Below are 144179 nucleotides of genomic sequence, written 5' to 3'. Positions count from 1 at the left end.
TAGACAAGGGGGACCATGGGGTCCTCGTTATTTCCCTGCTTTATTTTATGACGAAACCATGCTAAGTTGCTAACTTTCCCGGTGGGACCAGAACTTGCCATCCTCCTGCCTCAGCCTCCCATCATGCCAGAAAGATTACAGATGCACACTCGCAGGCCTGGATCACTGTCCCACTTGAAACAACCAAAAGTTCTTAAAAGTCATAAAACATCTGAGAAGATAGTGGCATTCATGTGACAAAGGACACTGATCCCTGAGGGACTGAAATGCAGAGGCCCTGGCCCCAAGGGGCTGCTCACAAGCATGTTCAATCTGCAGCATGAGAGGGGAAACTGAGGCTGAGCCTAGAGTTCCCAGAGCTGAGTACCAGAGAGAAAAGGGGCTCAGGCTCATGGGAGCAGGAGCAGGGTCTGAAGACCAGGAAGTATAGGAGATGTGGAGGATGCAGCACAGGTGCTCACAGAGTGTCCCCAGAAGCAGAGCGACCGGGTCCTGGGCAGGGAAGGAGACACTGCAAAACCCCCATGACAGTGTCCACGGCATCCACAGAGCACCCTGCACTGGACAGCCGGGGGCAGCACACAAGCACAGCAAGCAGGCGGCAGAGCCTCTCAGAACAGGATGACAGCCAGCCAGCAGGAGTGGGTACAGGAGCTGCTGTGGCCTGTGTCTCGGGAGGCTCAGTGGGGCATGGAGGAGCTGTCACATGGGGCACGCCACAGATTTCACATGCCTGAGATAAAAAACAACACCCTGATGAAAGGGACCGTGCAGACACAGATAGTGCAAATGCCCAGAGTGTGGAGCTGCCATGCATAGTGGCTCAACACACCGGGAGCAGAGCTCAGGAAGAAAAGAGGTCCACCCAACCCGCCAGGAGGAACAGCACTGCTGAGGCGCAGTAAACATCCAAATGGTCTGCGTGCAAAGAGAGAGAGGAGCAGAAACAAGAAATTCATGGCCCCAATTGGACGAAGGTGACGACCATAAACCACAAGCCTGCCAGATCCTGTGCCACCTGTGCCCATGTAGCAGGAGGCCTCGCCACAAGCCGGTCAGAGCCAGTTCTGATTAGAGCACATGGTTGACCCTTAATGGTGTTGGTTTACACTGGTTCATTTTGGGTACGCTGCCTTCTGTCACCCTTCAACTGTGCCCTTGTTTATAAATGTGAATCCAGGCCTTGGAACCTGGTATTGCAGGAAGGGGCCACTTGGGGACTGTAGGACAGCCTTCATGCTAACCGGGAAGGTCAGTGTGGTGGTTCTGGCTGTGAAGTCTCCAGGGCTTTCTCTGGCTTGTGGAAATGCAGACGCAGTGTGAATGAGGGAGCCTGCAGTGGACTCTGCCTTATCAGTGGATCTAAGATCTGTGATCTCAGTCACATGGCTGCTCTTGGTTTAATTCATGGCTCCAGTTTTGCTGTTGGGTTATTTAATCTCAGTCTAAGTGTAGGGAGCTCAGTCCGCAGAGCTTTGGCTCAGCCAGCAGAGTAGCTGGGCTCAAACTCCAATTCCCACAAGGGCTGTGTGTCCCTGGATGACTTCTTGAACTCTCGATGCCTCAGCTTCCTTATTTGTAAAATTGGATTAAAACCTGACCCACTCCAAGGGAGAGACTTACACATTTTTCAACATACTAACAAAATGGAAAATTGAGCTATTGGAAAAGGGCATGTTTGATCTGTAATCCCTTACCTGCTGCCTTCTGTATTAAATCTGTTCCACTGCACCTGTCTCGCCTTCCAAGATTTTCTCTCCCTTTGACCCTAACTCTTCAAAGCCAGCATGCCCCAGGTATGGGTGAGAGTCTCGCTGGGTGTGGGAGAAGAAGATACACCATGCAGCCATTGGGAAGGACACTGATGCTAGATTAGGGGACATCCCTGAAACCCCTTCTGCAGCATCCTCGCCCTGACTCGAGTGTCCTTTGTCAGATGTGGACATGAGCACCTGTGGGCTGTGCTGTGTGACCTGCCACCTGTCTCCACCCTCGACCCAGTGAAAATGGTGCTGTCTCCTGTTTGTTAGGTAGAAGGTGCTCTCAGTACCTTTCACCCCATTAAGAGTTCACTTTTAAGTGTGGGTGAATAACAGCTGTGTAATCAGACACTCAAAACGTGGTCTCATCCGATGACCTGGCAGAATCCTGGGTGTTTCTCCAAGTATCACTTCTGCGGAGACATTCTTGCCTCAAAGTTCCAGTGCCTGGGGTCTCCACTAAGTTTTCCATCCCCCACTGAGGATGCAATCACTACAGTGGGTGAATAGGGCAACACCCAGTCCCCAAAGCCTGTAAGTTACCTGAGGTTCCCTCCCAGTGTTGCCGTGCACTCTGTGGGTGTGGACAAAGGTACCCACCATGGTGTACTTGAGTTCTGTGCCCTTCTACCCCAATGATCACACAACACAGTCTGCTTTAAGTTTTTAACTTTCTGTGTCCTTAGCCCGAACACCCCAAAGGTTTGCATTTTATTTCTAGCTCCATGGCTGGACTGAGGGGTTACAGAACACCCCACTTTGTGGCAGGAGCTGCTCACGGTTGGGGAGCAGCAAATGACTTGCTCTGAGACCCCAGAACTGTGGAGAGGCTGCCAGGGACCACGCATGTGTGAAAACTTGCTCCATGGTCACTGCAGCTTGGTCTGCAAAATGTTTCATAGCCATCTGAGTGGAAATTCGGGTTTGGACGAGTTTTGCTAAAATACCATCTAGGAAATTACTTACTTTGCACATTGCATTTTAACTTGGCAGGAAATGATATGGCTGTGGAGATTTTTAGGCTGATGGAGCTGGTGCCCAGCAACCTGAGACCTGCAGAAGTGGAGTCCGTCCGAATGCAATGAACCTGACAGTGCCCCTTCGTTACGCACTGCTCTTTCACTGTCACCGTCAGCTCCACGCTGCGATCTTGCTCCGTCTGTAACCACTGGAATAGTGAATAGGTTTGCAAGCCATGGTGGAGATGTTTTCTCTGGGGAAGAATAAATCTACTTTCTGAATTTTTTGTTGTTGTTGTTAAATCCCAGTTCCTTCAGTCAAAAGTATTATTGAGAAGAATAAGCGTGGTGCACGAAAGAGCAAATGCACTCTCACTGTGAAACATATAAAAACAGAAGGCTGGTTAACCATGCTGGCCTTTAGCTCCTCGGCTTCTCTCCCGCTGTTGCAAACCGAGCTTTCCATAGCTGAATGAAAGGCAGGGAGGAATCCACTGCCGGGGGAGTTGCACTGTGCTGTGTGAACTCACCTTCTGCCTTCCCAGGCCGCAACACCTGGCTCGTCCCAGTGGCTTCAGAGCAGGGCCACCTGAATGCACAGCTGTCCTCAGTGGCCACTGTTCCTGCCTGTGAGCCCAGCTCCTACAGCATGGGGACTCAGAGTTGGTGTCACCAGAGCCGGGTGCCCCAAAAGGCAGAAGAGTCCAGAAGACAGAGAGCATTATGACCTGACGCTCAGGATCTAAGAATGCCAAGATGCCTTTTCTGCTCAGACTCCTTTGAGTTTCTCTAAAATCAACATTTACAGATTTAAATTAAAACCACTTTAAGAGCTCTTTTGTTAACAAAATGTGGTATTACAAAAACGCAATTCAAAGGAGAGTCCACACCTAGAGAACCGGGTGCCTGTGTGAATCAGGTTTGCACAGGTGGGGTCCAGAGGCTGCTGGTTTCCAGGGAAGCACACATCTGCCCCTCTACAGGATAGTGGACTGTAAGGCTCAGCTGCCCAACAGTAGAGGCCCACTCCATGATCCTGCAACTTCCCAGAGAGCTGAAGGACTGGGCATGCAGTAGGACCTGGCATGTAGTAGGACCACAGCTCCTGCCTGTCCATCCAGGTGCCCACCTCAAAAATGCTCTGAAGGTCAGGAGGGGCAGCTTGGCTTGCAACTGTTCACCATGGGCCATGCTGTTGGCAGGCTGATTGCTCACAGGCTGGAGATCCCAGTCCAGCCATGGCTCTTTTAGAGGTTGTCTTGTAAAGGAAGCCATGCCAGCCTGAGGCAGAGTCAGGCTCCTGGCAGCTCCATTCTGGACTGGGGTAGGGAGGTGGGCACCCCCTGGAGACCTGACACACATCTGAAATGACCCACAACTTGCTGCAGTTGTAGCAAAGAGCACCGCACTCTGACCTTTTCAGATCTCTGCTGAGGATGCATTAGCAGGGGTCTGTGCATGTAATTCTGGGTGTGTTTCTGTGTGCATGCATTGTGTGTGTGTGTGTGTGTGTGTGTGTGTGTGTGTGTGTGTGTGTGTGTGTGTTACTGAAAACCTGGCACTATTATAACAATCTTGAGAAAACCATCTGGAGAGTGTGTTTGAGAAATAAAGATCTACGATGGTGCAAAATGCTCCAGCTCTTCTGCTCACCATATTTTGCTGTGCTTTCTTAGAAGACTGTAATGCTGATTTCTTCTCAGGAAAATAGTAGGTGTGTGACCCCATCAGTACCCATCTAGAGTCTTTCTCTCCCACTCCTTGAACAATGTAGGCCAATCTTAGAACTTACTGGTAGGTTTTGCAAGAAACTAGAAGCATCGTTGGTCACAAATGTCTTCAAAACATTGTTATCACAAAGTAGATCCTGCCCTGGCAGCCTACCATTTATTTCGTGTATTTTATACTCTTCAGTTTTTACAAAGCCACAGTGCCCTTACTGCTAGAAGAATATGTTTCATGAATGAACACAACACCTGTGCGTGCTCTGTCAGTGACCAGAACCAACCTGTGACTCGCTTTTCACAGAACCCGCTGCAGAAGGTGAGAAGCATCCTGGGGTTGGTGCACAGATGGCTGAGGACAGGGAAGAAGACTGCCCTTGACTCACACCTGAACTCCTGTGCTCTTGAGTTGAGGTGGGAGCCCCTAGACTCCCGCTACAGGGCAGTCACCTACCTGCTAGCTACTAGGGGACCCCACCCCATCCTCCTCTGCTGCACTCTAGTAGCTTAATGCCCCCTGCTGTGGACCTAAATGCACCACAGGAAAAGGAGGGACACAGGGCCCAAGCCAGAGATGCAGAGGCCTTGGAGAGAAGCCCAGAGCCTGTGTTTCTTTACTGTGTCAGCAACTCACAGAGACCCAATCCACCAGGAATCAGAGCTTTTCAGGGTCCTTTAGGAAGGAGAGAAAAGTGCCCCGGTACAAACGAATGTGCGGAGCATAATTGCAGGTTCAGATTTCAAGTGTGAAAAAGTACCAAGCACTTCCTGCTTACTGTTGCTCTCCTTGCAAAGGAAGATTGTTGGACATAGTCGCCGACCCCAGCGGAGTTGTCTCTGCCAATTTTCTATTTTGTGAAATTGACCAACTACACATTTGATGGGTTTTGTTCTTTGTTTCAACTACATTTTTAAGATAAAAGGTCCGCTGGTTCAAAGAATTGTGACGTCTTCTCTCAGTGTGCTGGGTTCCTGAATGGTGTATTTTCACACAGGTGTGATGAGGGTGCCAGATGAACCTGTTAGGAACTTCCATTGCTCTCAAATCTCCATAAATCATGCCAGGACAGCAGCATTTGTGGTCAGATTGAGTGACTTTTGCATGAGGGAGGAAACATTTGCACCACTGGTCTCTGAAAGTGTGGCCTCAAAGCAAACTCAAACATTAAAACTGCTCGTGGGAACAGGGAAGGGTTGGTAAAATGAAGTTGAGATCTCTAATGTTTGTAAGCCGTGACACCTCCCAGCCTAGTGACGTGCACAAGGGTCGTTGTCTGCTTTGAGGGGCCTGTCTCCAGGATCCCCCAGAGACCCTATGATGAACAGGGCCATCAAAAAGAAGCAGGGGAAAGCATGGGCCAGGAACAGCTTTGCCCATGACCCAGTGGCCTCCTGATTATCCCTGCAGGGTTGTGGCTCTGAAAGCCCATGAGCGCTGGGATGGAAGGTGTTCTCAAATTCTTTCCCATGGACTTTGCTGTAAAGGAACATGAGCTCCTTGTTCTTGGCATGCACAGAACCAGAAGTGGGTGAGGATGAAACACAGTTACCTGCCACCCCTGAACACCCCCAGGGACTAGTCATGGTGCAGGTGCAAAGTTCAATTTGACTGCCAAGTGATGGCCTTTAAGACTCCTGGAGAGTGCTGGACTCATGAGTGGACCAGTCCACTGGGCTCAGAGTGCTGCTAGGAGGTGGCCCTGCTGAAAGGGTGGGTCACAGCTTATGCCTTAGAGGGTCTCTCTCTCTCTCTCTCTTTCTGTGTGTGTGTGTGTGTGTGTGTGTGTGTGTGTGTGTGTGTGTTCTGATTCCTGGCTGCTGCGAACTCAGCAGCTTTGCTCCCCATTCCCTTCCTCACGTGTTGCTACCTAGGAACCAGCAGACCACCGACTGGTCCCCTGAAACCATAAGTCAAATGATCCATTTCCTCCTCTAAGTGGCCGTGTCAGGTATTTGGCCCAGCAAAGTGAAAGCTGATGAACAAAGCAGGTACAGGGTGGGGCAGCGGTGCACATCCGGGTCTTGGGAAGCTGACCTGATGGTAGGGCTCAGGTCACATCAGTCCCTGTGCACAGGTTCCATGAACATTTACAGAGCTGCATCCCATGGCTGTTGCCCAGGGTGGGCATGAGTGGCTCTGCAGGATTCCCACAGGCCTGTCCCCAAGGAAGGGCCAGAGAAACCAAACCCACAGCCACTGTGGTTTGCAGAAACACTCCCCATGTACATGTGGGACACAGCATCAGACAAATGTCTGGAGATCTTGTGTTATCTGGTGACTAAAGCTTTTGTAAATTTCCTATTTCGTAGACTAGTGAGCCTAGAGACCAAGTCAAAGCTGCTTGGACAGGAGGGACCCGAGTGCTCGCCAACTTTCCTGTCCCAAATCTCACACCTGCTCCCACGGCATCTGCTCCTCGGGCCTGCCCCTACCACAGTGCACAAGAAAAGGAAAATTGAAAGAGGAGAACCAGGCGGAGAGAGTCAGATTGGAAAAGATTAAGTTCCATGAGCCTTAGAATGAATCTGAAGCATCTGTCCTGAGCTCTTACCTAGAGGTCATGTGGGGGAGCCATGAATGCTTTGCAGACACAGGATGGATGGATTTCATTTGGTTCAGTAGAACTTTTTATTATGGAAAATTTCGCGTCATTCTTCAAACTGCAGAGAATAGCATAATGGTGTCCTGTCCCCACTGCCCATTCTAATTTATTATTTATTTTGTTATTTTTTGGTGTTTTGAGGCAGTGTCTCACTATGTAGTTCAGGCTGGCCTTGAACTTACTAAGTACCCCAGCCTAACCTCAAATCTGCAGCCATCTTTGTTTCAGCCTCCTGAGTGTTGGGATCACTCACATGTGCCCCCATCCATCTTTAACAATGGTCAGTTCTGGCCAAGCTCCTCAAAGCTTTTTTGTTAAAAATGTATAATTGACAAGTGTATAACTCATAAACACTAAAGCAATTTTATCCCTCACTGACTTAATTAAACTGCTTCATATATGTGTATGAACTGTTGGTGACAAAGGCCATTTGAGTTTAGGGGACTCAGAAGTCTTCAAATGCTTCTGGAGACACAGGACGAGTCCTAGTCTGTGGAGCTTAATGGCAACCAGTTTCAAACATGGGCAATTGACATAAGATGTGCCTGAGTCGAGCTGACATCTGCAGTCCCTGAATTACAATGGGCATTGCTGTGCCCAGCATGGTCCAGTGGAGGGAAGTTGGCCCTGCGGGGACCTGAGGGAGGCAGAGACTCAGCGAAGGCTGCACACAGAGCACCGTGGTCAGAGAGCTTGCACTGCCAGCCAGGAGCCACACAGCTCCAGCTCCGGGAACAACAGAGCGAGGCTTGAGCAAATGATCTGCCCCCAACCTGCAGGCTTCTAGAGAGGAATCCTTGCAAGCCCACATAGTGTACCCACAGGCCTGCCATCTGGTACTCTCTTCCACCTGCAGCCACTGTCCCCAGATTTTATTAATTCTTTCCCCCCAGCTCCTTCTTGAATCCATGTCCAGATCTTGGTGCCCACCTGCCTGGCACCTGCCCGAGCTGCAGCCACCTCTTCCACCCCTGCAGTCATGGCCGTGGCTTCTACTAGCCCCCGTAGAGCTGAATGGAAAGCACCAGTCTTTCCTCCACCCTGCAGCATACAGTGTGTACCTAATAGCGTCACACGCTGCCTACCTTACCACAGTAGGTAAAATCGGGCTCCACAGTGCTGCTAAATGTTGCTCATGACTCTCACTCGCCTGGTCGGCAGCCCACTATGGGTCATGGCCTCACTCACAACCAGCCTCTGAGTTTCCCCCAGCCCAGAGCCTCTGCACAGGCTGCTGCGGTGGCTCTGTCATTTCCCCCTTGCTCCACACGCCTGGTCCCTGCTGAAAAATCAGAGCTCTGGGCCGCCTCCCTCCAGAGTGCTGGCATCCCTGTGCTCTCTCTCTGTCCCCCTGACATAGTTCTTACCTGGATCACTCTGCTATCCATGGCTTTACAGGAGCACAAACAGCGCAGGGATGCCAACAGCACCTGTCCCAGTCAGCACAGTGGGGAGCCTAGACTCAGGGTGTACCCCCAGAGTGTGCAGAAATAAGGGTCATCAAGTCAGGGCCTTTCTTCAGCACCTCGTTTTCCCTTTGACCAACTAAATGGTTATGTCTCCTTTATATACTCACAGTGTTCTGTATTAGTCGGCTTTCTCGTTGCTGGAACACAAAACCTGACACCCACAACTTAAAGGAGAAGGTGGAAGGCAGCAAGAAAACAAAGCAAAGGAGGAAAGGTATCCCCTCTGAGGGTGCACCCCACGACCCTCCTCCTCCTATGGCCCCAAATCCTCCCAGCATACTCTCCTGGGAACTCACTAATGGATTGACCTACAGATGAATATAACACTCCACAGTCCAACCTCTTCCTAAACCCACCTTGAAACACATGAGAATTTGAGGGTGGGATTGTTTTAGATCTAAATCATTAAATGTTTCCAGTGTTACACTTAGAATAGACAGTTTACATTTTGAGGTCCTGATAAGATGCATGTATGACTCTAATGAATTTGAAGAACATGTACAAGATTTTGGTTGGATTTTTTCCAGATAATTACGTGACATTACATTTTCCATTGAACACAGACACTCAGGCCATGAGTGTGATAGCTTCTCTTAGCAAGCAGTGGAAAGTCTTCTTAGTCATAAATGCCAGGGGGAATCTGAATCACCAGAGTCCATTAATTTAAAGTCAGTTCTTGTGGACATTATCAGGAAGGCTAAACAGCAGAATATCAGCAGTAGATACTTTGAGGGTGGATTGTGATCTCACAACTTCATACTTTGAAAATAAACTCCAGAAAGATACGGTGTAATGGCGAGCTTAAGAGTATGCCAGGAAGAAAAGACTTTGCTGTAATATTAGGTGCACAGTGCGATGATGAAATCTTTCGTGCACAAAATGGAATAAAGAGGCACAAATATTCACTTCAGTGGACTTAAGAAAGTGTATGAAATGCTTCACTGTGCTTGTAATCTTTAGAGAGCTATAATCCTCATTTTTAGTGATGAGAAAATACAGAAAAGGATAATATCACAGAATTTTCTTAGTCTGAAAGCAAGAAGTTACAGGCTGCTCCTGGATAAAGCAGCCATGTGATGATGAGCTAGGAACAGATTTGGGATTTTCCAGTGGTCATCAAGGAATGGGGAAGATGAGGAGAAGGAGGAGGCTAGAAGGCTCTGAAGTCTACAGCCTTCACCCTTTGGGCCCCTGCAGAGAAGTTACTGACTCTGGGGTGATGGGCATCTGTGACACCTGAGGTCACAGGTGAGGTCAGTGTCCTGGGATTCAGGAATGGCTCAGGCTTCCGGCTCTCACAGCTCCATTCAGAGGTAACCTGAGGGCCTAGGACCGTCCACAGGGGAATATGCAGATGTGCATGTGTGTTTGTGTTTAAGTGTGCATACTGTAAAAAGAATTCATCCTTTTATACCATGACTGTGTATGTGTGTATGTCCACAATGCATAAATATATAGATGAAAAAATCCATTATGATCCTTAGAAAAACTATTATCATTAAGGAGTAAATTTATCAAGGATTCTTGTTGTCAGATCAATAAATAAAACTCAATTTTTTCTATGTACCAGCAGTATACCATGGTGACATAGTGTTATAAAGATTTTTTTAGTGGCCTTTACAGCAGCACAGAATACTCTAGGAATAAATCTCCAGCAGGAGCTGCAAAACCCTCGGGATGAAAACCATCAGACGTTTCTGGGGGAAATTGCAAAGCATGCGTAAGTGGGCATCTCATGGGCACAGGGCAGAGTAACTGTTTGCAAAGAAACAGATTTGGACAAGTGATAGAGTCAATGCTCATCCAATCACATTCCTAAGGGACATTGACATGTGCTGAATCTGAAGTGCATGTGAAGATGTAAAGGCTGAGTCACTGAAGCCGTTTTGGAGAAGGGACTCAAAGCTGGAAGGGATCTGCTCCCCAGACTCTGAGACCCGCTGGCTGTTACACCAATTAAAATGTGTCATTCTGAGGGGAGGAACTGGCATAGCAAATCAGCAGAGGACCACTGAGTCTCCTCATGGGCTGTAGTTGCTCACTCCGTGATATTTTTGTCAGTGCAAAGAAGTGGAAGAAGATGGACATTTTATAGTTGTACAGTATCCAAGAGGGACAGCGTGAAGACAATGGTCACAGCTAGATGGTAGGTGTAAGTAAATATTAAACCAATAAAATTTTAGAGAAAGAAGCAGAAAAAATGGCCATACCTGTGGGATAAGCAAAGGTATCTTAGATGTGATACAGACAGCAGGAGTTTGCAGGTGGTCTCCCTGGATAAAACAGCCTGTGCTTGTGTGAGAGTGAGCTCAAACTGGATTTGCAAAGGTTACCACTCTAAAGTTCAACTGTGTAAAACAACAGAGTCTAAGGTAAGTCACAAAGTGGGAGAAATTGCTTTCAACCTGTGGGGTCATCAGGTGGCTTCCACCAGCAGATACGAAAACTCTAAAATCAGTAAGAAAATGATACTTCATAGAAAATGATCACTTCATAGAAAAATAGCACTGACTGTGAGGCTCACAAGAGACCTCCAAATGTCCTGTGGAAACAGCATCAGAGGGTTGGTTTTCATCAGTCACCAGGACAGTGGAAGGGAAGAACTCAGTGTATTGTCCCCACACATCACTTACAGGCTAAAACACAAGAGCTCTGGGGGTGCTGGCCAGGGAAGGGCTTGGGACCAACAGAACATCCATGAGGAGCAGGTGGGCTTGGAAACCTCATCACCCTTCATGGACAGATCTCTCAGGAGCATCTGCTCAGGAGGAACCAGACATGTTGGTGACTGTGCCGTTTCACTGTTGGGTTCATACCACAGAGTGCTTGTCCAGGACCCCTAGAGACATAGTGCACACCAGGAAGTCCACCTGTGTTCAGAAGATCCTGGGATGGAGAGAAAGCAAGTGGCTGTCAGCACAAGAATGGGTGAGCACAGATGGCCATAGTCACACAAAAGTGTATGTAACACAAATGAACATGTTAACCTCACACTCAGCCACCTGAAGGAGCCACCCAGGGAAAATCCTGAATGTAAGAATCCATGGAGTCAGAACAGAGCATGATTCATGGTCTGCATTTGTCTAGATGTGAAGCAGGAGCAGCTTTATTTTTTATTTTAAGGAGAATAAAACCAAAGAAAATAAAGCAGAACAAAGCCAATAAAAACAAACCAGTGTAAGAGACACAGGACTTCAAAACAATATGAAATCAACAGTGGTTACCATAAGGCCTCTTGTCTTCAAATAATTGCAGATTCCTGCAGACATGGTAAAAATCAAACAAAACAGAACAGACTAGAACCAATAAAAACAGAACAATGAAGGTAATAAAAGACTTCAAAACAAGACAACAGTAAATCCAAAATGGTTACCGTAGTGTATCTTGTTGTCTGTGAAATAGTTGCCTGTGCCATTGGATATAACATAATCAAACAAAACAAAGCAGAACAAAACCCATTCTAACAAAACAATGAAAATTATCCAGGACTTCAAAACAAGATAAGAAAGAATTAGCAATGGTCACCACCTTCAGAAGATCTCCATAGATGCCACAGTGCATTCCGTGATTCTCTGAATAGATGATCAGATCACTGGCACTAGACCAGCAAGGTCAGTGAGACAGCAAAGCAGCTCATGTGTTTGGATGATTGACATTTGAGGGCAGCCAGGGGTGGGATAAAAACACTCTGGATGTTTGTAGCGGCTATTTCTTGTGAACCCAGGCAGTGGTCACACACGTGTGCCTCTGGTCACTTGAAGACTGCTGAAGGTGTGATGTACTGATGGTCTCCACATGCACATCTGTGCCTGTGTATTTAGCTTTTTAAATGTTTGCATATAGGCAGTGCTAATGAGTGGACTCCACTGTGTTAATGCAAAGACCTAAATATCATGTGCACCTTATCATGTTAAAAAATTTAAAATGTCAAATGAGAAACACTTCCAGGTCAGAGTTCTGTATTCCAGAGAGCCCGTCGATTCTCTGATTACCCAAAACTTTCTGTTGTTCACTGTGAATCACGGGAATCACTCTTCTAGGGTGAATGGAGCGGGGAGGAAGATTCCAATGAAACTGTCGTGACTGCAGTGTGTGCAGTGTGAGTGCCAGCCGCCCCTGCTCTATGAAATCTGCATTGCTTTACTCTGTGGCCTACATTTTCATGGAAGGGAGTGAGGTTGGAATATGCTGCAGATTTTACTGCAAAGAAAAGTGCCTGTAATTACAACTAGTTAGGGCTTAGGACATTTCTGTAGTGTTTTCTCCTGAAATAATAAAACTCATCAAACGACCTGGCTGAAGATAGAAGATCAGGGAAAACGCACCTGGCTATTGATTCTGCAAAGGCCAGGCTGGCTCCTGCCAGCCCCTGGATTCCAGCATGTTCTGGAGGGCTGTGCTTTCCTCCTCTTCAGGCCGGCAGTGCACTGACAACCCGGGGGCTGCCTGGTGGCAAGATCAGCACTAGTGGCGTCTCCACAGCTGTGCGGGGGCCCCAGGTCATTTCTCCTACACTGCAGATGACCTTTCCATTATCCTGGAGCAAGGCAGGTCTGCTCTCTCTAACTCTCTCCATTAGAAGAGTTACTTTGGTTACTAGAAAAGAGCATGAGAACAATGACATTTACAGAACAGAAAGCTCAGCACAAAAATGAAACACTATCCTAACAGACATTTATTTCTTCAGGAAAAAGGGGGCTTCCACTAGACCTGAGCAGGGCACAGGTACCAGATACCTTAGAGATTTTCATGCACATCCGTTAAGAATTAATTTCATTGAAGAGTGCACAGTACGGCAAGAGTAAGCAAGATACATGCAAATCATTTCACATTATAGAAATAGATGGTTATTTTCTTTTTACATAAACTGAAAAATCACAATAAAAGTGTCAAACTGTGGTAGAAAGAATTGGTATTCAGGAAGCTGGGCCAGGGCATTTATGATTGTCTTCATTAAATTATATACCCAAGTTACTCTACTCATAAGCTTTCACATCGTAATTTATTTTTCCAAACTAAAAAGAAAGCCATTTTCCTGTGACCAAATCATCGAGTTCCATCTAAAGGACTTCCCTCCTTGGCTACTTTCAGCAATGTTCTCAGCAGTGACAGGCTTGAGTCTAAAGCTAGACTCCGTCCTGTCCCAGCTGTGCTGCTGCAGACCCTGTTCTGCAGGAAATGGCCCCACTGTGCCTGCCTGATGTTAATGCAGAGCTTTCCAGTGCCCTTGTGAAGCTTCCACATTAGATCCATCCAACTGCTAATGTGTCAAGATGGTAACTCCAATTAGAGTAACAACAAGCTGTCATGGTTTATGTCAGTGGCCCCCAAGCCTCATGAATGATGGACACAATCAAACCTAGCATTTGTGATTGGTTTGTTGTCTGGCGCTTGGATTGGTGATGTGAGTGCTACATCCACTCAGGGGTGGGGCCAGGATAGATGTAAGGATGGGAAGAAGGTGTGCCTCTCTGTTGCTGGTTCCTGCCTTGCTGTTTGCAGCTGGCCATGAATGGTGGTGCCCCATGCCACCCTGTCACTTGGCACCAACTGTGTATGGACTGAAGCCTCCAAAATTGTAAGAAATAAACCTTTCTTTCCTTCACTTCGGGTGTCAGGTATTTTGTCTCTGAGTAAAGAGTAACCAAGACACCGGCCAAACCAATAAATGACTAGAGAGTCTGGTAGAGAGGCACATGTCTGGGGCATGCACCACACTCACACAGCTGATCGCAGACTTTACTAAAGGTGTTGGTGCTGTTACAGAAGAGGCTGTGCCAGAACAGGACATGGGAAGGAGAAACTGAATCCTGGAGGTGGAAGGAAAGGCTTTAATAGTAGGGCTTCCTGCAGCACAGTGGGGGGATGCACTATTAGATGAGGGGCAAGATTCACTATCTGTAGCGGGCCCAGCTCTCCCCAAAGGAGAGAAAAAAGGAAAACATTATTGCTAACATGAAAACAAAATTTAAACACTCTAGAAAACAGCAGGAAGCACTCCAAAGCTCAGAAGATCCTGGCTTGAAAACCCCAGGCCATGTAGGGCAGAGCTGAGCAATGATTGGAGCCAGGAGATGAATAATTGTCCTCCAAACAGCAGCGGTGATCACACAGTGAAGGTTTAAATATAAAAATCTTCACAGTAAAAGACACGTTGTCATCACTCCCCTCAATACGTGGCTCTTTGCTTCAAACACACCATCCCACCAGTCTGGCTGCTTTCTGGAGCAGCTCTAGAAGAGCTCTTTCACGAGGGTCTTTAAGAGCTGGGATAAAAATGCAGGGAGGACCTGGGCCACCCAAAGGAAGGGCAGCTCCTATAAACCTGATGGTCTGCTCTAGTCTGCCTTATTCACAGGACCTGGCACCATACGGCACCTGGCACCATGGTTCTTCCTCAAAGTCGAAAAGACTGAAAGGCAAGTATTTTGAGTGGATTCAGGGCACTGAGGCAGCAAGGGCATCACACGTGAAGACACTCATGAGAGAGGGCTCCGGTGCTGCTGCAGAGGGTGGTGGGAATAGTGAGGTGAGTGTGCTTTGAACAAGGAGGAAGATTAAATGAGTGTGCTTTGAACAAGGAGGAATACTTGAGGGAAAAATGGCACTTTATTCTGTGTAATAATTTTAAAAATCTAAGCATTAACCATGTATGTGGACCACTATTGGTCTCACTAGGTCATCTTGGACATGTCCTTGGGCCTCAGTTTCCTCACCTGCAAATAAGCCCCATCTCTCGGGACCGGCTTAGGAACCCAGTGAGACAATGTGACGGATGGACCTTTGGGGACCTTGTGTTAAAAGGATGAAGCCAGAAACACAAAGACAAATTTGTGTGATTCTGCTATTACAGGGCCCCTAGAGCAGTCACATGCATAGACAGCAGAGGATGCGTCCTTGGACTGGGGACCCTGGAGAGCTGGGGAGCCATTGGTCAGCGAGTACAGCATTTCAGCTTTGCCAGGTGATGAGGGTCTAGAGATCAGCGGCTGAAAGTACACAGGAAGGTAACACAACTGCCTGCACCTGCTGGCAAATCGTATGTTAGTTACACATCAGGAGTATGTGACTGTGATGCATGAGGTTTAAAACTAAAATTGTAATTTAAAAAAAGTAAGCATTCTGCTTAGGTATCTGGGAGTACACTTATGCTGTGTGCTTTACATTGCAATTTAAAAAAATTATACAACCAGTCATAAAACACCTCTCAGCACACAGCAGGGTCTCCATACCTGATGGCCACTGCTGTTCCCATGTTGTGCCGCCTGAGGACTTTGATCTGCAATAGGCTCTGGTTTTCCCCAAGCACAGGCTAAGCCCTGTGAGTAAGTTGAGGATGTTTCTTCTCTTTCCCACTCTTGTCACCCACTCGCATCTGAATATCTGAATTCTTAGTTGAGAGAACTCAGGTGTCACATTTAGGTGACAGACAAGAGGAGCCCTGGAGAAGCAGAGAGTAAGCCCTCAGGGCTGGCTCTGCACACTGGAGCCTCGGGAGCTCCAGGCTCTAGAACAGAAGCCCGGGTTGAGGAAGGTTCTAATACTGTGAGGAAAAGATGCAAACTCCAAAGTCTGCGAGGGCTGCTTTTCCTGCGTTTGTTGCTCTCTGGTGCGGTCTTCCACTGTGCACAGATACAAGACAGGGGCCTCTTCATTACCAGGTAAACTGCAGGGCCTGAGATGCTGAGGACCAGGGGCATCATCTCAGCCAGAGGCAGAGATGGGGTACAGGCTGAGTGAACCAGAGATGCTCATGCCTCTTCTGCTGGATGCGACAGGTGATACTCTGCAACCAGGGCCTCAAGACACCCAGGCCAGTACCACAGATACATGGAGGGATAAATTGCATCTGGTTGAGCACTGCAAAACCTTCCTCAAGCTCCGATGCTGCCTGACAGGCTTACAGCACATTGTGAGAGCAAGGCAGTGCCCACAGGTCTGCAAAGCAGAGGTGGCACCAAGAGTCTGTCTTAGCATCACAGACAAGGAGTCATCTCTGTGTCACCCTTGGACCTGGGACCTGAACTTGATTATCAGAGAGGAGAGAGTCTGTGTAAGGTCATTGTGAACCAAAAATAATCCTGCACCTCATCCTACATCCTCAGAGCAGGGCTCACCCAAAAGAAAACAGAAATATCTAGAATGCACCAAAGCGCGTACTCCTGGCCTCACACCCATGACACCCAACAAGAGCACACTTCTAAGAGCTCACCCACATGTGCACACAGCACTGACTTTCTGAATGACATCCACACCTTACATTGAATTTGGGGGAAGTTTAAAGCACTGTTTATAAACAATATAAACACTTGAAATATACTTCTTCCTGCCATGCATTCTCCAAGACTCCTCTTAAGCAAGAAGACTCAGCAATAGGTGTGTTGTGGGGTCTCTGGATCTATGCTCAGGGAGCGGAATTCCCATGCATCAGCCTTGTAAGCTGTAGCTGGTAATGGTGTCGTCACTCCAGTGCTGTGGTGACAGATGAATCTGTGACCCGGTGCTGTCATATCTCCCACACTCACCAAGAATGAATTCATATTTTGCACATTAAACATTTCGATGCTGCACTCTCAGTCCACAAGGAGAAAAAGAGGAAATTAGTTTCTCTCCACGAGCATAAGCTAATGCATAAGACAACTCTCACTGTTTTATTTTAGGAACCAAATCAGAGCCATAAAAACAAAAGTCGTAACTCCTTTCTATATTCTTGAAAGAATTCGCTTCAGTTGTTTGTAAATGGTCTAAATGTTAATGTTTGCATAATGCATGATTTCTTTATTAAAAGGCACTGGCAGAAAACACACATTACCCCACTTGAAAAGATCCCCAGGAAAAATCATTCTCGTAGCCTCCGATGATTTAAAATTGATCTCCTGTAGCTTGTCTTACTTTTATATCCCCAATGACAGACAAAATAATGCCTTTCAATTTTAAGTCCAACTGTTTTGAGGACATGAGGTTGAGTTATGTTGCTATTTTCAGAGTTCATTTTATCTCTCCTTGTAATCCCACTGCAGAGGAGATAAAGCACACTGTAATATCCATTCCAGACTCATGTGTGGCCTCCACACTTTGATTTTTTTCCCAATGATTAGACGTATGTGCTGAGTAGATCCATGTGCGGGGATCACCTTGCTGTGCGTCCCCATCTTCCCAGAGAATCCACAGCTGCAAAGAGCAAGACTGTGCAAAGCGAGAGCCAGGGAAATTGAGGCATCTGTCAGAAGAAAGTGATGTAGGTTTCTCAGTAATTTACCATGATCAATAACTCCTGAGCCCTGCCCCAGGCTTTGGCTACAGAAGTCAGAAAATAGCAAGATGCAGCCGACAGCCCTGCAGCTCTGTAATCTGAAAGTGAGGACATGCCAGAAGAGATAGCTATGTCCAGAGGGGACAGGACTTGTAAGAATCGCCTCCCTATTGAAATGAGTTCTGGGGTTTGGGGACACTGAAGAGTGTTCTTTCAAGAAGGAGATGGAGTTGTCATCCCTCAGTGATGAAAGCACCACCACAACCAAAAGAGTCGTTTTCCCAAACAGTGTTCAACCCAGACTCAGCCCTCCCTGATGTGAAGAGGGGAGGGATTTCCATTCCCACAGCGCCCCCCAGGCCTGAGGAGCCTACAAATCAGGAGCAGGAAAGGAACAGCTCAGTCCTGGCCAGGGACAGACTTCTCCCTGCCTTTTCTCGCATATCAGGATCAGGAAACATTCAAGACTGTCACTTTCAATCGTCAGCACTTTGATTCAGGCTCAAATGCACTCACACAGCCAAAAAGTAACTCCCCAGGTGAACATGAATATCATAGAAATATCTAAAAAGAATAAGAAAAGTGGTTGAAATGTTAGAAATGGAGAAAGCAAACACCAGTGATGCAGATGAAAGTGACACAGAATCACACACACACCATCCATGTTGTGGCTGGGCTTGTGGGATGAATAGGAATAGAAGGGAAATAAATTAACAAAACCCACAAAGAAGAGTGGGCCCCATGTAGACCAGTAATGAGAGCGAATCTGCCAGGAACAAACGCAGCTAACTGGACTCCATGCCTCTAGTCCAGTTTTAAAGGAAGAATGAGAACAGGTGAATGGCAAATAAGACACCAGGGGTGGAGCGGCCCTCACCCAGAGAGCACAGACCTGGTGTCCAAGGAATTCTCTCTCTCTGTCTGCCTCTGACTGTCTCAAAGGGTGCTGGGGTCACTACCTTGCGATGTTAAAATCCCACTAAATAAACAGCGTATGTGGATTTTTGTCCCCCCCCCACAGACCCTCATGCAATCCTGGAGGCAGCTAAATCTAGTGTTTGTCCCCAGTGGCACACACACACACACACACACACACACACACACACACACACACTCACAAATGCACACATATGCACACACACACCTGTAGAAACGCTGACATACACTATATGTTGTGCGTATGAGTCTGTGTTATATGTTTGTGGTGTGTGTGTCATTTTACATAACTTTTGTGAAACACCAATGCAAATACAGAGGATAGGTATAAAGTGATACAAACATAAATACAGACTATAGCATGTACTATAAGGCATCATCTATTGTATTTACATTATTTTCTGTAAAGTATATATTACATATATATTTGTATATTTTAATGTAAATTAGATATGTATATGTCTAAATGCTTTTATCTTGCAGGTCATTTGAGTTTGTTTCCATGGTGACAAAAGAAATCATCACACTAGGAAATGAAGAGTGAACTTGGCAGTTACATGGTTTGGTTCAGTACTCACCTCTGATGTTTGCTTTGCTGTCATAAATATTTATGGAATTATTAATAAATGAATCTGTCCCTGAGACCAGAGGGTGTGATGCTAAGGTACTGTTATTGTTTGTGTTCAAATGTCCCCCTAAAGACTCATGCTGTCATGGGGGAGGGCAGGGCCTTTGAAGGTGGTTGAGTCTAGCTTTTGTCATTGGTTCATTGTCCAGCCCTGGGATTGGCAATGTGACAGCTGCATCCACTCAGGGGCAGGGCTGGCATACCATATAAGGGCAGGAAGGAGGCACACTTTGTCCTCTTTTGCCCTTTGGCTTTTGTTGCTTGTGTTCACCATGAAGGGCTGTCCCTCAGCCACGCCACCCTGCCTAGGAGCCAGCTGAGTATGGACTAAAACCTCAAAAAATTATGTGCTAAATAAATCCTTCCTTGCTTCACTTTGGACATCAGGTGTTTTGTCTCAACAACAAGAGAAAAGTAACCAAGACAGTGGACAAAACTGAGAATCACAGACTCTGCAGGGCCAGGCAGGTTATGTAAGTGAGTAAATGAACTACCGCAAGACAATCACTGGAGGTGGTGGGGCGTTCAGCCCCCTGAATGCTCCAAAAGGGGCAGAGGCACCAGAGGGCAGCACTTCCAAGACACCCCAGCTCACTGCAGCTAAGTGGAACGTCCACCCCATATTTATCCATCTCAGAGTTTAGTTTTAAAGGGAAGCTAGATGTCCTATATTTTATGTAGAATCCCTGTCATCAAGTGTGGCAGTGAATGAAACATCCTCTAAACCACAGGCAAATCCGGGGACACATATCGTTGTATTCACTGTCACAGGTTTGCAGCCTCTTTCATGGGAGAATCCTCTGGGCTGTTTTCATTTCTCCTAATGGTGCAGCTGTCACATGTGGGGGCTCCACACCCATGACATCCATTGGGCTGGTGGGTCAGGGAATGCGTGCTTGCAAAACATGGCAAGTTAGGTGTGTGGGAAGGGAACGCTGTGACAGCAAGTCCACTTAGGACAGCAGGGCTGGACCATCACTAAGTCTCTCTGCACCTTCCATTGTGGTCAGGGTCAGATGCACAAGGCCACAGGGGCGAGCTCTGAGAGGTGGGTCCCTTGGGATGGAGAGGTTCACACGCAGCAACTCAGCACTGGGCACACCTCTGTGCTCCAGCTCTGGCCCTGCCTCATGTGGACTGGGGGTGGGGGTGACTGTGTCCACTGTAAGTCATAACACAAGGAGTAATACCAGCTCCATGCTTCAGGTTGAAAGACCAGTGTCTAAATGTCTTTGACCAGCCAAAGTATGCACCATGTTAAGTATACAGGTAAGAATCAAATAGTCTATCTACGTCATTCACTGAGCTCCTCTCACATGTTTGTTTGTGGGAGAGAGACTTCGTTTTGGATTTTTTTGGTTGGTTGATTTGTTGGTCATTTGGCCAGGCCTGAAAGCTAAATCAACATGCAGCACATCCACAGTGGAAAGCAAACAAGTTTATTAATACAAGTTCCAGGGCTGGCGACCTCTCCTGGGAAACGTAGATCATAGGAAGACGGAAGAGGCTGTTATTTACTTAGCGCATTGGAAGGAAGCAGCACAGAGAAGCAGCTACTCAAAGGTAAGGGCTTGAAACCCAAGAGTCCTTTCCAGGGGACCCACGCAGGATGCTTCTGGACTGAGACTTCTTCTCTTGAAGGACACCAAGCTGTTCCTTTGGCTATGGGTGCATTTCACAGGGGAATTTCATGACTTGTTTTACGAAGACAGAAAGAGGTCTGGACAAACTTTCACTGAATGTTTTCTTTTTCTTTTCTGTTTTGTTTTTGAGCAAACTGCAATTTTTAAATTGGAATTAAATACACAACTTGAAATGGGCTGGAAGCCGATGGTGCCATATGCGGCTTCTGTAAGTAGCTAAACAAAGACATTGTAAAAGCAAGGAACAATGAAAGAAAATGTTTCTGGAATAAAACCAGCAGTTAAAAAATGCAAATGAGTGTCTGGATAACACAGGCTTCCTACAGCCTTGTGAGCAAGATACAGTCCTTGGCTGATTGTCCCCAGTCCACTCAGGGACAACTCCACACTTCAACAAGACAGGGCTGGAAGCTCCCAAAGAAAAGGGCTTTCAAAAGTGTCACCTCAATTCCTCTCTTCAGCCAGGCCCCTGGAAACTTAGGCCCCTGGAAACTCCAGGCTGCCAAAGAGCCTGGAGCTCACAATGGTCCACTATGCCAAAGCATATAGTATCAGCTCCTTCCTTCTTCTAAAGTTACAGATGCACAGTTAGTCCTGAAACTGCATGCCCATCCTAGGAACCGAGGTAGCATGCATTCTTCCTGTGTGTCCTGGATGTCACTGCCTTCCATCCCTCATGTGTTTAAGCCATGCACTAGAGCCGCCTCCCCCACCTCCTTGCTCATCTGTGGGAAACCTTTGCCTAATCCTCTTCTGGATTTATCGTGCGCTGCCACTGACCCCCACTTTCATTACATTAAGAGGCTTGCCTCATTTCACCTCAGTTCACAGGCCTTCTCTGATGAGCTTGAGACCCCAGAATAATCACGAATTCCACACTAAGTGTCTCTGTTGTTTTTGGTTACAGAGACAGTCTATATACCTGTGGGTGCTTCTAAAAATAGCACTGGCTGGAGGCCTTTGGGACAGATGCTACTTTCATTTGTCATCATAAGAGACACCTTCCTAGGGATAATTCGGGAGGAAGCTCACTGTCTTACTTTGTTTTCCCTGGAAAAAATTCCCTACCTCACAGTTTAAAGGAGGAGAGGCTTATTTTGGCTCAGTCAGGAATCAGCTGGCTCCAAGGCAGAACCAGCACAATGGGAGGGCCTGGTGGAGGAGAGCAGCTCACAGCATGGTGGTCAGGAAGCAGAGGGAGAAGGACGGAGTTAGGAGGGAGAGGAACTCTTCCCGAGCTCATCCCCTGTGACCCACCTTGTCACAGCACCCAGCTCCACTTCTGTGTGCTCTCCAAGGCTCCTGATCAGGTTTCTCAGCAGAGCCCTTCTCCAGTGCTAACACAGGGTGGACCTCTGCCTGGAAAAATACACCTCAGACACCAAGAGAACTGGCCGTGGGGCCAAAGATAATAATGAGCACTTTCCTTACCCTCAGATGAAAGAGACATTATATTATTATTGATTGATTAATGAAGCCAGCAAAAAAAATTCTGCCCTTTCATCATGCTGAGATGCACTAGAGACTAAGTTGAGCCTTGCCTGCCTTAATTCCACGGGTCAAAGCCAAAATTCGAGTTAACCATAAAGGCTTAGTGTAAGGCTCAGTTACCCTTAGTGAGAAGCATGATCTTAGAAAACCACCAGTTCTTTATTTGAAATATTTGTGGGCAACTGCACTTGGAAGCAGATTTCTTCTTTGCAGGTGCCTGCAGTTTCTTTCCGGCCTTTGCAGGCAAAGCAGAATGTGGAAATTTGAGGTGATCTTCAGGCTCGTATCAATCCGAACAAGCTGCCCCTTGTCATGGACCACAGAGCTGAGCTAGGGCTGAGTCCTGTGATCCCAGGATACCTTGCTGTCTTTCTCTGCCCCAGGGGAAAAAAAAAACCACAGATGAAATCTATGCATTTATGGCCACATGGAATGCTTTACCAGTTCCAAAATACAAAGGTCAGTAGAACAAATGTAAAGTTAAGAAAGGGTTTCCCTGCACGTGGCGGAAGTGTGGAAAAAAGATGACTTTCTCAGGACCCATCCACAAGACTGGCCCCAAACACATCACCATCTCTGGGCAGCACATTCTGTGCAGGTGTTGGAACTGTACAGGAAAAGGAATCCAACTAACAGGAAAAATCAGGCAAATCTGTGGGATTCTCACACATTTTATACTATTTAAATGCTAAAAGTCAGGCTTCACTCAAAAGAAAATCAGCTCTGGAGTGAATTTCATTCTGTGTGCTCAGAGAGAAAGTGCTCAGCAGCAAGAGGTCTTTATGAAACTAGCAACGGCTCAGGGTGGCTCTGTGCAGAATCTGCTATGCTCCATTTGGTAGATGTCAGCTTGGAAAACTTTGGAGATGTGGAAACAAGTAAGTGGCTGGTACAAGATTAAATACAAGCCTATAGCGTGCATCTTCATCAGGGAGTATTTCCAGCCCAAATCGCACAGGTCCTCTTGGCTTTTTGTTAAAGGAATGCTCACCTACATGCATACATGAGAATAAGCCTGACTGTAATATTGCATTATAGATTCTCATCTAAACTGCTACATTATGTGGATATCATCAGGTCAAAAGGTAATTATTCTAAACATTTAATAGAGTTTAAAGATAAGAACATTTAGAATACTAATTAGAATACTACTCAGAGCTTTCAGGGATTTAGCAGAGCTATAAATATTATCTATATATTTGAACTGCTTTATCTTGCTTCTGAGCACAAAGGTTCTGCTTTATGTTTGGTTGTTGTTGCTGTTTTCTTTTTATAAACATTTTTGCCCTTGTGGACAAGTTTGCATGTTTTTCTTTGGGTGGGATATGTAAGTCTTGAATACTGAAGAGAAATAACATTTTCCCCTGCAGTGTAGGTTGAGCTGTTCATCTCTTCTGCTCTCATATTTGTACTGCGACATACGTTTAATTCTAAATGTGATTGGAGCTCAAAAAGAGAGAAGAGAAGCATGAATCTAAAATTAATTACAGAAATAATGTTTGAAAATATCTAAATTTTATGAAATCTATGAAGAATACTTCTAAGAATTTGAAAAACTCAAACCAAAAGACATACCTAAAAAACAAAATTCTACTAGGACTATTATAATAAAATTTATGAAAACAAGTGATAAAAAATCTTAAAAGTACCCAATCATACACACTCACTCTCATATAGCACATACTATGGGATGTACTCAGGAAAGACACACACTTGGTATATAAAACAATAGAACAGCACTGTTAAAGAGATGAATTATTAGGAAAAGAATTAGAAGTTGGGGCTGTTGATGCTGTATAAATATTTTTCAACCACAAAGGTCAAACCGTGAGTTTTCAGACTATAGCTGAGAATGTTCAATGACAGAATCATAATGTAGTAAAGAAGCTCCTTAGGTAGAAGGAATTATGTTGGGAAACACAGAGGAATGCATTTTCTCAGGTTTGAATTAAAGAGAACATTAATGACTTCAAAAGATAAATAGTCTCAGTGAAGGGTGGGGCTTATAACACAAGTGGAAGCAAAGTGGCAAATGACAGGGTTAGCACAAAGGGCATGATGGAGGTCTCTGCTCATAGCTCAGAAGACCAGAAGGCTGATAGAAATGCTTCCAATAAAGACCAGGCTTGGGAGGTTTCTTCTGGGAAGAAGGACTGCATTGGTTGCTGGACTCCAATTGATGTGTGTTGTGGCTTGGAAGAAAGTTTATCTGCATTTTTCTCATGTTTAGAGACTTTGCCTGAGACTAAGATTAATGGTGGTGCACTAACTAAACTAGCAGAAGAAATTTCAAGGCATGCTAATGTTGTGGTGGTTGCATGGGTACTTTTCAGGGCTTTTAGTCAAATTTTTGTCAAGAAACAAGAGCAAAGGGTCTAGTAGAAGAGGACCTGATTGCTGAGAAGGAACAAGAGAACAGAAAAAATGGCTTGAGTACATCACAAGAATCAACAATACACCCCCTTTTGCAACCTCAAAATTGCAAAATTGGAAGACTTTGCTTTGAGAAGAAGCCCTGGAGTTCCAGAAGGGGAATGGAATAGAGAATTTGTTCCTTGGAATTGGATTCACAGTACTCAGTGATTCAAGCAGTCGATCTCTATTGTCTAGAAAGAAGGAAGCCTGGCTACTGCTCCAACTGATGGCAGACCTTGGCTTCATCCACATGGCCCTGGTTTTAGAGTGGAACATTTGTGGGCCCAGAAAGGCTTCCACCTGGACTTCATAGGAAGGCCTAGGAGGCCGGGCAGTGTGCCCCTGTGAGGGCACTGTGTGAAGTTCTGAGGGTGAATCTGAAGGTGCAGTGGAGACCCTAGAAGTTGAGAGAAGCCAGGAATGCATATCATCTGAGGAAAACAACCAGGAAGGAGCAGAATAGGCCTAAGAAAGGAGTCGTGTGACCTACATCCACCAGAAATGCCTCAGGAGTGGAGCAAGATGTTTGGAGCTCAAATCTTGTCACAGACTATCTCAGATACAGAAATGCAGGACTTAATGTTTGCCCTGCTGGATTTTCGATTTGCTTTGCTGCCATTCCTCTGTATCCCCGTGTTTGTGACTTTTGGAATGGAAATGTCTATCCTGTGCCATTGAAAGTTGGAAGTGTTTAACTTTCTTTTCATTTCCACAGGAGCTCACAGGTAAGAGTTTGCCTTAAAATTCACAGTAGATTTGAAACTTGGAATTTTCAGCATTTTTGAAACTGTTAGCATCTCTTAAACTTGTGCTAACTGCCTTTTGTGTAAAGGAATGAATGTGAATCTTTGAAAGACTAGAAGAATAATGTTATGGTTTGTCTCTAGATCTTCCCCCAAAGCCTCATGCAGTCATGGTAGGTAGGGTTTTTTCAGAGGTGACTAAATCTAGACTGTGTTAATGATTCACAGTGCTAGACTCAATATAAGGGAAAGATAGCTCTCTCTCTCTCTCTCTCTCTCTCTCTCTCTCTCTCTCTCTCTCTCTCTCTCTCTCTCTCTCTCTCTCTCTCTCTGTGTGTGTCTGTCTGTCTTTTTCTGTCTCTCTGTTTCTCTGTCTCTGCCTGTCTCTGTCTCTGTCTCTGTCTCTGTCTCTCTCTGTGTCTGTCTTTTTCTGTCTCTCTGTCTCTGCCTGTCTCTGTCTCTGTCTCTGTCTCTCTCTCTCTGTGTCTGTCTTTTTCTGTCTCTCTGTCTTTGCCTGTCTCTGTCTCTCTCTCTCTCTCTCTCTCTCTCTCTCTCTCTCTCTCTGTCTCTCTATCTCTCTGTCCCTGTCTCTGTCTCTCTCTCATTGCCTCTGCAGTCTTCTGCCTCCATGATAACTTACCCCACTGCCATGCGCCATTCTGCTGTGGAGTGAGAGGATTATAGACTGAAACTTCCCCCTTTAACTTTGAATGTCAGGGATTTTTGTCTCAACAAAGAGAGAAAATTAACTAAGAAACTAAGACATTTAACAAGTACTTTAAAGGTGTGTAGTTCCTACAAAGTACATTTTAGTGAAGAACCACCCCCACACAATCAGTTTTCTCCCCTATTTCTCTGGGCATAAATAAACAAAAGCTAATAGCACAAGCTTCAAATGCTCCAGTTTTGCTAACTGCAGCAGACCACAGGTCTGCAGGCCTGGCCAAACCTGTGATTGGTAACTGCCCTGGGTGGAAAGAATTAGGCATGTTGTGCAGACAACATGAGGTGTTGGGGAACACAATGTGCATCTCGGAGGGAACTGTGGAGAGCTGCCCCAGAGTGGAGACAGGCACTTGAAAGGTGCTGCTCCCTGGGAGGTTTTGTTCCCCAGAGTCTACATTGAAGAATGCGGGTGCTGAGAGCAAAGGGCGAAGAAACCTCATCATCTGCGTTAACAGTTGCCTTGGCATCTGCATCCTACCTTATGTGGCTGGCTGTGGGGCTCTGGGTTTTCCTTGCATACCCTAAATATAAGAATGAACAGCATGAAATTGAGTTTTAAATGAATTTAAAATAAATAATGGCTTTTGTTTGCAAAATAAGTGTTTTCAGTGCATAATCAGTCCTTCAGCACAGGAAGTATGTTCACTTTCTACCGCATTGTTAGTTTTGGTGGAGATAAAGACCACTGAACTTGCTACCCTCTTCTGGGAAGGTCACTGCTCCAGGCCTTCCCGCAGATCCCTGGTACCTGCGGATTTCCACACCTTTGTGTTGATCCTTGGTGGCTCACCACATATGGAAAAGAAAACCTGTTGCTCCTGGTCCAACATTCCAGGTGGCAGAGAAAACACTTGCATTGCTTCACTGAGCTGTGCTGCCAAAGAGAAAGCTCTCCTTATAATACTTTGGATTCCCCCCACTTCTGTCACCTTCCTGGTGTCTCTGGGCATCACTTAGCTTTTCTGAAGCCTAATGGCCCATTTCTGGGTTCTCTGCTTTTGTGGATAAGAGTTCTCAATGTCTGTGATACAAAGAGCAACCGGTCCTTGCCCTTGTCACCCATACCTTGTTTTTTAACTTGTGCTCTGTTTTCTTTCCTCTGTCAAAGGTCTTTACAACTCCTCACTCCTGATATGCAGGCTCTGAGCCAGCTGAGATGCTCTCTTGTTGCCAACAGTGGAGAGTTTTTGCATTTGAGAGGCATCAGGAGGCACAAAGGTGGATTCTAGATCACTGTTTTCCCCCAGGAAGTAGGTGTTTCACAGGACAAAGGAAGTCACACTGCAGTCACAACTTGTCGCAGCCTGGTAGACAAGCGAGGTCTTTGCAGATCTGAGAACTGAGCTGTCTCCCTTTCCCACTTTTAATTGCACTGAACTGGAGTATTTGTGTGTTTGGCCACAGTAAACATTTAGTGGGAAGTGACAATGTCTCACAGCCATGGTCTGACACCACCATTCTGAGGATGGAAGACCAGAGCAGTGGGGACCCCACAGACCCCCAGCTGGGGCTCCTGTTTGTCCTGTGTTACAGACTGAAAACTGATGGTCAACTTAAACACTAGCTGAACTGAACCAGTATGGTGCTGAGTGTAAATGGCCCCCCTCAGGACTGCTGTCCGCATAAAAAGAGATCTGGGAAGGCAGAGTAGCATTGTGGGTTCTCCTAAGCGTTGTTGTTTGGAGTAGTTAGTTCTTTTGCAGCTGCTGGTTCTCCTGGAGGTGCTTGTCAGGCTGGCTCTTCTGATATGAACTCAGCCACTATCATCAGAGGAGGTCAGGACTTTGTTGCTCAGGGTTGCTGTGGTTCACATTGTGGGAGCTCTGGCCCTTATTTTGAGCATCACTTCGTGGCTCCAGAGGGGAAGATGTGTGCTATTCAGTCTCCAGGAGAAGCTCTTCACACTGGATTCCTGATATGAACTCAGTTGTTCTCACTTTCAGAGGAGCTCGGGACCTCACTGTCACTGAGGATGGCTGTGGTCCTTTGTGGGGGGGCCCTGGTTCTTAGTTTGAGCAGCACTTCTCAGCTCCAGTGCAGAACCCTCAACCAACCACACAAATCCTTCACCCTGCTGGCCTAGACTTCCTAGCTTCCACCTCTGAACTTGGGACCTTCCCAGTGCAGATCCATGAAACAAACATGCATGAGTCCTTGTCCTGGTCTCTAGGCCTCCATCTGGACTCATGGAGGCACTGTCATGGGCTTTAGGTGTTCAGTTGAAATTATGCAGGACATTGCTGTGGGATCCAGGCCCTCAGATGGATTCCTTAGGTCTTTACTGTGTGGACAGATCTGCATTTCTTGTGTTTAACTCATTGGGTGACCAGTATAAATACTGGGTCCTGTATTGTCCTATCCTCCTTGTAAACCATGATCAAAACACCCTGTGACCTTGGGTGAGGTATTTAACCCCTTCTCACTTCTACTTCTTACCTAGTTGGAGTATTAAAAATATTTATTGGATTCATATTTCCAGGGTATTCGGATATCACTACTTGGAAACTAGTCATTATAATGATGGATGCAAATCAGGAATCACTGGGATCCGAGGCAGCTGGGTGTTTAGATTCCCCAATGCAGCCAAGCAAAGTAAAATGATGCTCCAGTGGGGCAAGCTTGGAAAGGGCACAGGAAAATTCAGACAGGAAAGAAGCAGTGTATGCTGTGTCCATCAGGGACCGGTGAGGTCTGGAAAGCTGCGCCCATGTTTGTGACATGCTAAGACATGGAACAAAGGGATGGGACTGGTTTTCTAAAAAGCACTGTAGGCAGGTACAGAACTGGCCATTGGCAGAGAATGACCCTGACAGTGAATCAGGTTGTGCACTCTGCAACTCCGGGAGACGGCAATGTTGGTATACATCGTTAACCTAGGACTCAACATTTATCATGGCAGTTTTCTCATAATAAAGAGCTTCCTATGCCCAGAAACTTGGAAAGCAGTCATTTGACTGTCACCATCAATATGCGTGCTGAGAGACACCAGGATGCACGAAGACAGGGCTCAGCTTTCCCCCATGGGACTGAGTTCATGGAGTCGGGGACTCCGGGGTCTCCTCTTGCAGGTGAAAACTCTGGGACTGCAGCAGGCTCGCCCCCAGGAATCCAGACTCAGGCCCCCCAGCCTGATGCCTGACTGAGAGGCTTCTCCTCACCACTGAGCACCCTTGGCCATGCCTGTCTCTCTCCGCCTGGGCTCTGGTGGTGTCAGAACCTGGCTGATCAGCAGGGCAAGCAGAAACCTGCAGTAGATTAAAGGCCCAGGATGGGGCAGGCATTGGGGAACGTGGCACGGGGTTCACATCTGCATACTCTCAGGAGCTGGAGCAAGCCTCAGCCTCTCCAAGCCCATTTCCACCTAAGGGATGAGATGCCCTGAGATTTCGCATCAGCAGGGAGATTGCACGGGAAATTTGTGCTGCATTCTGCAGTGGATTCTGCAGGCCTTGGAAGAACCACCTTGAGAGCCAGACAATGGGAACAAAGGGTTTGCAGCCCAGCTTCAGGAGTTTAATTGAAGGGCACCATGGGCAGCCATGACTGTCTGATCCGTGACTCGGGCACATTGGGATGACAGAAATGCGTGCCAACTTTGGGGCACCTTTTAAGAGTTTTTTTTTTTTCTTTTTTTTTTTTTTTTCTTTTCTGAAGAGCCTTTTGTTTACATGCCTGGCTTTTGAACAAGGCTCCGAAGTTACTAGGCAGGCAGGGAGGGAGGGTTAGGCTTTTGTTACATCTGGGATTTTCTGGGCTGCAGGACAATGGCTGTGTTCTCTTTGGTTCCCTTCTTTGGAGTACCTGCTTTTCACAACTCACAAATAAATGAGAACTAAGACCATTCCTTCCATTCTTCCTTTAGGAGAGAGAAGATTAAGGGAGGGCTATCAAGGAGAGGAAAGAGCTGCGGATTGCGTCTTTCTTTCTTTCTTTCTTTCTTTCTTTCTTTCTTACTTTCTTTTTTTTTTCTAGGAGAAACAGGGAGGGTAAAATATCTTCATGCACTGCTGCATGGACTTCGAATTGACTGCTGACCAGCTTCATGGTTTTCCCCAGGTGAGTCCCACACCACACTGCACAGCTTACACCCAGTGGCATTCAAGGGCCCAATCACTGAGTGCTTTACTCACAAGGCAAACACTGAGGATGAATGAACCCATGCACTTCCAGGCTCGCGGGAATTCTGAGGCAGAACTTGGTTGGGGAAGATGGTGTGTGGGGTGGAGGGGACATGGGTCCTCAGGCTTTGAAAGATGGCATGTGCTGAGTGTCACTTGGACAAGCAAGCCTTTCTGAGGGTGGCCTGCTGGGGATTTGGCATCAGGAAGGCCTCAACTGTCTCCTCTGGTTCTGAAAGTTGAACAGAGCTCATCAATGCATCTGTGCTCTCAGGAGCAATGGTCAGGACTGGGGGTGCATTTTCTGGCTCATTAAATGGCTGCAGAGTAAAGGTCATCCTGGGGAGATTTATAATATGGTACGTTAGATATCTGGTCAGCACTAGAATCCAGCGCCACAACGGGGTAGCTGGCTGAGGAGATATCTTCTGTGGTGTCTTCAGAGGAGGCTCACGCTCTCAGTCCCTGCTCTGGCTTGTGTCTAGAGGTCCCCCAAAGCCTCCTGTGGTCCCCGGAGGGGCTCTTTCAGAGGTGGATGGATCGAGAGTGTGGGCAGGAATCACAGTGCCCTGGTGGGATTAAGGGCAGGTGGTTAATAAATCAGTCCACTGATGGGTTTGGTACCAGCCTACTCCCCATGGCCTGGACACAATATAAAAGGCACCACGAGGTGGCGCTCCAGTCCCGGGGGGGGCTGGGCCGGGGGTCAAGCAGATGGGAGAGCTCTGAATGCCAAGGAGACAGGGAGATGGAAGGGGAGAAGACTGAGGATGGGGGATGAGGAAGATTTAGGATGCGCTTCACATCTAGGCATTAACTCTGCGTGAGGGGTGTGATCCCCACGTGCTGCAGCAGCGTACTATCAAAAATAAAAACTCAGAAAGCAGAAAACAGAGAGTGAACATACAAAACAACAACACCATGATTTTCAGCAGTCTAGGCAAAGCACATCTAACCAGTATTGTTGGGGTCTGTACCTAGAATCCCAGTTCCCCCAGTGGGTGCAGGGTGAGAACCCAAAGGAATGAGCCACTCAGCGTGGGCTTCAGGGCTGCAGGAGGAGTGAGCTCCTCGGCAGAGCTCCTGACTCTGTTACCAGCGGCCCACTGATGCTGGGCAGCCCGTATTTAATAAGAACAAGAAAGGAGCAGAGTGGACAGTGGAGGAAACCTGAGCAGGAGCTCGGGAGGGGCTCAAGGACCCCTCAGAGCCACAGACGATGCCAATTAAGGAAAACAATCCAGAAAGTCCTCAGTTGGCCTCAGCGGTGGCCTGCCCTGCCCCCTGAGGTGTCTCCTCCTTCTCAGTTCAGACACGCCCAGGCCATGCAACAGACCTGTGTTCAGCTTCAACACTGTATGTTAAGAAATCAAAGCCAACACCAGGAAGCTAAGGCAGACAGGACGTTGGCATGTTGGAATGTTACTGGAACTCAAGATAAAAAAGAAAATGAATATTTCTGGTGAGCTGTTTTATGTCTGTTTTAATGACCAACCACTTTAATGAAAATATTATTGATGAGTTTGTTTGCATTAGGGCCCAAAAATTAAAATTATAGTATATTGCATTTGGGATATAAAATAAACTGATTAAATTTAAAAATAAGATTACAAAGTGTCTCAAATCGACTTTCTCATTTTTAAAATTTTTCCAGTAGTTTGATGGCCTTGAGAAAAATCATGAAAATCATTAAACATCCACTCTGAGCTCCTTTCACTCAGGGCACTGTCGTGAATGTTTATCCATACTGCAGAGCGTCCACTTTCCCCTCCTTTCTGTTGCTGAGTAATATTCCACTGCATTGCTACTCTGTGTGTTCCTTATTCAGCCATCTGCTGGGGGCCAGCTGATGGTCCCTGCCTTTGGTGCTCTTCTGTTCCCATCTCCTTCCTCCTGGCTGGTTCCTGAGCTGCTACTTAATCCTGACTCCAACTTCTCCTACCCTTGCAGGGAGATTTCTAAAATATAAACTCACATACTGCACGGAAGCACAGAACTCACTTGTTCAGAGCTGGAGTTGGCACAAAGCTTTGAGATCCTTGAGATGTGACCCTCGTGTCCCAGCTCTGGCCGCCAAGAGCTCTGCATCCTCCTCAGCCCTGGCTCTCTGGCTCTGCCTCTAGCTCATCCCAGCCCTGCACCTGAGCTTCTCCTTCCACCAGCGTGTATCCACCCTTGCTAGGGTGCTGGGCACTGACCTCCACCCCACCCACAGCCATGGCCAAGCCGAACTGGCACCTGCCCTGTGTTTCCTGCTGAACACAGCCTCGGTCCATCTGGAGGCCAAGTGACCTCGCCATCATTCTCTGTACTTCCCCAGGAAGTGCATGGGGGCAAGTCTTAGGCCAGGAAGTCCAGCAAGAGCTGACCCACTGCAGACACACACTGGTACCGGATGGAGCAGCAGGCTCTGGGGCTCAGGGTCTCTCATGAGGAGGTTTTGCCCACAGAGAGCCCCCTGCAGATGAAGGTAGACAGGAGGGACAGAGGGAAGGAGGTTGCAGCCCATAGCAGCTGAGGCCAGGGCCATCTCACCGACCTGGTCCTCTGCATCAGAGACAATCCCCCTGCATCCAGCATTCTGTGGCTGGCTGATGAGACTTGGGGTTCTTTTAAACTGAGAGTCCTCTCCCCACCCAAACCCCAGGCTCTGGTGTCCAGTAGCAGCAACATGAGCTGGTCGCACTCCCGTGAGAAAAAAATGTCAGCTTTGCCATCTGCTCTCTGTCTCATTGGGTCAGCCTTGTCTTTCTAAGGCAGAGGCCTGGGGTGCGAATCTCCTCTCCTCTCCTCTCCTCTCCTCTCCTCTCCTCTCCTCTCCTCTCCTCTCCTCTCCTCTCCTCTCCTCTCCTCCCTCTCCTCTCATTGGGAGTGACGCTCCTGGGTGAAGGGACAGTGTCCTCACTGTCACCTGGCTCAGTCCCACTGGCCACAGTGAGGGAAAGCTCACCAGAGGAGGACTTGGGCTTCTCTGCCCAGGGTCTACACCCACACCAGCCATCAACAAAGCCACATCTGTTTACGGCTGGAGCCCTTCCTGAAAATGCCAAGTGGCCCGACCTGGACTTGGTCCTCAGTCCACATGGTGGCTGTTCATTCGCTGAAACCCTTCAGAGTCACTCCCGGTCCCCTGGAGCAGCCACCTTCAGAGTTTGAGCCGGATATTCCCTGGCTCTAGCTGGTTAATTTCTGAGGCCTCAGGTGCCAGCAGGATGAGCCTCTCCCATCTCAAGAGCCACTTGGGGAATGTGCCTGAATGTCACTGTGAGGAAGGGCAGCTTGTGCGTGATGCAGTAAATATTGCAACATTTTAATTAATATTCACCACTGATCACTTTGTGGAACTTTACCCTGAAAGCACTGTGTCTAAACTAGTATTTTTAATTACAGTGCATAGCCTGGTGGTTTTGTATTGAACTGTGGGTCTCAGGGTGGCAGGTGGTTCAGGGAGCACCTTTCTCCTGCCCCCTGAGGCTGGCAACCATGACCAACAGGTCCTTCCCTCTCAGGGCCTCTAGGCTGGAGCAAGGGAGAAGGAGCTGGCTGCACAATCCCTAGAGTTTCGCCTGTTTTGAGACTCAGAATACCTTTTCCACTCCATTGTATGGCTGCACCTGAGCTGGTGTCCCCAGCCTCCAACAAATGGGGAAAATGAGGCTCTAGCAAAAGCAAGACATTTTAGAGACCCTCCTCAGTCACTGGTTTAATTTTCCATCATTTGATTCTGAACTTGACACAGGAGGAATCAAAATCTCAGAGTGAAGGTCTATGCACCCACTGCCAGGTTTCTCTGCAGTTAGCATCCTCTTTGATTTTTCTTTAAGCTTCTTTTTAAAATGATTAGCTATGTTCTAATTTGTGTTGGAGGAAAGGATGATTACCACATTACATTGTGAATATGTCAGCCTGGGGCAAACCAGGAGTAAATACTTAAATAAAAACCACTGATCATCAAACAAAACATCTGAAATCACAGAAGAGCTCAGGAAGAAGCTCAGGAAGAAGCCACAGATGCTTCCCACTGTGGAGTCTCAGTGTAGGAGACACCTTAACACGGCAGGGATGGCCTGTGGCTGGGCTGCAGCTCAGGGCTTTTGCTTCTGCCCTTTGTTCTTCATGGTCCTCAGTGGATCCCAGAGGAGTGTTTTCTGATGAAATGATTCAAACAGAGAGCAACTGGCAGAGTGACCTGGAGAAAACCCCACAACTCGGGACAGCCCTCAGGCTGCATTTTAAGGAGACTCCCAGCACAGAAACCCCATCCTCACCCACACAGGCTCCCTCAGGAGCTCAGCAGGCTTTCCTCTGCCTTCCAACCCTCTGCTGTCAACATTTATTATTGTTTGTTTGTTTGTTTGTTACTGGGGATGCAAACCACAACCTGGCATTTGCTAAGCAGGTGTTTGTGCTGGGAGCTAGACCCTCGGCCCCTCCACGATGTTTTTATGAACAGCACCAGTGTAAGTGGTGCCCACAGGACCCACTCGCTGCTTGGCACCCAGAGCCCTCCAGAGTCCACAATGCATGTGAGTAAATGCGGCACTTCTAGCCAGAGAAGACACCAGAGGCAGGACCCCTTTCTGGAATCCGAGTCTTTGCCCAGCACTGAGTAGGTGAGGCCCCCAGGATCATAGCCCAGGCTGATCCTGGGCAGGGGAGCCCCAAGGGTGCACATGAACACATTGCATTGATCAGTCTCTGCTCTTGACTCTCAGGTCACATGACACAGGTCCTCGGGAGGCGGCTCCAGGCTGGACAGACAGCCTGAAGCCTGAAGGTGACTCTCAAGAGCCAAGTCATGGCTTCCTCAGCAAGAATCCTGCAGCACCTCTAGTTTAAGGAGTCATCAGCTGAATGCTAAGGAAGGTTCCACCATTCTCCCACCTGAGGAGGGTTCCAGCGTTTCTCCCACCTGAGGAGGGTTCCAGCCTTTCTCCTGTGAGAGAAAGGTTTCAGCGTTTTGCCCACCTGAGGAAGGTTCCACAATTTCTCCCACATGAGGAAGTTTCCAGGACTTTTCCCGCCTGAGGTAGATTCCAGTTTTACTCCCATCTAAGGAAAGTTCCAGCATTTTTCCCATCTGAGGAAGGTTCCAGACTTTCTCCCAACTGAGGAAGGTTCTAGGATTTCTTGCAGCTGAGGAAGATTCCAGTGTTTCTGCCATGTGAGGAGGGTCTCAAATAGCTGCAGCTTGTGGAAATTTCTAACATTTCTCCAGTATTTCTCCCACCCGAGGAAAGTTTCAGGGTTTCTGCCACCTGTGGAAGGTTCCAGCATTGCTCCTGCATGGGGAAGCTTCCAGTCTTCTCTCACCTGAGGAGGGTCCCAAATTGCTCCTACTTGTGGAAATTTCCAGCATTTCTCCCAAAGAGGAAGGTTCCAGCTTTTCTCCCAGCTGAGGAATGTTTCAGCATTTCTCCCATCTGAGGTTCCCGAATTGCTCCTGCTTGTGGAAATCTACAACATTTCTCGCAACTGAGGAAGATTCCAGGGTTTCTTGAACCTGAGGCAGGGCTCCAGTGTTTCTGCCACCTGAGGAAGGTTCCAGGGTTTCTCCAGCCTGAGGAAGGCTCCAGCATTTCTCCTGCCTGAGGAGGGGCCCGCATTGCTCCTTCTTGTGGAAATTTCCAACATTTCTACCACTGGAGGAAGGTTCTAGCCTTTTTCCACCTGAGGGAGGTTCCAGCATTTCTCCTACCTGATGAAATTTCCAGGCTTTCTCCCAGCTGAGGAGGGTCCCATAAAGTTCCTGCTTGTGGAAATTTCCACCATTTCTCTCACATGAGGAAGGTTCCAGTGTTTCTCCCACCTGAGGAACTTTCCAGGGTTTGTCCCTCCTGAGGAAGATTCTAGCCTTTCCCCCTTTTGAAGAAGTTTTCAGGGTTTCTTCTGCTGGTGGACAGTTCAAGTGTTTCTCCCTCTTGAGTTTGGGTGTACATTGCTCCTGCTTGTGGAAATATCCAGCATTTTGCCTGCCTGAGGAAGGTTCCAGCTCTTCTCCCACCTGAGAAGGGCTCCAGTGTTTCAACCACCTGAGGAAGGTTCCAGCATATCTTCTGCATGCAGAAGTTTCCAGCATATTTTCCCCTGAGGAAGTTTCCAGCATTTCTCCCATCTGAGGATGGTTCCATCACTTCTTCCAAATGAGGAAGGTTCTAGCATTTCTACCACCTGAAGAAGGTTCCAGCATTTCTCCCACTTGAGGAGGGTCCCCAATTGCTTCTGCTTGTGAAATTTTACAACATTTTTCACAACGCAAGAAGGTTCCAGCATTTCTACCACGTGAGGAGGGTTCCAGTATTTCTCCCATCTTAGTAAGCTTCCAGCATTCGTCCCTCCTGAGTAAGGTCCCAATTACTCCTGTTTGTGGAAATTTCCAACATTTCTCCCACCAGAGGTAGTTTCCAGCATTTCTCTCACCTGAGGAAGGTTCCAGCATTTTCCTGCCTGAGGAAAGTTTCAGTGTTTCTCCCAAGTGAGTAAGGTCCCAGCATTTCTCTCACCTGAGGAGGATTCCACCCTTTCCCTGCCTGATGAAGGTTCCAGTGTTTCACCTACTTGAGGAATGTTACAGCCTTTTCTCCTCCTGAAGTATATTCCAGCCTTTCTCCTGCCTGATGAGGGTCCTGAATTGCTCCTGCTTGTGGAAATTTCCAACATTTCTCCCACCTGAGGAAGTTTCCAGCATTTCTCCAACCTGAAGAATGAAGAATTTCCAACATTTCTCCCACCTAAGGAAGGTTCCAGCATTTCTCCAACCTGAAGAATATTTCTCCCTGCTGAGGAAGATTTCCAGCTGAGGAAAGGTCCAGCATTTCTCCCTCCTGAGAAAGATTCCATCCTTTTTCCCGACTCAGGAATTTTCCATAATTTTTCCTGCCTGAAGTATCTTCCAGCTTTTCTCTGTCCTGAGGAAAGTCCCTCAGTGTTCCTGATTGTGGAAATCTCCAACATTTCTATCACCGGAGGAAGGTTCCAGCACTTCTCCTTCCTGATTAAAGTTCCACCATTTCTCCCACTTGAGTGATGTTCCAGGGTTTCCCTACCTGAGGAAAGTTCCAGCATTTCTCCACACTGTGGAACATTCCACAGTTTCTCTTGCCTAAGGAGGGTTCCAAATTCCGACTGCTGCTGGAATTTTCCAACATTTCTCTCACCTAAGGAAGGTTCCAGGGTTTCTCGTTCCTAAGGAAGCTTCCAGCCTTCCTCCCACCTGAGGAATCTTCCAGCCTTTCTGCTTCCTGAGGGGGTCCCAAGTTGCTTTGGCTTGTGGAAATTTCCAACATTTCTCCCACCTAAGGAAGGTTCCAGTGTTTCTCTCGCCTGAGACATTATTTTTGTTTCTCCTTCCTGAGGAAGTTTCCTGAGTATCTTCCACCTGTGGTGGGTTCAAGCTTTTGTCCCACTTGATAAAGACTCCAGCATTTCTCCCACCTGAGGATGATTCCAGCTTTTCTCCCACCTGAGGATGATTCCAGCCTTTCTCCCACCTGAGGATGATTCCAGCTTTTCTCCCACCTGAGGAAGTTTCCAGTCTTTTTCCCTCCTGAGGATGGTACCGCATTGTTTCTGCTGTGGACATTTCCAACATTTCTCCCACCTGAGGAAAGTTCCAGCTTTTGTCCCAACTGAGGAATGTTCCAGTGTTTCTGTGCCTGAGAAAGGTCCCAAGGTTTTTCCTGCCTGTGGAATGTTTCAGTGTTTCTCCAACCCAAAGGAATTTCTAGCCTTTCTCCAGGCTGAGGAAGTTTCTTGAGTTTCTGGCACCTAAAGAAGGTTCCAGCATTTCTCAAGCCTGAGGAAGGTTCCAGCGTTTCTCCCACCTGGTGAATGGTTCTAGTGTTATTCTCACCTGAGGAAAGTTCCATCATTTCTGCACAGGAGGAAATTTCCAGCTTTTGTCCTACCTGAAGAAGTTTCCAGCATTTGCATCTCTTGAGGAAAATTTCAGCCTTTCTCCCACCTGAGGAAGGTTTCAGATTTTCTGCCACCTGAGGAAGGTTCCAGCATTTCTCCCTCCTGAGGAGGGTCCCAAATTGCTCCTGGCTGTGGAAATTTCCATCATTTCTCTGACATGAGGAGGGTTCCAGCATTTCTCCCATCTTAGAATGTTTCCAAGTTTTCTCCTGCCTGAAGAAGGTTCCAGCCTTTCTCTCCCCTGAGAAAGGGACCAGCGTTCCTGTCCCCTGAGGAATGTTCCAGTGTTTCTCCTGCTGAGTAAGGTTCCACCTCTTTTTCTGCCTGAGGAAGTTTCAGATTTTCTCCCTCCTGAGGAAGCTTACAGCCGCCTGAGGAAGTCCCGACAATTCTTTCACCTGAGGAACGTTCCAGCACTTCCCGCCTACGGAAGGTCTCAGCATTTCTCCCTTCTGCGGGTGATTCCAGCAGCTCTCCCACCTGACGTAGGTTTCAGGACTTCTCCCACCTGTGGAAGACTTCATCATTTCTCACTCCTGAGTAAGTTTCCAGCCTTTCTCCCGTCTGACAAAGGTTCCAGCATTTCTCCGGCCTGAGGAAGGTTCTAGATTTTTGCACCCCTAAGGAATTTTCCAGCATTTCTCCATCCTGACTTGATTGCAGCCTTTCTCCAGCCTGAGGAAGGTTCTAGATTTTCGCACCCCTAAGGAATTTTCCAGCATTTCTCCATCCTGACTTGATTGCAGCCTTTCTCCAGCCTGAGGAAGGTTCCAGGGTTTCTGCCACCTGTGGAAGTTTCCAGCATTTCTCAGGCCTGAGGACATTTCCAGGATTTCTCCCACCTGAGTATGGTTCCCCTGTTTCTCTTGACTGAGGAATGTCCCAGCATTTGTCCCGCCTGGAGCATAGTAGCTGCCTTCCTTTGTAGTACTTGAGTGAGGTGGTAGCTTCTCTCCCTGCAAGGCTACTAAATTAATCCATTTCCTGTCACTGTGTCTTTTTGAGCCAAATCAAAAATATACCCTAATCCTCCACGTATAACAAACTAGCAGGGTTGCCTCAAATTTCGTTAAACCACGAGGGATGAGAGTGCAGCTTTATTGGTACCCTAAGCAGATCCAGTGAGACCTTGTGGATGCCCTGTTTCTTCAGTGATGGAGTAAAACCCAGCCATGCCATCAGCTTCCACGGGAGTGACACTGGCCAGACCCTGTAAACTCTGCCACGTGCACCCAACTCATATTCTAGAATCTTTTCTTGTGTCAAAAGAGATATTTAGCTCATTCACTGCAGGACTCTGCCTTGAGAACTTAATATGTGGCTCCACTTGGAAGGCCTCGCTGTTATTAAGCAATTATGTACCATTTACCCTGCGATTCTGCTTCACACGCCAGCAAGGCAGGGCACCGGGAATGGTAACTGCTCATCCACACGCATCTACACACTAGGGTGTGCACTGCAGGTCACAAGTGATGCACACAGCCCTGCCCTGCTCAGGCTCTGCACCTACTACCAGCTGCAGATATGAAAGATCCCAGAACAACTCTGCCTCCTGAAGGAAGGCAGACTTTTGGCAATGTTTCCTAAACAGCACAACAGCCGCTTACAGAGCATTTGCATTATGCAAGGAGTTAGAAGTGACCAAAAGCTGATCTAAGGTGAACAGGGCAGTGCATGTGTGTTCTGTGCAGGTGCAACACTGCCCTGCACCAGGAAGATGCTGACTTCTGAGAAGGGGCCTGGATACGAAGGAACAGTTGTGCGTGGTATGCGTGTGTTATTGTGTTTCACATGCACTGAGCTTGCACCAGTCTTGAGCACAGCCCTGCACTGTGCTAGGAGGACACACTCTCTCACTGGTGCAGTTAGGGAGGCCCTGGCTGGACCCCACCTCTTTGCAGCTGGAGAAGCCCGTCTGTTCATTGGTGATCCTTACGTCAGCCCTCAGGGAGATGGTGGTGGGAACACTCCAGGTCCTGTACTGTGCAGCTGCCGGGTCAGGGACCCAGGAGCATGGGCTGCAGACGCCTCCTCTGTAACCAGCCTGGTGCCGGCCACAGGTACTGACACACAAACACAGACCACCCCTCCGGACAGACACAGCCGAAGTTCCCAGGGCCACGGGGTGACTTAGAGATGAGAACCAGCTCTCACCAGGTTTTTGGAGCTGATGGGAAATCGGGTCCACAGTAACGTGGCGTCGGCTGCTGGCCCAGAGCTGCAGGCCGGTGGTGAACCCCGAGAGTCTAGCGGCTCTCATGCTTTTGCTCTTCATAGTAGCGCGGTCCGAGCTGAACGCTGCCCCAACACACGCCAATTGCACCGTGCTTCGAAGTGGACGCGTGGAGTCTCCCTCTTGTGAACACCAAGGACAGTGCTAGTGACAAGCATGCAGCGCTCTCCCAAGGTGGATCAGGGCCCCGGCTCTCCCCGCTGACCTGCACCTCTGCCTTGTAGAAGCCCTGCGGAGGGAGGACAGCACAGCGGAAGCGAGGCCTACAGAGTTTTGCACACAGCACCATAGCGGGGTGGGGCCCAGTGTGTGCCCACCTGTTATTGGTCGGAAATCCGTCACGTGAGTTCCATGAACTGCAAGGAAGCTGGGAATAAAATATTACCCAGGAAGGGGAGGAAGTGGGGTCAGAGGAGAGTACTAGGGCAGGGTTGTAAAATTCCAAAGAGGACAGGGAAGCACAGGCAGGGCATGCACTGCCTGCTTTGTCCCCGGAGGGAGCGACCAGCACGTTTGGTGTCCGCGCCCTTCCTGGCGCAGTTAGTGGTGAAAACCTCCATGTAACACGAAACCTCCACCCTGCAGAGTGGGCGCTGGTTCTCAGGACACAGAATCACCATTTCTTCCCCAACTCCTTGGAGACACACCTGGGTGTTTGCACAGGAAAAACAAATGCTCTGATGTTCTAAAAGTAAAATTTAGAGAACACTTTGTATTTCGCAAATAAGGAAACCAGCGGGCTGTAGGTGAGACCATCTACCTGAAAACATTCATCTAGTGACAGACACAGCCGTGTGTGCAGAAAGCAGCTACCCGAGCACCTGAGGCTGGTGCAGGGCACCGGCATTTAAATCAGTACTTACTTTGGGATGGTAATTAATATGCAGCCACAAGTTGGTAGCAGATGTGCAGGGCAGCACTCCACCTGACATGACCCTCAGAGGTATGGTGAATCCTCCTTGTGTCCCAGAAGAGGAAGTGGAGCTATGTAAATTGACTAAGATGAGATTTGTGCTCCTTGGCCTAGAGAGTTTTATCATCAAAACTCCTCCCTGTGGTGAGGCCCCAACCCAGAGAGAGGGAGATACAAGCTGGCTGCATGTCCTGTGTCCTTTCTCAGCTGGCTGTGGAGCAGCAGCAGCCACAGGAGGGACAGAAGCACTGCATAGCCACTGTGGGTCCTGCTGTGGACCTACATCCAGGGACAAGCCCTGTGTCAGCAACCAAAAAAGCTGGAGACAGAGAGGGAGGCGAGAGGTGGGCAGGTTTGGCTCCAGAGCCCACATCCTGGACAGAAGTGTGCCTGTCTCACCCCTCTTCAGGGCCCCAGATACGGTGCCAGGTGGCATCTTTGGGGGGCTGAGGACCGCCACCCACATGTGCAAACTATGAGGCCTTTACACTGGGGGAGCCTCAGGCTGCATCTTTGTGGCTGAGGTTTAAACCCCACCCAGGAGCTGCAGAGATTCCCCGAGAGGTGGAGATGGCAGCACGGGCTGGTAGCAACTACTGTGGACTCCTGTGGAGTCCGTGTCACTGCCAACAGCCTCAGGTGCAGGTGAATCGGTCTGTGTCCAGTGCCCTGTCCATCAGCCAAGTGCCTTGGGTTTTACCGCTCATTAACCAAGGAAACAGCATCAGGAAACTACATAACATTGGAATTGACCTCATCCCTCAGGAAACTGGACAACGGCTCCTTCCCAAAAGGCACTGTGCATGAGTGTGCACACACTAGTCAATCGTGTCCTGAGAAAAGTGTGCAGCACGCACTGACCTCCAGTGCCCAGCGAGGTTCCTGCTCAGCCCCCAGCCTGCTCCTTCTCACGTGCCTCAGCTCCTCACCTGTTAAACATCATGATGGTGAATGAACTTGGTGAAACGCTGTCTGCCTGCTCAACTCTAGTTATGGACAAACAGGAGCCGTGTCTTGGACACAGAATCACCCGCCCTAGGGCAGTGCGTGCCCTTTACTTCCTATTGCCCATGTGCACATGATCGAGCCAATGGTGGCGGAGGCTTCATCCTGACTCCTGTCACTGTGCAGGGCTTCTGTAACCTGCTCTGCTTACTTTTTAAAGCACACCGCTCCTAGGATGGTACATGTCTGTGTTTAAGATGCTAATTGCATTCCCCACCTTCTCCATCATCTAGTAAGTGCTCAGAGGACACACAGAAGTGTGCAAAATCTTTACGCAGAAAGTGGGAAAAAACCAAAGTCACAGACACCAAGAGACAACTTTTTTCTTTAAAGACATAACAAGGCTGGTAAAAACCTGTTTGTGTCAGAACTTTATATGGTGCCATAAATAATAAGACTTTATAATGTGAGGTCTTGATATATATTTTTCTGGCCTGCTTTTCTGCAAATTCATGATTAGATAATAAAATTTTATATTTTTTAAAACTTTATTTTCAACAAGCATAAATGAGAGACACCAGTTTTTCTTGGCAAAGGCAGGTGGCTTTGGAAAGCTGTTAATTTTAGAAGGATCTTTCTGCTGAAGTGAGTATTCCCAGAGCTGTTTAAATGTTATATAGGGTGCAAAAGTTTGGTATAAATTTCAGGTAAATTATTGTGAAATACCTAGTTCTGTATGTTAGGAGCGGGTGACTCTTTTGGAATCATTTTTATCTAAAATAGTTAACTTTTCATGCAAATCATTTTTGTGTCTATCTGAGAATAATTTTGCAAGTGAATTTATATAAATCCATATCAGCATCTCCTCAGACAGCTCCCGGAGCTGTGAACACTGCCAGGCCTGAAGGTGGCTTCCTGTTTCATTTCTAATTCGAGCACATCATACGGCTCCACCTGCAACTAAAAGAAAAACTTAATCTTTAGTTGTCTTCGTGTTAGTAATGGGTTCATCTGAAGCATTCTGCAGAAGCAGCATCACTTCCCATGCGTGCAGTGCTGCATTTATTTAATTTCTGTGTCTAAACCCCTGCATATTTGCTTTGCAGTCTCCGCTGTTCAAAACCAGAGACTAACCCAGAAGCATTTTAACTGCGTGGTTAGGCCCTATTGACTTGTGCATTTATTTGGTAATAGCTTACTGACATCTTCCAACTTTGCATGGAAGTCACAGATGGGCAGGAGGGTCCAGTGGGTAAGCTGCCCTACTCTTGTCCATTTGCTCCCACACTTGAGGCCAGCTCCTGGGTGGCCCCTGTCCCTTGGGCCCCCAGGCACCCTCAGTGTGTGCAGCTGGAGTTTCCCACCCAGCTGTCCCCTAATTCGACCTGTTTCCTGGGCTCACTGCTGGACCAAAGTTTGCTCAGATCTTTCAGGAGCCCCAAGTCTCCCCTGTCTTTTTTCCCTTCAGCTGCATACACCGTGTGGATGTTTGCCAAGAGCACAGCACAAAATAGTTCACAGAACTTTGCTCCGGGTAATAACTAGGCTCTCCCAAAGCTGTCTGTCCTCTTCTGTTGTCTAAGTGTGGTTGGTGACAGCTGCACCAGCAGGAAAGTGGGGGATAAAGGCTGATTTAAGCAGTGATCACCCCTGTAAACCAGTCCAAGTCATTTCTGCTGGTTAAACTTCTTCTGTGGCTCCCCAGTAACCTGACACCATGAGGTAAAGAGGCTTTATATTCCCTGATAGAAAAGACTATTTTCACAACAGAGGGCTCCTGACCTGTGATCACAGATAATCCAGCCGCAGCTTCCTCCGTGACCCAGGCTATGTGGGATCTTTCTTGTAAGAAGCAAGGCTGCGACCCTGGACACAAACAGCTGCACGCTTCCCTTTGGGGGACATCATTCCAGAGGACTGAGTATTATTTCCTGGCCCTGCAAACTCTAGGGATGAAGATTGCTAGGCACCAGGTACTGTGTTACCTTCCTGCCCCAGACAGGACCTGGAATATTCTCCGCTATCCCATCCCCCTGGGGAACCTCGGAGTAATCAGTCTTCCCCAGGCAGGAGGAAAGCGTGAATTGTAAAATGAATGCCTTTCAGTCTTGCTTTACACTCCTGGCTGTCTCTACTCTAAGCCACATCTTAGAGGAGGCCGAATCTACAGCTCCACTTGAGGTACGCACCGCTTCCGGGATTTTCCTCTGCTTCTGTGCTCTGTGCCATTTACTCCGTACTAAAAGCCTGCATTAGGTGTCAAGGCTACATGCTGCGTGGAGCAGGCTGATCGGAAAACAAGAACCGGGCACCAAGCCCTGCCCTGCAGGGCCCCAACCGTCAGGTTCAATCTGAATGAAGTAACTCAGCTCATCAGTGCTGACGCCGACATCCTCAGTCCAGGGAGGAGTGAGGACAGGCTGGAGCTCACGCTCCGATGAGCAGCAGACTGCACAGGACTCACGGGTTCAACTCTGCCAGGTGCCAGGGCATCACCTTACAGGCAAAGACAGACGCTGAGGCTGTGAGCTCCGCATGACTTGATCCCACACCACTTGGTCACAGGCCTCGCACTGCTAGGTAACACAGCTGACACCTGCGATCCGAACACCTGTGAGCCTGAGTGGGCCATCTGCACCCTACCCTGCCCCATTTGCATTCACTCACCCTGGGATCTCCCCGCAAGCCTCTCACCCTTCTCCCATCCTGCCTCCCCTTCCCCAACACTCCTGTCACCCCACTCTCTGGCCCTTGTGTTTAGTGCTAGTAAGCGAGGAGACAGCCAGTGTTAAGTATCACCTTGGCTGGCGTACAGTATCACTCAGACACCTCCACTGCCCTGGTGTGCTGAGAGGGTTTCCTGCAGGTGAAGTCAACTCTGGCAGTCATTGGGCAACAGCAGAGGAGATCACCCTCCTAGACAATCCAAGGGCCTGACACAGCCCATTAAAATGGTCTAAGGGCACCACTGCCAGGGCCCTGTAAAGGAAGAAGCCCCCGTCTGCCTGAGGCAAGCAGCCTGTCCCAGGCCCTCCCTGGCCAGCCTCACAATGGATGAGCCCACTCTCCCCACCGCAGGAAGTGGAGATGGAGTCAGAGACAAAGCTACAGACCTGGGGATGGCTAGGGATGGCTTAGAGGTGGGTCCACTGGTTCTGTTTCTCTGGCAGAACCATAATAGATACAGCAAATGCTCTGTAAAGATCATCATTGCTATTCTGTTTTCAAATGATGAGTGTCAGATAGTATCTATTCACAGGTGTGTGTGCCTGTGTGTATGTGTGAGTGTGCCTGTGTATCTGTGTGCCTGTGTAAAAACTCTTTAGCTCAGTCTGAAGGTGAAGGCATACTCTAATAGGCTCTAGGACATCTCGCACAATTCCTGCTGATTTCCTGGATTCCTCCATGTGGTTCCCCCTCTCCACAAGTGAAGCGCTGGTTTCCAGGGTTGAGGACCCTCCCATCTCCGCCCTCCTCCCTGTGCAGTTCTGATTCTTGACAGTGGCATCCTGCCTGTAGGCCAGACTCCCACCACTGGAGAGTGGCCTTGGGTGCTCTGCTGTAGATACAGCTGGACAGGGAGGGGCTGAGGGCTTCCTGGTCTCCTATCTCCACTGGCACCCCACCTACTCAGGGGAGGCTCAGTGGATGGCAAGAGACTCCTGATTCTGCCCCTCCTCCCCAGACGGCTGCCCCTCCTCCAAACACACAGGACCTTGAGCATTCCAGGTGAGCTGGGAGAAGCTCATTCTTTCACCCATTGCTGAGATCAGAGCATCAAGGTTCCCAGATGCTCAAGTTTTTATCATGAAAAAGACTTCTCCCCAGAGCGTGGACGGTGGTTGAGTGTGAGTCTCCCACTCTGGACCAGACCTGAGTGAGGCACTGAGTAACCAGTCTCCAAGTAGGAATGACAGCTGCCCTGCACTCTGCCAGGAAGCCAGAGCATCCTGGCTGGTCAGGTTAAACTGGAAAGCACATTGCAAGGAAACCCCAACAAAGACTAGTACTGTGCAGCAGCTTTTGTATCTGCAAGCAGACTACCAGATTATTAAAGGGAGCTCCCTCTCAGTTCTCCCTCCCCACCCCTGCTGATCCCCTCAGGCAGCATGGTTGATCCGTGAACACATGGGGCGCTGAGACTTCCAGGGCCTGAGAAGCGTCAGAGAGGCAACCGCTTCAGGGAAAGGAAACCATGCTGCTCCTCGCAGTAGACCCCTGACGTAAAAAATAAACCTCCTCTTCCCTCAGGGCATGTAACTCTCATATTTACTGGGAGCAAATGAATGTACATACATTTCGATTACAGTAAATCACCTGATTAAAGACTGGAGATATGAAATAGAAAAGCAGGGCCTGGTGCAGCTCGGTGCTTTGTCCAAGACAGAGGCTGACAGGAGCTCAGGGGAGCAGCCCTGTGGCCAGGGTGACGTCCTGCTCTATAGCCCATGGCTCATCGCCTTCTGCATGGTTCTCACATCTGTCACCACAGGAAGGCTGCAGAGTCCCCAGCAGTGAGGAGAGCAGGAGAGTCAATCCCCATGGTGTGGTAGGGAAGGAGGCACAAGGACTGTGTTCCTCCCCCAGCAGGTGGACCTGAGAGGCCCAGACATGAGGCTCGCCCAGCCCGCTGGCCGGTCCTCTTTATCCTTAGTGCATGGTAAGTGTGTTCACTACTGCGAGGGGTTGGTGCACGCCCACGTTGCACTTTAATCCTTTTCCTTCCTTCCATTTCTGCTTCTCTCCCTCCACCCCAGGACCCTGTCTCATCACATAAGGCCTACTGTGCTGTTTCCTGTCATCCGTCCTTCATTTTGCTTTTTAAGTTACTTATACCAGACCTCCAGGGTGGCCGCGGATTGGTGAGAAGAGCCTGCCTGGCATTTGGAATTCAGATGCTGGAGCATAGCATGATGAGGAAGAGGAGGGGAGAAGGGAGTGGGTCTCCAGGACCCAGCCAGGATCTGAATGAGAATTGGGGCCCATAGGGACAGTGGATAGAGCAACTTCGGTGTGGGAATGGAGGTGGCAGGTGGTGGCCAGGCTAGAGGTGTGAGAGGAGCAGCTCGGACCTACAGAAGCACAGTGACTACGGGAGTCCCCGGAAGCCACCAGGGAGAAGAAATGCACCGGTGAGGTGGAGCAGTGGGCACTGTGGACTGCAGTGGCTGGTCAGTTATTCGGCTTCAGACGTCCCCCAGGGAAGGCTGATGGGCTGGTTGCCATCTTGGAAGGGGCCAACAGAAGTCAGAATACAGAACTCTGTGGGCTGGCTCTATCCAGCAGCTCCAAGTGTCAGGGTGAGGGGCACCTGACTTCAGCCAGCAGGGGCTCAGGGAGCCAAGTCCAGGCTGGTGGGAGGCGCTCAGGGTTTAGGTATGAAAATCTTGGGTTCCAGCCTCATAGGCAGACAACCGAGGCAGCCCAGACTTTAGTGGAACTAAAGGTCCAGTTGTGCAGGGATTATCCACCAGCTCTGGGATTCTACTGCAGGCTTTCTGGGACCCAATACCATGTTCTGGGCTCTGTTGTCCAGTCTGTCTACCAGGGAAATCATAGGTATACACAGAAGTCGGTACTTTTTCTGCTTTTTAAGTTCCTTTTTTTGCTTTTTAGTTGTAAAAAGTTTTTCTCTCTGTGTTTTTTGATTTTTCTTATTTTTTAAAATTGAGAATATTTTTTCTGGATTTTTGTTTTGTTTTGTTCTTGTTTCTGTTTCTTCTTCCTTTCCCTCCCGTCTTCTCCACCTGTTCCCAAAGCCTGAATAATCTTCCGCTGTCCACCAGCCTGGCTTTGAACCATTTTTCCTTCTTCTATTTCTCTATTTTCCCCCTAATTCTTTTTAAGTTTTCTCCCTGGTGTGTGAAATGACCATATTGGGGAATATTTACTGTACACAATCTGCTGGTTTGTCTTAGATTTGGTATATATAACTACAAATCCTGTGGACAAGGTTAGAGATGGAAAATTAATAGTCACCACAGGCTGTCGTTTTTAGGGTGCTTGATGCCTTTGTTATTACTGACTGTACTACTTCAGCCAAGTCGACATCATTGCTCTGGTCAGTGGTTCTCCCTGGTGTGCCAAGACTGAGACTGCCCGAGGCCAGTACCTGAGAACCAGGGGCTGGGCCAGTGAGCAGCCACTCCTCCTCCCCCATCAGCTGACGAGGTGGGAGCTTGCAACAGACTCAGAGGCCAAGAGCCAGCTACACCTGAAAGGGGTCTCAGAGAAGTAGTCATTTCCTAAAGGTTCTCAGTGCTAGCAATAAACACACCTTCCACAAATCATTTACAAACATCAGTGCAACAATTAAACTGAAAAATAGAACATGAACAGACACAGAAGCAAGATGAAGCCTCAGACTTCCAGATCACCAAAGGCAAACCAGTGGACAATGAGGAGAACAATCCAAAAGCCACCCTCCTGGACTCTCTGACACGGTAATAGCAGAAGTGACAAAGCAGATGAATGAGGTTCTGGAAAAATCAAATAGGAAGCAGTTTCTCAGAAAACCTCAGAGATGGAGGCCATAACGAAGGGCGTGATTGGTGAATCTAGAGGAGACACAGATTAAAGAGTAGAGGAGCTTAGGGAAACGACGGAAGCCGTGCATGTCCAACATAAGAAAGAAGGGGAATCCAGGGAATGTACTGATATCTAGGAGATTAAAAGTTCTGTTGAAATTACATGCAGCACAGTGAGCCATATGAGGACAGAACACTTCATCTGCAAGGCAGGGAGGCAGGCAGTGATGATGGAAAGAAAGATTTCTTAAAATTGGCAAGGGACCACGACAAATCAACCACACAGATGCGAGATGATGCAAAGAGAAAGATAATAATGAAGGGAGCCAAGGAAAACACAGGAGACAGCAGCAACTACATAAAAAACCTTTTAACAGAAATAATGGCAGAATCCTTCCTGTCATGGTTTATGTCTGTGGTCCCAGGCCTCATGAGTTTGCATTGTGCATTTGTGATGGTTCATTGTCTAGTGCTTCGACTGCTGGTGTCAGTGCTCCACCCACATCGGGGTGGAGCCAGGATGTGATGTAATGGCAGGAAAAAGGCGTGTCTTGCTCTTTTGCGAATTTCAGCCTTGCTGTTTGCAGCTGCCATGAACTGCAGCCCCGCCATGCCAGCCTGCCTTGGAGCCAACTGAGTATGGGCTGAAACCTCCAAAAACTGTAAGAAGTAAACCTTTCCTTTCCCAACTTTGGGCTTCAGGTATTCTGTCTCAGTGACAAGTAAAAATAACTAAGACAGAATTTGGTACTGAGGAGTGGGTCATTTGCTGTGCTATACCTGGCCATGTTTTTCAAGAGGCTTTGGAAATGGCTTGTTGGCAGAGTTTGGAAAGGTTTGGACATGTTGCCTGGATGCATAGAGCTGGAGCAGCTTAGGCTGTTCTGCAGAGGAGATTCTGGTCAGAGTTCAGGAGACCAGAAAGCTGATAGAAAATGTCATGGTAAAGACCAGGCTTGGGAGGTTTCTGCAGGGAAGAAGGACTACATTGGTTGGTGGACTCCCCATGATGTGTGTTATGGCTTGGCAGAAAGTTTGTCTGCATTTTGCTTTGCCTGAGACTGAGACAAAGGGCAATGGACTGATTAATCTTAAAAAGGAAATTTCAAAGCAATCGAATATTGAGGCTGTGGCATGGCTATTGTTGGGGGCTTTTAGCCAGCTTTATTTTGCAAGTCAAATAGCCCAGCAGGATAATTTGCAATACTGTGAGTTTGGCCCAGAAGGACGCCGGCCACACGTGAGCTTGAGAGGACAATGCAAATGGACAGGGGACATGAGAAGAACATACTGGCCATTCTGGAAAGGAGGGGGAACACTGTCACCCAGAGAACCCTAGAAACCCATGCCTGGTGGCCCCAGTCAAGATCACAACTCCCATCCTACCCTGGGAAGATGAACACACAGGACATCGAAGCTCCAAGGAAAATGGTCTCTGCATTCATTTTATATTTATACTTTTTATATTTTACAGTCTTACATTTAATCACTCAGATATAAAACCTAACCTCAAAGTGTTTGTGATCTTCAGGTTGGTAAATATTTCAAAGATAAGTACCAAAAGCGCAATCCATAAAAGAGAAAAAAAAATCACCTGTTGTAACTCTTTTTTTTTTTTTTTTCTTTCTTTCTTTAGGAAGAAACTGAGCAGGCAAAACCCAGACTGGGAGGAGCTGTTTCCCAAAGCGTATTTGAAATGATTTACACACACAGCATATTAAAAACTCATAACATCCAATAATAGGAAAACAATATCCCTAATGAAAGCAGGCAAAATATCTAGACATTCTGATAAAAAAACAACAACAACAAAAAGATGCAGCTAGGGAATGAAATGAGCCCCTTGCCACGAGAGGAGCCCAAAGCTCACTGCTCCTGTGTCAGGGCACCAAGTGCTGGCGACCTGGGGCAGGAAGGGCTTCAGCAACTTCTGAGGTGTGCAGATCACAGGCATTCTGGGAACGGCTTTGGTGTTTTCTGGTAGAGCACAACACATTCTCGTTGTGCAGCCCAGCACTGGTACCTTAGACATTCTCCTTTAAAAAAAGAAAATACGTGATCCCATCAAAACCTGTGAGTGGAACTTTGCAGTAGCTTTCTAGGTAATCACCCAAGCCTGAAAACTGTTCAAGGGATCCTCACCTGATAAAACCATGAACTGCCGTGTGCAAGAAATGGAATAGTACTCATCCCTCAAAAGTACCAAAGGTACCATGTGTACCATTTCCCTGTGTTAAAGAAGGGCAGATTTAAAATGTCCGTGCATTAGAGCCCACATAGGAGTGGCTCTAGCAGAGGCACAACTTTAGGGACAAAATGCCTATCCATGATTGTCGTGCCTAGCAGTGAGCTTATATACTGAGTAAAAATAGACAGGAAAGGGCCAGAAGAGTGACAGTCATCTTGCATGCCATGACGCTGGACACAGCTACACAGCTGGATGCTGCTCTAACCCCTGTAGTTTAAACTACAGAAATAAATCTGCAGCCCCTCCAGGAAAAGGAATCAGGGGCAGACAGGCTCCTGCAGGCAAACGCCCTCTCCTTTACTGAATTCAGTGTGTCAGCACCTTTTAGATATGCTTACTGGTCACCTTCATCACAGGGAAGCTGCCCTGTGTGTGATTTAACCTGACTCCTGGTTCTTACCTTCTTGTCCTTGGGCTCTGCCCAGCAAGACCCTGCAGGGCCACAGCCTCAGCTGTTCCCTGAGCAGAAAACCATAGGATTCAATTGGCTAGGTGAGCGTGGATACAGGTGCATTCGGCTCAGCCTGCCCAGAGCCCAGCAGTTTGTCCTCCAGGATGGAGCTTCCCTGGGAAACCCTGAGGCTCGCTGACCCACTTTCCTGATGAGCAGAGCTCCAATTAGTGAAACCTTGCATCAGACAAAGCAAGATCAGGAAGACAGGGCGTGGCATCTTGACTGTTCAGCCTAAGTTCATAAACATCTTTCAAACATGGAGAAGCATTTTCACTCCATATGCCCAGCAGAATAGAGAACTGAGAATTCAGTTCCCTCTTCTCTGTATGAAGATGAGTTTAATATAATTATTTGCAGCAAGTCCTAGATGACCCATTATGGATAAAATGAACTCTCAGCCTTGTTCTGAGCTGCTGGTGGGGAATAATTTAGCTCATAAGTCAGGGCTGGCAAAATGAGGCTTCACATTTAGAGTTCATAGAACAAAGATGACTGGATTTTCCAAGCTCATTAACCAATTCTAAGCTTCATGAATACTACATGGGGTTCCAGGGGAGAAAGTGAGACAGGGACAGAGACACAGAGACACAGAGAGAGTGAGACAGAGACAGAGAGAGACAGAGACAGAGACAGAGAGAGAGAGAGAGAGAGAGAGACAGACAGACAGACAGACAGAGAGAGACAGAGAGAGACAGAGAGAGGAGTGAGGGATTTACAAGGGTGTAGACTTTGCACTCTTTGACCTTTAAGAGAATACTTACAGTGTCTCTAGTGCTTCAAGTCAGAGCGCTCTTTGAGGAAAACTCAGAAGTGACATTTGCTTATTTGTTCTTTCAGGTTTTGTAGCTTCCACAGGGATGCATAATTCATGGCAGAATTCATTTGGCTCCACGGAAGGTAATTTTGCATAGCTGCATCCCGTGCAGCCTCTGACACACACACATGGCAAGGCGTGTGGACCTGGGGAAGAACCCGGAACAGCTGGACAAACACTGCAGGCTGGTCCTTCTAGAGTCTTCCGGTACTTGTTTTGCTTTGGCGTGAGAGTCCTGACTCAATGTTCTTTGGATTCAACTCATTAGCCACAAGCAGCATTGAACACAGGCGTCATCACAGACAGGAGATGCAGAGGAACTGGGACACCCTCCTTGCGGGATGAGAGCTTCCTGCTAAGCTCAGTGTGGAATGGAGTGTGATTAGCATCTTCATCTTCTGGACGATGTCTCCTAGCTGAACACCAGGCAAGCTTGCATCAGGGGCACCAGAGAGCCCTTCATCATCAAACTGTGTGTCCTCCCTGCCTGGGAAACATCCTGGCTGGCTCAGTACACCGCCCTGTGCTCCCAGAGGGGCCATGCTCCTGGAACAAGCCAAACACCCCATGTTCAGCAAGACCAAGCCTAGAGGGCACCTGTCAATGCCCTAACCTGAGTCAGGGAGTTGGGAACCAGAGGCCTCATCTGCCGAAGCCTACAGACCATAAAACTTAGCTCACAAGGCTTGGAGAGAGGAGCAGAGGGTGGTGATGCAGGCTCCTGCAGGCTTGGTGGAGTGTCTTTTTCTGGGGGGAATTTTTCATAGTTTGTGGGTTTGTGTATCTTTGCTTTCCTGATTTATGGGGCTCACTTGATAGGAGAGCTGTGTTCCTCAGAGGAAGAGGAGGAAAGTGGGGTGAGTGGAGAAGCAGAGGAGAAGACCCCCGGTGAGGGCGGAGGTGCTGGATCCAGGGCTCCTACTTGGCACACACTGGGGCCCCATACAAACCCCAACTGTGGACACCCATGACGTGCTCCATCCTCGTATAAAGCTGAGGGTGTATTCTTGCTAATTAGAAGCATCATGTGTCCATTGTTTGAGCGAGGGCATGAGATACAAGGAAAAATGGGGAAGAAGATGCAGAAGCTCTCAGTTCCTCTGCGCTGAGATAACCACGACTCAGATCGCTGGCTGCTCTGCCGCAGGGCTTCCACACACGGCGATGCCACAGATGGAGCTCTGCTCCCTCCTGTGCTACCTGAATGGCGCCATCAGCATTTCCCATACCAAGAAAATGTCTCTGGACCTGTGATTCATGCAACTCTAAGTTATATTTTCAATAAACATAAATTCCGTATAATAATTATTTGGAGGAAACTGCCCAGAGCCTAGAAAGAAGCCCAGGACTTCACTACCAAGGCTCAGCATCTCTCCACCACACAAGTGCCTTCCCCAACCTGCATCCTGCCAGGGAACATTTCGGGAATAGTAACTCACATGACGGATGCAGAGAGTGTAAGTGCTCGCTGGCCCTGACCTTTGGAAGTGTCCACCAAATCTGCCTTGACACTTGTGAGGGAGTAGGTCTTGGAGAAGCAGGGCCACAGGGTTACTGGATCACGGGGTCTGCAGCTGACTTGATGTTCTGAGGAGGCTGGTGAGGGACCGGCCACTGCTGTCTGTCCCTGGCTCCTCTCCTCTGTCTCCACTTCCTGATACCTGATGTGAGCGACGTCCCTCCACCAGGCCTTTCCTTCAAGCCTTCTTTCTTCCTCAAAGCCCGAGGACCATGGACTGAAAACACACATCACCTCCCTACATGGTGTGTGTCAGGGGTGGTAAAGCATCCCAACAGCAAGGCAAGAAAGGAATGGAGATGCCACTTGTACTTCACAGCAAAAACACCTCTGCGCCAACTTCCTGGGCAGGCAGTCCTCTCCCTGTGGTCTGGAGCTGAATAAGAACAAACCTGGGCTCTGCCCTAGCAGTGATGGCTTCCTACAGAGCGGGCTTTCCCAGAGATTCCAAACTGGGCCACTTCCCAGGTGGAAGAAGCATGGGGGTTTATGGCTTCTCCTAACTTGTCCCCTCTCCTCGAGTGCATCCAATGGGTGCAGGTGATCACCTGCCCAGGTAGAGGGTCCTTTGGCAGAGGCCTCTGACCCCAGACTGGCTTGACAGGACCAGAGCCAGTCACTGCTGAGTAGATGCTGTGGCCTGAAATCAGCACACCCAGGAAAGGTAGCAGGACGGACCAAGAGCCCGAGGTCTCCTCACCTTATGGGACTACAACTCCAAGCTGCCCAGGGTCCCTGGCAGTGAAGGAAGAGGTCCTCCAAGCCTGGCCTGGGTTTCTGGCAACACCTCTCCTGGGAGCTGAGCTACACGGATGACATCCAGAATGTAAGTGCCTGGGCACATGTGGTGCTGACAGAGGAGGACCTAAGTGCTGAGCTGTTTGGGGCAGTGTGAGAGGCAGCATGACCCCCCAGAACCCTACCTTGGTCCCCAGGACCTGGGAATAGAAACATTCAGTGGCAAAAGGAACTCTGCAGATGTAGTTACGGATTGCAATGCCGAGATGGAGACAGGACCTTCAGTCTTCTGTGAGGGCTTCTGTGGGTGTCACCACAACCCAGCACAACAATGTTCTTGAATTTGGACCAGAAGAAATAGCAACATCAGAGTAGGAGGGACCCAGTGCTGTAGGGAGCTGAGAGGGGCCCAGCTGACTGCCCATGGTGACCCCATCCCTCAGCAACAAAGAACCAGCTCCTGCCAGAAACATGTAGGTGTAGAAGTGGGTCCCACACAGGCTGCAGAGAAGAGCTCAGGGCAGCGGGGCAGAAGAGGGCACCTGGGCATTGGACCCACAAAGCCAAAGGGCAAGAGAGCATATTTGTATGAGTTAAAGTCATGGTGTTTATAGGACAGGCAGAAAACCGTGCTGGAACGTGAAGAAGCATCCCAGAGACTACCTGGGACTCGCTGAGTAAGGTCCACAGCAGGAGAGGGAGCCCCACACTGTGAAAAGCCTTGAGCTTCAAGTTTTCTAGCCAGAGTTTCCAGAGAAGTAAACCGGAGGAGAGGGGCAGAGTGGGTGTGGGGGTCCCTGGGTGGATGGTTGGCTGGGCTCTGAGGGGTGGGAGCACATCCATGGACGTGGGTCTGGATGGACCGCACTGTTGGGGAGCCAGGTCGTCAGTCCACGGGTCCTCTGTTTGCCCAGTGCTTAGTAAGGAACGTTTGCATTGACTTCCATCCACTTACGTAGCTATTTCTGTGGGGGAGAATAATTTCATTTTCTTATTTGAAATACAAAGCAAAAAAAAAAAAAAATCAATTTACATGACAAAGATATTCTAAAAGGCTAATTTAATGAAAATTGTATGAAAAATATAGAAAATCATGATGTCCCAGCCCTGTGGATCTGAGCTTTTTATTTACATGCAAATGGTGGGTGTCTCAGCTATGGTGTGTGTCACAATTCTGACGTGTTACCCACTGCATAAACCAGAGGCTGGCAAAGCCTTGAAAAGGTCATAAGCAGGAGGTACGGCCCGCAGGGTCAGTTTCTTAACTCATGTTTCTTTCCTTTGTGAAAAGCCACAGTGAACATTTTAATTCTTGCCTATAATGTACCATATTTTTAAAGAAAAATAATTGAACATTATATTTAACATAAATCGCCCTGCCTGGAGGGGGCAGAACCCAGGCGCCCACAGCCGCCCTCTCTCTTTTTTTCAGAAAGTATCCCAGTGAAAGCCCCAATGCCGAGTCCCTTCAAAGCCCTCCGTTGGCTCCCAGCACACTTCGCCACCCGTCAGCTTCGCCACTGCTGAGCCAACCCTGTGGATCTGCTCTGCTGCCTTCAGCTGCGGTGCCCTCGCCACCTCCTCGTCCTGCACGGATTCACAATTCTGGCTGTTTGGGGAAGAACTGGAAGTCCACAGCGGTGCCAGCCCAGGTGAGGGAACTGGGTCCTCCCTCGGTGCTGTGGTTTCTGAGCTGCCTTTCCACTGGCTGGCACTCAGGTACAGCAGCCACCTAACTCTTGATCGAAGCTGGCACCAGGAACGAAGGAGAAAAGGAAGGAAAGGAGAAATGGGAGGAAGGAAAGAAGGAAGGAAGGAGCCAGGAAGGGCCGTGCGAGGCAGAGGTACATTCAGGGGGTTAAGTGTACCCTCATTTTATAATTTGTGTATGTACAAAACTCTCCAAGCTATATACCCGGAATATATGAAGTTATTATTATCAATTTTACCTCTGTAAAACTGAAAAGAAATCTTAGATTCCAGCACAAATGTAAGCTTCTCTACTTCAGTCATAGCAACTAACTGTAATATTTCCAGAACTGGTCCTGTGTAATCCTCCCGACAGCCCTGAGTGGAAAGCTCTATCCAGGCTTGCCCCACTCCATGGATGGGGACTCATAGCCTCTTGCTTGCACAGGACAAAGCTGGGGTTCAGGACAGGACACCTAGGGACAGCGTACCCCTGCCTGCCCGCCAGAGAGGTAAAGAAACCAGTGCAGCCTCTGTGTGAGTGTGCATGCATGTGGGTGCCTGTATGTGTGTGTGTGTGTGTGTGTGTGTGTGTGTGTGCACATGTGAATGTGAGGACCCAGTGATTTCAGTGCCAGGGTTCTCACCGGTGGTGAGTCATGCATAGACCACGGGAGAAGATACTACGAGTCAGACAAGAGATGTTTGATGCAGGCACTCACATAATGAAAATAAAGATCAGCACTTCAGATCAAGAAGAGCCCTTTCCTTATCCCGATGGCTACTCAGGTTCGAAAGTTTAGGCATCAGCTGTGAAGATAATGAGATTCATTATGACGCCCATTCTTGTTGACTTTTATCTACTTTTGAAGACCTACAATGTCTCCAATGTTTTGGTTTTGTCGGTTTTATTCTTTACTGTTTTGTTCAATTGTATTACAACTAATGATATAGGCAATTCTATTAGAAATAGCGGGAGGCATTATGGTAACCATTGTTGATCACCTTGTATTATGTTTTTACATTATCTATTATGTCCACCCTTTTGACTTGACCGATTCTGTTCTGTTATGTCACATTTGGTTTTACTCTCTTCCAAAAAAGTAATAAGAACTGTGGGAGCAATGAAACCCAAAATGTGTAATAGTCATGGTACAAAAGAGAGGAAAAGAAAGTGCTCCAAACTATATAACTGCATGTATATTTAAGTGTATAAGATAGAAAATGATATCACAGAGTTTTATTGGATCAATGAACAGAACTGTTTGCAGTATCATTGATGGAATGTCCACTTTACAAGCTTTAATTTTGTGACTTAAACAATTATTTCTAAGATGACAATATGTAATCCATTAACTAGTGATTTCTTACTGTTCTTTTTTTTTCTGTAAATCTGTATAACTTGTACCCTTTCCCTGCTTTTTTTTTCTTTTTTCCTTAAATAAAAAAAAAAAAAAAAAAAAAAAAAAAAGATCCCAATGCCACCTCCCAGTGATCTTGGGGAGTGACTTGTGTGGCTTTTGTTAGGTGTAGGTGATGTGTAGGCTCTGAGGAGAGATGAAGAGAAGCTGTGTTTTCAGCCTTTGGGGACCAGCTTTCTGGGCACATGAGTGTGCAAGAACAGATCACTCCCCACAGCAGAGGGAAGTTCTACTCTTCCCCTGCAGGTGGAAGGAGCCTGTGCTTTCTCAAGGGCCTGGTGCAGTGCTGCAGAGAGGACGAAGGGGAGTGAGCTGGTGGGCTGCTCTCCCCTTGAGAGGAAAGAGCAGCAGCTCAGGGAAAACTGGGATTGCAAGCCAGAGGAGCTGGTGCAGAGGAGAGAGACCACGCACCTCCGTCAGTTTCTCCTTGTTGTGATTTATACGTAGATGCCCCCCAAATCCTCATGCACTCCTAACTCAGGTGTTTTGGAGGTGGGTGTTTGTAGCTGGCTTGCTGTTAGGAGGCAGGGTCTGGGGAAGAAGTGGGCCAGGGGCATGGCCTGGAGGGTTTCTCTCCCTCCCGGGCTCCTCCCTCTTGTCCCTCCACTTCCTGTCTGCCATGCTGTGAGCAGCTCTCCTCCACCATGGCTTCCTGCTGTATGGTCCTGCCTTGGAGCCAGTGGACTATGAACTAAAACCTCTATACATCGTGGACCAAAATCCACCTCTCTTCCTTGAAATTTTGAGCATGGAGGATTGTACCTCAACAACAAAAGAGTGACTAAGACACTTCTCCAGTTCCTGCACCTCCCTCCTATCTCCCTTCAGAGAGCCCCTCTCACCACTCTTAGACAGAGTGGGCTATGCTGGCTTGTAACCCTGTAGGCCCACCCCAGGGTCACAGAGTCCGTGTTCAGAGAGAAGAATGCAACCAAGCTCATCTGGGCATTGCTGCTTTTGTCTGGAACCGTTCAGAAGTAGTATGATCTTTCTGCTTGGTTTGCCAGGTCAGAGAATCTAAACCCAACCATGCTGGAGACTGTCAGGGGCCAGCAGTGAGGGCGGACTGAGAGGTGGACAAACAGGGAGAGTAGTGGGACCTGGGGTAAAGAGAGATGAGAGGGAAAGAGACAGTAGTGTGATTTCACTGAGCCTCTGGGCCAGTCATTTCTTATGCCAATCAGAGCTCCAGGGCAGCTTATAGCATGTATTTCCTACTGTGGTAACCCAATGGCATAAATCAACACAAATGTGTTCTCCAATTATTTTGGAGGTCAGAGGCCTTAATCTACCTAACTAAATGAAAGCTGTGGTGGTAGTGGCACCTACCCTTCAGGAGGGAAAAGTGGAAAATCCATTTCCTCGCCTTTCCCCACCTTCCTAAAGCTGTCTGCAGTCCCTGGCCACAAGCACAAATAGGAGGGAGGTGCAGGATTCTCTGACCTGGCAATGTGGACATTCATCTTAGGGAGCAGGTTCCCCGTCCCAAAGCACAACACTGCAATGTCTGCTGGCATTGTGACATTTTCTTTCTTTCCTGCATCCCTCTCTTGAGGATTGCTGTGAGTATGCTCTCCCCACCCCCAGATAACACAGGCTGTTTCCCCTTCACTGAGACATTAAGTAATTGACATCTTAGTCCCCTCTGCCTTGCTAGTGACATATTCTCACATTCCAGGATGAGAGTGTAGACTCACAGGCATTTGTTATCCTGCCACTACATGGCTCAAGAGGCCCATGTTATCGTTTGATTTAAGGCAAGTTGAGTTTGGTGTCTCTTGCAGCCCAAAAAACAAACAAACAACAACAACAACAAAAAAAAAAAAAAAACCTGACAAAACGTTGTAAGTCAGATAGAAAAAGAAAGCACCAAACCTGGGCTAAACTTGGGGCACTCTGTGGAGCAGGTGACAGTGAGCTGAGCAAAGTGGGACAGAAAAGGCAGGAGGAATCTTCCAAATGGGGCCCACACGTGGAGGTGGGAACGGGCTGTCTGCACCACCTGCTCCTCTAGGGGTACCTTGTGGGCGTCTCCCTGCACAGCCTGTGTGCTGACAGCTCCCATTCTGCCTCTCAGATCTGCATGGCTGTGCATTCTAAATTAAATGAGAACCTGCACCAAGAAGACTGGAAGGAACCTAATTTCCCAAACCCTAAGAAACAGGCAGCCTGAAACACAGCCGGGCTTTCCCAGGAATCCAGCCCTTACTGCCAATGACATCGGCCAATCAGTCACCAATGCTGGTTTCGTCACAATCAAGGAGGGAACACAAGGCAGCGAGTGAACACCGTCCTGATAATAGGCCAGACGTGAGAGTGGTGTCAGGAGAAGAGTTTGTCTCCCTGTGAGTGACGGGGAGAGGAGTCAGGCCCTGGGCAGTCAGCTCCTGCAGACTAATTAGCGCCTGCCAATAAATGTCCCCGATCCTAAGATTCCAGTTGGAGAGCAGGTGTCAGAGGGGCTTGCTTAGCATTCTGGGAGAGGCATCTATCTGTTCAGGTGACTTCGGGAAATCTTTCCTGACTGATTCGTAATGATTTGCAGGCATCTCAGAAACAGGGAGAAGAGAGAAAAAAGACAGAAATCTCAGATGACAGACAGTAAGGCACCAAGTAGCAAGGAGCCGCTGAATAAAAGGCTGCCCAGAGAGGGTCAGAGTCAGGAGTGCATTTGGTTCTCTAGAGCAAGTCTTTGCTCAGATTCCTCGGTGTGTGTGTGTGTGTGTGTGTGTGTGTGTGTGTGTGTGTGTTAGTTTGCGTGCAGAGTACAACCACAGTTGCAGGCCTTCCATTCCTATGCCACCTTCTTCTCCAGGAGGCATTTGCAGAATAAATTCATGAAAACAAGGATTTGAGAGACAGAAAGAATCTGCTGACTTACTGTGGAGTAAGTACGGATTTCCAGAAAGCATGCTTAGATACAAATGTTCCTGAAATTCAGGAATCTTTACAAAGATACCATCACCTGCAGGAGTTACATATTTCCTATCTTAGGACCTTTCCTGAGTTTCTGGAAACAATACTAGGTTTTCTATTGGAAGGGGAGGAAGGAGCGGGGGAGGAGGAAAGGGAAGGGGAGAGGAGGGACAGAGCAATACAGACAAAAAGTCACCAGCATTGCTGGCTTTCCTTATGCATCTAGATCATTGCCAAGAAAATATGTTTTTTAGCTCCTTACTAGTTCATTTTTTAATGTGAAAGTTCTCTAACATAAAATGAGCCACTTTTTAGTAAACCATTTTCTAGTCAAGTACCATGCATGATGCTTAGTGTCACCATGAAGTACTGCACCACTTGTCACATCTAGCTCCAAAGCATTAACATCACCCCCAAAACCCCACTGTCCTCATTAGCTGACTCACCCAGGGACAGAGGCTTCGGTGGCTCCTACCTTCAGCTACTTATGAATAGTGCTGCCTTCATGTGCGTGCCTGTATGTTACAGTTTATGTCAATATCGCTCTTCATTTGGGGGAGTGCACCCCTCCAGATACAATCCTAAGTGTACGGGATTCTTACACTGACCTTGTTGAGAAACCGCCACACTTGTTGGCCACAGTCACCACACAGCTTTTAATTTTTTTATTAACAGACATTTGCAGTACATAATGTTGACATTCATCTTAGGGAGCAGGTTCATACTCAGCATTATCTTAACTGTTTTTAATTCCCTTTCTCTCCCCTCCCCTCTCCCTCCTTCTGTCTCTAGATCCCCTTCTGTTACAGTTTATATCTAAATGTCTTCCCAAAACCTCATTCACTCATAGGTGGGCTTTTCACAGGTGGCTGGATCTGGGGTGTGTGACATGAATTAAAAGTGAGTAATAATTGGATTAGTCCACTGATTGGCTTAGCATCTGGGTGGGGGTAAGGCGAAGCCCCACCATGAGTGTGGGTGGCACCCACCAATAAGCTTATAGCACAGGTGGAATACAAAGGGAAAGGGAGGCTCAGTGTTGCTACCTGGCACTTCCTGCCTACCCTGCCATGGGCTGTTTCTCCTCTCTGATGCCTGCCCACCCTGCTATGGGATATTTCTCCCCTGCAATGCCCCTCTGCATGCTGCCCTGCTCTGGAGCCAGCTGACAATGAATTGGAACCTCTACACAATGTGAGCTGAAATAAACATTTTCTCCTTTAACTGAAGGTGCTGGGTCTCTGTCCCAGCAATGAGGTAAGCAACAAGACATTTTTTTAACTCCATGTTTATGACCCAGAATGATCTCACTCACCATGGGGAGTTGGTGTGTGTACATGGGAGACGTTAGTTCTGTCTGCCTTCCCTTGCCCTCCTCCTCCTACCTCCTCCATTTCTTGGTTCCCTTCCCATTTACCAAAAAAAAATCTATTTTCCTGTGTTCTTGGGTTATGATTGTCACAATCCTCAGAATGCATTCTGTCATCTGCATCTCTCAGGCTGGAGGTGAAACAGAGGAAGAGGTCAGTCTAAGCCAGGTGCTGCTCACCACTAGGCTCACTGCCTTTCCTTTTTAAAATTCCATCCACAGGTAGGTGTGAGTAGCTGTATTTTATAGTTAGAAGCCAAGGCAAAGAAAAGTTAGTTATCTTGTAAAAAAAAAAAAAAGGTAGAAATAGATATCTCTGGATGATGAAAGTCCTTTCTCTGGGTGTGAAGAAAACCCTTTCTCCCTCTGATTCCCAGGGGAGATGGGCCTTGAAGTCTGAGGACACTTGTCCTTTTGGGTTCAACTGACCACAGAGACTGTGGCCGTGGCCTCAGGATGCTGGAAAGGAGCTCGGAGTGAGGTGGGGCTACTCAGTGAGGTCACTGCAGATGTCCTCATCTGATCGCTTTGGGTCCCCCAAAGTGCCCTGATTCAGCGGCTCTTCTCCTGCCCCTCGCAGCAGGGAAATGGGCTCTTCCCATTCTGCTCATGGAGAAGCAGCGGTCCCTGCCCAAGGGGGGAACACTACAGAGGGGTTAGGAGAACAGGGAGGGGAGGAAGAAAATGCAGAGATGCAGGCGCTCACGAGGCATCCTGTGAATCACTGCAAATCTCCCCACCAACTCCGCAGCACAGCTTTCTCGCTGTCTCCTCCCTGTCTTTCCCCCAAAGCTGCTGTGACCCCTAGAGAGTGTCCTCTCTTAACTGCTCACCCGTCCACTCAGCTCACTCACATTCATTCAGTGGAGATTTCCGGTGTATTCTCCAAGCCAGGACGTGCTGGCCTCCAGTGTAGAGAGGAGAGGAAGATGAGAGGCAGCCCTGGGACCTCCACCCGAGAGATGCGCTCCCTGTGGACGGGCTCTGCCATCTGGCCACTCAGGTGATCCGCTGTCTGGAAGAGAGTCTGACTTCTGTTTCCTCGACTGCCAGCCATACATTTCCACAACCCGGAGCTCAATGAGAAATGAGATTCACAGCCACTTTGGAAGTAGAATTGACGCTCACTTAGATTAGAGCTCTTTTTAACATTTCTTTCCTTGCTGTTTATTATTGCACCAATAGTCGGGGTAACATTTGTTTTTACTGCATGCTCGAGTGTGCTTGGGTGCATTATTCTCCCCTCTGTGTGTGTTTATTGCTTTTTACTGAAATATTGATTTCACTACATGGATGGTGGCAAGCAGCTTAGAAATCAGTCAGATGTATGGGGTGTTTGTTGTTATTATTGTTGCTTGATTTGCTTTGCCTGCAAGCACAGAACAAGAGCTCATTCTACCTTCGTTTACTGCACACTGTGGTTCATTGGTCCCAGCACTGCTCGCCCTACAGAGGAGGCCCTGCTTTACCTGTAAAACTCACGAGGTGTGAGAAGCCGTTCACCAGACCACCTGTGACGTTTCTTCTCCATGTGTTCGTGTTTGCTGCTGCTAATATATTTTAGCTGTGTAATACTATGATTTATTTGCAGGACCTAAGGGCTATTACTTCATATCCAGATCTGTTTCCCATCGTGTTGCAGCCTAGAGTATATTTGATTTACAGGACTAACAGTCTGAATGAAGTCGCTTTAAAATCACTTCCAATGTATTTACGATGAAAAGGATTCAGGTTTTCGTTTTCCTGGGAAATTGAATGTGCTCCAAATTGCAGTGTGGCTTACAAATTGAGCAAATCAGTAATCCACCTGCAGGTCATGGTGAAAGGCAGAAACCAGGGAGCTCAGGTGCCTGGTGCTACCTTTAATCCTCAGAGTGTGGGACACTGGCAGAGCCTTTGGAGAGATGCGCTACAGGGCTGTTCCCGAGCTGGAGTCTGGGGTCTGGGACCTGGCAGGGGTCCCCTCCCTGCCCTTGTGTCATGATGGCTCCCCACCCTAAATGCACTGATGGTTCCGAGGCCCTGGGTGTCCACAGGCAGACAGCCTTGAATGGCTACCATAGTGTGAAGTTTTGGAGGGTGTTGTTCACCCACCTCTGGTGTGGAGCCCACACACTTCCTGCCCCTGCTGTTCAACCTTTGTGTGATCAGCTTTGGGGATCCTGGGAAAGCAGGAGAAAGGATTCCTCATCCTGTGACAGCTCCAGTGGACCAAGCACCCGGAATGCAGGGCCCCTGGTCCCCTTTGGTTATAGAGAGAGCCCTGATCCCCACAGGCCTTTGGAACCCAGCACTGGGCCAGTGCTATGGGGCCTTTCTGGCCAGAGAGTGAGCATGTGAGGCACCTCAGGGAAGAGCAGTCCCATGGTGAGCAGAGACAGAGCCACATCTCACCGTGATGAGGAACACCTCACTCACATCACTGCAACCTGGGTGAGCCTTGGAGCACAGTGCTAAGCGAGCCACTCAGTCCCACAGTGCCCTGTGCCCAGGTCAGATCCAGATCGGGCACTGCTTCCCGAGGGCCCAAAGGGGCCGATCTTGGAAATGGAAACAAGGACCAGCTGCCAGGCCTGGGTGGGCATGGGGTGCACTTTGAGGACCTGAAGGAAGTTCTGCAGTTGGACAGTAGCAATGGTTGTATGCGTCTTTGAGGATAAACTGACAGGCACCTCACTCTGAACTTCATGAGGGTAAATTCTGTGGTGTGTAACTTATGGCCCAACCTTGAGAAGCTTTGGAGTCCCTAGGCCATGGGCTTTGTTTGCAAAGGTGGTGATGGGTGAGGCAGAGAAGGGAACCATCAGGCCTCCTTGGGTTCTGTGGAGGGGGCCAGGGCCTGGGGTCTTTCCCTCTCCCAAGTGGCAAGAGAGGCTGTTTCTCCTCACAGGAAGGAGTAGTCCTGGGGACAGTGTGGGATGGCAACAGTTCTCCTGCCTCAGCCTTCCAAGTGCTGAGACTGTGGGGATGCACCGCCACACCAGGCCACCTGTCATCTGTTTAAAGTGGAGCTTTCAAACGCAATTTGGGCTCCACTATTCTACTGTAAATATTAAAACTGTAAATTTCATTCTTGACCCTTTCCTTAGCCACAATCCACAGGGGGTTTCATGGTTTTATTTACTTATCTTATGGTTTCATTATCATTCAGCTGGAAATAATTCCCCATCTCCCCTACGATTCTCTTCACTCATGAGTTCGAGGGACGCTGATTAACTTCCCAGTATTTGGGTTTCTCTAGGCATGTTACTGCTGCTGACTTCTGATCTTTTCCATTTGTGGTCAGTTTCTCAGATGATCTTAATCCTTTAAAATTTTTTTTTTTCACTTGACCTATTGTTCACAGAATGGTCTGTGGTGGAGGACATGCCTTGTACCCTTGAAAACACGTGCGTGCTACAAGTGTGCAGTTTTATATGCACCAGTCAGGCCAAGGCCATTGATAATGGCAAGATCACCTGGACCTGCTGATCAGGAGATAAATAATAGTCACACAGATGACAGACATATGGATGGAGGGTAGGTGGTGGTCTATACATGGATAAATGCTGGATAATAAATGGATAGCAGATTAGGTCACATGCAGAGAGATGATAGATATAGAGATAGCTGATAAATTGATAATAGGTCACATGATAGATGCATAGACAATTGTATTTTTCCGCTGCTATTGAAGGAATGCTTACGTTAGAACAATTCTTTTGGTACTGGTGTCACCCCTTAATTTTGACTCATTTTTGCTTGATGTAATTTGACCTCTGCTATTAAGTGCATACACATTGTTTATAATGATGTCTATTTTATTGACACTCGAGGTGATTAGATGTGACAGGGTTGGGAACCTGGTTATGCTCTTTGTTTGAAGCTTACACAGCACCCTGTAATTACTCTTTGCCCTATGTTTATTTTTTACTTCTCATTCTGCTTGTTCTTAAAATGTATTTAAGTTAACAAAAGTTGAATATGTGTATAGTGCAGGGTATGGTGTTTTCACATGTGTGGATATTATAGGACGACTGAATAAACTAATTATCATAACCACTACCCACAGGATGCTTGTGTGCTGGAGGTTAGAATATTTCAAATCGACTCTCAGCAGTTTTTAAGGACCCACTGCACGTTTATCACCCGTGGTCACCATGTTGCATAAGGGCCCTCCTGGACTCTTTCCTCCTAACTGAAACCTTGTGTCCCACGACCAGTGTATCCCCAGCCCCACTTCCAGCCTGACCCCTGGGCATTGTGTTACTCTGCTTCTGTGAGTTTGTGTCTTTTGGGTGTCACCTGTACATGAGATCATCAGAATTTTTTTCTCCGCAACTGACGAGTTTTTCATAGGATGATTTCTTCTGAGTTCATCCACGTTGTGACAAACGGCAGGATGTCCTTCTTAAAGGCTGGACAGTATTCCACATTGTCACTGCCGACCCACTGGTGAGCACGAAGGTCGACTCTGCATCTTCGCTGTGGTATCAACGTTGCAGTGAACACAGAGCTCAGACGTCCCTTTGAGACGCCGGTTTCCTGCCCTTTGGGTGCCTACTCAATCTTGGGACGCGGACCTCACGGTACTTCCAACTCTCTGTCCTCGAAGGTCTTCCCTGAGGTTTTCCACAGTGGCTGAACCAACTCCCAGCCCCCGGGAGAGTGTAGAAGGTGAGATCGAGAGATGAGGCGAATGTCCGGAGGAAAAGTTACAACCAACCGTGCTGCAGACACATGCCTTTCTCCAACTCCTTCCCTCACCTTGATCACACTGCACCTCTGCGTCACTTTCCAACGCAGCTCAGGAAGCCCCTCCATCAGCGTCTTTCCCCCTCTGTCAGCCTCTTTCTGTGGTTGCCTCCAGCTCCTAAACAGATTCAAGATGCTTCCACAAAACTCTGCCAACTGAAAACATCAGGACGCAGTCTCCATCCTCCTTACTAGGCAGACCTAGCACCATGCGAATTTGGGCTTTTCCCAAAGTCAAAATGACCAGCAAAGGTAGACGTTTTCAGGTAATTCAGGACATGGGACAGCCCAACAGCACTCCGCCCTTTTCTAGGCTCGGGGGCGGGGCCGGGGCCAACAGACCGGGCCTTCGGGGCGGGGTCTAGCGGTGGGCGGGGTTTGTCGGTGGGCGGGGCCAGCGGCCTTGGCGGAGCCAGAGAAAGAGTTGTCCAGGGCGCAGCGGGAGCAGAGCATCCAGGCAGCACCAACCGGGGAGCGGACGCAGAGACACAGCAGCCTGGTCACTGCCAGGGCCCTGTGTGGAGTAGCTGCGGGAGCTGCGGTCCGGCGGGTCAGCCCCGGACGGCCGCGGATGGCGTGACTGCAGCAGGATGCGCTCCAAGGGCGCGGCCCTCGAGACGCTGGCGCTGCTGTGCGGGTCGCTGAGCCTAGTGCTGGGCGCGCTGCTGGGTAGAGGTGAGAGGGGGCGCGGCCGTGGAGGGGACCCCAAAACCGGGCACGGGAGGGATCCACAGCCGGCGCGGAAGCAACCCTAAACCCAGAGGATAGGTCCCCAAAACTAGGGGCAAGGGGCACCCCAAAACCAGGCACAGAGACGACCCCACACTCAGTTAGAGGTCGGCTCCCGCATCTGGTGCCTGAGGACTGCAAGGCCAGGCGAGAGGGGGACGGTGGCGAGGCAGTGTCCATTCTGCCCGCCTCCAGGAGGCTGTCAGCCCCTTCCGGGAAGGCAGGACCGGCACCTGGCTCTGGCGAACTTAGGTTCGGATCCTCATAAGCAACCCCAGAGCACCCCGACGGGGGCTGCTTGGGCGAGGAGGGGGCATGGCTGGGCGCTGGTTGCAGTGGGGACCTCAGTGCCAGGCGCCCCCCACACACACACCTTCAAGCTGGGAGCTGCATTGTGCCATCCTGCACCCCTTTCCCGCCGCTGTGCGCGTCGGGGGGAGGGGTGCCAGGGTTGGTTGCCCGGAAATCAGGACTCTCTCAGGTGCCCAGAATGAGGGCCGCTGTGTTTTTGGGCACGCGAGGGAGGCGAGTTTGGGTCTTGTGTCCAGAGAGGGCTTCCCTCAGCTGTATTTCCGGAGGGTTTTCCCCTTGGTCACCTTGTCTAAACCACTAGGATGACTCTGCCTTAGGTTTGGGGGTTGCATTGCAGGAGCTGAATTAGGGCGCCCAGAGAGCCCCCAAAGATCCTGTTGTCATCACCAAGACTGCACTGATGCTGCGCCTGGGGGCGGGGAGGGAGGGGTGGTCGCCACCCCGCCCCCAGAGCAACTGGCCCTGGGTACCCTCCCGGAGGATTCCGTGGTTGGGCCCCCAGCAGCTGCCCAAGTCCCGGGGCGCAGTCAGGCAGCAGAGAAAGCAGTGTCACCTTGCTGCTGCCACCACGCGCTGGCTGAAGTCTTGGTCCCACTGAAGGACAGGTGCGCCATGTGTCCCGAGCCTTCAGAGAGCAGAGCCAGCTGGGCACGGCCCAGAACTCTGAGTTCACAGAGTAACCTCAGATCCACCCAGACGCAAACCACGATCTCCTTCCCGCCTAGAGCTCAAGGCTGGGCTGGAAATGCATCGGGAGAGACAAGTTGCCAATTGATGTTAAAAAGTAGGGCTTGCTTTTCAGAAGTCATTTATGCACCGTCTGAGATTGTGGGGAAGTCTGCTTCCCTTGAGAGAATGGCTTCCCAGCTCCAACTGGGCAAGGGTGAGGTGCTGTGTGCCCCCCCAGAGGACTCCTGTTGTGTTTCAAACTCAAACATCCTGGAGCTTGCACGGAACTCTTCTGCTTGCTCTTGATCCGATTTTCCAAGGCTCCTCTTCCGTGCATATAAAGTGACTTTTGGAAATCCCTTCCCGTATACCTCCTTCTGATGCCAAACCTAATGCCTAGGAAACTGCTTTGGGGACTGCTCTTGCTGGGGTCCTAGCGTCCTCAGGGGATGTAACAATCAGGTGAGGAGGCCGAATGTGCCTTTTAAAGCAAGCTGTGGACTTTCCTTAGTGAAAGCTCAGATTGTGTTCGTGCACATTTGATTTAGAGTAGATATCCACACCGAGGGCAGGGACAGCAGTTTAGTGGGTCTGGGACCCACTGGATCATGCAGGAGGAGGTGGGGAGATGGAGGTGATGGGGCACAGGACCCCTGCCTGTCCAAGGCCACCCAGCCAGGCTCAGAGCCATCTGGACGAAGTGTGCTTTTCTCCTGTGATCGCTGTGAGTGCTGATCCCCTGGTCTGAGTGTCCAAGGGTCTGTAACGCACCTGCAAAATGATTTTTGGCCGTTTATTTCTCATCACGCAAAAAGCTATCCCTTTCCAGCTCTGATTCCTTCACAGGTAAAACGTCAGCCCCTGAGATATCTACTAAAAGGAACATGCTCTGAACCTTGATCAACCGTGTAGTGTCTTAACAATATATGAGTAAGACCATCTCTGACTTCTCCCTTGCAAGAATCAATGACAGTTTCTGGAATCATTGATGCCTCTGGCCTCTGTTTAATACCAACTGTATGTTCATTTTTGACTGTGGATCTAGACATTTTGCAATTTGCCAGGGTGTGGAAAATACATAATTGTTCCTGGGAGGTTCCATAAATAGGAAAGAGCATTGAAAAGAGAGTATCTTCTACTAAGATTTAAGATTGAAATAGCAGAAGTAAGGTCTCCTCGTGTCAGGGGCTGATGAACTGGGCCATGTGAGGCCACGAAGCAGGGGTATGGAGCCTGGATGCACTGAGAGTGAGGTCATCACTGGTGGGACCATGACATACAAGACCACAGTCTATGCTCTGCTTGAAATGGTTTGCACGTCTGGAATGACTGAGATCTTTGGAAGGCAGGTCAGGAAGGTCATATTTTGTCTGGTCACACACTCACACTGTTCACACCCATGTCCTGTCCACTACACTGTCCATTGTGCATGTTGGTGGTTTTGTCTGAAACGCAGGTGTGTTCACAGGGAAGAGGAGGGTGAAGGCTCAGTACAGCCGCCCCTCACTCCGGGCCAGGCTTGGCCATCCAGTGAATTAAATTCAAGCAGTCAACCAAACCTTTGGCTTTCATTGCTTCAGAGATGTGGCTTCTAATGAGGGTTGGGGGGCTGGGCTGCGGAGGAGGAGGAGGAAGAAGAAGAGGTGCAGGTTTTAGGGAGGAGAGGTCCTTCAGGCCGGCTGTGCCCTGACCTCTCTGCCCTGCACCACCATGCTAGCCACTGTGCCCTGCATAAACCATCACACTCCTACACATAGCCACACATGCACATGAATGCACACGCATGTACACACATGCACACAAATGCACACACATGTACACACATGCCCATGCACCTTCTCCTGGTCCATCCCCTCCTGACCCTCAAGTGGAAGCACCTGCCTGGTTCCCTCTTCTAAGGGACATTTGTGCTTCTTGAAAGCCTCTCAGGTAAGCTGTTGAGCTCTGGCCTGTGGATTTCGCCTTCACCCCAACCTTCCAGCTGGTGTTTGCGAACTGCACCACCTGCAGGCAGGGACTGTTTTGTGCCCATGGTGCTTCCAAAAAGCAAAGCGAAACAAAACGAAAATGCTCAGCTCTCAGTGTTTGCAGCAGGAGGACACTGAACCTCCACACGTGTGTGTGTCAAAACATCATGCTCTGTTCCGTCACACTCACTGCTCACTGCTCTCATGTGTTGATGTTTTTGTTGTTGTTGTTGTTGTTGTTGTTGTTTTTTTTTTTTAAGACTCCATTCCCAGTTTGCTGGGAGACAAGTAGAATTTTATCAGACACTATCCTAGGTCCACGGGGATGTTCAGACAAGTGACCTTTTTATCTGGCAAAAATAATCAGAGTCCTAACTGCAATACAAGGCGGGGCATCGCCTCCCTTAGCCCAGAGCTGTGCACTCCACACTGCTGACTTTTGTGCCCAGGGTGAGCAGCTGCAACCCTCTAGAGAGGGTGCCTATTCGGCTCTTCTCCCTGGGCTGGTGGGCTACCTCCCAGCCGGAGCAACCCAGCCCATGGCGTTGGAGCTTTTCCTCTTCCCTTTCTCCCTTCTTTCACCCCTCTCAGTGCTTCTCACAAGAGAGGGGCTGCTGGGCACCCTGGGATCTGAGGTGGGGAGCTCTTCCACGTGCAGAGGGGGAAGCAAACCCCCAGGCATCTTGGAAACCTCATATGCCTATTGTCATGAAGAGCAAGGCTAATAAAAGGGACTCTCCTATGTGTGAATTGGTGTGACGAAGAATATTACTGAATTAATGGAGTAAATGCAATGTCAGGTGGATGGAATTTTTTATAGAAACTTGCCTTGTTCCAAAGTTGGGCTTCTGATGGCCCGATTTCATGCAGTGAAATTCACCCTTTGCAAGTGTATGGTTCTAAGTGGTGACAGAGGCACGAGGTCGGGGAAACATCACACATGGAAAGTATCAACATCTCCTCTATGCCCCTTGGCCACCTGCTTCCTCTGCCGAACCCCAAGCAGTGCCGATGTGGCCTTTGACTCTGGACTTTGGTCATTTGCACTGTCCCCTGGACATGGGCCTGTGCAGGCTGCAGCCTTCCAGTTGGCTGCCTGTGCATTTGTGACGTGGCTCTGATGGTCACTTTGCATCATCCTTTGCTCCTCTTTGATCTGAACCCTATTCCGCAGCATGGATGCACTGCAGTTTGTCTTCTCAGTAGGAGGACACTGAGAGGTATTGGTGACCAGGGAAGGAGTGGGCATAATCCTCCCAGAAGGGCTTTCCTGGGCACACCCGTGCATTTCTCATGGGAGTGCTGTTTATATAGCTGCACTGCAAACTCCTTTACAGCATGGTTCTGGCTCTGCCTCCTGCCCATGTGTCTGAGGTGTCTTGTGTCTCCAGCAGCACTTGGTGTTCCTGTTCTATGTTGCTGGCTTGGCTTAGCCCTTCTGCTTGGTAGCAGGAGAATTTCCCTGAGTTCCGTGCTCCACCCTCATGACCCTGCTGCAGAACCCCCTTGTGTTTAATTTCCACCTCCGTGGATTCTTTGGTGAAATGTCTTTTCCAGCACCGTGCCCATGATTTAATGGCTATTTGTTTCTTTACTATTGATCTATGAGACCACTTTATATATTCTGGGTGCAGCTCCTTTCTAAGACCATGTTTCCCAATTTTCTCCCAGCAAGTGTCTTTGGAAAAGCAAATATTTTAATTTTAATGAGCTGGAGATCATTAACAGTTGATTATCATGTTTGTGCCTTTGGTACCACATCTACGTGATCTTTGCCTAAGCCATGATCACAAGAGTTTCTTGATGCCTACAGTGTTGGTCAGGTCTCTACATCCCTGTTAACTGTCTGTTCTGTTAGCTCACTGAGAGGGGGGATTGGAAATCTCCAAGAAGTTGTGGCTTTGCCCATTTTTCACTTCCCATTCTCCCAACTTGTGCTCCCTGTCTTTGAAGCACTGTTTTACATGCATACTCCCTGAAATCTGAAATCTGAGCACTGAAACAAAAACAAATACAATGGCCAGCTGCCCTGCCTGCCCCAAGGAAAGCATTCATCAAGGACAACCACAGGTCCAGGGAGCAAGCCATTTCCTTTTCCAGAAAACCGCAGCCCCAGCCTTCTGAAGAATCAGCGTCTCCTAATTCCTTAGGATTCCTTTTTCTTAGTGTGGCCCTAGGGTATTTCTGCTGCTCACAACCGACCATTTCTGAAAATAGCATCCAAGAAGTGGCAGGAAAGATGCTTCAAATTAAGCTCCTAATTGTGCAGAGTGGCGGCTACTCACTAAATAGTGCATAAGGAAAACCTCGGCCATGGTGCTGAGTGCACATAAAGAGCACAGAAGAGGAGAGAGAAATTGATACCCCAGAGCAGACAAGCGTATCTAGGCCACATCTTTGGTGGCTTCTGGGCACCGCCCATTGCAAGGGTGAACTTAATGGTCCTCACATCCACAAGGAACAATCTTAACCAGAGAAAAGAAAGCATACTCTGCAGAAGAGGAGAAGTCCGTCTCACTGGGAGATCACTATCACTCGTCCTTGTGGAAATCCTGCTAACTCACACGCTGGCAGGGCTGCACCTCACTTTCCTCCTCTCCTTGAAGCAGCAACTTCTAAATCCTCAGGGTGCAAGAACAAGAGGACTCAGTGGGCATGTGGGAGAGAGGTAAAGGCTGCAGAGAAACAATTCTGAGGCTAGCAGAAGTGCCCGCGCAGAAACAGTCCATGGCGACGCTGCAGTGAGGGTCAGGTGTTTTGCACTGGGTGCCTCTGCCTCCCGCCTCCCGCCTTGCACTTGGGGAACCAGTGCTTTTTGTGAGTACAAAATAACCTGCATGGCTCTTCACAGATGCCTTCACCAATCATTCATTTAAAGTCACAGATGGACTCTAGAGTGAGGTTCCTGTGTGATACATGAGGGAGGGACCACCTTTTCAGTCACCTGGACAGTGGTTGTGACCAGCTGCAGCTCCTGATATCCAAGGCCACATCTTCTGGTGTGCTCTTGCCCCGTGGTGAGGTCTTAGCTTCCCTCAGAAACAGCCAGGTGTGTTCCAGGGCCCTCTGGGAGGAGTTCACCTGCAGGAGAAAAAAGAACAGGAAAAAACAGGGAAGGAGAAGAAGACGGTAAGAGGAAGAGGAGGGGGAGGGGGAGAGGGAGAGCCCCCAGGAATCCTGCTCGGCAGCCAGAGACCAGAACTGCCACACTTCCAGTGCTAAGCACAGCTCAAGGACAAGCAGCCCAGAGTCCCCTGAACCACTTCCTGTAGCTCTCTGGATCCTGGCCAGCTGTGCTGTCTTCCGCCTCAGCTGCTCTGGGCCATCTTAACAACCTGGTGTAACTGCAGGCCCCCAGAGTGTCCAGTCAGTGGGGATGTAGAAGACAGCTCTGCTGGGGTTCCGTCTGTCCCTCTCATAACCTCTCGTCCTCTGTGTGTCACAGTCCCCTGCCTCCTGTCTCCTACCTGTACTTGATGGAGGGTAAACCTGAGTGCCTGGGCCTTGAGTAGTCGAAGAGAGCGGAGGTGACAACCTGGAAGACAGCACAGCGGCTGAGAGGCAGGACAGCGAGGTTTACACGGTGCAAAGAAGAAGCCAATGCCTCTCTGGCTCCGTCATTCCATGCAAGCAATGCACCCAGGAAGGCTGCTGGCTCACAGCCCCACGGGGGCGCTCTGCAGTTTCCCTCCCAGCAGAGCTCAGCCACCCCACCTCTGCTGGGCCACAGCTAGGCCTTTTCTCCATTCAGCTAGGCTGGACTCTACTTTTCCAGGCAAGTGTAAGAAACCCAGTGCCTGACACTGTGGGGAGGGGGAGAAGCAGACAAGAATGCTTGACCCCAACCCCTGCTCCTGGAGGACCTGGAAGAGGCCGTGGCTTGGCATTGCCCAAACTGGGCTGGAGCTCACACTCACCCCAACAGCCGAGGGTGCATGCTGGGGAGCAGGTTCTTAGCCCCAGTATCCTGGCTGAGGACAGGGCTCCCGTCCCCCACACCGGCCCCTAACATACAACCCTGACCTCGCAGGAAGTGACCACCCCGCCGCTGTGACCCTTGTCCTTTGATGACTTCTCCAACTGCCACCCTGTTCCTGCTCCGCTCTTGTGGAACCTGTCCTAGCTCTCTCATGCCCACACTTCATTCCATACCCGAGTCGGAAGGGGCAATATTTAAATGTGAGACATGCGAGGTGGAGGGCAAGGGCCGGCTCCTGTCATTTAGGTACCCGCTATAGCTGCTGCCCAGCAACAGGACCCGTGTTTATAAACCAGCGGGATCTGAGGAGCCTTCACCTGCCCCAAGGCTTGATCCAATGGCATCTGGGGCTGAGTCTACTAAGGCCCAGCATTCTGATTGGCTTTCCCAGGTCTCTGCCAGACTTCCTGTCATAAACAGCTTTCATCTGTCACTGCGAGAAGACAGCCCAGTGGGGCGCTTTAAGACAAGACCAACCTTGGTGGGGACCTGTCTCCTCTGATGGCTCCGCCCTTTCATCCAGTCACAGGAAGACATCGCTTGCTGCAGGGTTAGCAATTTCCCCTGCATAATTGACCCCTGTCCCCCCAGTTCACATGGTTGGGGCAGGGCCAGCAGCCACTGGGCTCTGCCAACCTGGCTCAGCTGCCAGCAAGACAATCTGTAAACCATGGGCTGCGTACTAAGTCGGATGCAGCAAAATATTGTAGCACTATGACACTATGCTGCAGCTGGAATCCCCGCCTCGTCACGCCCCTCCCTCTCCCCAGTGGGCCAGGCCTTACTCTGGGACAGTGGCTTGGGGCCAGCCCTAGGCTGATGAACAGTCTGCCTTCCACATCTCCAGCTGGCCCAGACTCAGAAAACCTAGTTGCTTTCAACAGGTGGCCCTCTCCACTCTCCTTCATCACCGAGTATGGAGCCAGGGCCTCAAGGAGCTCCACTGGAGCTGACACATTGTCTGCACTGTTCTGATGTTTTCTTGGTGTTTCACCCCAAAGCTGACACCAGCTGGTGTGCTTGTGCCCCTTCAGTGCCGTCTCCTCCCCTAGGACAGGAGAACCTCGAAGGCAGGACCTGGCTGCCCCCTTAGAGAGGCAACTGCTGGTCTGGGGCAGGAGATTGCCCTGCCTGTTCTGCATGACAATACCACACATCCAGCCTTCCCAAGGTGTCTCTTCTTCCATATGCATGGGGCTCCCTGGTGAAGCAGTTTATGTGAAAGTCAAGAAACCTTAGAGAAAACAGTGTTTCGTCAGGACTACCTGAAGGTTACACAGCCCTGGTGCCCTGAACACTGAATAAGTATCACCCCCTAGAAGCTTGCAGGAGTCTTCTGGGACAGCTCCTGGTTCTGGTGTCTCAGATCCCTGCCCAGAGTCCCAAGGTGAGATCCTACAACTGACAGGTGAGGGAGAGTCCAAACCACAGATTCTGACCCCCTGCAGGAGCTGTATGCTGGGCATCAGCCTGCTATCCAGAAATTTCCTCTTCCTGCAGCATGGAGAACTCGGAAGGAATCTCATCCCAGTTATTTCCTGCTGTGTGACAAGCCTGTCCAGAGATTCCTGGCTCCAGCGCTGACTCTGCTCTGCTCTCTGGTCTGCAGTTCATGAGGGCTCGGCCAGTGCACCTTGTCTGCCCTCCAGGGTGGTGCGGGGTGGGAGTTCAAGCCACTGGGAAGCTCACAGCTTGCACATCTTCGGGGCCCTGTCTATCCCTGGACACTTGGCGGGGCTTCTTCACAGGACTGGAGCTCCCTCACAATACACAGCCTGGCTTTCCCAGAAAAGCCACCTACAAGAGACAGAGCCCCACCTTCCCAGTGCAGGAGGCTGGGTCGCTGGCCGCTCCTCTGCTTCCCGATGCCAAGGTCTTGAAGTGTGCAGTTGAGCCAGTACCAGGGTCATTGCACAGACACGCTGTGTCCCTCGAGGGGAGCTACATGCTGGCTTCCTGCCACCCAAGAGGGAGGCCACAGGACTCTGTCCATCACCAGTCATCAGAAGGGAAATCCTCTGGACCAACCCTCCCCTAACACCAGGTGGTCACAGCCCCTCGCCCCAGGCCCTACTCTGGTGTCAAATGCCCTGCCATCACCTCTGAAGCCATGAATATTCAAACTCAACATAAAGGGATCACACGGTGTGTGAGGTTTTGAGGTTGGCACATTCTTGGAGTCTCCCAAGTGGTTGTGTGCAGAAGGCCTGCTATTTTCTGTGGCTGAGTAGTATTTCACCAGGAGAGCAAATCTCCATTTATCAGCCTGTTCTGCCACTGAAGGCCATCTTCTCCCTCAGTTTTTAATCAAAACTAAGGAACAAAGGCAAAAGAAATGGCTGAGTTTGCTTTTCAGAAATGGGGTCATGAATCAGGAGGGCTGCTGCCAAGCATGGCCATGCTTCCTCTCATGCTGCCATGGCTTCTAGGCCATATTTGTGCATCATCATGGGTCATGGTGCCCGAATGCACCCAGCTATGGAGGCAGAGCCTAGAATTTCCAGCCACATGGCTGTGGAGGGACCTGAGTTCTGGGAAACACTCCTGAAAATCTCTCCCTTGTACTTTGACACCTTCATTGTCAGGATGTGTTGCTGTCAACCAGACTTCCAGTGATGTTCAAAGACGGGCAAATGCACAGGAAGAAGAGGATGAACCTTACACATCGGGACACAGGCAGTCACACCACCAGCCACGCCCTCAAACAGCAAAAGGGGGTGCTAGTGGCACCACACAGGAGGTGCCTGCAGCCAGACCACGTGTGTCACTGCAAACACAAACAGAAAGGGGGAAAAGGAGAGATTTCCGGGGAGAGGTGAGCTGGCCTCACAGCTCACTGTAGTGAGGACAGTGCAGCAAAGTGAACTGATTCTATGTCAAGGAAAACTCACCCCAGAAAAATAACACTTACCACAACCCGCAGCAGGAGACGAAGCCTGTGGAATTAGTAACTTCTGGGGATGTGGGTTGCGTCTCATTAGACTGGGGCAAGTGATTAAAGGAAGCTTCTCCATCTCTCCTTCCTCCCTGACTCTCCTCACCCTCTCTCTGTCTCTTCCCTTGAGACCCACTGTACGCTGAATTTTTCCCTAAACATTGCAGCCACCATTTTTATCCTTTAGAAATGTTCACAATCCAAGGTGAAACAGGTCTCCTGGGAATGAAGTTAAAGACATCTCCCATCTCCAGAGGTGCTGGAGTCCAGGGTGGGAAAGGTGAGAGGCGTCCACTTGCTTGGGCACCTTTCTCTGGCACCAGCACCTGGTTTCTTCTGGGGACCCTGGAAGCTGTTCCCATCCAACACAGAACTCAGGGGCCCAGTGCAGCCCACACACGCTCCAGCAAACGGAATCCTGATCCCAGGAACCACAGCTGAATAAAATCATGGGGGTCCTGCCCTTGAACCAGGACCATGCATGGCAGCAGGGCCACACACACGGTATCAGCACTGTGAAGAGGTGCAGGGTATGGGGACCATATTTCCGGAGCCTCTGAGAGCAGGGTCTGACGGACAGACAGAGTCCTAACTGGATGTTCTTCCACCGGATGGATGGCTGCATCTCCCGCGCAAAACCTCAGTCACCCGGTCTGACATTTCTGTTTCCACTTCCGGGGTCAAAGGGCACAGAGCACTTCCTGTTCTCCTCTTCACCTGTAGAGCTCAGTGGCCTTTTGCTCTGTTGTTAGCTCCTCTGCCGGAATCTGAACCAGTGAAGGCGATAACAGACACAGCGTGTGCTCTGCAGTTTCTGCGGGGAGACTCTGTCCCCCACCTCAGTCCCTTATCCCGCTCTCTTTGAACCTGGCCCCCTAGACTTGGAGGCTGAGGGGAAGAACAGGTCTTCAGCATCTCCCCATCCCCGTGTCGTGTTTCTCGTCTGTTCCCGCCAGTCTCCACTGGGCACATCTGTACACACGAGGGAGGGCACCGCTGCCATCACAGCTGTCCTAGGGCAGGCGCTGCCCGCAGCTGCCCCTGCACACCCAGGCCAGGCCCGCCAGGTGGAGCACGCTGCTCTTCCTCTCGTCGCGGGCCCAGGGACCCTTCCTGCAGCCGCCGCCCTCTGAGCTTCACTTTAGCATCAGTGTGCCTTCCAAGAACAGACCCGCTGCCCACCCCCTCTGCCACGTCAGTGGGCATTTAAGTGAAGGCTGACGCTGTGGCAGGCATCAGCCAGGAGTATAGAACTGAATAAAGGCCCAACCCGGTTTGGAGGAGTGGCTGGAGAGTACCACGGCACCGGCTCACCCACAGATCCGTGATGGAGGGGCTCTCATGTGTTTTTATGATCAATGATGTTTAAACTACAGTGTGACTGAGGAGCACGCTGTCACCTCAGCGTTTCCACGCTCGCAGCTGTCGGTCTGGGCCTCAGAAGCGTCTCACTGAGGGGATCTGATTTGGGTGGTGGAGCAGAGCAGCCGGCCAAACCCACACAGCAGGCTGGGTGTGCGCTTTTGAGTGGCTTCAAGACAGCAAAGAGGAGGAGAAATTGTTGTTAGAAATTTGGAGGGGGAGGGTAGTGTCCTCTATAAGGTTTCACTCTTCTCACTTGGATTCTTTTTTTTTTTTTTTTTTTTTTTTCAATTTACAGAAAAAAAGCAAAACAAAAAAGGGTAGAAATAATACAGAAATTCAAAGTAAAACAGTAAGAAATCACTAGTTGATAAATTACATGTTATCTTAGAAGTAATTGTTCTAATCACACATCAAAACCCCCAAATTCAAAGACCTCCAAAAATAGGCATCTGAGATGAACACACACTTCTCAGATGAAGATATACAAATAGCTAATAAATATATGAAGAAATGTTCACCATCACTAGTCATTCAAGAAATGCAAATTAAAACAACATTGAGATTTTATTTCACTCTGGAGAGAATAGCTGCCATCAAGAAATCAATCAATAGCAAATGTTGGTGAGGCTGTGGGGAAAAAGGAACACTGCTCTACTGTTGGTGGGAGTGTAGACTGGTGCATCCACTGTGGAAATCAGCACAGAGATTCCTCAAAAAACTAGGATTGGAAGTTCCATTCAATCCAGTATTCCCCTGCTGGGTATTTTCCCAGAAACATTGAAAAGTTCATGTCTCAGTGATATAGGTGCACCCGTGTTCATAGCAGTGTGATTTGCCATAGCTCACTGGGATTCTACTGCATTGTATCCCCGTGGCTTTCAGTAAGACGGTCACATGCCACGGTTACAGGTAACGTGTCTGTAAAGATGCTTCCAAACAGTATTAAAAAATGGACAAATAAAATATGCTGGATGGTTCCTGGTGATAGGCAGTTGATTGGTAGGCTGTAGGCACGGATCACTTCTTCAGACACACACTGAAAGAAGCCAGCAAGAAGCCTGTGGGTCCAGGATGGAGGCGGCTGTGTCTCCACAGTCACTGTCTGAGATCTTGAGGATCAGAGACAAAAACAACAGGCAGAGATGTAAAGACAGAGTGAGAGAAATAACCTTGGTCTGAGCCCCAAGGGCTACTCTGGGGGGAGCACATCATGTGGAGTCCACGTCTTGCCATGGAGTTTCCCCAGCTGTTGGAAAGGACACTGTCATGGTGAACGAGGTAGCTGAGATGGCAGACCCGGTTCTTGGAGAAGGCCAAGAATGGTCTGTTTGTCCCTAAATCTTCCAAAGTTGAAGTCCTTTCTTTCTTCTCTCCTTATTTCTTCCTTCCTTCCTTCCTTCCTTCCTTCCTTCTCTCTCTCTCTCTTTTTCTTTCCTTTCCTTTCCTTTGCTTTTTTTTTTTTTTTTTTTTTTTTTTTGTCTTTTTGAGGCAGGGTCTTGCTGTGCAGTTCAGTCTGACCTTCAGCTGACTTTGTAGCCCAGGCTGGTCTCCTGCCTGACCTTTCTGAGTGCTGGCTCATACCTGAATTTCAGTGAGAGAAACATCTTTATTCAAGTGTGTCCCTGCCAGCCAGGGGAAGTCATTTCTATCTGTAAAATCATAGTGGCAGGAAAGCTCATACAAGCACCAATGATTCCGGTTCCTCAGCACGGTCTTGGGTTGTGTCACACACAACACCAGAGTAACCGAGATGTCTTAGGAACTGGGTCCTCACTGCATCCCAGAGTGACTGCCTCCTCACTGCCAGGGTCACACTCCTGCCCTCCCGGGAAAGCTGCTCCCTGGTTCTGATGCCTGAGCCACAGTCAGCACAGCTGATGAGCTCTGCTCAAGCTCAGCTTTGGAAAAGCAAACAGGCTCCTGAGAGTATCAGCTTTACCATCTCGAGGGGTTGTGGCAAGAGGGAGCCAACATCCTGCTCCTGTCTGGATGTTGTAGTGAGGTGTCCATAGCTTCCTCTTGGCCATCACTGATCACACTGCGCTAGGCATGGAGAGGTCCAGTTGGACCCCCACCTCACACTCAGGGCAATAACTTTATGACTAGGAAATGGTCAAGCTGCGAGCATCTTTCAAACAACTCCACTGTACTTCATGGACTCCAGAAGGACACTTTAGTGCCACTCAGGAGCAAGGCAAATGCAAGAGAGCTCCCATGGTGGATTGGAGTCAGACCTGGCCCAAATTGCCCATGGCGGAGACCCTGGCATAGTGCCGCAGTTCATTATGTGCCAGGGCTGCTTTCAGACACATTGCACCTAAATATGCTACAGGCGCAGCCATGTAAATGCATTCGTGTGTAATACAGGGACTCTGCAAATCAGTTTAGCATGGAGATGAGGTATGCATTGTTCCATGGTCTATGACTGCATAGTTACTTTTACCAAGGTGGCTTGAGTGTGTGGATTGGAATTACTCTAGGAAAGGAAAGGAATGGGTAGTTTAACCTGCATTTAGTGTTTCTTTCTGTCATATATATATATATATATATATATATATATATATATATATATTCCCCCATCCCTTCCGCAGAAAAGGGATATTTGACTGGCAGTTGTTATTTTTGTCACTTGGAATATGACATCCGGTTCCCTTCTGGGATCCAGCATTTCAGTACAAAGCAGCTGTGAATTTCCCTGTGGTTTCTTGTGTATGGTGAATCTTCTTCCTGGCCACCTTCAAGGTTTTTCTCCCTCCACATTTTTGCTGTTATCTGCGACTATGGATTCCTGCACTTATTCCACATGGAATGTGCTGGACTCCTTGAATGTAGGCATTAATGTTTTCTATGAAATTTGGAAAGTATTTAACAATTGTTCTTTTAAAATTTGCTCCATTCTTATCTTTTTTCCTGCCCTTCTTTTGTGCAGATGCTTTCACATGTGTTTCTGAGGCTTCGCTTATTTTTAATATTCTTTTTTCCCTATGTTCTTTATTTTCTATGGATTACATCATCTAACCTTTCTTTTTCACTGATTAGATTATTTATTTCTGCTAATTCTTCTAATTTATAACAAAAGTAGTAGAGAATTAAACACACATGCACACATGTGTAATTATGTTTTGGTTCACAAACTTAACTTTTCCATGATTCTGTTAACATATTGAATTGGAGAAGAAATGAATCAAATACAGCGATTAGGTTCAGTGCTGACCTTAGGGCAATTTTTGATTCGGGTTTGTCCAATTTCATTTGTGACCAGAAGTGCAGAAAGAATTAACTTCATGAACCAAGGTTAAGTGTCTATCGACCTCTACCTATCAGTCATCTAGGATCTGAATAACCTATATTTCCTTATAAAATAAGTGATGTTTATAGCTCATGAGGAGTTAAATAAAGGGAGCCACGCAACTAAAGTTTTACATTAGACACAAAGTGACATAGATTTGTGGGAAAAGATAATAATTTCCTCTTCTGAGATGAAAAATGCGAAGAGGCACAGGTAATAAGGACACACTACAATCAACAACTGGATGTATTTCCTAAACATCCACAGTGCATTTGTCACGATTTAACTACTCCCAAACTCTGAGGTTTGGATTCCCCTGGAATATGTTCCTTGATCTCAAAAATTTAACCTAGCAATCAATGAAAAAAGAAAGCTACCTAGAAAACATCCAAATAACCCGGAATTAAGCCTCAGAATTCTATGGGACTCATGGGTCACAGAAGAAAATCACAAGGTTGGAAAACCTGAACTGAGTGACAGAGAACAGAGCGCATCACACTGTGAGCTGCTTAAACACTCACGGGTTATCTGTGTGCTCTGTAAATGAAGAACTTGTTAAACCCAGTCATTTTATCTAGGGACAAATGGACTGCATGCCCATAAGCCAGATCTCACCCGGTGCCTACTTTTGTATATAAAGTTTTATTGTCACAGGACCTTGTTCACTCAGCCCGTGGCGCACCCAGTGGCTGCCATGCAGTGGTAGCAGAGTGGGTGACTCTGACGCAGGCTGCGCTGTCTGTGAGGTCTGGAGTGTGCACTGTGCAGCCTATCAAAGAAAATGTCTGCGATTCCTTAGTCCAATGCATCACCCATTGGATAAACTAGGGAAGGAATCATTAATACCTGGCGTGTTAAAAGGAACCATTGATATTGGGCAGAAATGCATGAAATAGCAAACAAAACCAGAAAAATCAAGGAAACCAGAAGCTGTGTTTTTGAAAGAAGCAATGAAGTTGAAAATTTTCTAGGAAAACTAATGAGATAAAAGTTGGAATTACCAGTGTCAGTTACACGCATGAAAATAAGTCACTACAACTCTAGAGACGGTAATAAGACGGTGTTGTAAATAACTGTATAGCAGTAAAGCAGACACAATAGACAGAGCGAACAGACTCCTAGAAAACCACCAGCTAGCAAAACTCAGACAACGGGAATCAGTGTGTGCGCGGGCTTGTGTCAGTTCAATGCACTGAACATCTCAGGTCTTGTGGCTTCACTTGTGAGTGCTGTCAAACAGGTAAGGAAGGAATCAGGTTATTTTCAGGGCCTGGGATGCAGCTCAGTGTAAAGTGTAGGCCCAGCATGCAACAGGCCCAGAGCTCCATCTGCAGCACTGAGGAAAAGTTTATATTATTCTTTAAGAAATGTGTCAAAATTCAGGGGAAGAGAAAATGGTTCCCCATGATTACAAAGTCTGCCTTAACACTGATACCAGAAAAAGATGCCAGTGCTATAAACAAACTTGGTCAGCAGGTTTGAGGTCAGCACATGATAGGTAAATGTGTTTCTGTGTCCTAGAAATAGAGATTTCCAGGATAAAATTGATCAATACAATTTATACTAACACTAAAAAGTAAAAAAAAAAAAAAAAAAAAAAAAAAAAAAAAAAAAAAAAAAAAACCTTGAAAATAAATATAAGAAGGTACTTGCAGATCATCTATCCTGAAAACTGCAAAATATTATTGCAAGAAATGAATGACAACCCAAATAAACAGGAAAATGCACATAGCATAGTTCTGAAATGAGAGCCTCCGTGCTGGTGTTGTGAGGGGTTCGATTTCCCAAATCTGATCTATAGAGATGAGACAATGCACAGGTCCTCCTTCCTCCTCACGGAAACTGAAACACTGATTCTGAAGTTTAAAGGAATGAATACATCAAGCAGCCAAAGTGATGTTGAGAGGAGAAGCAGACATTGAGAGCCCGAGCTGACCAGCTCCAAGGTGGACTGAAGACCGCGGTGATCACGGTGGCTTCGCACTGGTGAGAGGTCCACAGATACCCCAGCAGAGCCGCTAGTCTCCTGAAATGGGGCTGCCCTTGCACAATTACTTGATCTTGAATACAGGAATTCAAAGAATTCATAGACTCATGGAAGCCGTTCATGAGACAGGCTGGAGAAAAGATTCACACGGAGGAAAAGGAAACTCAAGCCATGTCTGACTGTAGATAAAGTCAGGTGCTGTAGTCATAGCACTAAACAAATGGATGTCACATCTTTTTGAAGAAAACACCAGGGAATCTTTTTATTTTATTCTTTAGATAAAAGATTTCTTAATCAGGACAAAAATCACTTAGCAGGAACAAAATAGACTTCATAAGCATTAGAACCTCTGTTTTCAAATAGCAGCATTATGAAAACTAAAGGAAATCCACGGAGAGGAGGAGAAAGTGGTCTTAATTCAAAGTTTAATTGGAGAATTCATGAGCCATCGGGTCTCAATAAAAAACACAAACAGCAAAATTGAGAATAGGAAGCAAATTTGCATAGAAATTTCCCCCAGGAAAATCTATGAATAGTACAGAAAGGAGCCTTACTCCCCATGTGGTTATGGAAACCCAGATTCAGAGCTTCAGGGACACCAGCTCCCACCATGTACCACAGGTGGCATTAAAACGCCCGGGTGCCCAAGGGAGCAACGCGGAGCTGCAGAGGAAGCACAAGGTCTTAAAGACCTCGGTCAGGAGCATGGGATCCGGCTGCAGTTCTGTGGCTTCGTTAAAGCTTTGCTCTTCGGTATTTACCCATGAGGAACATGGACAGGATCCACAGGGACAGAAACAAGACCAGTCACAGTCCCCTGTTCTTCACAGACACTCATGGAAGCCACCCTGGGCCACAGCAGAACGGCCATGCCACGCTCTGTTCCCCTGGGTGTCTTCAGCACAGAAAAGGGGCGGACTGCTGGGGTGCAGGGCCTCCTGGATGGAAGGCGGAAAGGCAGATGAATGCACCCTTCCAGTTTCATCTGTGAGCCTCAGCAGCATGCTGGGAGGCCAGGGGGCCAGGAAGACAGGAGGCCAAGAGGCCAGGAGGCTGAGCAGCTTCCCTTTCCAAGGAGCTCACATGGAGCAGTGGTGGACAAGGTGGAGGAGTTGTTCTGTGTCACACTGATGAAGATGTGGCTTTCAGTTCTCAGAGCTCTGTGCCCCATGGCTGTCCACCACTGCTGGTAAATTATGCTTCCCATACACCATGAGGAAGGGTGATTATCTTCAAAAACAAACCAAGGAGACAAAGCCCCAGTATGGCTGGAAAGATGTTTCCTACTCCTGTCTCTTGCCTTTGGCCCCATATCTTGTCCCTCTGGAACCCCCTGACCCTAACATGGGAAGAAGCTAAGCAGGAGGACTACGAGGGAGACCCTGGAGGCCTTCGTAGCAGGGAAAAGCCCTGGCAGGACCAGCAGGGGCAGCAACAGGTGACAAGGACATGCATGCTTCTTCCCCACAGAGGCCTGGCCTTAGGGTGCCGGACCACACATGCAAAGCAGGTGTACCTGGCTTGACTTTTACCCTCTTAGTATTTTACAGGGGACTTGCCAGGGTCTGGGGTGGCCAGCGCCACCTGAGCATGCCATTCTATTTAAATATTCTCATCATCTTGTGTTCCTTGACAGCGAAAGTCTGGACAGCACTTCCTTACTGAACTTGGCCTCCCTCCCAGGCCCCTATGCTGTCCCTTGGTTTCTGGTCCCTTGCTTGGGTAGTGGGCAGAATGATGCCCAGGGCTTCGTGCAGCTGGTTGTGATGGCTGCAGTGACAACCACGAAGGGGCCACTCTGTGGGATCCCTTAGTGTTGACCACCGCCTCACCACTTCCTGTTCACTGGAGGCTGGCCTGGGCCCGGCGATGGCATCTGAACCCTGAGACGAGGTCCAAGTTGTTGAAGGTTTCCTGGGTACAGGAGGCAGGTGCAATGTGACAGCTTCAGTTTACGGGCAGGAGGCCTGGACTCTGCGGGAGTTAAAAGAGCTCCGGATGCTGAAGACCAGCTCAGCACAGTTACAGACCTGGCTATTGTATCTGGAAGCAAGCAGTAAAAACCCAGCCAGTTCATCTCATTAACCATGGAGAAGACGGTCCCCAGAGAATGAGAGGAAGCCCCAGCCTTTCACTCTACAGCCTTCTCAGCTCAGGTTCAAAGAGGCTGCCGTGGAAGGTCCCAGTTCCTGGGGTCCAAGCCAAGTACGTCTGAGTCTCTTAGATGAACTGGGACAACTTCAGCCGCCACCCAAGGGCAGTTGGGGCAACACACTCATCTCCAGGTGTTGGTGTGGAAGAAAGGAGGGGTGTCTGGGTAGGACACATTCTATGCATCTGGGAATAAATCCTGCAGGGTGTCAGCTCAGCCTCCTCCAGGACCTTTGAGTTTATCAGAGGGTGACAATGGGGACTTAGACAGAAAGTGAATCCAACAAAGGCACTCCCCTAGGAATCATGCAAAAGCACTCTGCAGGGGTGGAGTCAAAGTGAGGGGAGCAAGGAACAAGGAGAGCTTAGCCTGCACAAGGCACCCAGAGAAAACCAAATAAAAGAAGCGCTCCGGGCTCCCAGTGGTCTGAACCCAGCTAGCAGCCTCGCTGCCAACAGAAATGCATCCTGGAAATCTAAAATAGGTGTAGGAACGAAGCCATACCCTCTCAGAGAAAAGGGGCTCCTTGTGACTGCTGTGGCCCCTGAGTCTCAGTGTCTCCGGAAAGCCAGGGAGCAGCTTCACTGTGAGCGCGTTCCTGTCCCAGCCTGGCCTCAGAGATGCCTGGGCATGGGGTGGGAGTGGGGCAGGGGCGTCAGGACCCAGGATTTTCAGATGGGCAGGGGGATAGGCAGTGGGGAGAACCAACCGACTGTCTTTTTGCTGCCCTTTTGCAGTAAGATGATGCCATCTTCGGGGGAAAGATATTGACAACGTTCAGTTTTATTTCTATTAAAAAGAACGGACATTGAGGTTGAGCACAGGGAGGTGTGACGTTCGGGAACACGGCACACGTCCGTGTTTGTACCCTGCGCATGCGCACTGGAGCCCTCTCCACACCCAGGACTCAGGTCCGGGTCGTGTACACAGCATTAATACTTACGAAGGCCTGAGTGCCCTTCCTCTGGGGTTGGGGACTCCAAGGAGCAGAGACCAGGGAGCACCTGGTACAGAAGAGGGTTTTCAAAAAATTGTAATTATCTTGGTTGATGATAACTAAAATCCACCAAATAAGCAGAAAACCAAAGGATTTATTACTGGTAGTATGTGAAGTTGGGGCTGCGAGTTCACTGTGAACTGGATCCAGCTGTTTCGTTAATACGCTGAAATTTTTCCCTTTCTGTATGCTGTCTGTGTGCACTGAATTCCCTCCAGAGAACTGTTGTTCCTGTGCTCCTGTGAAGGACGCACACTGACGTGAACTCCTAAGCTACCAGTTCAGATTCTAGAGGCGTGAACTAGGAAGTTTGTGAGGTGCTGGCAGCCACTTTGAGATCACGAGGAGGCCCCGCAGAGCAGAGGCTCAGAAGCTGAACATCAGGTCCCTGGAGAACGGCTGCAGGAAGCTGCTCTGAGGCACATTGTCCGCCTTTGTGTGAAGCGATCAGTTGCCTTTATTTCCCTAAAGCTGGTCTGAGGCCAGTTTTCTCCCACTTGCACCAGAGAGGTCTCCAGCCTAGAGCAATGAGGGCCTGTTTCTGTGTGTAGCTGAGAGGTGTTTGAAAGGAGTTTCAGGAGCGCGTTTATTTGTGAGGAGGAAAAAGTGCAGGCCAGTCTCATAGTTATTTTCATGCACAGCAGGATTAATTTCCTGCTTAACGTCCTCAGTTTCCAATCCATTGGTGAAAACACCCACTCCTGCCTCTGGTTCTAAAGTCTAATTTGAAACAGCAAACACTTGAACTCCAAATGGGCTGCGTCCCATATTGGGTTGAGGGGGCTGCAGCTGGGGGTACATTGCCACCTTTTCCTCTGGAGGGGGCATCATTAAAACAGCTCCCCCATTGTGCAGGTGGGGTGCAGTGGGCAATGCCAGCTACAGAATTTTCGGGGCCTGGCACAAAAGGAAAACAGGGGCCTCTTGTTCAGCAGGCAGGGTAAAGTGGGTAAAACACTGTAAAGTTAAAGGAAAAAATGTGTCCCTGCTTTCGGAGTGTGACTTTCAATGTTTTTTCTTGGCTCTTCCGTGTTCCGAGTGGAGACAGCTGGAAGGTTTCAGTCCTCAGTGTGACCTGCACCATCACTCTTTCTTTATATGGTCCCTGCCAGTTTAAGATGCAAATACCAGCATGTTTGACTCACAGGTAGAGTCCCCGGACCCGGGAAAGCCTGATCTCATGGCGGTGAGTCCCTGTGTATCTGGCCCTTGAAGGAGCAGTGCGCGTCCTGCAAAGCAACCCTGGACCCAGCCTCTGTGTTCTGGAGCTCGCTGTGCACTTCTCCTGACCTCTGTCTCCCGGCTCGCCGATGAGGAAGGAGGAGGGCTGTGGGGCACAGGGACTGCATGTTATTCTGCTGGCTCTGCTTCCCTATTTCACTCTGGTGTGGGTATCTGACTAAGATGGGAGAGGAATTAGAAGGAAGAAATACAGTGTCCTGCTCCCTGGGCATTCACTTTTATGCTATTGCTTTCTTTGTGCTCGCAAAGCAAACTGTAACTCAGAGGTAAGCATGACCTCCTGGGTGTCCAGGTCCAGTCTCAGACACACCTGGCCCTCTGCACCATCTGTGGGTCCCTCTGCACATCCATGTATCACACACACACCACAGCATCTGCATTCACAGAGTGTCACAGGTGGGATCTAGGTGTGGGATACTGAGGAGAGGCAGACACACCTGTGGCACTTCCAGGGCCTGCTGTCCTGCCAGACATCACTTACAAAACCCAGGTTCAGTGATAAAATAATCAAGAATTTTCAGATGGTGATGATGTGTGGACCTTGAGCGTGGGGTCTTGGTGGCTGCTTGGGTCTCAGACCTCCAGGGCCTCAGAGGGACGGAGGGATCCAAGCTCATGAAAATGTTCCTTTTGACACATGAATAGAGCGAGAATTAGGTGGGAGGTTTTTTGAGGGGGAACTGAATGGGTCAAGATGCTACACTTGGGATCAGTCCAACATCATGGGATTTCTGAATCTGCTGAAGGAAAAGTCCAGAGGTATCTCTGGGGTTCCATGGACACAGATCAGGAGCTCATTGGTTCTGAGTGTCAGATGAGTGACCTGACTCATTGGGCCTGTGGCCCCATCGGTACAAGAAGGGAATGACCCCTCCATTGCAGGGTGTGGGTGAGAACCCAGGAGATAGAGTGCGGTGGTTCTTACAGGCTGGTGTCCAAGCATCCTGTGTGCTGTGTCTTGCCAATGGTTGAATCTGACACACATCTGTTGCACGAGCAGGTTAAGCCCATTCCGTCGTCAGTGGCATCAGGGGTAAGTGTATGCTTGGGATCCGCAGCATCAGTGCTGCGTGTTGTTGCGGCCACGTCAAGACACCAAGATGTCCTTCACCATCAAGGTCACCCACTGAGCCCACTGCCTCCCCAGGGAGGAGAGTTCAGGGTTTAGCTGTGCATCTGAAGGGAGGGGAGAAGCTCAGAGTTAGGGTGTTAACTGATCACACTAAGAGCTTCCAGGAGCACTGGGCTAATTCAAGCCTCCCTAGCAGGTTAGGTCATTGTCTTAGTTACTTTTTAGTTGTTGTTGAGACAAAATACCTAAAACCCAAGTTGAGAAAGGAAAGGTTTATTTCTTACAGTTTTTGGAGGTTTCAGTCCATACTCAGTGGTCTCCAAGACAGGCTGGCATGGCAGGACCACAGTTCATGGCAGCTGCAAACAGCAAGGCGAAAACCAGCAAAACAGCAAGATACACCTTCTTCCTGCCAGTACATCACATCCTGGCTCCACCCCTATGTGGGTGTAGCACTGACATTGTCAATCCAAGCACTAGACAATGAACCAATCACAAATGCACAATGCAAATTCAAGAGGCCTGGGGGCCACAGACATAAACCATGATAGTCATGTTTTTCCTCATTTTGCACTTGAGTAAACTGAAGAGTAGACTCTAAAGCAAAGTGTCAAGAGTCCAAAATGTCAGGACAGACTTGGCCAAATTTGATGCAGCCCACCTCCTGAACCTGTCACCACGTCACTGTTTCACCCCAAGAAGCCCACGTGTCACAGACGGTATTGGACAGTGGAGTGACACATGGGCCACTGTTGCCCCATGGAATCCCTTCCTGGAGATTGGACAGCTTCCCAAAAGCCAGAGAGAAGAGACGCTACATGGCCTTGTTCAGTGACTCTGCCAAGGAGAGGCCAAGGAGAAACGGAAGAAATCAGTTTGAAGTGAAAATGCTATCTTCTCTAAGCGGCTCATTTTGGAAACCTCTCCAGCAGCGTCTTGTAGAACAGCTCGGGTTCAGTGAATTTGGGTCTGCATTTGGGTCGAGGTTTAAACTATGCTGAATCCTGCGGGCGCCTGGCTGCACCGCAGTGCGTTCCCCGTGGCTGCCGCTAGAGGGCGAACACCGGGCGGAGATAACCCTAGCTGTTCATCCTCCAAGAGGGGCCAGCGGAGGGCGCAATGAATTGGGAGGGCGGGGCGGCCTAGAGGGATGTTTTCCCTTGTGCAGGAGACAGAGCCTCACCCCTACAGATCCGGACCACGCTCGCTAGACCGGAGAGGGGTCTTTGCAGAGCCATCTTTCAAAATGACCTAGAGTCGTGCACGCGAGAGTTCCAGCTCTGCCCTTCGCTGTGTGGCAGCTCGGTGGACCTCAATTTCCTCCACCCCTAAAACGGGGGTAATGAGCGCCCCTAATTGGTGCAGGCACGGCAGGAGGCGCACCTTCAGGTACCACCTGCGCAGATGTTCCCAGGCTCCCACGCAGCACCCCACATGTAGGCTCTGCGCGTGGAGAGAACTGCACTCTTTCATTAAAGCAAATAATTGCACTGCACAGCTAATCAGCCAGAGCAGCTTTCTGTTTATTTGCTGGCAATTACAGCCGGCTGTGAATCCAATTATCCAGTGTTCGAATTTGATTCTAACCTTCAGCTAGAGGCATAGCCTGTTCTCAGCTGCTCCAACAGCCAGCTTGGTGCCAGCGGACACCTTGTGTAATCCTGAGATTTCTCCCATCAGCCTCAAAGACACCTCAAACCGGAGCCACAGGTCACAAAGGAAGTCTAATTTCCCCCTCGCCCTCCCTCATCACGGAATGTCACCACACTCTGATGAATATTTACCCAACAGAGCAAGACAATGTGCTGATTCCTGATCCAGCCGCAAACTTAACTGCCATTTAAATAGGGTGTGATGTTTAAAATCTTAATTTCATTATCTTCTAGCATTTATAATTGTAACACTGAAGTGTCACCCTGAATATATTTGCATTTGTAAAGAAGACTTCCTTATTGTTTCTCTGTGACCCAAATGGCTGTAGTTTGACTGCTGAACTTCAGCTGAGATTTGCTCTCTTGGGGAAGTGTCATTGGTGCAGTGTTTCTGCAGAGCAGCCTCCTCCCTGAAGGATACAGAATGGGTGCTGGGCCCACAGGAACCCCAGCTCTCTCACGGGAATGTGCTGTTTCTCAGGAAAATGCTCCACCCTCCCCGAGTCAGTCTGTAGACCAAGGGTTCCTCCAGAATTCCCCACAGTTCTACACCTGCCATGGAGAATCCACTGAAGGATTCTGAGGCTCCATTATTTCTCCAGGGTGGCTATCCGCAGGGAGTTTTGATCAGGAAGTGCTGGTACAAACATCTACTAAGAGCAATCATTTCAGGGCTGGCTGATCCTGCCTGCTGCAGATTTCCAGTGACTCCTCCTCTGGCAGGAATGTGGCAGGACTGTCACTGTCCACCCTTTAGTTCCAGTGGGTCAGAGGACTGACCCTGGGTGAAGAGGGCATGTGCTGTACATACAAGAAATCCATGGCAGGCAGACCTGTGTCAACCAAGTCCCTGTAGCACAGCCGAAGCCACCATGCCTGCCATTCCTGTGTGGCTTGGAGCCCTGTGATGTCCCTGACTTTGTGTCCAGTGGCCACTCCATTGGCCAGTCACTGTCCACTGCACGCCCTTGTGGGGCTGTGCCGGCCTCATCTCCCTCTCTCTGGAGCATTTCCTTCCCCTGGTCACCTGTACCTGCTCACCCCTTCGACTTGCACCTTACACCTGTGACTTGGAGGAGCAGAGGTTTAATTGGCTCATGGTTTCAGTCCGTGGTCAACTGGATCCACAGCAGAAACATCATGGCTGAAGGGCCGGGGGGGGGGCAAAGCTGCTCGGCTCACAGTGGCCAGGAAACAGAGCAGAGGTGCAGCACCAAAGAGGAAGGGGTGAGAGACCACACAAATCCCCAAGGCTGTGACCCCCCAGACTCACCCACAAGTGTGTTCCCACAAACCCGAAGCGAATCAAGCAGACCCCCCCCCCCACCGTAAATGCCTCAGCGTGGAGGAGTTTGGCTAGACCTGGAGGTCCCCTGTAGACTGGCAATTTAAACCCTTTCTCAGGCTCTAGAACTGTCCTGCAGTGTTGGGCTTCTGACTATGGAGGTGGAAAATGACTTGGAGTCATGGAGGCTCGTAAGAGAAGCCACCGAACACATGGACTTAACTGGATGCTGAAGAAGAGGAATTACCCCTCATGTGGCCAGCGGCTGTGAAACTGGATTGGGATAGCATTAAAAAACAACCCAGCAAGACCACCCTGTGTGGGTAGTACTGCAGAGGAATGTGGTCTGTCTGCAGTGGGAGCTGCCCCCAGCCAAGACCATATGCTGGGAGTCATGTAGAAGCCACTGAAATGGCAGACTGGAGGATTCCTCTGCTGCCCTGGGAGGAAAGCAGGGCTCTGGGAGTTGGAATGAGGGACTGCAGGACACTCAGGAGGGGAGGCCTCTGTAGGCCCAGCTCCTTCCCCCTCCCCTGCCTCATCTGCCAGCTGTTTTGTGGGTAGAAGCGCCCGCCTCCTTAGTGCTGGTGACCCACAGCTGATGATCTGCCACCTTCTCTGTGTTGTTATTATTCAAACATAATCACTGCGGGAAACATCTGCTGTTGAACACAGCCCTGTAGGCATCACCATGCCTGATTGGTTTCTATTAATTTCTGTCATAAATCACGGACTAAGTGGATGCTGTAGTGGGAAGCCTGAGACAGGAGAGCCGTCTCCCAGGTGGGGAAGCTGTGGGAACTCGCTCCAGCCCCGCTGGCCGTGCCCCTTCTCCCTGCTCCTCTCTGATGTGCACTTTGTCCCTGGGAGATCCTATGCCAGGTACCCGGGTGCCTTCCTGGGTGATCCTCTTCAGGCTGCACCAGCCCTGACCCCCAGTGTCCAGTCCCAGCCATGGTCCAGTGCCCTAAGCCTCCAGCCATGAGTGTCACACTCATTGTCTCAGCATGTCTTCCTGCCCGTGTGGGGAGAGGACACCCTGGGAAGGACCATGTGATTGCAGTGGAGAATTCAGTGTCTTTTGAGAAACAACTTCCGGTGTGCCATTGAGCCCTGAAACCTTGTAAGCACGAGTGGGCAATGATGATGTCTGTGGGTGCATCGTCACCTGCTGGCTTCTGCTGGAGGCACCAAGTCACAATGCGAGGTGGCCTGGAGCACCTGGTGCAGGAGAGAAACAGTGAATCATGAAGGAGCTGCATGGTGCAGTTAGATCACCCGGCGGCTGCGCCCCACACCCTCCCTCCATGCCCACCTGTGGCCCTGTTTGAACCCTGACAGATGTGGGAGGAGGGGAATTCAGGTAGGTGGGTGTGAGCCAGAGGGCGGCAGCTGCTGAGTAACAGCATGCTCCAGGCAGCCCGGGAGTGGGGACGTCTTCCCATGGCAGAGCCACACTTGGAGGGCAGAGGCACTGAGCTGGGGGAAGGAAGTAGAGCCAGAGCTGGACCTTGGAACTTCTGGACCCAGAGTGACCACCAGGTTGAGAGCCAGCAAAACAGGACGTGACAGAGAAACTGGAGGCCTGGAGAGAATTCTCCTGGACTCCTCGGCCCAGGGGCGCAGCTTGAGTGCCGTGGTTGGGGACCACTGGTGCTCCTGCCACCTCGATCCCAGTTCCTGAAGAACAAACTGTGCCCCATTCATAGGCCACTTCTTCCTGTCTGCCCCAGGCAACTGGACAGGGCCCAGGGGCTGTGTGACACTTGGGGGACATTACCCCATGACTGTGTCCCAGGCTCACCTGGGAGGGAGCAGAGTAGCAGCTCAGCAAACCTCCTGCTCAGCCTCCTACGCAGCCTGGTGTCTTCTTTCTCTCCTTTCAGAAACTGTGGTTGAGGCCGGAGCCCTGCTTCGCTGGGAGTGTGTCTTTTCTCAGTTTGCCTTCTGTCTACTTTGTCGAGTTTCTCTGAATACATTTTACGTAGTCAGCTTTCTCGGTCTTCTCCCCTCAGTGCTTTTGGGTGTGAGTGGAATGAGGAGGACACGCTCAGTGTTTCTACCTTATGGAGGAATTCACTTTTCTTTTCCAGTACTGAGGATCAAGCCCAGGTCTTTCGAACTGAGCTACAGCTCCAGCTCTTCTAATTTTTCTTTCTTTGAATTTTGAGACATGCACTAGCTAATCACTATGTCGCCCAGGCTGGCCTCGACCTTGTGATCATCCTACCTCAGCCTCCCTGATTGACCAGGGCTGCAGGTGCTCCCGGCCATGCCCAGCTCCGTGCCTGGCTGCGGTGCCCTCTCTGCTGTTTCCTCCCTTCCTTGCCTTCTGCTCGTTGTTCTGGAAGCGTCCTATTTACCTAGACTTCATCTTGCAGTGTGGATCCAGGTTGATTTACTTTTCCTTATTTGTCTCGTTTTTCTGGAACTTGTAGGGAAGGTCTGCGGTTTCTCCTCCGTGTGACCAGCCGCTCACAGTGGACTACCAACCGTGGCCCTTGCAGTCACCTCTGCCTTGCCCGCCCTCTGGGTAATCCTGCTTGCTGACTCTGCCCAGCCAAACTTCACAAACCCGTCTCTTGACTTCTAGGAAAAGTGTTACCTTGTTCTTACAGAAACCCTGCTCCTCTTTAAATCCGGTTAGGAACACAGGGCCTCTTTACCACGCTGCGCTTCTCCACCCAGGAGCTCCGTCATTTCCCACCTTCTTCAGGTCTGCCCCGCTGTTCCCAGGGCTGCCTGGGAGTTCACTTCATGTAACCCAGGACGAATTTCTGTGTTTCACTGGGATGCTATGAGATCGTGAATTAGTCTACTCCTGTATCCTCGGACTCATTCCTAGTTATATACCAAATTTTTTGTTTTAATGTCCCTTCACACGCTATTTCTCCACACTTTCTCCATGGTTATAGCAGTCCTGAGTTGTTTGGAGGGAGTGTCTCTAGAACTAAAACCTCATCCTCTGCACACACTGCCTTTTATTTCCTGTTTACCCTGGAGGCAGATGCAGTAATACCTTCTCTTCCTTTCCAATTATTAGTTCCCACTTTTCTTTTCTCTCTGAGTAGCACCGACCTCCAGCACAGACTCACATCAAACACGAAGAACAGTGGGGAGCGGCTCAGATTCCCCTGGTGGGGGTGCTGGCCTTTGCAGGCAGATGTGGGGAGACACAGGGGTGTGGCTAGAGGTGGCTGTGGATGACACAGTTGGACACAGATGAGGATGGAGCCGTGGGTGTAGATATAGAGGTAGGTGTGGGGGTAGGGATAGATATAGGTGATATAGACACGCAGATCTATGCACTGATCCATCCTTCTGCAGGGACAAAAGCCCCTAGAATTTTGTCAAATGCAGTGGGTCTGTGGTGATGACCGCCCAGCTTTTCTCCCCAGCTCTTTCAGGATGATAATTCACTCCATGCATTTTCTGATACTGGACAGCTTCTGCATTTCTGGAATAGATCTCAGCTGGCCTTGTCTGACTCCCAGCAGCCTGCTCTTCCATCCAGGACCTCTGAGAGCATCCTCGGAGCCTGAGCCGCTACAGTGAAAGCTGCTTTAGCTAAGCCCCTCTGCGCCGCCTCCTCCTGGAACTGGGCTCTGTCCCTGGATCCCAGCTGGCGGCAAAGGCAGCAGGGTCTTTCCTGGCTCCTGGCCATCAGGCTCCTGAGTTTGCCTCAGCTTCACAGGCTCCTAAGGCTGGACTCAAAACACTGCCTCACCGGGGGCTGGGATCAAAACCTGGGGGGTGGGTTTAGTGACACAAAGATTTTTTCGCAACAGCCAAAGCCGATTACCAGCTAGGTTACTTCTGGGTTTGCAGAGGAAGCTCAGGTGTCCCTGCTGTTTGCTGTGACCTCTGGTTTTCTGTGGGTGAGGCATCTGTTTGCTGGGTGCCTGGCAGCCAGGCATCTTTTTGCCATCAGGAGAAAATGTAAGCAAACCTCCTTTCCCACACCTTGGTGCACAAACTGTTCTGTGTCTGTCTCTGTCTCTGTCTCTCACTGGAGTACTGGTGACTGAAGCTGGGCCCTTCAAATTCAGGTACATCCCAAGTCCTTTTTTATTTTTGTTTGTTTTTAGACACAGACTCTCTAAGTTGCTAAGTTTTCCAGGCTGGGTTCAAACTTGCCATTCTCCTGCCTCAGCCTCCCAGAGTGCTGTGCACACCACTGTGCTGGGTGTGAGCTACGCTTCTAGTCCTTCCTGTGGGTGTGCAGATGCTGCTTGCAAACTCTCTCCTGCTGGGCAGTTCTGGGTTTGCATCTCTGCTTTCGTGATTGAGTCACTTTGATAGCGACATGGGAGTCGCCACTGGCTGAGATCCAGGAAGATGAGGGAAGACAGAAACTGGAGGTGACTCCTGCTTTGGGGAAGGTGGTGATGGGAGGAGACCACAGGGCTGGGAGCCAGGACAGGGCTGAGAGAGACTTCAAATGCCAGTGCCACCAAGGTTCAGGTAAAATAAGACAACAGTAAGTCACAGGGTGGGGGCTCTGGTACGGGTTGACCAGAGGTCCTGGCTGGGGAGGACCAGGCAGGGGGTGGAGCTGGGCAGGGTGGGGAGCAGGGCTGTGGGGGGACAGGGTCTCTCTCTGATAGTCGACATCTGGGTGACAGAATCAAGATGGTGCTTATGGCCTCACTCAATCACAGGACAATCCAGGGTTTACCAGCGGGCCAGAGTGGTAGCTCTGCCAGGGGTTCCACTCAGGGATGGCGGGGAGGACACACTGGATGAGTCTGAAGTGAGCAGGAGGCAGCACGATATCATGCTTGATTCCTGCTGCCAGGGTGTGACATACGCGTGTTACTGGGAGGTCAGTCAGACACTGTGTCACTGGCAAAGCACAATCCCTCCCCAACAGTCCCCAGTGTCCCTCTGTGAGGCTGTGGCAGTGCCATGCTGGGATCCTCCTTCTCTGTGGCTCACATACTATCACCATGGTCACGGCCACCATGAGGGCCAAGGAGGAAGGGGAAGTGGACTCACTGTTCAGGGTGCCTCTGGCCACTCACAGCACTTCTGATCCCCCCCCCACCAAGTTTGCTCTCTGAGAGCCTGCACAGTGCCTGGGGCCTCACCTTCCCCGGCCAAGCAGGCATGTCAAGCAGGTAGACAGTGAGTTTGTGGGCGGCCTGGGGCCAGCTTCTTTGCCCAGCCCTAGGCAGGCTGCATCTTCCAGCACTTATGGGGACATTAGTGCCAGGGAATGAGGCTATGGTGCTTTGGCTTAAGGACAAGGGACAGTTCAGTGTCATCTGCAATGCCCCTCCTGCAGCACTTTCCTAAAGTGAGATCTGGCTTTGTCTTTAAGTGTGCAAATTAGAGAAAGCCTTGAACTTTGCTGAGCTTGGAAAGCTACCGTAAATATCACCAACTTTGTCACCTCACCCCCAGCAAGAGGGAAGAAAAGAGGCTCAGGGGCTGGCAGGGAGGACAGTGAGGTCCAGCAGGCCTGCAAACCGCAGTCAGCCACAGCCCAGTCCTCAGGAATTCCCATTCTCCAGCATTGTTAGATGCAGTCCACCAGGCAGGCATCACAAGCCTGAACAAGGAGGGCCCAGATATTCATTATCACATGCCAGCCTGCAAGGTTTGGGAGCAAGTTCTGACTAGTTACAGTTTCATATGAATAATGATCACACACTGTCTATTTTATTATGGAGCATCTTCGAGATAAGTCGCAAGGCTTCCTCCCACAGAAGGCATGGTGGCAGGGACCTGCTGCTCCTTGTTCAAGGAAAATGCAGACAATGTTATCTGCATCTTCTGTAATTGGAGGAGGCACACACATCTGGAGGTAAGGACGCTGCCAACTGCTCCATGAGAAATGGCTTGTCTCACTTTTTTAAACCACTTTTTGTTCATTTTGACACTGATCATCCCTATGAATATTGCGGGGATCCAAAACTTTGTCCTGCCAATCTCTCCAAAGAGTATGACCCCAGTCTGTCATGGAGTGGGTCTCTGATGCAACTCAACGTTTGTCAGGTAAGGAAAGCAAGATGGCAGCACTGCAAGGGCACAGGAGGGATTCAGCCAGAAACAAATATGGCGGCCCAGTGAGGGCACAGGAGAGACTCAGCTAGAAAGCAAGATGGTGGCACCACAGGAGTAAACAAGAGACTCAGCTGGGGATGAGAGTTCAAATTCACAAATTGCAGGGCCCAGCTGGTGTCATTCTCTATTCTGAGAGAGGATGGATATCCCTGAACTGGAAAATCATTGTTTATATTCACTTCTGGATGTGGGGTTTGGCACTACGTGGTTTCACCAGGGAGCCTGAGCAGAGGAAGCTCGGCGTGTGGATTTTCCTGATGGATTTCTGCAGGCAGTAGCACAAAGCGATGGCTCCTCACAGGACCAAAAGAAGCCTAATCCTAAGCCTGCTTGATCCCCACGGCCTGGAATTACATTCCTCACACCCATGGTCGCTGCCTTAGCTGCGAGGCTTTATTCACTAAAACTGTGTGTTCCACAGGGGCCAAGTGCGAGCTCTGGACTGTGAGCAGATGCATCTGTAGTGTTGGGTAACCTGCTGGCCTCTGTCCTGAGCACACCAATATCTGCAGAGATGCATGCAGGCAAGAAATAGCCTTAGAAATGGAGCAGAGCCATAGGGCTGCTGCGCTGGGATCAATTTCATACCTCAGTGACATACACTGTGCTCTGTATTTTATAGGTTTAGGGATTTGGGGAAGCACACACTCAATTCAAAATATGTCCGAGCATTTATCACAGGTTTCACAGCTTCATGACCAGGACTCAGTGTTCTTTGGGTCCCTAATACTGCCTTATATTCAGGTCAAGTGACAGAGTGTTCAGCTGTAAGAGTTTAAACAAGAGGAGATACTGTTACCTACACCAAGCAAACAACAGCTTGTCTCAGGAGTCCTTTCAGGTATCAGAGACCCATGTTGTTTCTGTCTTATTGCTGAATCCCCCTCTTCATGCTAATTGGCTCTTGTCCTTGTCCCCTCGTGTTCATAAAATGATTGCCAGAGCTTTAATCATCGCATCCTCACCCATTCCCATCCAAAGGCACACTTGGGAGTGTTATGAGTTTTAGTCGGGTATGAGTTTGTTTGCCTATATAACATGAGATCAATAAATTAGCACTTCAGGATGGTGCAGCCCAGCAATAGTTTTACCTTTCTGTGGTGTCATCATTAGCCCACCACTGTAGTCTGGCTCTCTTTTTTCAGAAAGAAGGGATAAGAAGAGGCCAAAAAGTAAAAACAAAATGTCAAATGATTCCTGCATTTCTGTGATCTCACTTAAGACACACCCAGAGACCTCAGTCTGCTTGTCACTGCCAAGAACTACAGGATGTGCCCAGCCATAGCTGCTGGGAGGGCTGCGATGCATCTACGTACTTTCTCCAAACTTTGAACTTATGAAAAGCTAAGGTTTTGTTCTTATGGAAGAAAGGAAGACTAGTTGTTGGCATGACAACCGTTTATATCTGCCAGGATCCCCACTACGCAGACGAGGATACCGAGATGTAGAGACGACTTGGCTATTTTTCCAAAGTTACATAGAAAGACTGGATCCTGAGGTTTTGTGGTCCTTGAAGATGAACTTTTCCCAGTTAACAGGCAGGATGTCAGGGCTGGTTACACGGCCGACACCAAAAGAATTTAGAAGAAACTTTGGATGTCAGTAACCTTTCTATTGCTATGACAAAATACGCTGGACAATCAATTTATAAGGAGGAAAATTTTGCCTGTGTTTATGGTTTCAGAGGTTTCAGTCCATGGTTACTTGGTCCTCTAGTCTTTTGGCCACCTCATGTGGAGGCACATGGAGGAGAAAATTTCTAACCTCGTGGGAACCAAGAAGGAGAGAGAAAGGGCAGGAGATAAAGCAAGGGACACTGGTCCCACCATCCACCTTGAGGACACACCCCCAATGACCTACTTTCTCTCAGGTAGGCCCCCAACGAGGGTTCCACCACCTCCCAATAGCATCGTCGTCTGGGGACCAAGTGTCCTAGTCACTTTTCTTGTCACTGGGCTGTACTGCCCACTTGCTGCAGCTTAGAGGAAAAGAGGTTTATTTTGGCTCACAGGTGAGTCCATAGTCAGCAGGCACTAAGGCAGGAAGCGAGGCAGAGGACCATGGTGGGAGACCATGACCTCACTGCCTGGGGCAGGAAGCAGAAAGAGTGAGGGGAGGAGCTGGGGGGAGAGGTAAACCCTTGAGGCCATGCCCCTGGTGACTCACCTCTTCCTACTGGATGTAACCTCTAGCAGGAAGTCATCACTAAGCCCCCTTGATCCAGCTTTACTCTGGAGGCAGTGGGATTCTTGGGGAAATCTACACATAAACCCCAATCCCAAGCCTATAACACACTGTACTGTGGGAACATTCTAGATCCAGACTATCATGGTTTGTTACTCCCAAGAGGGACCCACAGCTATCTGGGCAGAACCCTGGGTATCCACTGGTCAGTTGTCCAGTGTGAGCTGCACAACCAGGATCCAAGTCACACTGTGTGACCCTCACCTCCCGAGTCTAAGTTCTGGCCCAGAAGCCTGGGTGTCCCTTAGGCAGGTTGACAGGGTCATGAAGAGGAAACCCGCACTATACCCACCTCACAGCCGTGTTGACCAGGGGTGGTGGTGGCAAAGAACTGAGCCCTGAGTAGAGCCCAAGCTTGGATCTTGATGGCAGCTGATGATCTCTCTGTGTCCCTTCAAGGTAATGTGGAAAATTATTTTTTTCTGTGATTTTCTATTAACATAGAGCTCCACCAACCCCAGTAGTTCAGAATCTCCCACCTGAAAGTTGTTACAGTTGAGAACCTGCAAGATAACAGCTCAGGAAGAAAATATTTGGTGAGCCAAGGAAAAATGTCCATGTCAGTGTGATAAACAAGGTTAATGAGCAGGGTGGTCAGCTGCGGGCTCTTCAGGGAAACAATGGCAACAGACTTCCCAGCCCACTGACTGTGGTCTGGGGATGGTGGCAGCCTGTGGCCAGTCAGCCGAGTGGGGCAGCTGAGGTTGGGCGTGCATTCAGGTTGTCTTGGTGACCTCAGATGGGGATGTGATAGCAGTCATTTGACACTTCCTTCTCTCACCCCTAGCGCTTTAGTCTTTCTAACTGGGATCCCAAAACGGGAAGCTGGACTTTGCTTTCCCTGGTAGGCATGGATGCTTTTTCGTTTTCACCCTCATGTGGATGGTGCCACTCCAAGGGCTCTGTCCTGCACCTAGCTGCTCTAACACAGCTCCTAGGCTGGGGGGATTGCTGGCCACAGAAATGACCACTCCCTGTCTGGCATCTGGAAATGCAAAGGGCAAGGCCCCTGTGGGTTTGCTGTCAGGAGAGGCCACCTGCTGGCCCTCCGAGGTCACTTTCCCCTGTGTCCTCTCCTGTGGGAGGGGGCAAGCTCCCTGGCCTCTTTCTTATAGGGCACCAACCCCATGCCTAGTGTCTCCACCCTTTAGATCTAGACCTCCCCACCAAGGTCCACCTCTTGATATCATCATTTTAGGGATTAGGATTTTTAACAGGTTAGTTATGGGAGGAAAATAAATTTTCAGACCACAGCAGCCTCTGAAGATGAAGAAAGTTTCCATCATCTTTGAAGGACACTGTGGTCTTCTGTGTGGAGACAGAGAGTGGGCGAGGGCAGGCACAGCCTTTGGGATTCTGTGAAAACAGGGTCTGAAGCTTCCACCCCCCGCCATGCTCTTCTCCTTTTCCTTTTTTCCTCTCATCCAGTTTTTAAGGGCTCTACTATGAGGGTGTGATACCTGGATATACAGCAGCTATCTTGTGGCCACGAGGTATAAGTCTGCCCAGAAAAGCCACTTGTGTTTCAATCACCCCCAGCTCTGCATGACTTTTGAAAAGTTCTCTTGTTGTCTCATCGTGTTTCAACTTTTGACGAGTTAACATTTTCCCTTAGCTCAAATTATTACTGTGCTTTAAAAAACATCTGAAGATGAATCACACACCATTGACATGGATGTATTAGCTCAGGGCTTTCTTCTCCATTACAATTTGAAATTCTGGGACAGGAAATCGATGTGGTTTGAATCATGACTGCACACTTCAGCTTGTTTTCAGAAACAATAGCAGCTGTGACAGCGCCGGGGTGGGAAACGCCAGTGTGGCATCTGCGGATGATCTGTTGGCCCCCATCTGTATAAATCTGTGCCAATGGGGTGCCGTGTGGGGATGTATTTGCAGTGGAAGGGTGGCCTCAGAGGAACATGAGCTGGGTTTTCTTACAGAATCAGCGCGGCGTCTTTCTTTTGAAATAAGCTGACGTAAGCTAGAGTTTCTGTTGATCTCACCTTAAGTTAATGAAGACACACTGCTCAGTTTTCCCTGGTCGGCACTGAACTGTCTTGGAGGTTTCAAATGGTCCCAGAGTTTCTCTTTCAGGACTCAGAGTCTCTGAATTCTCAGTCTTTTGTGCAATAGTCTTGCGATTTTTCTCAGCATGTTTGCTGAATCATTTACATTGTTAGTTACTCAGTTCCTTTTTTTTTTTTTTTTTTTTAATTAGCTTGCTTAAATATACATGACGAAAATTGAAATTGTGGGTGAAGGGACCACGGATATCCACAGTCACCTGCTGTAAGTAGAGAGGATTGTGGAAACAGACTCAGTGCGACCTTACTCCAGGGATGACCCAGGTCCGCTTCCCCTTCCTTAGAGATGGAGACTGAGTGGCTTAGGTGGTGGCAGAGGAGTTAAAGGTGCTGGTAGAAAACAGCTTCACAGGAAGTATCAGAACTTCCTCAGGTGTGCGCGGTGCTGGTTACTGTTAACTTAGTCCTCCTAATTAGCATTGGAAACCGTCTGACTCTGCCCCTGGAATTCTGTCTCTGCCACCTGTGTATGTGACTCTTGTGTCTGACTTTGGATTTTGGCCCAATAGCCACCTCTGGAGTTGCTTAGGGCTTGGGTGGCAGCATTTTTCTCACCCCTAGGGGAGGCTGTGAATCATGATTGATGTGAATCAATTATTGTGCTTTAGTCCTCTTTTCCTATAATTGGTGTTTGAACATGTTGCTGACCAAGTGAGATGTACAAAGCAACCTTTAAGCATCTTCTGAGAAAAATAGAAGCAAAGTAGCAGAAGCCTGATCCTCATCCTTTCCCCTCTCATCCAACTTTTAAGGACTGTACTATGAGGATGTGATGTCTGGATGTGTGGGCAGCTATCTTGTGACCATGAAGTATAAGCCTGGCGAGAAAAGCCATCTGCTGAGTGAGGAGGAGCAGAAGGATGGACAAATTACGAGTTCTCATAACTTTGCTACATTATTAAACAAGTCTGCATGAACTTCAGTGCATCCTAAATAACACCTTTATCATTTTTAAGAAATTATTGAGGAGCTCTCTGTTGCTAATGACCGAATATGTCCCTTGTGGATGCCTTCACCCTTTACACTCTTGTTTAGACCTCATCTATCCTCCACCTCTAGCTTTCCCTCACCCAATCCCGGCCACCCTGTGCCTGTCCTGTCCTTGATGTCTGCACTTCTCCAGAGCCTCCTTATTCCCAGCCCAGAGACCCTGGGGATCAGGGTGAACTTTCAGGGGGCTAATCACCTGGGAGATGGTTGGAATGAAAGAATTAAAACCTACATCAGAACCCAAAAGAGTGGAAGATGGTCATAAGAGACTTTCCCCGCTACTTCTGCTTCTTGCATTTATCTGCCAGTAGTTTAATGATCAGCTACTCAGCACCTTGCTATTGATGGAGGGTAACAATGGCCCCTCCCTGCCTAAAGGTGTTGTTGTCTTCTTCTAGGCCAGGAGATGTGCAGGCTTTCCCTTTTTAACCTTTAAATGCAAAGCGCCGACTCTGCTGAATGGGGTCTTGGCATCACTGAGAGCGAGGAAGGAAGAAAGTAGACCCCTCCATCTTCTCCATCCATGTCATCTCATGTTGAGATGTCTGCTACCCCTCCCCAGGAGGCTGGACTCCAGTGGCCCCAAAGTGACCTTGGCATCAGGACCACTTCCCAAGAAGTCTTTGGAGCAGGCAGTCATGGGTCAGCAGTGGCCAGAAGGAAAGTGTGGCCTCCTGGCAGACTTTCCTGGGTGTCACGGCCTACTGTGAATTAACAAGGGGCCCCAAACAATCTGAATATGAACCATCTCTCCAAGGCCACGCAGGTAGGTGGTCCCCACCGTGGAGTCTGGGTCTGACCATGGTGATGGAGGTGGGCTTTGATGGTGATTTAGGCATGAAAAACAATCAAGCAGTCACACAGTGAAAGCAAAAACTGCTCTTTGATGGCCTAACGGAGCTGGCCAGCACAGTCTCCTGTCTTGTCCACATACATGCATCTATATAACCTGTGCACATGTGACCTTTCCCTTCTTTCTTTCCCCTTTTCCTCCATCCCAGTTGTTCTTTCCTTTTGAACAGTTTGGTTCCCTTTCACTTTCACAATATCTGTTGTACATTTTGGGTCTTATTACTCTTTCAGTTTTTTTTTTTTTTTTTTTTTTTTACAATGGGGAAACTATATGATATTTACATGTGCAAGTTTTATTCCACTTATGAGTACAGTCTCAAGTTGCACCCGTTTACCTACAAAGGCTCAAGTTTTTCCTTCTTTATAGCTGAGTAATACTCCATCATATAAAAGTACCACATGTTTTTGTCCATGGCTGATGGACATTTGGGTTGTTCCAAGACACAGCTCTTACAAACTGTAAACCCGGGTCACCCAGATGGCTGTGGCATGAGCATCTTTCATCCTTGTGTGAAGAGCCTGCGTCAGGTATTTCCAGAGAGTTGTTTTGTGGACACACACACACTGTGGACACACACACTGGGCTCAGGTGTTCCTGTTCAGCCACCAACTTGGCCGTGGAAGTTTGTATTTGAATGATACTGAGAGAGATCCTAACCCCACATTGGGACTTCACAATACGTTTCTCATCCTAAAAGATTTGTGATGCACAGAATCAGGGAGAAAAGGAACAGAGAGTGTTGGGAGCCGCAGCCGACACGGTCGCCTTACTTGGCGGACGTAGGGCCTGTGGGTGGGAGCGGAGCCTGAGCTAGATTGCCCCTCCCATCGAGTGAGTCAAGTTGGCGCCTGCTTCCTGCCCCCTGATTGCCCTGGCGACTTAAACAACCCGCTCTGTAAGATAGTCTGCCTAGCAACAGCTGATGTTAGCCAGTCAGCCCGCATCGCGCGCTTTGAACTGATTGGCTACTGTCACCCTATAAAAGTGAATGCCTCTCCCGCCACGAGAAGAGAAGCACAGAGAGAGATAGAGAAAGTCCACCGGCGAGAAAGGGCTGGTGGCAGAGCGGAGGCCTTGCGGGGCCCACGCGGAGACAAATAAAGACAAGGTTGCACACCGCCAGACTTTGTCGTGTGTCTTTCCTGCCGGCCGGGAGCGACACCGACATCTGGTGGCCCGTACGGGGAACTGATCACTCCCCTCGGTGGTGTGCAACGCTCCAGCGTGGTGCTGCCGGACAGGTGAGTGGGGGATAAGCCTGGGCTCTGGGTGGCGCGCACCTACAGGGCTTTTAGACTCCCCTCAGGATCACGCGTAGGTGACGGGTTCTTTAAGTCACACGCGGTGAGTTACAGCCCTTAGAGGTTGAGGATGGGTAATTTACCGAGCGCGGAGGCACGGCCCTTGGTAAAGGCCCTTAGAAAGCTTTTAAAAGCTAGAGACCTCAGGGTAGGTCAAAAAACACTGGAACTATTCATAGCAGAGGTAGATAGGGTGGCTCCCTGGTTTTTACCCACAGGGCATTTAAACCTGCCGTCATGGGAGAAGTTAGGCGGGGACCTCGCCTCGGCGGAATTGGGAGGCGATATTTCGCCGGCTATTCGCCCCCTGTGGGAAATGATACATGCGTGCCTTGACTCCTATGCCGAGTTGCGCCGCGAATTGTGTGCGTGCGCTGCCCGAGAAAAGCAGAGAGAGGAGAAAGGGCCCCCGAGCGCTCTCTGGTGGGGAGGAGATAGAGAGCCATCCGCTCCACCCTGGAGCTCTTCTCCAGAAGCGGCTCCCCGCCGAGAGGCCGCTACAGGGAACCCTCCCTTCTCTCAGCCGGCACAGGAAGTGACGCCCCGTTCCACTCTGTCGCGACCGCCGTCCTATGACGTTGCGCCGCGGGGCGGACGGTATTTTCATGGGCGGCTACTCTGCCGAGCAGGCTGAGAAAAACGCCGGTTGAGGAAACGGGGGCTGGGGATTTAGCTTAGCGGCATAAGCGCCTGCCTTGTAAGCAGGCAATCGCGAGTTCGATCCCTGGTACCGATTAAAAAAAATAATAATAATAATAATAAAAATAAAAAATAAAAAAATAAAAAATAAAAAACAAAAAGGGGGAGTAAGCCAAGGCCTGCCTCCAAAGGCGCGGTTATCTATGGCATGACAATGGATGGGCCTGGATCCGGTGGTTAGCTGGAACCGAGGCGCGGTTTGTGTTTTTCCGCAGGAACCGGGACGAGAACCACTGTGGGTCCCAGAGAGGTTGACGCGACAAGTCCCTCGACTGAAGATCAGGCTTGTTCCACCAGAGGCCAACCGCAGACCCAACAACAAGATGAGCCCTAAAAGAACTGCAGGACAATCCCTTTTTGGGGGCCTGGAACGGCTTGCTCCCCTATGTGCTACCCTTGTTAGGCCCTCTATGCTCCTTGTTCTTGCTCCTGCTTATAGGACCATGCTTGCTCCGATGGGTCACATCATTTATTAATGGGCGCCTTGCGGCGGCCCGGCGTCAAGTACGCCTGGTTGCCCATGCGGCCCTGGCAGCAGCCCGTGATGGGCACAATGACCCCCAGGCCTACGCATGGCTCGCTCGACTGGCCTACGACCGGGTCTAGATGTGGCAGGTCTTCCGCACTCCTTCCCTATTGACACCATACAGCAGGGTAGGTGAGTCAATGACGGGTAAGAGCGTGCCTCCCCAGCACGACTCGACCTAAGCCAGGCCCTACCCCATACTGCACGAAAGCCGCTGGATTACTAGAATCTGCCCAGATCTAGATGTCTCTCCGAGGGGATCACACGGAGGGGCATGAGTGCATGCCTATGTGCATCCAGGTTCCGTCCAGTTCACTCCTGGCCCTGGAAAAAGGACGAGGGTCTCAAGGCCTTGGTGGACCCGGGGACGGCCGACCAGGGTCCAAGCCAAGGGCCTACGGTGGGCCTCAACACAGGGCATAAGCCTCTGCACTCGATCCAGGGCGGGCTGCGATGCATACATTCATTCAAAGTAAATAAAATAGGGGGAGATGTTGGGAGCCGCGGCCGACACGGTCGCCTTACTTGGCGGACGTAGGGCCTGTGGGTCGGAGCGGAGCCTGAGCTAGATTGCCCCTCCCATCGAGTGAGCCAAGTTGGCGCCTGCTTCCTGCCCCCTGATTGCGCTGGCGACTTAAACAACCCGCTCTGTAAGATAGTCTGCCTAGCAACAGCTGATGTTAGCCAGTCCGCCTGCATCGCGCGCTTTGAACTGATTGGCTACTGTCACCCTATAAAAGTGAATGCCTCTCCCGCCACGAGAAGAGAAGCACAGAGAGAGATAGAGAAAGTCCACCCGCGAGAAAGGGCTGGTGGCAGAGCGGAGGCCTTGCGGGGCCCACGCGGAGACAAATAAAGACAAGGTTGCACACCGCCAGACTTTGTCGTGTGTCTTTCCTGCCGGCCGGGAGCGACACCGACAGAGAGGAACAAATCCGGAGTAAAAGTCATCAAGGCCAGGTGCGCCAGGCACATGCTGCGCTGGGATGGAAGCTGGCTGGGTCTGCTGAGCCTGCAGGCTCTGTTCCGTGCTGAGTTGTTAGGGCAGCACCACGAGACGCCATTTATTCTGTCTCCTAGAGATGCAGTGAGATCTGACCCTTGCCCCTGGAAACACAGGTTGGAAGCGAAGCCAAGGCCTGGACATTCAGTCTCGGAGTACAGAGCTGCAGATGGCGTAACCCCGGAGTGCGGACAGAAGCATGGCCCCGATGCTGGGCTTGCCGTTCCCTGCGCAGGCCCTGGTCTTCTGTGTGAATTTCGATGGACAGCAATAAGGTGCTGTGTGCCGCTGGCTCTTGAGGAAGGGAGATTTCTGCGGGTTCCAGTGCAGCTTAGAGCCACAGTGGGCCCTTCCCCAGGATACCCTGCAGGCTGCACCCCGACTGGTCACTCAGAATATGCGGTTTGAAATAGCTGCAGATATCTCGGGAGTCCCAAAGTCACACGCAGGGGTCTTGTGGGCCCTCATTGGAGTAGAATCTCATGCAAAGCAGGAAGGTGGTATCCTCGAAGCATGTAGGGCTCATTCAGATGTCCCCAGCCATCCACAGGTCTGGAAAGGTCCTGTGCACTTGTGTGTGTGCATTGTGTGTGTGTTTGAATGTGTGCATGTGGGTGTGACCTGCCTCAGTGCCATGTATGGCTTTTTGGATCTAGCATAGTTGAGGAATATAACTTGCCTAAATCTGCCATCATGGTTCCCTGAGAATGGCCCCTGGAGAGGGGAGAAGGACTGTACTGGAACACGCCATGAGCTTAATGGTGCATTCTCTCTAATGGTGCCTTCTCTCTAATGGTGCCTTAGGCATCAGGAGAGGACACCGGGCGGGCATGTTAAAGAGCAGTAGGTGAGCAGGGAACTGCAGGGAACTGCTCCCGAGGACCCACCTCATCCAGGAGGAGCTGGCCATCGGAAGTAGTGGGCGAGGGCAGTGGTGTCCATGGCCTAAACTTTGCTTGTGTCCCAAGGAGAAACCATCAATGCTCTTCTCTGCCCAAAGTCTATTCCTTGGGATGTGTCAGTGAGTGTTAAGTGAGTGTTAAGCAGGAAAACGAAATTACAGTTGTGTGAAGGATCTGAGCCATCTCCATCTCATGAGCCACATCTGTTTACTCCTCTTTTGTAATCGTTCATTCACCAAATAGGTGACATTTGTTTTGCAAGTTAGAAACAAAATAAGAAGAGAAGTGAAGAAAACCAGACTCAGAAGTTGCTGGACCCTGAGAAGACTCACAAAGTCAAGGAGAAGTTTGGTCTTAGGAAAGCTGTGTCCCAAGAAAGAGCCAGCAGCCTTGGTCACTGTTTCTGAAAAATGTATTTACATCTCAGCCTAGCAAATGCAAGCACACGCAGGGGGTCCTGGACTCACCTGACTGGCAGGACCCAGCATCTTTCTCAGGTGCACCTGCCAGTGCTGATCACAGGGCGGTGACTAAGCCAGACGTTCCCCTGACCCCCAGGACCACAGGGCAGAGGAGGAGGAAGGCATGGATCACTAACAGAAGAAGCCACAGGGTTCCACAATTGCATTTCCTTTCCCCAGGGCTTTTCAGATGAATTTACCTTTCACCTTCTTCTGGTAATTCTAAGAGGCAGGGACTCTGAACACCTTTGTCCCCTGAGCATGGGTGACGGAAAGGAGGCACAGGAACGTTAGGTGCTCACCTAACCGAGACACATAGATAATCAGCATCTCCAGGTGGTGGGCGCTCAGATTTGTGAAGCAAGAGGTGTTGTGAGGTGATGGCTGGTGAGAGAGGGCTCCTGTCTCAAGGAGGCCGTGATGATACCCTCAGCAAGGCCCTCCCCCTGAGCAGGTAATCGGGCAGCTGAGGCAGGTTGTTGACCAGCAGGGAAAATCATGACCTGTGAGCCAAGGTGTTCTTCCACTGTTAGGAGGGAAATAATAAATAGCATCATGGCCTGCACCAATGACTGGGCACCAAATTCTGGTCCCCAATAAAGCTGTGTGGCCACAGTGCACCTCTCATCAGCTTCCTTATCACCCGTGGCTGTGTCTGAGTGACAAGGCCGGAGATGAGTGATTCTGACAGAGCCTGTCCAGGTTTAACGCTGGATGTCTCCCCTCTCTAGGTGTTTACCTAACAGGCAGGCCAGCATGGAGGATACCTGCTGGGCTGTGGGGCTGTACAGGGCCTGGCCTGCTGGGTTTGGGGAAGATCAAGGGGCTGAGGGTGCTGTGTAGAAGGAGGGGAGCTGAGGGACACAGAGCCAGCTCTGGGGCCATCAAGCAGAGAATGTGAATGGGGTGGCCAAGCCAGGGCTCCAGGCTCCACAGGCTGCTGCAGGGATATGGGGTGGGGCCAGGATCAGAGAGAGACTGCCTGGAGGGGCCACTGCCCAGCCAGGGAGAGTTGATGGACTGCATTGTGTGCTGGGACCATGACAGGTGGCTTGGCTGTGACAAAAACAGGAAAAGGAAGACGATTCCTGGGCCATGAATGTTGGCACCAGTTACTGGGGGTTCACATGGTGAAGAGTTGGTCTGGGAAATCACAAGCATGGAAGTTTTTCCGCTACATGGAGTGAGCAGGTCTGTATGGACACATTTCATTTACAGGACCCCATTCCCAGGCCAGGTGTGAGTGAGTGTTCACAGTCCACACAGCTCCCCCGCTGGTCACCAAGCTTGTAAATGGCTCGGGTCTGGGTAGCCAGCTTTGAGCAACACCCAGCAGTAGCCACTGCCTTCGAACACCTCTGTTGAAGACTTTTTCAGGTCAAGCAGTCAGAAGACAGTTACTGGAGAAAATGATTTTTTGCAAAGTCTGGATTCTGCGAAGTGTCCAAAGAAGCACACACTGGACTTGTGGGGTCCACCTGACGCTGTGGACTCCAACACTTTTGTAAACCTGAGCATCTTTTAGTGTGTGTGTGTGTGTGTGTGTGTGTGTGTGTGTGTGTGTGTGGCCAGAGCTGTCCTGGAGGGCTTGGCAGCCTCTTCTCAGGGCCCAGGAGCAGTGATGTCACATTGTGTCTTCCCACGCAGGCCTTTGATCTGCAGGTTTTAATGGGCAGCAAGAAGGAGTCCACTGTGCTGGAGCGGGGTGAGTGGGGAATGAGAGTAATGGCCAGGGTCCTCCTGCCTGTCCTGCAGGCACCGAGAGCTGCTCTGCCTAGTTCTTCATGGCTGCTGCAGCTGCAGACTGAGCAGCACCTTGGGTGGGCAGAATACAGCTCTGTTCTTGAAGCAGAAAGCAGTGTCACCATGGCGAAGACAAGAGCAGTCCCTTCTTCAGGCATCCTGATAGTGTGAAGTTGGGAGAAATTTACAGTCAAGGGTTGCTACCTCTGTGCATTCAGATTAGTTAGTGATGTTCTTTTTTTTTTTTTTTTTTTTTTTTTTTTTCCTGCCAGACTGAAAGTCATGCTTCCACTGTGGTGTCACGGTTTAGTCCTGGATACATGATCCTGACCTGGGAAAGAAAGTGGAGAATGAACAACTGTGTTTTCCCATCCTCAGGTTCATCTCCCATGTGGGTCAGGAGCACCGCTCTGAAAGCAGGGGACATTTAGTTCCAGAAGGGGGAAACCTCAGGACATCTACAGAGCACACACGCAAACACAGTCTTTAGGAGAAAGCTTCCAGGATGTCAGTCAGCTTAAAGCTTCTTACCTTGCATCCTGAATACCTTGCACCGTTTCTAGGTGAATATTGAAAGGAGCTCAGGCACTGGGCTGGAAATGCTCTTCTCAGGTTCAGGCCTGTGGTTTGTGTGCCTGTGTGCATGTATGTTCTTGGGTGTGTTTTGGTGCCAGCAAGTCTTGGTCTGTGTTCAGTGTCTAGCTTTGAGTTTTACTTACTATTCTAGATGGATCTGGGTGGCTTCTGATTTGGGGTTGAAACAGTGATGAGAAAGGGTACAGGATCTGGTTTCCCGACCCCAGGAAAGGGCAGACCCTTAGATGATCTTTCAGGAAAAGGTTTAGAAGACTTCGAAGTCAGAGTGTGGTTACCTGCAAACAGACAGAGAGAAGATGATGCTGAAGGAGGAGGAGAGGGGGAAGGGAGAGGAAGGAGGGAGGCTAGGGAACGTGGTGAGGGAGGAGAGGGAGATTTCACATGCATCTGAGAGGAGTCATGTCAGTGAATGGAGATACGCAAATTCCAGCAGAGGCGGGCTGGGTTCCCTTCGGGCCCACAGCACAAACTCAGGCACTGTGAGCGCCTGAGCTCAGGAGGGGCAGATGGCTTGTACAGTGCCCCCCGAGGACAGTCTCTTGCTCCATGTGGGGTTGTGGCTGTCCTGGGAGCCCTGTGTCGGGGAGGTGTGAGGAGTTGGTGGAGGTTGTGGCTCTTTTGCATCTGGAAGCTGAAAAACTTTAGGTCTCTACTGTGGCTGCTTAACTATGAGACATGAGTAAAAATATAGTGTTTACATTTAAAATATTTATTACAGACCAGGGATACAGCTCAGTGGCATGAGCACCAGCCTGGCAAGTACAAGGTCCTGAGCTCCATCCCCGGTACAAAAAATTTTTATTCCAGTGGACGACCCATTGTCATGAGTTCCCCTCAAGGCTCCTCTCCTCCTCACTGTGAAATCACTCATGCTCTTGTCTCTACCGGAGCAGCTCTGGAAGTCCTCTTTCATGGGTGTCGGCGAGGTGAGATCACACATGGTGAACGCCTCTGCTAGTGCCACCTGGCAGAGAGGTGGGCACAGAGAAACACGACCTGGCTCCTCACCCTCCTTATTTCTCCAGGTTCGGCTCTTCGCACAAAACAAGGATAACCACAGAGGCGAGCTGTGGAGGCAGCCATGCCAACAAGGCAGCTGAAGACCTGAGCGAGGGTTTGCACACCCACTGCGGAGTGGCAGGAAGGGGGGGTGAGTGTGGCCAGAGTGAGACGGAGTGTTTCAGAAGGGTTCATGAGAGTTCACCTTTTACTGCATCTATTTTAACAATTTAAACACACACTGCGTTTTCTGATCGCATCTCGTATCTGCCCAACCGGGAGCTCCCTGCCTCCTCTCTGACCCCTCCAAGTTGTCTGCCAGTGGCACCTGAAGGCATGATCTATGTTGCTTGGTGGCCAAAGAGTTAAAACTGCCCCTGTGTCGATGTCCGCTCCCGGCCGGCAGGAAGGACACACGACAAAGTCTGGTAGTGGACAACCTTTTCTTTTTATTTTCCTTCTCCGTACAGCCTGCCCTGGGATCGCTCCCAGCCGAAGCCTCCTCTGGTCCGCTCCCCGCGGCTCCTTTTGTGCTTCAGTCTGCCCCAAAGCCTCTACCGGTCCGCTCTCCGCGGCTCCTTTTTGGGCTTTTACTTCTGGGCTTCTACCTGGCTTCTTCTTCCGCCCAGGGGTGGCACCGGTATATATACGGGTACAGTGTCCAATCATGTTAAAGTAAGCAAGGCAAGCTGATTGGCTAACATCATCAGTTGCCAGGCAGACTATATTGTTGAGCGGGTTGTTTACGCGGTAAGCAGGAAACTAACATATTCGATGGGAGGGGTAATCTACCTCAGGCTTTGCTCTTTACCACAGGCCGCACATCCGCCGCGCAAGGCGAGCTATCACAGACGCGGCTCCCAACACCCCTGGATGAGCGGGGCAGAAGTGTGTTCTGTTGAGCTTGGACTCCAGGTAAACATCTGAGCCCCTGTCCCTTCCCAAATGAAACTGTACTATGAGGGATTTGGGGCCGAGCTCACCCACCTACCCCTAACTTTATGAAGCCGAGGCCTTTATCTTTCCAGACCAGGCTTCAGATAATGGTTTGTACGGTGATTTTTTGTTGTTGTTGTGTTGTTACCACATTGCTCTGTGAGAGCAAATTATTGTATTATTATATAGGAAATTATATTATTAAAAGGCTTTTAATCCATGAACACTTAACCAGCTAAAATGGGCTGAAAGTGTAACTGGAGCTTCATGAAGGGATGTGAAGTGTCTTTATCTAACACCCACCATTTGCCATAATAAACATTTCAGATCAAAGCTGATGAGTGAAAAGTTTTTAGAAACCCATTACTGTCAATGGCTCTGGACATTCGTGACCACTTTGACTGCCTTCTCCTCCTGTGAGAGCCAAGGGAGGGAGACTCTGTCATCTCCCTGGTCTCTGCCACCTCTGAAGTTAATTCTTTTTGCCTCCATAGACAAGGCTGCTTTTAGCTGTTCCCATGGGAGTGGTTTCAAGGTTTGCGGGATCAGAAATCTCCATTGCAGTTCAGAGGGAGCCAGGATTTCACATAACACAATTTCTTATCCATGCTCTCCAAGAGATAATACTGAATAATTTCGCTCCCTCTTTTCTTTTGCAGGAGGCATTCTCTGATCTGACTTTAGCTTCTGGCTTTACAGAAATTGACTTACACTTGAGTTCTAAAAAAAAAAAAATTGTAAGAGGAACAGTAATCACAGTGTATGACTGATGAGTGTGTTCAGATCTAATTTACACACCAGGTAGGAAACAGCTGTCGTGTGATAAATCACCAGCTGGACACAGTGGTGAGAGCTACTTTCACGGCCTCTCCTCCCAGGGATGGGTAAGGATGCACTGGAGAATACTGGCCACTGGGTCATGAAGCATGGCTGCAGTGTCCTCCACGTCTGGTTCACTGGCACTCTCAGCTTCCATAGACTGAGTCTCCATCATTGATGCAAGGTGCGTGTTTTCAGTCCATCACTGGCCCCTTTTACGCCCTCTGTTCCTTAATCTCATGGCCAGAGGAAGAGAATCCAGACTTAGTCTCAGCAGCATAAAGGGTGGCAGGACCACAGGGTGAGGGAAGCTGAGTCCTGAAGGATGGCAGAGTCACCATAAGGGTTCCAGGGTGTCCAGAGGGAAGAAGTCGCCCCAGGGTTGTTTGTATTTCAAGGGCTCCTAGCCGAGACCTTTGCTTTCCCTGAGAATTTGCTAGTCCCTGGGGGAGTAGGCTTTCTCCATTCTGAACAGTATTGTTAGTATTGTCCTAATGTCAATAGCATGCAGTTTACATGTGTATCACATTCGTTAGCTTTCCCGTCACTGGGGCATGACACCCGACAGTCACAGATTATAAAAGGAGAGGTGCAGTTCACCTCTTGGTTCTGGGTATCAGTCTGTGGTTGACTGTATCCGAAGCAGAAACATCATGGTGGAAGGGCATGATGGAGGAGAAGTGCTCACCTCACAGGAACCAGGAGGCAGAGAAAAAAGGGAGGATCCAGAGACAAGGAGGCACCTCTCCAGGCTGCACCCTCAGGGAACCACCTCCCCTGATCAGGCCCCACCTGTGAATGTCACATTTAGCTGTGACCTCATCAATCAGATAAACCCAATGAGGAGCACAGGGCTCTGAGGTGCCAGCCGCCTTCCAGAAGCATTGCCTCTGAACACATGAGATTTCTGGGAGACATTTTAGACCTAAACCACGGCGAAAATATTTTCAACTGTGTAGAGCAGCTTAAGCTGCCACTTCCCTCGGCACAGAGGATGAGTGGGCAGGAAGACAAAGGAGATGAACCAGAACAGCTGTCTAGGTTAGACAGGATTCCATTCTCATAAACATTAATATTAATTACATAGGCGATTAGAGCTAGTTCTTCTGTCTTTCAATATATTGGTTTTGGTAGCTGAAATAATTCCTTTCAATAATTTCTCTGGGGAGGAGATGAATAGCAGACTTTAATGAAAACAATTGAATTAAAAATTTCATTCCCAGGGAAGGATCGATTATGAAGCTGTTTCACGAACCTTCCTACAGCCTCTAGGAAAGAGACAGGTTCGTTTACAGCTGTAAGAAAATATACATCCAAGACTCATCCCTATTTATATTAAGTCACATATCAGAATAAAGGTCAGATCAATTTTCCCTTTGTTGGCTTAATATACACTAATGTAAATGGCCCATAAAGAAGATAATAAAAGATGTTCTCTAACAAGAAAGGGTGTAAGTGTGCAAACATTTTGACGCTTAGTGAAGCAGGACATAAATGAGTTCCATGCATATCTTGGTTGAAGGTTACAAGGCTTTTATAAAAAAGTTCTGTTACTAAACCTGTGTTCAGTATTTTGATTTGTTTTATCTCTGTCCCCAGTGTGTCTGATAATTATCACTTGGTTATAACAATGATATTATAGGCATTAGAGAATGTCGTAGTTAGGATGAGTCCTCGGGAGCTTTTAAATCCCTTAATGACTTGAAGCTGGAGATAATAGAATTAGCTCCTAAGTGAGGCCTGGAGTTTTTTTTTTTTTTTCTTTTTTCTTTTCTTTACAGCTGGAAACTGAGTTCTGCATGGACACCTTATTGCCAGTGCCGCCCTGTGTCATTCAGCAAATGTCAGCTTGAACAACAGGCAGGCTCTAAGCCTTTGTGGCTGGACCCAAAAGAAAAAGTGGACTGGATTCATTTCTCATGTAAGTCCAGCCCATCAGGTACTAGGGATCAGGGGGGCAGAAGGCAGCTACTCAGAGACCCAGACGCCTTCCCTCTCATGGCTCTGCCATTGTCTGAGGACTGAGAACATGGGATGGCTCTGGATTGAGTGGAGAGAGCACCAGTGCAGAGCAGGGGGTGGCTCTGCCGGTCACCCGATCCTGTGGTAGAACCTGCCAGTGCCCAGCACTGTGTGTCTCCTCCCCTGCTGCTTTCCTCTTGTGACACATTGGCACTGCAGTTGTGTCTGAACCAGAGCAGAAATGGCATGTGCCACCTCCCAAGTGATGCATCCTCTTTGATTTCCTCCTGCTGCTCTTCCACAGGATTGTGCAGAGAAGGACGAGGCTTCTGAGGTAGCAGAACCACCAGGGGTTGGGATGCACAGGTTTTTGACCCCATGTCTCGGCAGGAGGCTCATATCCTGGGTTTCTCAAGTCCCAGATGGAGAAGAGTCTTGCCCTGGGAAAACCGTGTCCACCTCTCATTCAAAGGTGGCTTAGGTGAGCTCTCTGACCAAGGAGTGGCCAGAACTTTGAGGGGACCTTCGGGTGTGCTGTTCAGTGACAGAAAGATACACTCTTTGGAAGGCCACAAGGTAGACCTCAATAGATTACATCCTATCCTTTCCTGAAAGATATGCGGACATCCTATCCCTTAACACCCCAAAATAGAAACTTCTGGAAACAGGTCCTTTGGGGATGCCATCAGTTAAGATAAGGCTATGTGGTGTGACTGGTGTCCTTACAAAGAGATGACCAGGTGAAGACAGACAGACACACACACACACACACACACACACACACACACACACACAGAGAGAGAGAAAGAAAGACAGAGAGAGAGAGAGAGAGAGAGAGAGAGAGAGAGAGAGAGAAAGAGAGACCCCATGCAGTGACAAAGGCATAAGCTGATGTTAAGTATCTGCAAGGAAGGAAATTGCAGATGACACCAGAAGCTGGGAGGACCCTGAAGGAGCACCTTCTGGTTCCGGTAGATGTGGTCGTGGTCCCCTCAGCTCCAGCTGTGTAACCTCCAGTTCAGGGAGGAAGACAAATCTGTTGTTTTATGCTACCCTGTGTGTGCAGTGCTGTGACAGCAGCCACAGGAGGGGATGACAGGTCAGCACAGTGCTCACTGGGTGGCAGAGAGTGGAATCAGCTGTATTCTCAAGGTGTTGGATCCTGGAGGGCCGGAGTTAGCAAAGTCTCATAAGGTTCAGCATCCTCGCAAAACTCCAGAACCTCAGGTAGGAATCTCAATTTGGGTATCTCTTTAAAAAGTGTGCCAAACTGAGACCAATTACAACCTGGCAAGAAAAAAAAAAAAAGAAAAGCACTTCCATCTAAGCAGGAGCTGCGAGTGTTGTGAAGTAGCTGCCAGGCATGTTTATAACTGCTGCCATTAGCCCTGCATGCTGCCTGGGTTCTCTGGGGTCTCTTCTTTAATACTGTGTCCTCTACCCCCACAGACAAGGTAGTACCACCAGAAGAGAGGAAAGGGCCTGTTGGAGTCCGTTAGATGTCCCCACATCATGCCCTCTTATGCATGGAGTTTTGAAGGTGGCTGATGGACTAACATGTGTGAATGTGGGATTAATACATGATGCTGGGTGTCATGGTTTATGTTGGTGGCCCCCCAGGCCTCATGCATTTGCATTCTGCATTGGTGATTGGTTCATTGTTTACCACTTGGTTTGACAGTGTGAGTGCTCACTGGCCTTGGGGTGGAGCCAGGTTGTAATTTAGTGGCAGGAAGAAGTTGTATCTCTCTTCTTTCACTGGTTTCTGTTTTGCTGTTTACAGCCTCCCATGAACTGAGGTGCCACCATACTAGTCTGCCTTGGATCCAACTGAGTATGGACTGAAACCTCCAAAAACTGTAAGAAATAGACCTTTCCTTCCCAACTTCAGTCATCAGGTATTTTGTCTCAGTGATGAGTAAAAAGTAACAAAGACAGAATTTGGTACCAAGGAGTGGGGTCATTGCTATGACTATACCTGACCATGTTTTTTGAGAGACTTTGGAAATGGCTTTTGGACAGAGTTTGGAAACATTTGGACATGTTGCATGGATGCATAGAGCTGGAGCAGCTTAGCTTGTTCATTAGAGGAGATTCTGGTCAGAGCTCAGGAGACCAGAAGGCTGATAGAAAGCCTCATGGTAAAGACCAGGTTTCTGCTGGGAAGAAGGACTGCATTGGTTTTTGGACTCCCAACGATGTGTGTTATGCTTGGCAGAAAGTTTGTCTGCATTTTGCTCATACCCAGATACTTTGCCTGAGACTTAGACAAAGGGCAATGGACTGATTAACCTGGAAAAGGAAATTTCAAGGCAGTCAAATGTTGAGGCTGTGGCATGACTACTTCTGGGGCTTTTAGCCAGCTTTATGTTGCAAACCAAGAGCAAAGAGCCCAGCAGGACAATTTACAATGCTGTGAGTTTGGCTAGAAGGAAAACTCCAGTAAAGCTGTAGATTGTAAGGCTCAAACTGAGATTTTGATTGCTGACAAGAAACAGAGTGATAAGAAAGATGGTACCAGGGCATCCTAGAAAGCAGCAGGTCTCCACACTTTGCAGCCTCAAAACTGCAAAAGTGAAAGAATTTGCCCAGAGGTTGAAGCTGCAGAGCACCATGCTCCAGAATGGCAATGGAGGCCACATGAGTTTCCAGAATGGTGGTAACATAGAGAAGATTTTCTTCACAATCAGGTTCACAGAGCCCAGCAATCCAGGCAACCAACTCCTTACAGCCAAGAGAGAGAAAATCCTGGATACTGCTCCAGCTGGCAGCAAACCTTGGTGGCATCCACATGGTGCTGATTTTAGGTGTAAGGAAAATGTACAAAGTCTGAGGGTAAGATAGCTTCCACCTTGATTGCAGAGGGCCTGGGTGGCCAAGCAGTGTGCCTCTGAGAGGGCAATTTGTAAAGATGTAAAAGTGAAGCCAAGAGTGCAGTGAAGACCCTGTAAGTTTGGAAAAGCCAGGAATATGGGGCATCTGAGGAAAGCTGCAAAAAGTAAGCAGAGAGGGTCTAAGAGAGAAGCTGCAGGAGCTGATATCCCTGGAAATATTGTGGGGGTGTAGTCATCCAAGCCTTTTGGAACTTGCAATCAGATTGCTTCAAATACTAAGCATGGAACTCTAAGACTTAGTGTTTTTCCTGCTGGATGTTGGGCTTGCTTTGTTTCCAATGCTTTATATTCCTATTTGTAACTTTTGGAATAGTAATTTTTATCCTGTACCTTTGCATTTCAGAAATGTTTAAACTTGTTTCATTTGTACAGCGGGTTACAGGTAACAGTTTGCCATAGATCTTGGAGGAAACTTGGGATTTGGACTTTTTAGGAATGCCGGAACTATTAGGACACTGGCAACTCTTGGAGGTGGACTAAATGTCTTTTGTATAAAGGATGTACATGAGTCCTGGGGGCCAGGGGTGGAATGTCATGGTTTATGTCAGTGGCCCCCAGGCCTCATGTGTTTGCATTCTGCATTTGTGATTGGTTCATTGTCTAGCACTTGGGTTGGGAGTTTGAGTGCTCACTGGCCTAGGGGTGGAGTCAGGCTGTGATGTAATGGCAGGAAGAAGGTGTGTGTCTCTCTTGCTGGTCTCCTTCTTGCTGTTTTTGCAGCTGCAATGAACTGCAGCCCTGCCATGCCAGCCTGCCTTGGAGCCAACTGAGTGTGGACTGAAACCTCCAAAAACTGTTCTTTTCCCAACTTTGGTCGTCAGGTATTCTGTCTCAGCAATGAGGAAAAAGTAACTAAGATACTGGAATGGGAGAGCCCCCTCCTGGTGTAAGTGGCACTTAGCAACAGGTTTGTAGCCTGGATGTGACATAAAAGAACAGAAAGAAGGCAGGATGCTGCTGCTGCCGCTGCTGTGCTGTCTCCTGCTTGCTTGCCCTGGACTGTCTCCCTTCCCCAATGCACCTCTGCCCCCCCACCGTGGACTATCTCTCCTGTTATGCACCCCCTGCCCTACTGTGGATGATTTCTCCTCTGCAGTGTCCCTCTGCCACACCACCTTACCTTGAAAGCAGCAGACTGTGGACTGAAAACTCCACAAACTGTGAACCAAATCAACTTTTCCTCCTTTAAGGATGGGTGTCAGGTATTTTGTTTTGACGTTGAGAAAAGTAACTAAGACAGGGTAATTATAGGGTTAGGTGGATATAAAGTCATTTTAAGGTATGATGGAACCCAGTCCAGTAAGACTATGGTCATTATCTTTCCTGCTTGTCCGTTTAGGATTAAAGACTCATGTATGGGTGACTCTAGAGGATGTCACATATCACAGAAAACCCACTGCACTGCGGGCCCTTAGAGAAGAAGCTGAAAATGAATGTCCAGCCATCTTGGTGCCCAAGGTGACCGAAATGACAGTTCACCATGCTGATAAATGTCTGAGGCTCACACCCACAACTGTGAGCATTTATTATAATTGTGGAGACCAAGGGGAACTCACATAATATCATGATCTCTCAATAATGTAGTATTAAAATATTTATACAAATTTTTCTTTTCTTGACATATATATTTTGTACACATATATGTACACGTATATGCAATTTGTGTGTATACGTATGTACACGCATGTGTATGAGCTACGTACAGTGTGTGTATACACAGACATGGAACTACTGGATCATGCGGTGTTTCTGTTAACTTTCTGAGGAATTTCCGTGTTTCTCTCCACAGAGACCACATTGCCCTATGTTTGCAAAACTTTTGTGAGTTAGGCTTGGTGGAAACTGAGAATGGGCTTTTGAGGACGGTTTGCTTTGCTTGTTTTTAACTTTAATAGGAAACCGAGTATCACTGGCATTTGGGAAACGCTTCTTTCAGCTCATTCTCTTATCTGCATTTCTTAATATCAGCTTCTTCAAAAGCAACGAATTCTTAAACCTTTCAGATCAAAAACACTTTTGTCTTCCATGTCCCGTGGTCTGCTCTGCCGTTTCCCATGTGGCTGACGGGAAACCGTGTCTGGGTTCTGAGACTGGTTGGTGTTTCTGTGGCCTGGGTTTCCTCACAGACATGGAAGACCTCAAGCTTTGGGCTGAGCCACTGTCACTGTGATTCTCTTTCCTCGCTTGCTGCAGCACTAGAAGCAACTGCACCTCCCCGAGGAAGGTGGGATCCTGGGTCTCCCTGAAACATTCCTTCTGGACCCCCAACACAGGAAGTCTGGGTCTCAGAGTCCTTTGCAGCCATAATCCTGGTTTGGGGGCTGATTTCCTACAAGTGGAAACAGTCCTCCTGGGCAAAGTGGGTGTCCTGTGGACCTCAAATGAGGCTTGAGATGTGAAAATCCAGTTCAGCACTAATTGTTTTAGAAATGGCATTTCGAGTGGATCAGTTTAGGGCTGGCTTGTTTATCAAAGACCACTGGCCCATGAAATTCACCATCCAACTGAAATTACTTAAATTACTTTCTTTCAAAATAGTGAGACATTAGAAGGTGGTTATTTAATTACAAAGTACCTATGGGAGAGACAGATAAACCTAATGGACCATTTTATTTCGTGGGCAATCCTGCTTGGGAAGTGACTTTTTTGTGGAGATGATAAATCCATCAAGTTGTACCTTCCTAGCTCAGGGTTAATGCTCCACTAGATGTAATTCCTGGTCCTCTGTTCCCCTCCCTCCCTTTCTTTCTCCCTCCCTTTCTTCTTCCTCTCTCCCTTCAGTGGGCGATGCTACTCTACAAAGTATAAAGACCAAACCTTGCAAACCCATGGTCACAGGATTATGAAATTCATCACTTTGGCTTCAAACCTTTGCAAGAGACAGCAAATCCAATCACACACATGTAATAACAATTAGAGTGACACATTATGTAGCTGAAGTATGCAGGGAGGAGCAGGCTGCATGTCCAGCCACCTGCAAGGCTGATCAGCAAGTAGTTTATCTGTGCCTTTGACCCTTGGTTTCCACCATGTGTGTCCCATGGTCAGCCAGGCTCTCCTACCACAGTGCCAGCCCCAGCCCTCCTGGCTCACAGACGTTTTCTGAGGAGCTCTCATCCAACCCTGAGTGCAGTCTGGCTGTACTTGTGTCGGGGTGCAGGGCCCGGCCAGAGCCCTGTGGCTCTGTCCCCCTTAGGCACTGAGTTGCTGGGTGCTGTTGCTGAAGAGACACAGCACACTGTTGTCAGGTGGCTGGGCAGGTCTCATGTCTAGCTGGCTCCCACTCTGGGTGGACATTGAGGCACAGAGTTAGGCTTGTGCAGAAAGCAGGTAATAACAGGAGACAGAGGCAACAGTTTCAGCTCAGGGCTGCTGTAACACGCGATAGCTGTAGTCATTCCACAGTTTTAGAATTATGCCACTTGGGAAATAAAAAGGGAAAATCCTTGCTTACCATGTTGGCGGTGCCTTCACTGAGGTCCTCCATCCCAGTGTCTCTGGAAATCTGTGCCATGTGTGCATCCTGTAGCGACCACGGCTGTTGGACGCGGGAGGGTGACTCACAGTTCAGTCTCTTCCTCGGTTTCCACAGAGTGTTCCTCAGGGAAAATTTGCAAATGTGGGGTGCAGTGGCACTGTGGGGAGCCACAGGGAGGGAGGCTCCTCAAAGATTTAAAAATACAACCACCACATGGTGCAGCAAACCCACTTCTGCATCTCTCCAGAGGGATGGAAATCAGTCTGTTAAAGAGATGATGCCGTGTTCACCGCAGCCATGATCACAATCGAAACAACGTTAACGTCTGTCAGAGGATTCAGGGATAAAGCTACGGGGCTACACCCACTGTGGAATATTATTCAGCCCTGACATAGCAAGAAAGCAGGTGTTTGCAACAGCACGATGAACCTGGAGGACGATATGCTAAATGAAATAGCCAGGCATAGATAAAAGCAGAGTGCAGGACTGGTCACACACATGAGATGGAAGACAGTGAAATCTTAGAAGCAGAGAGTGAGGCCTGGTCTCTGGCTGTGGGGTGAGGGGAGGAGGGGCTGGTCACAGGGGATGCTCACAGGGTTGTTTATGATAACTGCATGCATTGATTTGAACAGTGCACAAACTGTGAAACCAGGCTCATCTTTGAACACCTCAAACCCAAGTCTTTGACTCAAAGCCTCGTTTTGTCACTGAAACATCTTCCCCCACGTGAGGGTGAGTTGTGCTTGTGCTCTGTGTTAGACTCTAGAGTTGCTTCCAGGAATATAGCACTGTCTCTCTGCCTTCAACACTCTCTGTTTAGTGGGAGAGAGTCGTGTAAACCAGCATTTCATGAAGATGGTTGGGAGGGAAGACTGGGGAAGACTGAAATGCCTAGACACCACATATCCAAGCAAGACGGGAGAGACCTCTGTGTGGGCATTTTAGGGCAGATTAGATGACTTGAGTCCATGGGGCATATTCATAGGAGGGGTGAAGATACTGGGCATTTTCGGGGTGATGGAGAGTCACCAGGAGATTTACACAGAGCTGTGGTCCAAGTAGTTTGCTGTTAGGAATGGGGGCTGTCAGATAGTGGTTTGGTGATAACCCTCAGTGGGTCGCTGCAGTTAGGTGGTATGGAAACCTCCTGCTGGATTCACAGGGAGCCCACAGAATCCGAGACTGCTCTGCAGGGAAAGGGGAAGAGCGTTATGACAGAGTCCTATGAGTCCTCATAGGACTTATCCCAGTGGATGGAGCAGTCTGCAGGTAGGGCTGGCTCATTAGGGTGAGAAGACCTTAGCAGTGGGAACTTCTGCATCTCAGGCTGGGACAGAAGAGGAGGGGCAGTCAGAGAAGGAGAGGAACCAAGTGAGTGCTTTTCGGATCATTTTAGGGTGCTGGTGGTTTAGATTTTTTAAGGCAGCCTCATTAAACATATCTGATATGAAAAGCAGTGCACGTATTTAATGTGTGCGGTGGTGAGTTTGGAGCCACGCAAGCACCTCTGTCATCACTACAATGAGGACAGCAGACATTACCACCACACCTTCCCAACCCCTGAGTGTCTAAGTGAGTGTAGGAAGGACTCTGGGCACCTGACCACTTTCTTGAAAGGTTGGAGGTGCATGATGCCATTTTGTTAACTGGAGACACCATGCTGCCAAGTGCATCTCTAGAAATTTTTGTCCTAACATAGCTGAAACTTTCAGTTTGAAAGTTTTACTTCTAAAATAATTTTAAATTGACAAAAGAAAGGAGATCAGCCCTTTCCTGTATTCCCACCTTCCCCATCTAATTTCTTCTCTTACTAGCATTGCAAATTAATGTGGAACATTTATTATGATTAAGGAACCAGCAGGGACACGATGAGTATCAGCTAAAGTGCATAATTCATTCAGAGCTCTTAGGTTTACCTGATTCCTGGCAACCCAGGCCACAAACCACATTACATGTATTTGTTATGTCTAATTAATACAGTTTTTAATTCCCAACTGAGACTAGGGTTATATTAAGGTATCATCAAATTTTATATTATCTGTTAAATAATAGTAACATTACTTTTTAAAAATCCCAAGTCTCAATGGGCTGGCACTACATAGTTATCTTCCCTCCTTTCCAGCCAGCAGTGCCAGGACTTGATTGTTTTCTGGAGCCTGTGAGTCTTTGTCATTCAAAGCTAAGAAGGCAAATCCACTCCCAGAGCACATTTTGGGAAAGGAGCCCTCTCTTCCCGTATAAGCCATGGATAAGAACCAGGCACAGGCGGAGCCTGGGTGACAGCAAGGCTGGGGACCCTACCCTAGTCCTGGAGGGAGGGGCTCAGGATGGGGGACTCTGAGTGGCAGGTGGGGGAGGCAGAGGATCACAGGACCGGCAATGATTTTACCCAGGGGAAAGGGTGAAAGAAATCTGGGCAGAAGTCGCCCGTGGAAATCTTATACACCAGCCTGTAAGCCAGGGTGGTACATTGTGGCCCTGTGAGGGGTTGGGACATGGGCTTGGGCAGGGTGAGAGAGTTAGACAGCGCTGTTGTTGCCTGTGTCAGTTTTGTTTCCTTAGGGTTTGCAACTTACCCCCAGACAATCAGGAGCCATGAGAGGGCTTTAGTGTAGGAGCAGTGCTGTGAGTTTTCTGTTTAAGCCATACATGGATCAACACATAAAGACCTTCAGTGATAAGAGTGAGTACTGGAGACCCAACAGACAACCTTATGACTGTCTTTATCAGTATCACCTTCTGTATCTGATTGTGAGGGAGGGTCTCAAGTGTTCTCACCACTAGAAAAGATGGAGGGATGGATGGCTATGCTGATTGGCGTGGTTGTGGTAACCATGCCACAATGCGTACTTAAAAGCTCCATGTGAGCAGGGCGTGGTAGAGTGCCACAGTAATTCCAGCCACTTGGAAGGCTGATGCAGGAGGATTGTGAGAGAGCCGCACATACAGGATAGGAAATAGAGGTGAGCTAAGGTAATACTAAGCCAAAATTAGGTGCTCCAGGCATGCAGGGAGGAGGGGAGGCCTAGGGGAGGTCAGGGGTGAAGGTTCCCTTTCTGCACTGAAGACCTGCAGGTCCTTTTCTCCCTCTTCTAAAACCCTCCTCCCCATGCTCCTAGGGGTCATAGGATCAGGGTGGAGTAGCTCAACCTTTCATCACTGTGATACATGGAGGCTCAGCCTTTCACCACGGGCAATGCACTGCTGTTATTTTGCACGGCAAAGAAAGAAGGGATGAGGCCAGTTGTATCTGAAGACACCACTGAGAAGAGAACGCAAACATTTGCAGTAATATTAAAATGTAAAAGAAAGTTCATTAGGTAACTTCTCATGATAGAGGACAGGAAATCCACTGGTTTCCGTATACCCACCCGATGCTTCTCTTTAGCCAGTGTGTGAGCTCTTTGGGGGGGTAGGGCCAGGGTCCGTGTTTCATCTGGATGCCCAGTATTAGTTCATGAGTTTAGCAGTTGGTGCAGGGATTAAATGAGCTATAAGCTGATAATCCAGCTAGGGAGATCTGGCATATCATGAGAGCATTTTACATTTGATATGAAAAACCTCGATATTCTGGAAGGAAACTGGAAACAACATCACTCCCAACTTCACATTTTATAATGTTCTTGAGACAGTTTTAAGAGTTTTAGAAGAATTTCAGTGTTCTCATGTGTCCTGTAATGAATATCCCCATGATAACATTTTACAAAATCATAGAATAATAATGGAAAGAAATTAACCTTGGTGCATTTGTGAAACTGAATGACATAACTTACTGAATTCACTGGCCCCAAGGTTCGATATGCACAATATTTCGGGCCCAAGTCTCCTGTAATTTATCAGAGCTCCTCTATTCCCACTGGCAGAGGTACTTAGTGCTAAGTGTTCCCTAGATTTTGCAATTTCTGGGGTATAAACTGGATGGAGTCCTGAGTTCAAGCTGTTAACTATTCCACTTTCTTCGTCTAATCTAACTCTGCATCAAAAGGTTTATTTCTCCGGGCTCTGTTTCGAAACTGTTTTGTAATTGTCGGTTTTTGTTTTTAAAAACTGATGAGTGTTCCCTTTGGTGCTGCCTTGGGATAGAGCGAGTGACTGCTGTTGTTCATCTGCAGCATTTCACAGACGGAGTCGGTGAATTTTAAAATGCTCATGGGAGCAATGCAATCTGATACACATAATGTTATAATGTGGTACAAAATTAACTCTTTGGTTCTAGTAAATTAAAGTCAAATTTCTGTGTAGGCCCTTGAAATATTCTCTGGCTTTGACCCCTTCTAGTCACTTAAAAAAAAGTATTAGTGCTGACCAATGTGTCCTTATTCATATCATTTAATATATTCAGATGAAAATTATGGATTTTGTTGAATCAGAGAAAGAGTAAAAAGCAAGCAAGAAAGTAAAGACCTATCAGGTACTTTTTGTTTGTTTGTTTGGTATGACTTCCTTTGCCACTTAATGTTTAAGATTAAACAAACAAACAAAACCCTCAATGTAACCATGCAACACACCCTTAGAGCGGAGGCCAATGGTAACAACATATTTGTAAGTTAAAATTTCCCTCTTAAAGACACCTGTATCGAGTCAATATTGATGATTGACCCTCAGATTTTAGTTCCATAGCACCATGGTCAATGACACCTGTGGTGAATATCCATTACTTGACTTTTCCTACCAAATCTGCATGGTAGGAATAACAGAGAGCGCCTTGTACTTAGCATAGACATCTAATAGAGGAATCTCCCACACTGACAACTCCAATGAGTGAAACGCACCCGAGTTGTCTCTGCATTTTGTCTTTAGTGCTGTGCTGAGCACATGAGCAGTCACTCCCTGCAGCAGGAGTGACTCAGTCTTTCTACAGGATGGACAAGAGTGCGGGATGTGCAAGTTACACACCAAAGCAACTCATCTGAAGTAGTATTGTGTCCCTCCTACTTACAAAATTGAAGTTAAATTATGTTTTGGGAAATATTCTCACTTGCCTGATTTATCTCACACTTCAGAATTTATGTATTTTCATAACAGGGACAGAGGGAAGGAGGGGGAGAGAAGGTAGGGTGAAGTGTGGGGTGACACATCCGCCTTCAGGATGTGGGGACCAGAGACGGAACCCTTGAAAGGCTGACGGGTTGGATATTTGTCTGCACTCCCATTACTGGGGTTGGTAAAATGCAGGGTAACCATATGGGTGTTTGACAACATGTGCATTTCTCACATATGTAGTTCAGTGTCTGGAGGAGGCAGCCTTCATTCTTTATCACTAGGGATTTTTAGAAGTAATAAGAAATATTTCAGGGAGTCAAGTGGCCTCACACAAATTGTGGTGGTGGGTCTCATTCTACCCCACATTCGTCCACAGATTGTGACTCCAACCTCTACATGGATTTTAAATGTTCACCCTCGGCTGTGTGCTTGTGTTATGCAATCCATGTGCTAAAACAATGGTTTGCTCTTAGAAATCTAGTGTCTTAGACATCCAGATGGGTCTCTTGCTGCAGATTGCTAGCTGCTTCTAATTCCTTTCCCCTGGAAATCTGCTCTTGGAAATAGATTTTTCATATCTCAGAATAATTTCATATGTAAACCAACCCCAAAGTGTCATCTGCTCTGTTAGGGAGAGGACCCTTCCAAATGCCTCTTCCCCTGGTCTCAAGCAGTGAGGGAAAACTTGGTGCCATGATGCGGGTTGGTGATTGTTACTGGTTCCCAAGGCCTCTGTGGGTCCAAACAGCAGGGATCTCAGCACATCGGATTTGTGTGCAGGCCCAGAGGGGCACCCTTGTCCCCTGACTCCTCCCTTCAGAGATTATGAAATGTTTCCTTGGTTCTCTTTAATCTTGCGGAGGGTTTCTTTTTAAGTGTATCTAGGTGTGTCAGGGACCAGACTACATGAGGGTTAAATTGTTGACCATGAAGGGATATGTGGCTGTGTTGAAAAATCACAGTGCTCAGAAGTCAAGATGACACCAGAGCTGAGGCAGCGGAGGATACAGGCTGCTGACACACCACCCCCACATCCCAGAACATAAAATCGTCAATCTTGGAGATAATCAGTTTTCCTAATTACCAAAATTTACTGCTTTGTTTCTCAAGGACCTGCTCATTTTTCTGGGTTCTATTCTCTAATTTCCTTCCTCTTCTTGCACCCTGAAGTCTGTGAAAACCCAATAAATATGGTGATTCAGAAGAGTCTGTGTCCTCACTTCCAAAGAATTTTGACCTTCTTGAATTCTCCAAACCATACTTTATTTTTGGAAGCCTTCACTGTACACAAATCTTAGGAGATGGGGGGCCGGACCACCATGGATACAGGCAGAGTTGTGCACCACAGCCTCTGTGACATGGACCACTAACCAAATTCACTGGGGATAAATGTGCTTCTCAGTAAAGAGAAAACCTTAAGTAAAAGTGCAGCTGTCTATGGGTGATTTGGGGACAGTGAAAAGGGGAGAAAAGGACAGATGATGGGCAGATCTCTGTCACCAAGTTGAAGCTGAGTTCCTGGTATCTACACCACACAATATCAGCTTTAAGCATGAAAACCGTTAAATCATACATGATGGGCAACTTTCTACACATCCACCTTAGTTAAGTGGAAAACACCGTGTGTGTGTGTGTGTGTGTGTGTGTGTGTGTGTGTGTGTGTGTGTCTGTAGAGAGAGGTGACTTTCAGTGATCACTGGCAGTGACTGTGATTTTGCTGTCTACTGTTGCCTCAGGAACCATTTCTGTAAATTTCTGACCTCAGAGAATACTCTTTTGAGTTTTCCTCTTCTTTTTGTTTTCCTCCTCCTGCTTTGTAACATTTGATCTCATATTTCTTTTCTCTTAGTGGATTCGCTTGAATTGGGAAACTTGAAAACTGTGTACTGGGGATAAAGTCATTTTCCTGAGGAGCCATGTAAGCCGTAGACATGCTGAGTAGCCATTACTGCCTGTAGCTATTTTGTAAGGTAAATTAAGGAAAATGAACTAAACATTAACCATCAGTTTCTCATTGGCACCAGCCACACTCCAAGTGTTCAGGAGGTCTCTGTGGGCAGGGGTGATGCTTGGAGCACGGCTACCTGGGCCATTTCCGGTGCTGTGTGCTTCCGTTATGCCCTGCCCTGGGTCATTTCCGGTTTCACAGGCGCTTCCCTTAAACAGTGCCGACGGGAACCGTTTCCTGCTTGCACAGGTTCTGTCAGACGGTGCTCTGTCCAGCTGACAAGCTCTGAGAAGGGAGACTTGTTTAACTCTTTGCACAGCACCCCCACAACGCTGCTGGGCCACCACAAGCAACACTGAGATGTGTGCATAATCTTTCTATCCGAACCCGTGTGTAAAGAGGAGTGAACCTTGGCTCTGAGAGCGTGTTTTCTATTTTGTGTGTTCTCTCCAAAGTGCATGAGGTGAAATTCACAGACAAAATGGATGCTACACTCACTTACATGAATTATTTAAATTTTTCTTTTAACTTGCAGTTCTTGTCTGAGTGACTGGCAGATGCAATATGTTAGGTGAGGGCTCTGCCATTAGCCTTTTCTATTGAAGCTCCTTCTCTTCCTGCTGTGTCTTTGGAGAAGTTCTACTTCCTCTTCCTCCCACTGTGTGACCCGGAAGTTGTCAGAGGTCACCCGTGGGAGACCTACAGTCAGGTCCCTGATCTGAGTGCTGTGTGGCCCACTGAGGGGACCGAATCCTTTGGAATAGAGCACAGCCACTTCTCCACGGCTTTTTCTTGCTCTTTTTCACTTCTTTGCTCTTGAAGTTCTGTGAGCACTCTCTGTTGCCAACTGACCAAAGCTGTCTGAATATCTCAAGCAGGGCTGCCTCGCATTTTCCCTGGTAAGGAAAAGATACAGATGTTATCCTGTGTGTCATTTCTTTAAAGGCTCCGTATCAGTGCTGCTCCTCTTCTGCATGTATCCCTGGCACCATTTTTATTCATTTGTTTTTTTGTGGAAAAATGTGATGGGCAAAATTTCTAATTCTGTTCATTTCAGTAAATATATTTCACCTTTATATTCTTAATACTAAGACGGGAATCAGCCCATTAATTCAAATTCTGACCTTTATAATATAAACTATGCATTTTTGTTTTTGCTCAAAGAATGCTATTTTAAAAATATTTTTGCCAGGTATAATTATTTATTTTATTGAGCATAATTTTGCAACTTTCAATATCTTTAAACTAATAGGGGACTGACTATTCTCTCAAATGTTCCTTTGTCATTCATAAGTCTTTGTCTTTTTGAAAACCCAGGCCGAAACCTTGTGTATGCAGTGCTATGAAATGCTTCTGATTATACATTTTCACAAAAGGAGTTGACCTTTTGTCTTTTTTTCTACCAGCATTTCATTTCTTGGGACTGGAAATATCAAGTTTTTCATAAGAATTTAGGACTTTAAAAATGTATTGCCTCATAAATTATGATTTTGAAAACTAGAATTTATTAATGGAAATAATATTATTTTTGCATTATCTTTTAGAACATATAATTACTTTATGGTATGAGAGTTGCTTTTTTTGTAACTAGGGATGAAAGTAATCAATGTAAAAAATAGTTCTATAAATTACTGTTACCTCTATCCTATTTTCAGTTAATTGAGATTTCTAAAGATGAAGAAGAGACTAAACTGAAATGGGACTAATTATGCAGACATTATATATACCACATAGCAAAAAAAGAGGTTTGGGTTGTTAACGGATTTATCAAGAAAATCTACAGGACTCCTAATTAAATTCAAAATCCAAATGAGTAGTGAATAATGTCTATATATCTTAGATAAACTTATACTAAATATTTGTAATTTTTCAGAACTTAAAATTTAGTTGGATGTTCTGAATATGACCAAGAAATTCTGTTTATGGTGAGGTAATTGTGTCAAAAAAAGGGGAGAATGGCTTAATACATTTCCTATCAACAGAGACTCATCAGATAATTCAGGAACATAAAACAGAAGGGTAAAATGAAGCACTTGGAATATTAAAAAATCAGGATGAGAAAATAATAGAATTAATCTCATGGTGAATCTTACGTCCTTGCTATTTGGTGACACGCTTTTTCCTCAGGGTCTTGGAGACTGTGACAGTACCTGTGGTCTCTGTCTTGCTGGGATACCCAGCAGGGTTTGGAACGAAGTGGTAGGAAAAGTGTTGTGTGCAGACCCAGAAACAGTGGGCGTCCATCTGACCTCAGGCCTGATGACTGTGTGTCCTCCCTTCTGGACCTCAGCTCTCATGCCCTGCTATGGAAAGGAATACTTGACTTGTCTGCTTTCCAAGAATTTTGTTGGGATTCAGTGACTTGATGAATGTGTACAAAGATCTTCAAGATGTGTTGTTGTTTCAAACTGCAAGTTCCAGATCTGAGAGTAGATCTGTCTTACTCGGTATCCCACCCACAGGTCCCAGAGAGGGTGCAACACGCAGATTTAACACCTAAGCATTGGTTGAGGGTATTGATAAACTTAACCAGCCAAGTAGAATACAGAAAAGTGCATTGTGTGTGTGTGTGTGTGTGTGTGTGTGTGTGTGCATGTAGGTGTATGTGTGAACTTGTACACACACACACACACACACACACATACACATACACGCTGTTTAATGTAATGATAGCTAATGTAAGATAATTTAGAATTCAAACACATTGAAAATGAGTTATTTTAGCAAATCCCAGTGACCGCTGCCAGATCACTGGGTGGTTTTCCTCTAAGTGGTCGAAACAGAGATTCAGTTTCTTCTGTCCTTCAGCCCTGCTGTGTTCACCAGGTGCCTTCCAAGATGAACAGGGCAACCTACAATAAAGGACAAGGAAGGAAAGAACAACGTGGAAGCCCCAGCCATGCGGCACGCTCCTTGGTCAGTGCAGTGTTATCGCTTCTCTTACCCCTTCAGCAAGTTCGGCTTCACTGGATCCACATGCAGGCAGAGTCTGAGAAATGGGATCTTGGCCTGAGTGCAGCTTTTCGTAAAAACTTTTCACCTTGGAGAGGAAAACAGCACTTCTGATGAACAGTTGGCCATGCCTACCAGAGCCTGTGTTCTACTCCCTGAGCTCAGAATGGTGAGCAGCTTCTAACAGGAATCCTGTGACCCTGGCTCTGATATTCATGCCTTTGGGGATAAGAAAATGATACTTCCAAGGAGGGCAGTTTGGGAACAGAAACTGATTATATTTCTGATCTCCCGGGCTCCTAAATCATCTCTGTCTTTCCCTGAAGCAAGCGATGAAAACTAGGGCTTCTCTTCCATAAGTAAGGTTACAGAATCCAGAGCCCTTTTCCCTAAAGCAAGCCATGAAGCTTTACAATATCCCCCTGTCCTGCCTTCCCATGTCTGTCTTGGAGACGGCCATGAGAAAACTCTCTGACCTACATTGTCCGATAGTAGGTTGTGAAACCCCTAATTGTGAAAAAGGAGTAACCCTGTCCTCTGGATGAAAGATGGCTATACAGAGAAGAGCTGCACAGACAGGCCCTGCTGAGCTTCCCTCCTCAGCCTATCACTGTTAGGTCTTTCCCTTTTCATCCAATCATATTCCTGGGAAAATGTCTACACTTCATTCAACCTATGCAATTTAGTGATGCCTTCCATTGGTCAATCCACCCTTTGTTACAGGGTTGTTGGCCACCCCTGTGTGATAGTCGGGAAAGGGATCACCCCTTTTCTCTCCCATAATATCTTTAGGAAACATGCTGTTTGAATGTGGACCCATTGACCCACTCTGGAGACTGTGTGGCAGAAGGCCTCAGATGTCATTTTTGACTGATTGTGGAAGACAGTGACATCTGACTTCCTGGCATTTCCTCTCTGCTCTTCTCCCATACCCAGTGTATGGGAACGGATGACAGGAAATATATTTGATGAAATGCAGTAAAATGTGCTGAAATAGATAAGATAGACCTCTTATTGAACTATTAATAGAGATATCACTTAGATTATGATATTAAACCTTTCTTCAAATTGTAAATGATCTTTTAAATGTTCACATCAAGAATTTCTCCAATACCCAGATTAAAAATAGCTGCCAAATTCAGTTGTGTGTGTGTGTGTGTGTGTGTGTGTGTGTGTGTATGTGTGTGTGTGTGTGCCTGGATTAAAACTAGAATTCATGATTCAGAGATAGTACACATTTTACTTTCAATTTTCATTCCTGAAGTAGGTACTGAGCTCATCGTTAGCTGCTACACTACGCCTCATACATGTAAGGGATACTGTAAGGGAAGCTTTCTGGCTCGAATGATAATTGTCTAGAATCTCATGCCCCACAATGAGGTGCTAGGTCCCTGGGAGAAGGAGATCTTGAGGGTGGTGGGCAAAATAATTCCCTTGCCTCCACAGATGCCCACATCTGACATTCTATGGTTTGCTGTCTCCTGCACAGTTCACCTGCTGGAAATTTGACCCCCAAAGCCGCAGTGTTGATAGGTGTGACTACTAAGAAGGAATTAAGTCATGCAGTGTTCCCTAGGCAATGGCTGAGTGCTGTTATGGCAAGAATGGGTTCCGTATTGAGGACATGTGGCTCCCTTCCTTCTTTCTCTGGCCCTTGTGATGCCCGAAGTATCAGCATATATCAAGAAAGCCCCCTGATTGAAGGGCCTTGATCTTGAACCTACAGGATTCAAACCACAAACCAAGTTTCTTTGATTATAAAATACTCAGTCTGGGGTATTTTCCCTGGCACCACAAAATGGGTTAAGATGCCTCAGAACCAATGAACTTGCTGGGTCACATGGCTGGGGAGGTGCAGGTAGTAGATGAGGTGAGGCTGTCAGATCTCCCACTTGAAATGACAGCATTAGCTTGGTGGATCTGCATGACCTCAGCATTCTGCATGACCTGAGCATTCCAAATCATTAAACGTGGGAGGCAGAAGGGAGTGAAGATCAGGGCACAGGATGCAGCACGAACAGGACTTGGGTGGACACTGCTGATGGAGAGATGGAGGGAAACCAGGCCAGGTGATAGACTTCCTCTGAAGTTGGGAAGGGTGAGAAAGTGGGTTTGATGCCAGGGTTCTAGAAAGGGTCACAGCCCTTGTTTTTAGCCCAATGAGATCCATTTCAGACTTCTCATTCCCAGAGATGTAAGAGAAATGTGTATTTTGTAATCTGCAAAGTTCATGGTCCTTTGTTACTGTAGAAATAGCAATAAGTCTACCAATCAGAAGACAGAGATCAGTAGAGGGAAAGTAACCACAAATAGCATGAGTTGGTTCACGGGAAGCTCCTTTCAAATTCAGCATTGATAGGATGAATGAAAAGTGAGGGAAAAAGGACACACTAAGATGGATCTCACAGACCTCATCCCAAGACCAGTTGCGGAATGCCAGCCTGCTTTTCAGGTTCCCATGAAACAGTGAAAGTCAAAAGTTAAAAAAAAAAAAAAAAAAAAAAAAAATCCTTCTACTTAGGCACAAAATGACTGTGACTTTTCTGGTAATTTTCCCTTTATTTCCCGCCATCCGGCTCTCTTTTAAAATGCTCTATCTGAAGTCATCATCTGCTCCTGATTCTGTCATCAGTTCAATCAGCAGGAGTGAAAAAAAAAAAAAAAAAACCTACAAAAATGGGAATGATCTATTTTTGAAAAAAAAATGAAAAGCTTTCTTCATTCTGCATCTGGGGCTCCATTTCGATGCTTCTGAAATTCTACAAACACTGGTTAAAGCTGAGAGAAGAGGACACATGCCCAGTGATGAGAAAGCAAGACATGGCCGAGACTACGTGAGTGAAACTGAATGCACTTAGCTTGGGCGAGGTCACACACACATCTGTGACTACATGGAAATCACAGAAAGGGGATGGGACGGAGATGGTGTGCAAAGTAAATATTTTGAAAAGAGCTGTGCAAGAGTCTCTGAATATCAGGACATCTCAGGCTAACTGCACACTTTGTGTGTGCACACAGAGATGTTTGGACAACTTATATATATGTGAACACATATATCAATTACTAATTGCGCTCTGTGTATAGAGTAATTCTTTTATAGTTGTAATAAATATATGTAGAATCCTCTGTATGACCTTCACATGTTTTGTATAGATGTAAATATGGCTGTGCATGCCAAATGTACAAAATTCCATGGTCATGCCATCTCCATGAAAATTAATGTACACAAACAAGATTGTACATGCAAACAATCCCGTATCAAGTAGATACAAAAAACTTACAGAATAAGTGTAACTGCCCTGAAAGAAATTTGGGGAATTTATACACTGGCTAAAATAAAAATGCCTCTTTTTCAGAGTTTTGTCTTCTCCATGACGTACAGCCTGAGATTAAAACTTGAGCGATTATAAGATCGGTTGACAAAGGACTGAACATGACAGCCCCTGAACTCCTGGCTGTGCTGCTCACGTACGTGTTTTGGATACATTCTGTGGTGACGTGTAATTTTTATGTTTTGAAAATTGTTCTGTTCTTACATTCAACGTTGTCCGTAACAAAGACTACAGTTTGAGCTTTTGTAACACAGTTCCTTAACTGATCAGAGAGGCACGCTCTGGGCAGCAGTCCTGGAGTAGAAGAATGTTCCATATGTCCATTTGTCAGTTTTTCTCAATTCATTATCCTAGTAATTTCTAGGGCTTGCTTAGGAATTTCTGTTTAGACATCTTTGATTGTTAAACTGTGTAATGCTTTAGTGAGATGCAATTTGGATATGTTTAAATTTATGTTTAAGTGTAAGAACTTATTATTTTTCCTAATAACATTCACTCTGCATTTTTATTTGTCCATTCTCTTATGGGAGAAGCACTAATTGACCATATGTCCATATGTAAGAAGAATTTATATGCCCGTGTAGTTGAATCTATCAGGCTTGGCTGAATCTGGAAGGTCAAGGAGTCTTCATTTTTCTCTCAGTTGCCTGGCTTCTCTTCTGTCATTCTGTCAGTGTCTGTCTTGGGCTTCTTTTCTCTCTGAGCAGAGAAGAAGACCCTTGGAGACACCAGGCTGTCTTCCTTACAACCTCAGCATGAAGGCAGGGAGGTTTCCTCTCCCAACAGCAGGTCATCCTTTGAAGTATGATCTGCTTGGTGCCACAGAGTTACCTGTCCACTCCAGCTGAATCTCTGGCTTTAGGAACAGAAGGAAACATAATCTGAGAGCGCATCCTGGCTGATGTGGTATGTGTGGGCATGCGTTGTGTTGACAGAGGATTATGCAGAAGTATTGATGGAGCTCAATGTCCTGGGCCCCAACTCTTACTCAGCCTGGTGGCTTCTCTGGAGGACTTGTGGTTAACATCTGCAGAGGATTTAGAATGGGGCCCAGCCAGTTAGAGGCACTATGTATTGATGAGTGTTACCAATTAGCAAAGCTGCAGGATTTACAGTGCCAACAGGAGCCCAGGGAATGGGACAGAGGAAAACATGTGGGGCACACACTAGAAACTAAGGTCCTCTCCCTATTACCATATTGCTTTCACCACAGTAGTGCTGGGAGGAGACGCTACTGTGATACCCAGTTAGATATAGGAAAGTTGGGGCTTAGGGAGTGTAAGCAACTCAGTCAAAACCACAGGATTACTGAGGTAGGGATGGGGCTTGATGCTAGGTTTGCTGTAAAAAAAATACTAGATACTAAGCACTCCTTTAGATGGCTCATCCCTATAACACTCACTCCTTAGAGGGCTTTTATCCTTGAGAGTTTTTAATGCAAAATACTAAATAAAGCAACAACTGGAGACCAGAGGCTCCCTTCTCTGTGCTGGGGCCTTACTAATAGGATAAGTTTCCTGTGAACCACAGGACCCCAGCCACTGTCTGCACAGACTCTTTGTGATCAATTCTCCCTGGGGAGAAACCAGAGTTCACAGCACAAACAGAAAGACAAATGAGAACCCCAAGTGGCGGTTGGACATTTTCTGTACTGCACCTGTTTCCCCTCGCCCACTGTTAGGATAGTGAGAGCTGGGGAGTTGTATGAAAAGCCTGAGTTCTACAGAATAGCTTCAAATACCTTGTGATCCTGCAAAGACTTAACGTTGGAACAAATGTCCTCAGCTCATATTTCTAGCTTTTCTTTCCATCTATAGCTTTCCCTTGAGTGGGAGTCCTTCTAAATTGAAGCAGCCATAAGCTCTGGACACAAATCAGCTCCCATAATGGAAGATATTCCTGACGTGTGTGCCTTCAATAGAGTGCCCAAAAATGCACTGTGGAACAGAGAGGGGTGATCTGGGGACGCCAGATAAAAAATTCCTCACCTCTTGGTGCTGACAAACTTATGCATGTTACTTGTTGAGGAATGAATTTATACATGAAATGAAGTGGTTAAATAATGCTGTGTCCTGATTTATTTCCATAAAATGAGAATTTCTTCATGTTCGGGTTGATGTAGTTTTAGAAAAAGCTGACCACGGGCAGCTGAGACCTTGTCCATACTTTCCTTGAAGGCCAAGGGTCACAGCCAAAATATCCAACAGGGAGCTCTCTTGCCTCATAATTAGAGAAATGCTGGAGATTTTCTATTCATTTTGTTAGCCCTTTCTGGGCTCTCTAGACAGATGGTCATGACTGGACTGAACGTGGTTGCCAAGTGACCTTTCTGCCAGACAAGCTAAGGATGTATCCATTAGCTTCTGCCAGAGGTCCCCGGGGCCTCATTCTGAAAGCCTCCTTCACAGCTTTTCCTAACCATCTTCTTAAATGTGGAGTTATAGGAGGCTTATCCATCAGTCTGAAGAATAAAAAATGCCCTAGTAAAAATACCTAATGGATTCCTTTTGTTATTGCTATTTTTTTCTGCAAAGTCCACATTTTAACCACCACTATCGACACCATAAAAGGTGGAGACAGCTATTTAGGTGAGATTTTTGCCTTCGTCTTCATCATGTTGTGCATCCCTGGTCCTAGAGCCCAGGAATCTGCCAATCTTAATCACTCAGGAAACCTCTTTATTGCCTATGTTTTGAAATTTTTTTCTTCATTGCGAATCCCAGTGAATAGAAAGCTGTTGCTACCATCACAGGGAGAAAGATGGGACCTTCGAGTTGTGCTGCTTGTGTGCATCTGTGAATTTAACCTTCACCACTGAAAACTTCCATTGTCTGCTTCATCTAAGCCAAGAACACATATACATTCCTGCACTGATTCAGAGCTGTGTGGGGTCACAGGGTATCTCTGGTGAACCAGTGAGTTTGCCTTTCTATGGCAGGGACAGGCAGAGCCAGCCAGCTTCTTGGGCAAAGCCAGAAGAAGACATGTGTTACCTGGAGCATGAGTGAACCTCAGCTCGCATTTCCAACGCAAAATGGGTGCAGTAACATGACTGCTGATGTGTAAGGCACCGGGACAATGGATGGGAGGGGAGGTGCTTCGTTTGTCCTGATATTGTCGGTTTGACCTTGGGATTCCTGCTCACCACTTTAGCATTTGGGGTTCTCTTGTTCTCTGGAGCGGCAGTCATCATTTTTCTAAGTCAGATCTTTTGCTAGTGAGGAAAGGATCTTGGTTTTCTAAGAAATTTTATCTCCCTTCTTTTGCAAAATCTGCTGTCTCCCTGAGGCTCTGCCACATCAAAAATCATGGATGGCAAATCTGATTTCCAACACCAATGTCACTGTCAGATCTCTGTGTGATTCATGCTTCCTAACTTGTAAGCTTGACAATTTATACAAGAGATTATTAATATGTGTTATACATAGTGTTGAAACAGATAATAACTTTTTATTTATCTGAGTCCCTGGAAGCATTAGACAATCATTAAGAAGTGAACACGTGAGGACATTATAAAAAACTGAGAAGTGCTAACATAGCCCAGGAACAGTGCTGCCTTATTTTCTTTCTTTCTTTCTTTTTTAACAACAGAGAAAAAGGAATCCTTCCTGGTCCCCAGAGAAGGTGCCTGGACTAAGTGCTGACCTCTCCGCCCCTCAGTTCCTAACAATTGGTACCTCAAACCTGACCTTCATCTGAAACAGAGTCATTGCAGATGTAATTAGCTAAGATGGGTCCTGCTGGGCAGCCTGGGCTCTAATCCTGTATAATTGGTGCCCTTATCACAGAGAAATGTGGACACAGACACAGACACAGACGTGGATCAGGGAGAAGACCACAGGCATGCTGGACCTGTGCTGCCAAGCCAAGGACCTCACAGACTAACAGGCACCTGGGACAGACCTCTCCCTGGAGCTTCTGGAGGAGCTTGGCTTGATGATCCCCCCCCCCCTGATTGTGCCTGACTGGTCCTAATATCACATTGGTGACAGATAGCTGCACAGTCCCAGGTAGCTGCCTACAGAGGGCCCCTCCTGGACCTTGCTGTGGTCTAGGAAGTTTATATTTGTAATCCCATGGAAATGTTGTTGGAATTACAAGAAGTTAGTTCCAGTCTACTACGTGCAGTGAGAACCATGGTGAGAATAGACACCAAGACGTGTTTATAGTCATGGGAAGCTAAGAGGTCCTAACTCTGGATGAAAGTTCATTGGGACAAAGGCCTCTACCCATGCTTGAACCCAGATTTTATTAATTCCTGAAGGAGGGAGTAGCTTGTGTATGGGGACTCTGAGTGGTGGGAAATATGTGAGTGCTGTTTAGGTGGACTAGGTAGGAGGCCTGAAATTACCTCTGTGATATGCTGAGAGAAGGCAAGGCAGGAAGACCAATCTACATAACACACCTGGGGCAATGTCTAAGGTTTTGGAGTTGGTGCTTGGGCTCCGATGTGTAAGGTTTTCTGCCCCAGGAAGTCATAGGCTCTTATCCTGAGGCTCGATCCCAGCTGACAAGATGGAGCCTGGCTCTGCACTCCACCTTACTCAGCCATGATTTTTGCAGGGAGAGTAATAAGGCCAGGAAACCGTGACTGTTATCTTGCTTCAAAGATCACACATCAGCACCTCAGGCAGCCCTATTTACATTACTCAGAGCCAGGTGAAGGATAAAGACAGGGCCCAGCCAGCTCTGTGCATAGCACAGTCCGAAGCTCTTCTGCTTCAAGGAGGATAAACCCCCGCATAACCAGGTAAAGCAAGGCTTGGCATTGTCACCCTTTTGGGCTGGATCCAGTGGCTGCATGGAGCTGTCCGGAGTGCTGATCAATGTTCCTACCCTGGGAACAGACAACCACATTTCTGGACTTTGGCCTTGGGGAAGGGTGGGGAGAATTCCCGCAGAGCTATGCTGCACTCCCGCCTGGAGTAGCCCCTTTTTCACTGCTGGACCATGAGTGAGTTTCTGGATTCACATCTGAGAGTGGAATTAACGATCCCTGCCTCACCTACGGGAAAGGAACATGGCAAAGTCCCAGGAGTTAGTGAATGGGAAGATGATTCCCATTATTAAGGGGCTGCATAAGTGGAAAGCCATATTATTACTTGATTATACATTGTAAGTAATATACTATAAGATAGTGGAAAGTAAATTTACTTGGCTTGAATTTTACCTACAGGTTTTGGCAGAGTTCTTGGAATGTGGTGGAATTTCAATAAACCCTTCCTGAGTGAGTAGATAAGTATATTTATATATGATCTCCATAACACAGCAGCCATGTGCAGTGTAGAATCTCCATTCTGTGTGTGTGTGTGTGTGTGTGTGTGTGTGTGTGTGTGTGTGTGTGCATGCTTCCTATTTGAGATAAGACTGGTTGCTGTGACAAGTCATCCTGAAAACACAAAATGACTTGAGCACAGGGACGGTTTATTTCTCACCACTGGAGACCTCTGTTCGATTCCTCTGAACCATCCTGGCATCTCTTCTGAGCTGTGAGTAGTTTTGTAATTAGTTCTTCAACACACAGCCTCTAGAGAGCATGAAGGCCCATGAAGAGAGGAACAAGCTGTGCACAAAGCAGGAGTGACATACACCACTTCTGGCAGTGTTCCCTGGGTTCACGGAAGTCACAGGACCTGTGCAGATCCTGGGAACCATGGGGATGTTGCTGTGGGCTGAGTAGTGGTTTTCCAGGAAGTGCACTGAGAACATTCATCTGCTGAACATAGACAGGTGCCTACTGCCAGGTAGGCATCTTTGCCAACACAAGTAGTCTGCTCAGATGTGACACTCTGTCCAGAGCTTCTATGCCTGTGTTGCAGTCTGTACACACACATATATGTGTGATATGGCAGTAATTATCATTCTGCTTCACAAGTGTAAAAGTATATAGAGTTGCCACAGTGCCTCCTCCCTCTTTTTATTTACTGAAGGCTTCCTGGTCTACTAAAAGATCATCCAGGTTCCTTGATATTGTGAGCATATGGATTGCACAGATCTTTCAGGGCATCCAGATAAACTCTGAGCACTTAACTGGAACTTAATAGATATATTATTAGGTCTATACATTTTTTAAGAATAAGTGGGTTCCAGTGTCGGGGTCGCTCCCGGCCGGCAGGAAAGACACACGACAAAGTCTGGCGGTGTGCAACCTTGCCTTTATTTATCTCCGCGTGGGCCCCGCGAGGCCTCCACTCTGCCACCAGCCCTTTCTCGCCGGTGGACTTTTTCTATCTCTCTCTGTGCTTTCTCTGTGCTTCCTGTCTCGTGGCGGGAGAGGCATTCACTTTTATAGGGTGACAGTGGCCAATCAGTTCAAAGCGCGCGATGCGGGCTGATTGGCTAACATCAGTTGTTGCTAGGCAGACTATCTTACAGAGCGGGTTGTTTAAGTCGCCAGCGCAATCAGGGGGCAGGAAGCAGGCGCCAACTTGACTCACTCGATGGGAGGGGCAATCTAGCTCAGGCTCCGCTCCCACCCACAGGCCCTACGTCCGCCAAGGACGTAAGGCGACCGGTGTCGGCGGCTCCCAACATTCCAGGACTAGAATTCTTTCTTTGTTGGCAAAAGAAAAGTTGACTAGGGTTATCTAGACAAAAGGTGATTACCTGGGTAGAAATCAGGGTGGATGGGAACCTTTCCCAGCTCCTCCTACCTGAGGTCAGCAACCTGCAGCAGTCAGGAAGCCAAGGTGTAGGCCCACTGCTTGCAGAGTCTGTGCCACAGAGACTGTGCAGTTACATTTTCCTCTGTTCAAGAAATGACATCTAATTGGCCTAACGTGGTTTATGTGACCCCCAGAATGGGCCATAGCCAATGTAGAACCATGTAATTTTAATTTAAATAAATGTGGTGCTGTCAGGAAAGGGAAATTCCAACTAGAGGGTAATAAGCAAGAGATACTCAGGTACCTTTTCCCACTGTCAACCCAAGACACTAGTCTTCCGAGAGGTAAGTATTCTTTGCCTGATTCCACCTCAGCTGCCAATTGGTTCACTGGAAGCAAAGGGGTCTTGACCTCTCTCAGTCTCTGTTTTCAGTACTGACATGTTGTGTGGGTCTTCGAGCATTTCCGTATGCATCAATTTAGTCTGCAGCACGTAGACAGCTCTCTTGCTGTTCCTATGAATTTGTCATCAATTGCTCTTCATCATGGACTTATGCAGAAAGCACCAATGCTGAGTCAGTCATAACAGGCTGAGGTGAAGTCCTGATAGTTATAGCTTCAGTGCTGAAACGCAGTTCAGATATGGAAACCTGTGTTCCCCTCCCCTTCCAAGTGTGCGTGCATGCACACACACACACACACACACACCCACACACACACACACACGCACTTATATGTACTGTACATGGAGGAGACTAAGGGACAGGATGATCACCATGAGTGACTTGTAAATCCACAGCTATCAAGTGAAAAGGATTTAAGTTTCATTTTCTTGTCTGTGCATCATTTGTTGAGAAATGGTCCCCCATAAATGAAGGAAGGGAACAGTCACTTTCATTCAGCTTTGGTGCATACAATGGCCACAAGATACATAAAATAATTCAAAGTCAGATAGAAGGGCAACTGCATGTGTCTGTGAACAGAAGATAAGTTCATCTGGAATGTTGCCTGCAGTTTTGTGACCAACTGGAGTGCCCTTATTAGGTTCAAAGTCAGCACAAGCATTTCCAGCAGAAACTCTGATTTCTTAGTTCTGAGATGAGCTGGGAGCAGCTTCCTCGATTGCAGCCTTTGGTCTCAGGTGTCATTCATCCTCATCTGGTGGCAGCAGGCATGCTGGGTGGAGGCACCACTTGTCTTGTCACTGGCGAAGTGGACAGTGGCCACGAAAGGTTATCAGCAGGGCTCTCAGAGCC

The 144179-nt window shown here is 48.4% G+C and overlaps 1 long non-coding RNA gene across 3 annotated transcripts; it reads left to right on the top strand.

The window, feature by feature from the left end:
- The first annotated feature begins 67308 nt into the window (after nt 1-67308).
- LOC111756639 (uncharacterized) lies at nt 67309-129290 on the top strand. 3 transcript variants are annotated; one of them, XR_002791066.2, is made up of 8 exons: nt 67309-67580; nt 113038-113162; nt 113828-113926; nt 114607-114950; nt 116548-116687; nt 117033-117209; nt 117795-117955; nt 118512-129290. It is a non-coding gene; the product is annotated as an uncharacterized LOC111756639 (long non-coding RNA). The 3 variants fall into 3 exon arrangements; XR_010039556.1 differs by having other exon boundaries at nt 117795-120824; nt 120962-129290; XR_010039555.1 differs by having other exon boundaries at nt 117795-129290.
- Nucleotides 129291-144179: the final 14889 nt, after the last annotated feature.

This window comes from Cavia porcellus, unplaced genomic scaffold, assembly GCF_034190915.1.
Source record: "Cavia porcellus strain 051 isolate PalLab524CR breed Dunkin Hartley unplaced genomic scaffold, mCavPor4.1 scaffold_16, whole genome shotgun sequence".
NCBI lineage: Eukaryota > Metazoa > Chordata > Mammalia > Rodentia > Caviidae > Cavia > Cavia porcellus.
The sequence above is the reverse complement of the archived record's forward strand: the minus strand, read 5'-3'. Positions and strand labels throughout refer to the sequence as shown.